Source organism: Hesperophylax consimilis, chromosome 26 (assembly GCF_061612785.1).
Source record: "Hesperophylax consimilis isolate HC1 chromosome 26, BYU_Hcon_1.0, whole genome shotgun sequence".
NCBI classification, from domain to species: Eukaryota; Metazoa; Arthropoda; class Insecta; order Trichoptera; family Limnephilidae; genus Hesperophylax; species Hesperophylax consimilis.
The window spans coordinates 7,005,860-7,150,038 of NC_142861.1; positions in this window are offsets into that span (position 1 = coordinate 7,005,860).

Consider the following 144,179-nt stretch of genomic DNA (forward strand, 5'->3'; position numbering starts at 1 on the left):
ATTATATTTGTATAGTTACTTTAATGGGGCCGACGAAGTTAATTTTGTATCAATTTAATGTCTTTTAATAAATTTTAATTTTATCAATCACTGCTTGCTATGTCCGATTGCATCACTACCGCATTTACGGATATCATGGTACTCTACATAGTACTTATAATCTTATAAAGGCACATGAACCTACGTAGGAACGCCAGAAAACCGGTGGTCGGTAATCGTTCCTTTACCGACATCGCTATCGACGCGCCGCGCCGGGACTATTAACCTACATTACCCCGCAACTCTATATACTAAACCACTTCTGACTGGCGGCCATCTTGGAGTTTATTCGCACCGGACCGCTAGGGATGTGACACACCTCACTTTCGATATCGTTACAAATAACGGTGTTCAATTCAAAGCAGCAATACATTAGCAAGTTTTTTCTGCATTTCAACAAGATTTTAATCTTTACCTTTTTCGCTTCGTATTTTAACTCTTTTTTCCACCATAATGTTAAATTCTTCTCTTTATTTGAATCAGAATTAATATAAACTTCGAAAAAAACAATAAAGTGATTTATTTTGGGGAATTATGCCGTGTTGCGCTACTCCCTCCTCTAACCAAGTTCGATTTATATTTCGAGCAACATTACAGTGTCCGTCATCAGGGAAGATGAATAAATCACTATTTTAATCACAAAATTTAAAATTATATCTTATAAATAACCATTTTAAATTCATCGGACTTGTAATTGTGTATGTATATTTATTTAATGCGATAGGTGGTGAATTTAAAAAATCTTTTTAATAAAAAATTGAAAAAAAATCGACTCCGATAATTTGGAAAATTCACATTGATTCTTCGAATATTTTGATAAACACTCATATATTTTTGTAAGTTTCCTTTTTAATTAAAGATTTAGTTAAAATCTCAGCGGGACATAAAACAATTAATTAATTTAATTTGTTGCTCGTTCGGCTTTTCAGTAAAAATTATGAGTTCAGAAGATTCGCATTTAAAAGCCCAATTAATTCTACCACTCAACAGAAGCAATCGATACATTAGTAACGAAAAACGATAAATTTTGTAAAATGTCGATATATATTAAGCATTTAAATAGTCTAGAATATCGGTATAGAACCCAGGGTTGACACCTAATAAATATATAGAAAAACGAATGGCATACTTTAATTAATTACCTTGCGACCTGATCAACCTATTTCTCAGCAGGTGTAGGCAAATGTGAATTTTTTGCTAAAAGTTTCTGTTTTTGTGCACACTCTTTGCGCCTAACGATACATTTGATAAATTTCACATCAATATAGTTTAGTGCTGTTCAAGAGTCGAACCCGCAACCTGCTTACTAAAAATAAAATACCTACCCTATTTATAATATAGTTAAAATTTCACTCAATCTACTAATATTATTTATTATGCAGGTACACGAAAAAAATGAGTATTGCTGATTTATTAAAATCCTGTTTAAAACGGGATTGCAGGCCGTTTTCTTAATTTTTTTTGTACATTCCTAATATATCGGAACACATGTTCATGCACCTGCATTTGTCTTAATGATATACAATGACAAAGTGCGGATTTATTCTGATTTTTATGAACACTTGTTCCGACATCGTTATTATAGATTCGTATATTACTGAAAAAATATTAGGAAATCTATTAATTTATTTGTTCAATTCAATTCAATTTTGTTTATTCATTTCAAAAACATTACAAAATTGTTAATTTCAATGCGTTTTTAAAATATTTTTATAATAAGAATTCTTAGATTAATATTAACAGTGTGTATATCAACTATACCAGTGATAATAGAGCTTGCCTTTTAAAGGAAGCTTCATTGATGCAAAAAATGTCGATATCCGAATTGATTCTGTTCAACAGCAAGATTGCTCTCCCCACAGGCATGACCATTGGCAAGTTAGTTATGCAGGCCGGGAGATAAAATAGTCTATGTTGTCGGTGACGTAAATAACCATCGGGAACATAGAAATGAATGCTCTCCATGATGACCGAGTTTTCAAACCATCCATTGTTAAGGGCCTGCAGTCCCAATTTTAACTAGATTACAAATAATTTTAAGATATTCTTGTTTCATATCTACATCATTTGTAATTATGTACTCTACACATTTAAATGGCGTCATATTTTTATCCTGTCTCTCCTTAATTATGGCGTTCAGCTGATTTTTCGGAATGATCAAAATAAAATAATTAATGCCATGTAAGCGCAACGTTTATGTTAAAATGTATTTTGCACATCCCTATTCGAATCTTTAGTGATGGCGGCTGAGATTTTATCGATATTTTAACTTCACCGCTAAAAGAAGCGGGCAATGAAGAACCAAATAAAAAATCAATTAGCGGAATAATTGACTGGAGCCACTAGTCTTTTATAAGTAACACTAATGGACTCCATTTTGAGATACGATTTATATACAGTCGGTTTTTAACAACTGCGTTGTCTCTGCAAATGTACGTCTGCGCGAATTATGCATTCATTGTTATCAAAACGGGGCTACGCTATCAAATAAGGCTACTAAGGTTTGATCTTGCTTACGGTATGCAAAATCTTACTTGGCGATCAAGAAAGGCAGGCGGAATTACGATATATATTGGTTAATCTATACGGCGAGTTAATTAATACGATATCTCGTTTTATTTGATTAGAATTTATCGTGAGATTGTGAAATTTTATATCTGTTTTATTTGTTCTCACACGCTATATTACTCATGTAGAATCTTTCAGCGAAAACTAATCTTCTAATAGATGTATTTTTTTTTAACCATTTGGTTCAACCTCACTCATAACTTACCTTCGTTGTAAAAGTAACGTTGATATATTTAGTACGCAGTGTCAAAACCCATTAAACTCACCATAGGTTTCGAAGAGCACGTCTAATTGTTCATCGGGTTGCTCTCTCCATTGGCGAATTCAGATACAGATTTGAATAACTCGCTCGACAGTATAAGAAGTTGTGCCAACGTTCCCGATAGTGAGATTCCGGCTCAGTAGATTGATTTGTGGCAGAAACTTACTGTTCAATACTCGCCGTTGGTTTAATTAAAAAAATATATATTTAAACAAATTAAAACATATATGTTTTTCTAGTAAATGATAGTTAGTAATACCTGGAGTGAGATGGATACGTTCAATGTAGGAGCAAAAAAGTTTAGAATTTCAGTATTCAAAATATAAGGGGATTCATGGGTCCACATTATTCAATTTGACTCTGATACACGTAGTGGATACTGAGAGTATCTTCGGAGTTAAAGTATCGCTCTTTTTTTTATGTGAAACCACACAAAAGTCCCAACTGCTCTCAACCATCTGCAGCCAGTGAGATTATGGCACTCCTAATTGCGGTATGTTGTGAGACTTAAGGTAGTGGGGAGGGAAAGGAGATGTGGAAGAGGTAGTTGAAGAAGTATCTGGATATTTAGTTCTGGTTACCAAACACGGAAAAAGCCATTTCAAGCTATGTTTCAATTCTGAATGATGGTCTTACACCAAGGCGATATTGAGAGTAATCAAATAAAATTAACTTGCTAACGCTGGGATTTGAACACGCGACCTCCAGCTTGCTAGTCGAGAGCTTTACCCCTCAACAGCGGAGGCCGTCAATGGCCGCCATGCTGTAAAAACACCATTCAGAAATGGAAAGTTGCTTGAAATGGCTTAAGCCGTGCTTGGTGGCCAGATCCGAATAGGCAGGTACTTCTCACCTTCTTCTTCACACCACCTTCAGCCTCACAATATACTCCAGCCGGGGATCCAATAGCCTCACTGGCTCCGGACGGTTGGGAGCAGTTGGGACTCTTGTGCGGTTACCTGTATGTTGTAGTACTTGTTAGTAGACTCTGCTGTAAAATAATTTAGTTGAAATGTCATTTTACCATAAAAAATAACTCCTAAATATTTTATCACACTCATTCGATGGAAAATATTTCCGATGGTTAAATTGCATACCCCATCCCTAGGAAAACGAAAACAAAATATCGAATCTTTCTGATAATTTTATGGTTTTTTTTTAACTTTTCAACTTACGCTATCAATCAAAAGAAATCTGATTTAAAAACTTTCTCCTTGCAGACATCATATTAAATTTAGTCTATGTTATCGTAAACCAGTCGAAACACGCCAAGTAGGCTCTGTTCAACAACAAACTACTTCTGACTTGACATGTATTTAAACATCCGAAATGATCTATATGTCGTTCAACTTTGTTCGATTTGTAAAATTGTTCTTTATTTGTTTCTTGAAACTACGTTTCCAATGTAGAAATGTTTTTGAAACTATTTTTTTCGTGATCTGTGGTTTTGCTGTACTTGTTACTGTAAAATAATGGTCACGCGTGTTTTGTGAGAGTGGGTTTTTAAGTGTGTTACCTTAAAAAATTGTTTTAATATTATAGCTGTAATATCTACGGGAAAAGATTAGATTCTTTCATTTTAATACTTATTTATATTAAATTGATTGAAAATACCCAATTATGATTAGACCACTAGTTTTAAATGTTATCAATATGTTTTAAAATCAATAGTTTGTTCATCAGGATACAAAGTGTCCTGAAAATTAAGAAGCATAAGTATAGACAAATAAGTACATATATGCAGATAATTAAGTATGGACAAATAAGTGTATACAAATAAGTATAGACAAATAAGTATAGCACAATCTATAATGGAATACGGCATTATTGCCTGGGGCTATGCCAGTAAAAAATACATAGACTCACTATTTAAAGCTCAGAAAACCTTAATAAAAGTAATACTTAAAGTACCAATACTAACACCCACTTCAACCATATTTAAACAATTCCCAGTGTTGAAGATTCAAAAACTATATTCAAAACAAATACTTACTTTCCTTTACAAGAACCTAAACACATTTAAAACTTCACAAATTTCTCGCAATACCAGAACAAGACATGCACACCAACTACTAATACCAAAAACCAACACATCCTTTGGACAAAAACACTACAGATTCCAGGCTATAAAACTATTCAATTCACTTCCAACACAATATAAAACATCTAATCTTACAGAATACAAAAAACACATATGGAACTGGCTACAATCCTGTTAATATTTAATTTTTTATATTTCACTTTTTTGGAATAACTATGGAAAAACTACTGTTATAACTATGGAAAAATCGATTTTATATTTTAATTTTTAATGTTTCTCTGTGTAACCAACTCCACTGTATTGTTTTAGAATTATATAACTTTACAATTGAAAAAGTCCTCCACAACACAGGTGAACTCCTAGCGTGGAGGACAATATACTATACCATTGTTTAACAAATATATTAAAGCATAAATAAAAAAAAAAAAAAAAAAAAAAAAGTATAGGGAAATAAGTAGGTACCTAGAGACAAAAAACGTTATAACAAGCGGTGGTTAATAAGTTATTATCATTAAAAATAGTTATATAAAAGTACTATAATTTTATTTATGTATAAAATTCTTAAATTAATAATTACTAACCAAGATAATTAATGCAATAATAATTACTTATTAACCACTCAGAAAGTCTTGAGGTATCTTACACGCAGAATTAAAAAAATATTTGATGATGCTGTGCTGCGGTATTTTTAAGAAGAGGAAAGGAGATCTCGTTATTATAGGAGACAGGAAGCACCTCGCACAAGCTAGAAGGTATTTTCAGAGCCATTTGGAACTGTTTCGTATAATAACGAATTGTAAAAACGACCCATTCTCGTACTGAGAATGTCGATCGTTTTAAGCGGTTTTGCCGCATTCCGGAAGGCGTTCAGAACGCAATTTTTCCGCAATAGTCTACAGTACCTTTGCACGAAGATGTCGTCTCCCACCCGGCATGCCGCTTGAAGTCCCGACAACTTCTGGGCGGAAGGAGAGAGGCTCCTCCGATTACCTCTCAACCCAGAAGATAGGTGGAAACTTTAGTGGCACACGGCCAATGTGGGAAATGCCCATCTCATACAGGACTCCACCGAGAGACAGACTGGGTTCTCATTGCCTCGCAAAACCTGGTCCGCCATCAATAGGTTAAGCTGCTCCCATAGCCGCTGTGCCCACATGATGCACTTAAAGACGCTGGCCTTAAAGAGTCGGCGATGTGTGAATGTGGTGTGGTGCAGACCAATGAACATGTGGTCAACGAATGCCCCCTCCATTCATTCCCCGGCGGGAATGATGAGGTTCTCATGGCGACGCCTGAGGCCCTAGACTGGCTCGCAGACCTAGATGCTGTAATGATCTGCCCTTTCTACTTCAAACTTTTCCATAAGGCTTTGGTTATATATATATCCGGGGTAGGAAGGTCCTCCCTGCCGTCTTTTCTTTATTACACACCCCTTCAAGTGTGTACATCCTAGTTTGTCTACGTGACGTACGACCTTGAACGTACTCATTTCACGTGACGGTTCAGTATAAAAAGGCTTCACCGAACGTTGTGTTGGGTTTTTGTTTCTCGGTTTAGAAACCTAGTTATTTTTAAAAGGGTCCTCTGAAATTTAATAAATAATATAAAAAAACTCACCCTGTTAATCACCTCCAAATCCTCGTGTGAAACTTACCTGGTTACACTATATAGCTAAATCACTTTAATTTTCGACCTCCTCCCTACGCTTATAAAAGGGTAATTAAATATTCCTGTAAATAAAATTGTACCTCCCTAATCTGTTAGGATTCGAACCCACAGTTAATAATCTATTTGATTCTCTGGTTTTCGGTCTCCGTGGATAGAATGCCATCTCGCCAAATCAATAACTTAGCCCGATTAAACACTTCCTGCCTTTAAGTACATTCACTCTATTTTAAAACGCAATCAATATTTTTATTATTTTCATGTTTTTAAGACAAGCAATCTAGTTCGAACTGTATACGAAATCACGTTTAAATCAACACAACTTTATAACACAATCGCGATTGCACAACACCTGGCGCCCCTGAGGTGGGTTTTTACAAAACGGCGCTCTACAAATTATCCAATTATTATTATTGTCATTATTATTAATTGTTTTCCCACTGAGTCGAATCACTTTCACTTCACACAAACACCGGATCAATAATCTTTCACTTTAATTCAATATTCCGCAATATTCTCTAATACCATTTGAATTCAATAATTAACTGCAATTTCAAACAACACTTCTGATTTATATCCCTTTCTCGGGGCTGTCAATCCACCCAAGTTCAAACCTCGACTGTCCTCCGGTCTCTCCTTTCCCGTGGGAATCTGTTTACTCAAGGCCTGTCTGTCAATAAATCTTCCGTCGTTGTTTAAACAAAAAATTTTTAGAGCACGTTATTTTATTATTTATCGTTTATTTTTGTGGATGTCCAAAACATCACAATGCCCCCCTCTGACCCCTCCACCATACGAAAGAAGAAGATTAATACTCTAATCCGTAATTAAAAACTGAAAATCTATCAGACCGATCACAGTTTTTGCAGTGATTTATAGTTAAAGAAAATGTACAAATTTAAATGACTACATACTTAAAATATATCCTATTTCAAAGACTTAACAATTTACTAATATTTTATTGCGCGTTAAAACTAATGTACGACCTTCACCTTACAATATGTATTTTATCAATTCTCACATATTTGACTTAACCCCAAAAACACTAGATTCTATTTGAGATTCATTCGTTAACGATACTTTAATTGGCACTTAGCTATTTTTCTTGGCGCAGAATCGGATAAAAAAATTAAATCGTTATGTAAATTTTTATCTGTCTACATTATACTAGTCTTGTTTACGAGAGTAACCAACTTGAATGATTTGATTTGTGTGTGGGAGGGAATCATGCAAGTTTGAATCGAGTTCAAAATAATCATAAAAAATATCTAGATCACACTAAACCAGCACAATTCGCTGAATAATATTATATGTGTGTCACTGAAATGAAATTGGGGAGATAATTTTCGGTTTTTGTTGTTAGTTTCTCTTTACGTAGCAGCTTGTTTGTGGAATTTCAATAAATAACTAGTTGGTCGCTTTTATTCTGATAGTATTATGTATTATATAACATTATCGGTGTTATAAAGAACTAACAAGAATAACTGCGTCAAAATCGTTAAATGCAACAGCTTTATTGTCGAAAGCCGAAACCAAACAAGAGAAATCGCAAAAAAAGATTGTATTACTAGCTTATTGTATTTTATATAAACAGATATTGACTTAACATAATTAACACAATATCTGTTTTACTGTTGGAGAAACCCAGGAACAAGAAAATAAAATTTACTGTAAGCTACAAAAGAAAAATATAACTTGCATATATGTAGTGCAAAGTTCAAACATTTTATATAGCGGCGCACAGCGATAGTCTTGATTTGGCGTAGAGTATAAGATTTCACAATCACGAATATTGTGTTGTTTTGTATGTTTGTTGTATGAAGTATTTTGTGCTGATTCTATAACGCACAGCAAGGGAATATCGGTTTGCTCTTTGACCGTATTTTTCGGTCGCCTCGATTTTAGAAGCAGAATTTTAATGGAGCCCTGTTTAAAATGTGCCAATATCATTATGATGCAAGTTTGTCTCATGGTCTCATATTTTTAATGGGGGGTTCACTGCACTAACGCACTTTCGAGAAAACCGTCACTGTTTATAGCATCTCGACTTTGTGCTAAGAGTTTTTATACAATTTAACGATTATGTTCTGTAGTTACGAGTTCGATTGCGATTAAGTGAAAATATATCGAAATTATTTATTTGAACGGTGAGTTTTTGGTTTGGTTTGAGTTGTAAAAATATCGAGTTTATTGTTATGAACTATATAAAACTGCTTGTTTTACAACTATAGACAGTATGTTAACACATAAGAAACCACATGTGGTATTATCTATATAGGTATTTGACTTTAAGGTAGGAGGTTACTACATCGATTCATTTCAGGGTGGTACTTGAGACAATATTATTATTTATTTATTGTATAATATTACTTTCATACCATTGGAATTCGTAACCACTAAGCTACTGTAAAGTAGCTTGTTATTAGTTCAATAAATTATATAAAAGAGCAATAAAAATGAAAATAAATCATAAAATAATATTTGATTATTTCGTAAACTTTTGTTACACCTTTGTCCTTTTGAAAGAAAATACTGAACAATCGTTTGGATAAGGCACTCTGACTGTTAGATCTCTTCTTAAATAGGAGTACACTTGATGATCGGCTGTTTATAATAAATACTTGCTGCTGGCCTGGAGATCGGCTAGCATCGGCTGTACTCGTAACCATCCGGGTATGGCCGACAAGCAGTCTCTGTCATATGGCGTTACTACTGCCACCTATGGAAAAATCTTAAAACTACACAAACTAAATTTCATTAAGTTAAATCTATACTCTCTACCGACATCAATCTGTTGAGCGGTATTAAAATTACCACTTTATTCATTACTACAGACTTATCTTCAACCACAATCAAAATCAAAATCAATCAGCATTTACTAGGAAACCCATAAACTTTCCCTATTCCTTTTCAATGAACCAATTTAACTTCTCACTGCCCCTTGTGCGTATGTTTCGACTATAGAATCACTGAAGTGGCAATATTACAAACATATTTAGCAATTGCCCCGAAAACTTTACCAAATTTCTCTAATATCTTTTTTTCACTTGACTGTACTTGACCCAAACTTAATTATCTCTTTGTTATGATGTTTTACATACTAATTTCTTTATTCTTACGTATTTTTGCACACCGTTTTTGTATGGTTGGTATTTTTATTTTATTTATTATTTTTTTTATTTTTTATTTAATATTTGAAAAAAATATTTTTTTACATAGATAAGTATACAGGATATAAACAAGATATAAAACAATAGAAATTAAAGTAGCCTTTCCTCACCATAAAGAGACAATGCTCTTGTGTTTGGTTAGGGAATTCTAGTTCAATTATATATGTGTTAGTATTAGGGTAAATAAATTATTAAGAAACAACACAAGATTTAAACAATATTACTTCTAGATGTAAGTAGTGGTCGTATTTTGGACTAATAATAGTTTAAGGTAATTTTTTAATTTAAGGTTATTCTTTGTAATTTTTTATTCTCACCTTCGTCTATTCTGGATGAGTTCAATACACTATTTAATTACATATTCTGACCATATTTGAACAACGCAATATTATTAGCCCCAAATTTTCATACAATATTTACACCTAAATTTTGTGCTGTGACATAATTCGTTTGTTAAAAGTAATATCTACACTTCAAATTCGTTTTGTGGTTATGTTTGTATGCCAAACATCATTTTTTCATTTGTAATTGTGCTGTGATATTATTTATGCGACAAACAAAATATTCGCACGTTATTTTCGTACAAAATATTTGATCGGTGAGTTCTTGTTGTGACAGTATTTATCTGACAAACGCCACGTTTGCATCTGAAACTCATACTGCGACAGTGATGCCAATAGGTATCTACGTTCACAGATGAATAAAATAAATAAATAAAATAAAATCATTACCTACCTGCAATAAAATTTTAAGTAAATTTTTATTTTTTTATTTTCTTAGCGTTTTTTCCTGGACTTATTTATTAAGGCCAAAAACAAGTTGCGAGTCTCATAAATAAATATATTTTTCTTAAATCTGGTTTCAGCCATCGCAATTCGTTTCTAATGCATAATTTCTCGAGCCAGTTTTATAAATACCCGTTCTAATCTCAATCGGTGACCGCTTCCATCAAATGGAAGCTGATTACAATGGCTACTTATAGTTTTTCTGTCATTTAAATAATCATCCTAATATGAAGAAAAAATTATGGAGCTCGTTACTTCCCGAGCAAGAGATGAGGGAAAAGCTATGGAGGATGTGTTACATTGTTCACTAAGGAAAAATTTAAATGCAAAAAAAATATTTTTCCACTATGTAATCCCTCAGATGTTATCTGCATGAACACACGATAACCGCGAATTCAAATAATAATAAACGGACTCTTCGCCAAACAGACGTGTTGTCTTTTTTTTACCCTTCAAGATGCCGCGGTCGTGGTTGGACGGTTACACCGCTGAGTGACAGAATTTTTGATTTTGACATTTTGAATAAAAAATACATGAAAAAATCACCGGAGACCGATATTTCAATTACATTTTTTACTGCAAATAATGTCAGAAATCACCGGTTAAAGTTTGTCAAGCACGTCTCTCAATACCCTGCGTATAAGTTTATATAAAACAATTTATTTATTAGTAGGTACTTGTGATGTTTGTACGAATGTGTATGAGTGCAAGCGAGATGGAATGCTTGCAAGATCTTATAAAAGGCGATGCACGTTAGTTGGTTGCCTCTTTTGTTTCAAGCAGCTCTCCAATAAATAACAGTGCATAGATCTTCTAGAGCAAGGGTGCTCAAACGGTCGATCGCGAGTGCTTTTTGAGTCGATCTCGAGAAAAATTTCCCATTTTTCATGACTTCTTTTTTATTATTTATTTGTAGCTTGTGGCGGACTGAGTTACTGAACGGAGTGTTCTGGAACATTGCAGATAATATCAGATATATATCTCATAGCCACAGCATCTGACACAAAATTCTGGTATTTTATATCTGAAGATAAATATCCGAATCTAAGGCAAATCGCCCTTCAGTTGACGACAATGTTTGGGTCAACTTACTTGTGCGAGTCTGCATTTTCTGAAATGAAGATAATTATGTCAAAATATCGCAATCGACTAACTGACGAACAAATGTCATCGTGCTTGCGATTAGCACTCGGTAATTACGTACCATCGTATGAAAAGTATACTGAGGACATGCAGTGCCACGCTTCAACATCCAAAGTCATTATTTAGTTAAGTTTAGAAACTAGAACTCGTTTGTTTTTTGTAAGAACCAATAAACTTGCAATTTTGAATAAATATAAGTTATTTTATTGACATTTTAGTGCAGACCTCCACCTACCTTGACTAAAAAAAATGCATGTTGCGAACTAATTTCTGTCGTTCCTCCAAATTCTATGTGGATTCGTGGCCATGCAATATATATACACTTATACCTGCGCCACGATACACCCTACCTACATAGACGACAATCCTGCATCACATATACTTGCAGCCTCTCAGAGTCGATCGATCAGAATCTAATAATATTGTGGTAGATCGCCAGCAGCTCAAGTTTGAGCACCCCTGTCCCAGAGTATTATTGCATACTACCTGACACGCTACAATAAAGGCACGATAATACTCCATACACTACAGTACTTAATAAAGATAAAATAGGATGAGTTCACGGGTTGTTGCTTTTATAGATTATTATAAACACGCTGAAGTGGTAGAAGTCGGGGATGCCTGTTAAAGACATGACACTATCAAGTGAATAACGTACTTACCACCACAACACGGGCATGTGCTTAGCATGGTGGTCGAAAATTCTCAATGGCTATAATAAACAATTAACTGAATATAGAAATTTAAACAAAAATGTGCTGCATCCTCTAATTGAAAATCTGTCTAGTTTGTAACATTCAAATATGTAGGTCATGTTAAAAACGGGTTTGGCGGCTATTTTTAACTTTCCTAACTGAACAAATTATGTTTGCCTTTTATTCGCCATCTTAAATAGTATTTGAAAAGTAATAATTATGCAACATATTTATATAAATCCTATATAACCACCTAAAAATAATTGTTGGATGAAATAATTTTCATATAACGACCAACAGTATGACCCTTATTTTAGAAAACCCAAAATATTAAGGTTGACGTGTTTTAAATACCCAAAATATTAAGGTTGACGTGTTTCAAATACCCATTTGATATACATAGATTACTGATGCGTGCTTCCTAGTTGCTAGCGGGGATGAAAGAGGTATATTAAACTAATACATGGGATTTTGTACTATTATTATATCTGTCTCGCTCCACACTGACGAGGTCAAATACCTTAAGGCGATGCACTACGTCGTGTAATATTTTAAATTGAGCCGCTATCAATAACAACCCTTACGTAGATGGCAATAAGGTTTGAATTCCCGCTTAACACCATCCGCCTGTTTTGATTTATGCAAGAAAAAAAACATATCCAAAAGTACCTTTTATTTTATTTTGTGGATGTTCAGGCATAAATATTTAATTTTTTTACGATCATTTTATAAATAACTTAATTTGCCACATTATACAATAAAATCATAACCGAAAATGGGTTCGTAAGTAGGAGATTTTGAACTTTAAAGCTGTTTTCATAGGCCTTTACACTATTTTTTTCTGGGCTTATAAAAAGACTTATCTAAAAAATACTCGATTATTTCAAAGGCAAAGATGTATTATACTCGCAGTATTTGATTAAAGCATCTGAAACATTTCTAAGCGACAAAATTTTCAAACCAAAAAGACATGAGTTTGCATTATTACGTATGGCATCGCCTTAAACTCAAGTTTATGGCCTTGGCGAGAGGACATCACTCAGAATCTAAACGTTGCTTAAAATGGTTTTAACCCTCTCCCCTATTAGAGATGCGATTTTCCCACTGAGTGAGCAGCAGAGCACACTCTGTGTGGTATATACACAAGAATAAAGCAATGACAAATAGGTTAAACACATAAAATATGAAGTCAAGTTGAAGCCTGAACAAAGTTGTAATAGAGTCCATAATTTAACCTCCGAACGAAAATCTTTGTGTCTCCCTTATTGCTATAGTGACAAGTATGATCTAAACGATGTTAGAAAGAGAAAACACAACGCTTTATATTAAAATCTATAAGTAAATCACAGAAGAATTTAAATGTGCACCTCTATGAAAGCAAAGGTTCCAACCACAATTTAAAAATAGTTAGATGATTTTTATATGAAACGGCAAAAAGGTCATCTTTTATTTTTGTCTAATAAAATGTGTATTAATAATGCAAAAATGCTTAACGTTAGGTGAGCCATTTTTAAAACTTTTTTTATGTTGCATTCAAAATTGTAAGTTTAATTCTAAAAGTAATTGATTTCTAATAATATAATGAAAGCATACTTCATCACCTTCCAAAAACAGTTTTCAGTTTTCGGATACGTTTAAAAATGTTACATTTATTTGGATTTTATTGCAAAGTGAAATTACTCGGACCCTTTGATAGAATATACCACAGGCCAGACGCGTTAAGTACCTAATCAGTCCTAATGTCAACATAAAATACTACAAAACGATACTTAATAATTATACGATAATTTTCTAAGCATTTTGTAGCCTAAAACAGAAATCTAAAAGCTTACTTCCACAATAGGTTCCGCACAATTGCACAATTATGCGGTGTTCACAAAAAAATGTTCAATAATGAACCCTCAATTTCCGGATTCAGAATCAAGGCTCTCAATCATTTCTACAGGAAGTTTTATTAATCTTAGAATGTAACTAATTTGCCGATTAGTATTCACAATGACCAAAAACTCCTTTGAAGTTCATTACTCTAAGATCTTTATCGCCGAAAAATTCTCGATGATGTCACTCGTTGAATTTCTCAAAATTATTAGGCACTCGGTTTTTGCATTCACGTCAATAGCCGAAGAGATAGCGGCAATATTGCATTTTTGTGTTGAAATGCAATAATTGAGTATTTTTGCGATGTTTGCTAGCATACCCAATCGTGTATTTTGAAACGGTAAATTTGGTTAAAAGTTTTTTCATTGCTTGACATCTTTATGTATTTCAAAAGTCTTGAGTTAGCGGATTGGTTCCGTGCATTATTTTTATACACGGTTGTTTGATTTAAAAAATATATATTTATCGCCAAGTATAAGTACTGAAGTTCTTAACCCCCAGAGCAATTTTGGGAGATATTTCGCTCAGACGTTAAACACACGTTGAGTCTTTTTGGGAGATATTTCGCTCAGACGTTAAACACACGTTGAGTCTTTTTGGGAGATATTTCGCTCAGACGTTAAACACACGTTGAGTCTTTTTGGGAGATATTTCGCTCAGACGTTAAACACACGTTGAGTCTTTTTGGGAGATATTTCGCTCAGACGTTAAACACATGTTGAGTCTTTTTGGGAGATATTTCGCTCAGGCTGACACGGACTCATAAAAGTTACAATATTTAATTTTGTATTACGGTGAGATACATGATTTAAATAGTGTTAGAAAGAGAAAACACCGCGCTTTGTATTTTCTTTAAAAGTTACAAAGGACGTTAAAGAAAAAAATGAAGTACTTCTATAAAACAACCTTTAGCATTCGAAAAATATTTGTCATGGTTTGCAAAAACGAAAAAGAGTGATGTGAGAATAACTTCTATAATAAATGTTTAATCTTAATCTTTGTCCAATTAAATGTGTTTTTTAGTTTATTGTGTTTTACGTCTTACGTTTCTCCGCTTTCTTTAAGCGAGCTGATTTGGCTGATTTATATTGGCGCCGTTTTGGTAAAAAATCACATAAAAGTCAAACTCTTCGTGTATTTTGTGACTTCTTGAAATTAATAATTACTGCCTACCAGCCAGCCATTGTCATTTAGATAGTGATGTTTCTTTGGACAAACTTTATAATTTGAATTACAGAAAATTACAAATCTTATGATTTCAGAGGATATTTTAGTTTTGATTTATTAATGAGGGAAAATTAGAAACAAGCTGTTTTGGACACGAGGTCTACTGTTCACAGATCTGCTAGTATAATACTAGAACTGTATAAATGTGTGCACCATGCTTTAAATGGCTTTAGTAATGGAATGTTTACAAGTCTGAATATTTAAGTGCTTCGCAACAGCATTATTTCCATCTCTTTCATCTATCACATCTCCTCCCACCTTTCAGCTTATCCAATCGAGAGCAGCTCGAACAATCGTGGGGTGATCGCATTAAAATTAAAACCCAATAAAAATGTATATAAATTACCCGGAGATCCAAAAACTGCATGCTTTGTGGTTATTTCTTCAAAGAACCAGGGTATAAAGAATGGCAATTACTGTTACTGCTAACGGAGTACCGAAAAACGCAATATCGCCAATCTATTCACAGCACATAACCAAAAAGAGTTTCGTTCGCTTTAAATTGACTAAATGTACCGTAAGCATTAATGTGCTTTACAGAGTAAACCTTGTGGCGGACTTTACGCGAATTTTTCAGAATTATCTACGTAATACTTTTCGATTCGTTTTCAATGCGTGGATGTGTAGAAAGCGGAATTATTTTGTCAAAAAGTAATGTTTGTTGGCCTGTCTTCTTTCTCACAACTTTGAATCCATTGTTTTATGATATTCATTTAATGCATTCGATTATATTTTACAGTCAATAGAATATTTTATAAATCATTGAGTGAGAGTGTCATCGTAGGCCATCACGGTACAAATTATGTTGTTTGCTGTAAATAGTTAACCCAATTATATCCAGACAGAAAAGCTACGTAAATTTCACAATGAGATCACCGTCCAAAAGTGTTTTTCTGATTTTTTAATTAAAAAGATATCTTGTAATTATTGTAAAGCACAGTTCGTCTAAAATTCACGACTTTGACGGATAAATTAATGAACTAACTAACAGTCATGTATTTTTCCGTAGTATTAGGCATTGAATGTGGTCAATCACATATTTCTTTCCTTCTCCGAATATTATATATATCTGTACACGTAAGAGTGTCTGTGGTGGGCGAGTGGCGTGGATTTGGTTTTTTTCCAAATCTACAGGATTTTTATGAGATTGATGAATTTTTCACTGTTAACCTTTAAAACGAGAGGAAGGTCACTGTCGCAAAACCACTTATGTACCCCTTTTCCACCTTTGGTGCACTAGACGTTCAAAATAAGAGATAAATTATTGTTTACAAATAAAGTCCGGTGACGCCGGAAAAGTCTATTTAGTATATTTTGTGTCTCCGGGTAAACTATCTTATGCAATGAAACTCCGGTTTCAACAATACTATTTATAATTTATTGTGATTAATAGACAACGGGCACTGATGTATTAACTAGCCGGTGGTTAGAATAATCAGGACCCCGACCTTGAAGTTGTCACCTTCTTTACTGTCGACAGCTATTCTCTACAACTAACGCCATCTATGGGTAACCTAATAGACTAATCTAGTTTCATCTATGGGTGAGCTCATATACTAATATCAATTATATTACAGTGTAGAATATATTTTGACGACGAGTTACTTTGTCAAAATAAATATTTAATGGAAGGAGTGAGTAGATTTATCTGTACGTTGTTTATGGCACAATTTGAGGATTTATAAAACCACTTATACTGTATCAAAGATAAGAAGACATTTTAACCTTATTATAAATGGCTAATGTATTTTTACGGTGAAGCATAAAATATATAATAAAATTTTATGTATGTGGCAAGAATATTTAAATAAATAATGTGGGTAAAGAAAATAAAGTCAACATAAAATATACATTACAGTGATCAGTTACCAGTTTATAATACATTATAGTGAATAGTTTCCATTCTATAATTCATTACATTTAACAGTTACCATTAAATAATACGATGCAGTGAACAGTTACCATTTTATAATACATTACAGTGAACAGTTACCATTTAATAATATGATGCAGTGAACAGTTGCCATTTTATAATACATTACAGTGAACAGTTACCATTTAATAATACAATACAGTGAACAGTTACCATTTTGTAATACATTACAGTGAACAGTTACCATTTTATAATACATTACAGTGAACAGTTACCATTTTATAATACAAATTGCAAATTTCAATACATTATTAGCACTAGTGCTTATATTATATTAATTGGGTTAGAATATAGTTGGGGAAAAGATGGAAAATTGGTTACAATTCAGTATAGTGTTCGTTTCTTTATCAATGTTAAGCGAATAGATCTAACCAGCTAGGTACTACATCTATTCTTGCGCTTTCGCATTTAGCCTCACAAATTCCTCAAATTAGATTGCAGTAGCACCACTAACTTCGATTGTTGAAACAATTGTAAAATTATTCATCATAAAAAAAAACGGACAACTCAGGACAATAGCAATTCATCACACTTTTGAAAAGTGATATATAAAAATGCAATAATACACAACTAACTATCAGACACACTCACTAACCAATAGGAAGCTTGATCTGAGTAGCAAGTTTGGGGGTAATATTGATACATACATTGACTTCATTTATAGAATCAAGCGCAATCTATACCAGCACATTGTTGAATCCTACAAATTATAGTAGCGTTGGTAATGTAGTTTTTGTGATGTGTCTTATATGTAGTATTGTTCTAGTTTCTATATTAATTTATGTTACTGTTACATGTTTTAATAATATTGTTTTATGTTCAGTTTATTAGTTTACTGTTATATCATACATATTTGTATAATTTTCATTAGCTAACTAGATATATTATGTTTTTAAAATCCATTTAAAAGCCCAGCTGGGCGTAAAACGAAATAAAATAAAATATAAAATCATGAAAATTGATGAAAAAAACTAGGTTAAGGCGATGCACTACGTCGCGTAATATTTTAAATCAAGCCACCATCAATAAAACCCCTTACGTAGATGGCAATAAGTTTAAATTTCCGCTTAAGACCATTCGCCTGTTTTGATTTATGCAAGAAAAAAACATGGCCAAAAAGTGCCTTTTATTTTATTTTGTGGATGTTCAGACATAAATATTAAATTTTTTTCCCATCATTTTATAAATAACTTAATTTGCCACATTTTACAATAAAATCATAACCGAAAATGGGTTCGTAAGTAGGAGATTTTGAACTTTAAAGCAGTTTTCATAGACCTTATACATTATTTTTTCTGGGCTTATAAAAAGACTTATCTAAAAAATACTCCATTATTTTAAAGGACAAGATGTATTCTACTCGCAGTATTCAATTAAAGCATCTGAAACATTTCTAGGCCACCAAATTTTCAAACCAAAAACACATGATTTTGCATTACTACGTAGTGCATCGCCTTAAATAGATTACGTTGGGTTAGGTTATAGACCATTTTTTCATCACTTTTGAATGAATTTACATCACTTTTCAAAAGTGTGTTAAATTTAAATCACGGAACCATAAAACAATAAAGAAACGAAGCTAGAAGTATTTGCCAGGACCAAATGTAACACCTATTCGTTAAGTTGCTGTTCAAACGATCGATTTAGTATTTTATTCATATGTGTATGCATACATACTATTATTTCCTGCGGCTAGTGTTGTATATAACACTGACTTCTAGTGTGATATTAAAATACCCATTTGATATGGACGACAGCGATGGCATTATAGACCTGGCTTTTTCTTCTGTTTAGTATTCAGAAGTTGTTTCTCGTAACAGGGGAGCTCAAGTAATTATCCTCAATATTCTTTACAGTTTCCGTGATTTTTTTTGTTATTGATTCGTTAGCGGACGGTTGTATAATTATTTAAGTCCCTAATGCATGTACTAACAAAATGAAGACATTACTTGGATGTTTTATGCTTATTTATTTAATTTTATTAATTATTGTTGGTGACGTACTGTTTCTCTAGGAATTCCTTTGTTAAGAGCAGGCGCAGTTTATAACATAAGCAGATTGAAATAAAAGGATTATTGAATGAGTGCATATAGAAGTCCGAGAAAGAGGTCGTATGTATGGCTTGTACAAAAACGAAAATTCAGAAGATACTAGCAAGATGACTTCATGTACTACATCTCTCTAAGACTACCTTAGTTTATAAACCGGAGTTTGATGAAAACAAAATAGCTCTTTAATTAGTAAAATGACATGAATAAAATGGAGAGAAATTTACAACACAGCCACGATAGGATCTATGTGATCTATCTATTTTGTTTAAATATCCTTAAGGCAATGCCATACGTAGTAATGCAAAATCATGTGTTTTTTGTTTGAAAATTTGGTCGCCTAGAAATGTTTCAGATGCTTTTAATTAAATACTGCGAGTAGAATACATCTTGGCCTTTGAAATAATCGAGAATTTTTTAGATACGTCTTTTTATAAGCCCAGAAATAAATAATGTATAAGGCCTATGAAAACTGCTTTAAAGTTCAAAATCTCCTACTTACGAACCCATTTTCGGTTATGATTTTATTGTATAATGTGGCAAATTAAGTTATTTATAAAATGATCGAAAAAAAAAAAATATTTATGCCTGAACATCCACAAAATAAAATAAAAGGCACTTTTTGGCCATGTTTTTTTCTTGCATAAATCAAAGCAGTCGGATGGTGTTAAGCGGGAATTTAAACCTTATCGCCATCTACGTAAGGGTTGTTATTGATAGCGGCTCAATTTAAAATATTACACGACGTAGTGCATCGCCTTAATGATGTTTGTAAATATCCTCAAATGAATTAATTAATAGGTGCTCAAATGAATTAATTTGGGAGGCGTGTTTGTGTACCGCCGCCCCGTGAACCATTTATTGGATAACCAACACCTCTGCCTTAGGTCACCCCAAGTGGTTCACTTCGTTTGGTGATTTGGCAGGGGTGCCCGGGTTCATCGGGTGAGATGTGTTCAGAATGTACTAGCTGTGTGGCATGCCAAATTGGAAGAGGCTGCTTTGGGGAGACCCTTTGATCTCTCTAACTGGTATCTCGCCGCAGTGAGAGTGATATATTCATATCACTCCTGGACATATTGATCCCTAGATTCTTACCCAACCCTCATACCTTTTATCTTCCCAAAACTTCCTTTCCTTATTTTCCTTAAAAAGGGCAAAAAAGAGACTCCTGTGTGGGGTTAACGTACAAAAAATTAATGAAAATACTTTACGAGTCCAATGAACATACTTTAGGCTGCCGTTCATATAGCTATTTCATTCATACACACATACCGGTCGGTGGCCGAGTTGACATCGCGTTTGGGTCCCACCCAGGCGTAGCGTGTTCAATTCCTTGGCTGGCTAAGTCCTCCATCACAACACAAGCAACATTTTAAGCTTACTGTGGTGGTAGTAGGAGATTTTCAAATATTGTCAGGTTATTCGTAACCCGGGAATGTTTGTATTTCTTTTTTAAAAAATTGTATTAATTAAAAAGCTATCCTTTTCATAATCGGTGCTACAATTTTGTACAACGCATATAACGTGTTTTAATATTTTTTTATGTGTTCTAACATTTTTTTATTTTTAAAAAACAATGATACTTGGATAAATATTTATTATTGCTTCAAAAATCCTACAATTCTAATTTAAAGTGATTTTTAATGGGTCTGCATTAATATAAAAAAATATATATTTTTCATAAATTTAAGGTAAGGCGCAATCCACCGATGACCTCCCCTGATGACATATGAAACATAACCCAATAAGATGTTTGTTTGACCTTGACAATGACACCTGAAGCTAATATTAGTTGAATGTAACATTTATTTGAAGACAGCGAGAAGCGGCAGGCAGCGCTTTGACATTTGGGTCCTTGTTCTTGGCGAATAACTTTACGCTTAGCGCGAAGCTTATTTATTGTTATTGAAATATTATGCAAGCGTAGAGAATAAAATGTTGTTGCAATTATTTGTTGCGGACTCTGAAAGTGGTTGGATAACTTGAGTCACAAAGTTTTTCACAAATGTGTGGAATATTTAATATTTTCTTTTAGGACTAGCTGTTTACTAGACTAGATTTAAGTCCCCGGTGTTGCCTGTTGCTTTATGCAGAGTTTTTCAAATTAGATGTAATTGTAATTTTCATCTTATTTTGAACGTCAAGTGTGCTAATTTCATCAAGATGTATCAAAATTCCGCTTTAAGGGCTGGGAAAAGGGGGTAGGGTGGTTTTTAGAACTGAGACAGTGAGTATCGTCCTATTTTGGAGGTTAAGAGGAAGCTACAAGTCAAAAATGTCTATATTCTTGGTATATCTTATATTGTAGGTAATAGGCATTAAAATCGCTAGACAAACGGAGTCTAGAAACGTTCGATTTCAAGCACAAAACTTGTTTTTATTTATTTTGTATATAATTTTATAAGAAAACAAAAAAGATAATCAAGTGAAACTGTCACAGATAATCTTAGCTATAATACTGTATTTTTAAAAAGTTGTTTCCTTAACGCGTTCATACATTTCTATTTAAAAAAAAATTTTAGTAGTTTAAATTTATATTTTTTATTGATTAATTATTATTTTATTTGTATTCTACTCAAGCGAAACAATAGGAAATACTTTCATTTTTCTAAAGCATATTTTTTGGTATTCATAATGTACACCAATTCGTTATAAAGATTAATCAAAATAGTGATTTAGCATTAAGCTTCGCCTTAAGTGTGCAAAATTTCTTCAATTTCGGAATAAAACTGTAATTTTTTTTTAAAATGCCACAACGTCACAGGCATACACTATATATAAGATTCTGAACGTCGCTTATATTTAAAAATATATATTTACATTAATTAAAAATATATATTTTTAATAATACTTTGTTTATGAAGATTAACAGTTAAGGTAAAAACTGCTGCTCATTAAAATTAGATATTTTTAAATGTATTTTCCACTAAAAATTGTTTTTCTCTTGTTTTCAGGAATCCTGCAAACGTAAAACAGGGCTGCCCCAAGAATTGTTTAAAATAACAAACAGTATTTTTAAACTTTCGAAAGTTGACTGTGATATAAAGATTGTTCTAACAACATTTCTAAAGTGTCGTTAAAAGTTTTTGTGGTAACATAAAATATTAATGTTTTTTAAATATTGACTAAAGTTTTTGTGATAACGTTTCAACAATACATCGAATTGGTAAGTCTCAAAAAATGTCTTAAGCTTTTTTGTTAGTTGTATTAAATGGATTGATGTACGTATAGGATATACGATAATGTTATATTACGCATTAGTTAGAAATACACCGGAATATGCATCGCCAATTTGGAATCCACAATATAAACTTATAGATGGTATGGAACGTAAACAAAACAAATTAAAAAAATGTTTTACCTTCAAATTCAACAATAACTTTGAATATACATTTAAAACTTTGCAGCAAAGGTGAGCAGTAGCTGATTTATCATTTATACATAGAATTTTAAGCAATAACATTGGCTGTACTGAACTTCTGTCGCTTATTAATTTTATCAAACCTTTGAGACGTACACGAAATACCATGCTATTCCACACGCTTAATTACAAAATAAATGCAGTATCTAATTCGCCAATTTACCAAGCTCTTTATACTCCAAATAATATTTGTCTAAACTCAAACATTCATATTTTTCGGATTCACTGCCAAAATTCAAACGTGGCATCATGTCAATAATATAAAAAGTTCAATGCGCATACATATACACACACACCTACATACTACACACGTCATCTGGTAATTAAGGAACAAAAATACCACTTACAGACTTTACAAGAAAACATATCATAAGTACCCAACATTAAATATTTAATTCCTTTATATCTATTGTTTCATCACTGTAACTTATGTAATCTTTGTTTCTATAATATTAAATTAAAAAAACGCACTCATTACTGGTCTCTTATATATGTTTAGAAAACAGAAAAAAAAATTTTTTAAACACTGTAAGGTCCTTTAATTACGACTAAATAATCAGATTCTTTCATGATCAGAATTGTGGTAGACTTTATTTGACATTAATCTAATTTACTATCTGCAAATATTGCGTTTGCAGATAATTTTACCAGAGCATGAGTATATGAACTTGAACAATTTAATTTGCATTTTTTCAATGATTTTTAACAAAATTAATTCATGTGTGAAATTAGGCACAATTTTACGTTTATGAGGGTCAATTCAATATTAGCTATTCCATTGACTAGTTATAATGCATGTTATTTTGTTTAATTTGAAGTAATAAATAAGTAATCTAAATTGATAAACAATACGTACTATGTTTACTGTTCAGATTCAAGGCTAAATGTAACGATACATTTCCTATTTATGTAGAATTAAGCATTTCAGACTTCCTAAGATTAACGAGTGATTTTCACGTATAACCTTCAATACTTGATATCATGTTGGTGATTGGAAATCTGGATACTGAAATTAGTGTTTTGTTAGACTTAAGTTGGAAATAAGTGGCATGCCTTTTCCGATTCATTTATTTTCTGTATGGAAAATCACTTGGTGTATGGAAAATATTTTTTTGTTGGAAAATTACTTTAGAAAATATGGAAAAATATGTTTGATAAATAATGTCAATAATTTTTACATATTTATGTTTGTACAATTATTAGCACTCGATTTTGTGAGCTAACTTAAGATTAATAAATAAATAAATACTTACAAAAAATATATAAGACTTTTTGTATGGAAAGTTACTTTTTTGGATAGACAATGTCTTTTTGTATGAAAAACGGAGTAATTAAGAACAAACAATACACGGCAAAGTTCTTCTATTCCTAACTAAATTAGTATCGTATTTCAAAGATGTTTATTGATTTTTGGGAATACTTACGTTTACTGTAGGTACTCTTTACTTACGTATATTTTACCTTTCTATCTATACTCTATACTTACGTATATTGTAGGTTTTTATCTATTCTATTTACTTACTAATATTGTAGGTTTCTATCTATTCTCTTTACTTACATATATTGTAGGTTACTATCTATACTCTGTATTAACGTTTATTTTAGGTTTCTATCTATTCTCTTTACTTACTAATATTGCAGGTTTCTATCTATTCTCTTTACTTACGTATATTGTAGGTTACTATCTATACTTTTTATTAACGTTTATTGTAGGTTTCTATCATATTTCAAACATGATTTTACATCTTAATTTATTAGTAAACTCGAAAAAACAACCTAGGTAATCACATATAATTGGTCCATATATTTAACATCCAAAATTGTAGATACTCTCAGTATCGCCCAGGTGTAAGACCACAATTCTGAATTAGCTTTAGACGTGTTTGGTGACCAGATTTGAATATTCAGGTACTTCTAAACCTTCTTCTTCCCTGTCTCCTTCCATTCCCCACTCCCAAATAACATTTTACTCCAATTGGACCCACTGGCTCTGGAAAAATAGGATCAATTGTAATTCTAGTGTGCTATTTAGTGTATTTGCATCAAAAAAGGCAGAAAAGAGAGAAATAGTTCTCGCCTACTGCGTTTGAAGTTTGCCAAGCTCAAATCATTGTCAAATACGTCCAAACCATTTAAAACTGTGTCTTAGTATACGTTGTATTAGGGAATGCCAGCTATGCTTGGAATGAGATGTATATAAAATGTTATATTTGTCTAGTTGTTCGTACAGGTACAGGCAGATTTATTTATTGCAGGAGTTCACAATCGATTTAAGAAATTAAAAATTTAAATTAAAAAAATCTTAGATAGTTTGTATTTTGTCATTTAAGTTTTATGACTTACTTAATAATATTAATTTCTACAAAGTCACCACAAAAATCATAAATTAGTAAAAATACACAAAGCGATGAGTTTTGAGTGTCTCTCCAAATTCTGCCTTGAATCTAGAAAATGTGTGACATATTAAACTAATGTTGACAGGGTCATAATGTATTCAAAAATGTTTCGCACCTTATCTGTATACATAAAAAAATCCGGTTCCATGATAACTCAACACAGTGACAATTCAACACACTTTTAAAAAGTGATTTAATGTCATTAGAAACGATGAAATTTTTTTTTTACCTAACCTAACCTACTTAACTCAGTTAATAAAGTTTTTGTTTCATCTCTTTCCATGACTTTATATAATTTTTTAAAGGTGTGATGAATTATCCGGTCATCAAAAATTCCATCGGCGTATGTTTGTGCTCGCAAAACTCGAAAAGTAGTCTTAAAGCAACAAGATCTTCGAGAGATAACACGGTCCAGAAACTTTTTCCGTAAAAGATCAATGGTTTCGTTGCTTGTGTGGCACATAGCGCCGTCTCGTTGAAAGTAAACGTTATCCAGATCAATACCATCCAATTCCGGCTATAAAAAATCATTAATCATCTCTCGATCGCTCTTTAAATATCAAAATAACACCTCTTATTGGAGAACCCTGTAGTTTTTTAACAGTAACATTGTGGTAAATAGTTTTTAATTGTGAAAAATTCGCAGGCGACAGAGAAAGACATTAGCGATAGCGAATCACTGCGGGTTCCACTAGTACTTGTATAAATTATTTATACATGTTTACATTTCTTATCTGTTAATATAATATAATTCTAATTCTTCATCCGAAATTCTGTGTTTTCTTTGTCAAATGTAATATAAATATATCCCTACGTATTATCTTCATAGCCATCTAAAACTAATAACGCAGCGTTCAGTATCGTTTATATAATTCTTTTTACTCTCGTCTGAAAAACACCAACACGACAAGCTGCGAACATTCCTCGTCTCTGTCGGCTTGGTTCGCAGTTATAGTTGCCTGCTGCCTATTGCTATTTGCTGGTTGCCACCGCGACCACAGGAGAAAGTTTCTGAGACAAAGGAGCGATCGACACGGCGAGAGACGATTGTAGCGGTCATCGAAGATACTAACTATGTGTGTACTAGCTGCTAATGAGGTGGAGATTATGATGAGTCTTCAATGTCTCAAAACAAACAAAAAAAAACTCAGTAATAACTACAACTACGACAGTGCGTACACGGAGAAAAATGAGTATTGCCAATTTATTAAAAATCTCTTCAATTTATTGGTAATACGGTTGGTGACGGGATTGCAGGCCCTTAACAAATGAATTAATAGGTTTCCTGATAACTGAGACGTACACGACATACAGTGCTATTCCACACGCTTAATTCTAACACAAATGCAGCATCTAATTCGCCAATTAACCTAACTTTTTATCCTCTAAATAATATTTGTCTAAACTCAAACATTCACATTTTTCGTATTCACTGTCAAAATTCAAACGTGGCATCATGTCAATAATATAAACTGTTCATTGCACATACACATACACACAAACCTATAAACTAAACACGTCACCTGGTAATTAAGAAACAAACATACCACTTACCAGACATGACAAGAAAACATATCATATGTACCCAACATTAAATATTTAATTCCTGTATATTGGAACATGTGTTGGAACAGTAAAAATCCTATTATTTTCATATATTATCAAGGCAAATTCAGATGCATGAACACAAGTTTCGATATATAAATAAATTTACTAAAAGGTTTATCATGAAAAGGCTTGCAATCCCGCTAAACCGGATTACCAATATTTTGAAGAGATTCTTAATAAATTAGTATCACTCATTTTTCTGCGTGTAGATCCTAAGAATATACAATTTGCACGAGCTCTTGTGATAAATAATGCATTATTTTTCATGTTCATTGTTTGGACGCTAAATATTATTATTTAATTTAACTTATTTAGGAAGATGAGATGGGAAGGTTGACAGAGATATTGAACGAAAGGTAAATACAGGTAACTCTATTAATGGAGGACTGAACCGCTGTAGGCGCTGACAAAACAATGTCCAAAGAAGTGAAGCTAGCATCAACAGTGGAGCGTTGGTACCGACGCTGATATATGGTAGCGAGGCAAGGAACTGGCAGAGAATGATGTAGAAATGTGATCCTTGAGGCGTATGTGTGATAAAACCATGTATGGTCGTGTGAGAAATGAGGACATTTGCAATGAATGCAAGGATAATATAAGCGTAATGCGTAAGATTTAGAAAGGGACGCTTAGATGATTTGGGCATGTAGAGCAAATGAACGAAGAAAAGAGTATATTTTTTTTTGTTTATTTTATATTACAGAAACAAACAGAACATGATTTACAGAGATGAAACAATATACAGGAATAAGATATTTCATGTTGGATACCTACGATATGTTTCCTTGTAATGTCTGCTAAGTGGTATTTTTATTACTTAATTACCATGTGACTTGTGTAGTTTATAGGTGTGTATGTGTAATGTATGTTTGAGTGTTTGTGTGTGTGTGTCTGTATGTATGCGCATTGAATAGTTTAAATTATTGACATGATGCCACGTTTGAATTTGGGCAGTGAATCCGAAAAAATGTTAATGTTAGAGTTACGACAAATATTATTTAGTGTATATGACACAAAAGTGAATAATAGAAGAAGTCGGCGACGCTCGAGGAAGACACGGCTCAGATAGTTGTGTCGGATCATGTCAAGAGTCAAAAAAATAGAAGAGTATGTGTAGTGTTTGGTGTTTGCGCTCGGGTAGCTTCGGGTTCTACCGAAGATACCCGAGCGCTACTAGAGGCCTTGGTTTACATCGTCGGGTAGCGGGAAGGCATTCTGTCGCTAGACGGCCTTAGGGCAACTTGTTACTATTATTGTCAGTTTATTATATTCCGATTAAACAACCTCCGTATATCAGTATCTACGACTATTAATAATATATATTACCAAATCCCTATCCTCGTTATAATACTGGAGATTAAGGGCCCAGTATTATATCCTGTAAACATCAATACGTTACAGTATGTATGAATGCAAATTAGGCACGGATTTTGTTCTAAGACCGATTCGCTTGACGGTCCGTCCTCTCTGCCTAGTCGGGTTACTTAGTTAATTTTACTTCTATGGCCATGTTCAATTCAGCGTAAACTGGAGATGCTGTATTAGTAATTATTAGGTTTATTTCAAATTGTATATAGCTTTTGCTCTAACAAATGACGGAAATATTTAAAAAAAGGTGTTAATTTAATTTAGAGTTTTCAAAATTAATTCTAAGCAACGTAATATTTTGTTTGAAAACAAAACGCGTGTCTGACGTCACGAATGCATCTCTTCACTCTCCCGGGCGCGAATCTCTTGAATCGCGTGAATAATGCATGGCTTTAATGTGCACTTGTGTGAAAATGAAAACATGCAGTTAGAGACATGCAACCGCTTCAACTTCGAGCACGACAAGTCTGGTGTTGCACCCAGCCACAGCCGCGGCGGTGAAACCTTCAAATGCCGCAGAAAAAGCGACGGACGAGATGAAATCGTTAGTCATTCTCTGAATTCTTCTGTTTTCATACATCACGCTTTGTCTCTCTGCGAACGTTCGTCTAAAAGTGTGAACGCCAAAGGAGTGTTAGTATTGTAATCGTATAACGGGTTTGCTTGGAATGCTCACATTTATGCTTATCGGAGGTTCAATTAGAGTTGCGTGTTCAATTCTAAGATTTTAGTGTTCATTTAATTTCAAATATGATTTAAGATTTTTTTTGTTTTTGTTTTTGGGGTGTTATGCCGTGTTGCGCTAACTCCTTTAGCTAACGTTTCGAACAACGTTACAGTCGCCATATCAGGGCAGATGTGTAATTGATAGTGGTATCCGGTAATTGACGGCTACATCAAAGCTAAATGCACAAAACCATTTAAATTTTTTATTGTAAAACCAGCTCGTAGAGTAGTGGAGCTGGCAACACGGTATCGCACAGACTTACTTAAGCACACATTTCACCACTATCAATTGACACTGTAACTTTGTCCGAAACGTTGACTAAAGAAGTAGTTAGCGCAACACGGCATAACGCCCCAAAAACAAATAACAAAAATTGATTTAATTTTAATTAAATAAACATTGTAACATTATTTGAACCATTATATATTTATTATTTAATATACGCCGACCGTTTTCGGAACTAATATTACTTGCAGTGTGGTTGTGGGCGTGACTTGGGATTAGTGAATAGTGGATTAGCGATAATAGAGCGTGTACGAACAAAATGACAAGTGATTTTTATATATTAAGATTTGTATATAAAAACACACGCGTATTCGAATGAAATTTTATGTCAACATTTCAAATCAATCTTCGAAGAACTTTCGGATATATAAGATTTTGAAGAAACTAACATTTTTACAGGACATGACAAATCTTTTCTTGATTTTATGTATATAATTCGGGAATTCGGGATTCGGGAAAAGTTTATGTATATAATAAATTTAAATTAGATTTATAAAAAGTAGAAAAAAGTCGATGTTTTGTTATCAAGTCATAAATATATATGTTCAAGCACTTACATTACTAACGCTGGCTAAACCTTATAAGATACAATAATCTACTACGGAATTGAATATCTTAAAAAGGCCTTCAGAAATGTCCACCAAGATATATGTGTATCTGACATGGTGCACGTCAGATATTTACATTATAACTATCTGACGTGCACCCGGTGTGGCGTTGCTCGACTTTTCTCTACTTTCTATATATGCATGAATTATATAAATCTCCCGGACAAAATTACTCAAATGGTAGTGAAAACCCTGTCAAAATCCGTTGAGTAGTTTAGAAGAACTAAGCGTACGAACAAACGGACGCAGATTGCGACTTTTTTATAGTGTTATAACATAACTTTTATATGACCGTGTCAGACTGGGAGATAATATTTCCCCAAAATAATCTACGTCTGTTTATTTTCTGTTAAGAATATCTCCCTAAATTACCCAAGGGGACAGCTTAGATTTTCGTATGTGTTCTATTGAGAAACGCGCGTTTGAGCTATTTGATATGAAGAAGTAGTTATTGGTAATGCCTTATGAATTCTATGTTAAGAAAGAGGAAAGGGTTATGGTTGGATGAACGCGCGTTATGTCGGTGGTAGGAATGGTGTACGCGAACGGTATTTACAGTGTTCATACTGAAGAATGTATACTGAGATATTTAATATTTTAGGAAGAGAGGGGTGAATTATGTTAGTGGGGTTACCAGCAACTAACGATTAACACGACCAGCTAATACAGTATGATTTTTACTGAATTAGGAACCTCTATCGCCGACTAATCACTATAACTAGTAAGTATTAAAGAAAACCCAGTAGTCAGGTAAGCCGATTATTCTGAAAAATAAAGTAAGAACACATTCTCCGACATTAATTTTTAATTGAATCACATCTTTCAGTTAAAAGTGTATTTCTCTCGCGGATATAACATTGAAAAATATAAATAATTTCAAAACAGCATATCGTAGTAGGAAACACGACAGCTCTGACGATTGGTGTGATAGTTAGTTAGTGATAGTTAGGTAAGGTCTCGGTCATGTCGATTGCCGCTTTGTGTGTATACTTAAAAGCATCTATTTAATGATTAACGAATTAATGCATTGAGTTTGTACGTGAAGATTTTACTGTTATAATCAATAGCATTATGAAAAAATCCAGATACGTTTTATTCATAATAATCGAACAACCTCCGCATATGAAAAGGATAGCCATATCTTATAGGATAGGAATTCTTTGTACGAATGAAATAGCTATATCAACGACCGACTAAAGTATGTCCAATAGACCTAGTTCAGTGAAACATGCACGTTGTCTCAGTAACGATTTTTAATTAAGATTCATCTAAGGTTATTATTTATAATTTTATCGATGTAATTATGCACGGACGTGTTAAGTGCAATTCGATGTAAATACAATGTGTGCGATCGTTGTAACTTGTAACATGTCTTTCAAGATGATTTCATTAGCAAATCAATGTTTCAATACTGAATTAAATAATATAATACGTAAACATACAATGCATAAATTAATATTGTTTTAAACGACAAATTTATGTATAGTGAGATACCGCACTGGGTCCGAACTGGCTTAAGCCAGTTGCATTATAGTATCTTCGCTGTGTGAAATGTTATACATGCAATAAGTTTTTTTTACAGCTTACCTCAGAATCAAACACACCTCAATCTCCCCATTTTTAGTAACGCTAACGGGCTGCATCACTAATTACGCTTATTTGGTATTTTGGGCTACACTAACATAGTCGGTTTGGTCGTTCCACTACACTTGCAGCGGGGCGGGCCGGGTGTTGAACCCGAGACTAGCACCCGCAACCAACCGGTTAACCCACAAAATAATAAAGCACTTCTCAGCACGTGATTTCGATATTTTTAATTAAAAAAAAAACTTATATCTCTTGTGATAAATTTCTAAAAATAGATTGGCCATCGCAAGTGATTAAGATCGATCTGTGGAAATTGGTTGTCGATATGCAATCAATAATTTTAAGAAAAAAATATCAATTTCTAATTACTTCCATGAAAGTATTACATCTATGATGGGGAGAAAGTCGGGAATAACTAACTAACTATCACGCCATTTCCCCGCAGGGATCAAATCCAGTCGGCGGCATTTATTTTTACTCGGGAGATATTTTCAATTTATATGGATATTTCAGGCGAGTTATTAATTTTAATAATAATTTGTTATCCTTTGTGCTATCCTCAAAAACCTTGTCTTAAAAACATTAGTTTATCATTAAAAAGTAATCAAATATCTCTTTTAAGAATAGAATTTTCAAATGAGGGGTTACGATTTTTTTCGAGAAACACAAAAACTTGTGGGTAAATTTTCAACTTTGTTTTATTTAAATTGATTATTTATATTATACGCATCAGTCCCAACGACTGATATAACAAATTTTTGATTTTTTTAATTGGCGTGAAAGGGTTAAATTTATTATTTCTTCTAAAAAAAGGATTTTTTGGGTTTGTTTTAGTCATCGCTGTATTTAGTCAGTTTCAATACAATATTTTTCAATTGAAAAATTAGAAAAGGTTGAGCAAAAACTCTGGCGTAATATTTCAAGTTTCCAATAATTGTGCAAATTTCACAACACCAGAGCATATCGGTAGAACATTTTTCTGCTGTATATGTTACCTACCTAGTGAAAATTGAACTTTCATCAAAACTTTTAGAAAAATACAATAGGTATCCCATATAAATAAAAATCAGAAATGTTTATCCGAGACACTCTCTAGGTTACAAACCAATTCTTTAGAACTTTGTTATCATTCAAAAATATAGCTGCCAAAAATGTGGGAAAAATTAATTGCAAGATGATATTGTTAATTCTGAATTTGAAATAGGAAAATGACAAATATTATGTATAATATTTGTCCCAATAGTCGAGTGGATAAAGACGTTATCCCGGTAAGACAGAGATCCTGGGTTCGATTCTATGTATTCTTCTTCAATGAAAAATATAAGTTTCGAGGTTTTCACTAAGCAACCTACAGATGGCGTCCGATAATGATTATGATATCAATAATTCATAGCTAATTAAATAACGGAAATCTTTCCATCATGACTGAAATAAATTTCAATGTAATCAACAAACGGTAGGAAGCAAACAAGTCATTAAAGATTGTCTTAAAGATTCAAAACATTACCATTCATCATTTTTCAAAAGATATGGCACTATCGACGGATGATATTCATTTTGAATAATAGGTAATTTATGTATAAATAAGTGACATTATTCAAAGTTTTTCAGACTCCTTCTACCCAAGCCAATCGGCCATGTCTAAATGTTTGAATTACCGGGGATATTTGGGGTTTAAATAATATGAGTTAACCTCGAAAATAATTCTTCTTGCATTACTTTTCAGATGCCTTAAAATTTGTATTCCTTTATGTTATGAGCAAGGCCTTGGTCACCTGCAAAGTTAACATTGCCAAACTGCAAACTAGCGATTGCGTGCAATAATAAGATGCATTTCGAATGCAATTAACGTTTCGATTGTAATGCATCGATAATCTTGAAGACTAGTGTTATATTGTAGTACCAGTACTTTGATATATGTAATTTGATTTGTTGTTAGATGTAAGATCTTATCTCAGCTATCAGAGATCTAAAGATGGATAATATATGATGTTCAACCATACTAAAGAAGAATTTCATCTTCTATAACAAGACTTGTGAAAATTTGATTTCTTTCTATTTGTGACCTTGTTTTAAAGCACATAGTTTCAATTTTCAAATGCTTAAAAATCTAAATTAAAGTGATTCTTAAACGTTTTGGATCAGTGGCTATAGCGGATGAACGGGAAATGAGTGACAAAATATTTGAATTTTTTGTATTGCCGAGAGTAAGAATTAAGCTTTTTGAGTTTACAGTTCAACCTTTCTGCCTACCTCTGCTGGGAAATATGCAAAGTTAGTTAGTGAAAGCATAGAAAAATAATTACTTTTACCTGATTGGCGTAAACTGCTTCTTGTTATGGTATTGTGGATGTGATAATACAAAAAAAATCAAACTACATTTGATAAAAAAAGAAGTTTTATTTGTGCTACAATTATAATTTTTCTGGAAGAAGTACCAGATATTCTCCCGTTTGATATTAATAATGATGATTTTATTTCTTCTCTCTCAACATCTCATAACTAAAGGCTTGCAATGTGACTCATCTTTGTAAAATGTAACAAACAGGCTTTGTTCTCACTCTATGTATTATATGAATCCATACTGAACACGTACAGCTAATAGCTCCATTGTAACTTCTTCCTCATTCTTGTAAGCCACAGATAATAGTAACAATGGGGATGGGCCACAATCCATTATTAGTATGAAATCACACGCACAATGAGTAGCCAACATCGTTCTCCCATGCTATTATTATTAATCGCATCTCCACACGCGCCCTGACTTTGTTCGTTACACCAAATGCATAACTTTCATTGGCTCCGTCGCTTTCATAGTCCGTGCAATTTGATCCTAGTTTGGTGACAGTCTTGCTTCAACCCATCTTGTCTCAACTTTCAGAGGCTATTGACACATAAGCTAGAGCTAGACAAATAATGTGAAAAAGTATCGAGTAATAGTTGAACACTAATGGAAATGTCAGAATATTATAATATTGTCACAAATAATTTGATACAATTTATTTTTCCCTTTTGACGGCTTAATAATTTATTTGTTAGGCCATTCTTTTTAGGGTCATGCGTTACCGGTCGTACATACATTATATAAGTTTTTTTCTATCTTGTGGAAATACGTGATTTGTTCGGTGTTAGGCGAGAAATAATAGATCTTCTCAGTTTGTCTCAAATATATATATATATATATATATATATAATATATAATATATATATATATATATATATATATATATATATATATATATATATATATATATATATATATATATATATATATATTTTTTTTATTAGTTTTGAAAGAAAGATAAATATTCCCGGATTACGAATAACAGTAATTAAAAATCTTCTACTACCACCCCAGTAAGACGAAAGTGTTGCTTGTGTTGTGATGGAGGAATTAGCCAGCCGTGGAATTGAATACACGATGTCTGGGTGGGACCTAAACGCGATTCCAATTCAGCCACTGACCGGACGAATTATATACTGGATGCCATTAATAAAAGCATGAAAATTTGATTTTACAAATGATTTATTTATTTTGTAAAGAAGATGAAAAGTGAAGTTGCAATTTACATAAAAATTGTCTAAACAAGATGAATGTGTTTTCGAAATATCGAGTTTTCTTAATTTTTCTTACATTTGGGGTACAAAATGTTGTAATAATATGGAAAACGTTTTTGACAACATTTTTCATGTTTGAAGTTAAAATTTTATTATTTAGAAATATAAATATTTATTTTAAATACATACAATTCAAAGATAATTTTATCTTGTTTCAAACACAGTATATTTTTTTACGAAATATTACAATATAATGAAAAAATATTCAAAACATTGAAAACTGGGAAAAATATTTAAAAACTGAATGGCTAGTTGCAAAAGTCTGTCGTGCATTTTCTGGACGAATGAATCAAATATTTTGATTGCTGATCTGAATCTAAATTACAAATGGTCGCTTACCGTTAAATTACCCTCGTATTGAAGTGGTAAAGCGCGCATAGAACCTTTATTAGATATAGTAGTTATAACACCAGCTAGCACGCAGCCTAGCATTAATTACCTTGGACAATTAAATGTAGTATTGGTTGGCAGTTGGCAGTTGGCATTAGCAGGATCTCAGCTCACAGACAATGGTCACGACTCTCATGTAGGGCATGCATCATTCCGGCACACGAGATCAACTCCGTCTGAGTCTGTGAGACCATACGGCAGATATGATCGAGCAGGACCGGATTTCAAAATATTAATTATCTGTAGATATTGAATTCTGGTTAAACGACAAAATAGAATAACTAACTAACCATCACGCCGTTTCCCTGTAGGGGTAGGCAGAGAGGACGGACCGCCAAACAACTCGGTCTTGGCACACACTCCTTGCCTCATTCACATTCATACATCGTCTCATACATACTCTTCTATTGTTCTGACTCTTGACATGGCCCAACTCAAGAATCTGATTCATTTGATCGTGCCATGTCTTCCTCAGGCGTCCCCGACCTGCTACCATTCACATTTGCATCGTATATTCTCCTTACACTCCTTTCTTCGCTCATTCGCTCTACATGCCCAAACCATCTAAGCGTCCCTTTCTTGATCTTACTCATTACGCTTACATCAGCCTTGCACTCTTTGTGGATATCCACATTCCTCACACGATCATACATGATTTTACCACACATACGCCTCAGGGATCTCATTTCAACAGCATTCAATCTACTTTCATCCTTTCTTTGCCAGTTCCATGCCTCACTTCCATACATCAGGGAAGGTTCCAGCATTCTATTGTGTACTGCTAACTTCGCTTCTTTGGACAATTTTTTGTTAGCGCCAACTGCGTTCAGTCCTCCATTAATGGAGTTACCTGCATTTACTCTTCTTTCAAAATCTCTGTCAGCCTTCCCATCTCTCGTAAACATGCTTCCTGAATACACAAAATCATCCACCTGCTCCAAGTATTCCTCATTCACAGCTATATTGCACAATGTTTTCGTACTCTCTCTTTCAAACACCATTACTTTAGACTTACTTAGATTCATCATTAACTTATTCTTCACGCATACTTCGTTCATCCTAGACACGAGAGACTGCAGATCATCCATACTAAATAGAATAACGAAGATAAATAATAAACCTAACAATACTCCTAACCTAGTTTAATTCTTAACATAACCTAGCCTATGTCATTTTAACCTAACTCCTAATCTAACCTATCCTAACTTAACCTATGTCCTAATCTATCTTATTGAGCTAAAAACCCGCTTATTTAGCTGGAAAATATAATCGAATTCAATAATAATTTGGTATTTTTTTTACATAATATTAGAGAAATAAAACATGTCACTAAATATGCGTAGCTATCTCGGGAAAATTACATTGGATAGAAAAATACGATTTTTATAAATATATAAACCCGTTATCTGGTAATACGGTATCATTTACAAAAATGTCATTTTGCCATAAACAAGTAAGTTATAACGAAGATAGTGGGCCGCAGTGCATTTTAGCTAGCACACTAAGGAGGGTTGTTTTACGGAATTCGAACAATTGATCAAATTTCAAAATTGATTTGCAAGTTCTGTGAAAGTTCTATTCAGGTTCTATAATTATATCATTACTGGCCAGTTGCTTCACAAAACTGAAATCACAACAGAACCAACAAAGAGCTTGAAAATCATCTTGGAGATTTGACGAATTGTTAAATCAATGAAACAACCATAATTTTAGAAATTATTTCCCTATAAGTACGTTAATTCTTACTAAAGATTGTAGTGTTTAGAAAGAGTGCTGAAACTTGCGCTAGATCGGGTAGTATGTATACACTCAGCGTCACAAAAAATCCCACCTATTGCAAAATCTTATGAGACAATAAAGCGATCATCTCTTTAGGATGTGCAGCATCGTCACCCTGATCCATGCCTCCGGATGAAGACACCAGTCTCTTGAAATCTTTGGAAAACCCGTCGAACGACAAAATAGCTTATGTTTAATTGCCGAGCAGCATCACACTCTAGCATCTCTGATTGCAGTAGTGCCACCACTTCAACCGCTTCATCACCAGTGGTGTTCGTTTTAAGGTATTATTTTCTAGCGCTAAATATTCACATGTTCTTTATTATTCACATGTTCGCATAATAAATGATTTACATTTGACACTGCCCCTTTTATAGCCCAGGACGATGACACAAATTGTGGCACCTGTAAAGAGTACATGCAAAATATTTTTTTAACGTCCCGTTACTCGGAAAATGTGTGTCGTGTATTAAATGAAACTATTGTCTGATAAGAGGTCGTTAAATGTACTTTCAATACATGTCAATATTGTTTGGGTTAGATGTATTGGCTCGGAGAAATTTGCGCTTGAAACTAATTTTAGTTTATAAATATTTATAAGAAAATCAAGTTTTCCTGGCCCACTTCTGTTCATTGTCGCCACTCTTGATACGATCAGACTGGTAATAAAGAACCCACAATTATGCAGAATGTCCGGACTCGACCTACCACCGTTTGTGATTTATACGCTACGGAGACCTGTTAAAAGGATGCGCAAAACGTTACCTTTATCCTTTGCAGGAATACAAAATACCCACACAGTTCAAATCCGCCATCGCAGATCTGCAGATTCCCACGGTACAGTTATGTACCTGACTCTTAAATAATACACTTAATTACAGCGAGATGAATCTTTAGAGGAATATTTATAGGTGTACATTTGAATATCGCGATGTAGCGTCTAGGTCTAGGAAAATACAACATAAATAGAATGTCACGCATTCCACTTTGTTTGGAATTAATTTGTAAATTGTGTCTTTGCACGGGAAAGGATGTTTTGAAGGCTGTGTATAAAGTTGATGCTCATTTTTATTGTTTGACTGTCAGTACCAATACTATTATGATCTCTGCACTATTAGTAGAATGCCTTCGGAAGTTGCTTCCTGTCTTTTTGATTTGGTGCTTTATGCTGCCAACTTTGTTTCTGCTTTTTTGTCCGATGATATTATGGCGTTTTAGAAGAAATTTTAAGTCAAAGGTTGAGAATTACCTGACTGTGCAGATTCAAATGAAAGTGCTCACGAGGCAAATCAGATAAAGCCACACATTAGACCTCCCTCCACACAACAATAACTAAAACAAAATACATTCATTCAAAGCGTTTCACATATTTTAACACTTTATACAGTGAATTCCATTGATTCAATTCAGCACCTTTCAACTTCAAACCCAAAATCAATGAGCAACATTCACATAATACTAATAACTCTACATAGATTAGTTCCCACCTTCTAATCACCAATTATATTTAATTAAGACACCAGTGAAAACCTATTATTGGTGGAGTTGTTATATATATTTTATCATACATTGTAAACATATTGTAAACTGTTGGTTTTCCAAATAAAATAAAATTAACCCTAAAATCCAAACCAAATCGTAATCATCGACAAAGAAATAGCGTCGTCTGCAATCGATCAATTAATTCAAAATATCATTGTTTGTTTTATTGAAATAGGATAACTGATCATTAAAAAAATCTATAAAATAACTTCTTCTTCTTCTTTATGTGCCGTATCAGGTCCCCCCGACGTTGGCGATCACTCTTGAAAATGTCTCTTTGTCTTGCGCTGCCCGGAATAGCTCCTCCACACTTCTAATGCCGGTCCACTCTCGTATATTTCGCAGCCAAGACATTTGTCTCCTACCAGGCCCTCTGCGACCCTCTATCTTGCAAAATAACTACGCGTAAAAATTTCACATCTTGACCTAAAAACACTCCTTCAGCAGACAATAATAAAGTACATATTATACAATTTATCCCGCAGATATTTTAAACGCTTTGCTAATACAGCCAAAATTAGCTATTTTTTAACAGTTATAAGTCTGGTTATCTGTTTTTTGTATTCTATTTTCGCCTTCTCTGTACAAAGCCAAGTCATTGTCGCGACTCGATTTCTTCCCAACCTCGTTTTGTCGATTAATTTTCATCGTATTGTGAAACTCCGTTGAGATTGAAAAAATTAAAGACACAATACAGTCATTAGCTTGTTCTCAATAGACTCTCTCTTCGATATGTAGCGCTTAAAATTTGGAAAAAAAACTTTTTAAAATTATTTTTAAGTCGCTGACTCATACAGCGTTTGTAATTGCAAATAAGGCAGCCTATTCAATGCTATTGGATGCATTTAAAATCAATTTTATGAAATTGAGTCTTTTTTTGAACCTAGATAATACTTATAATTTGTTTTATAGATTTTAATGGTGGCTAAGCGATGATTTGGCTGTAGTTCGAATCCAACAAAGGATACAAGCTTATGGGCGTTTTACACGGTGCGGTTTTTTCATGCCGATCCCCATTTGGTAACGTATCTAATGAAAAATCTTAAAAAATGCAATAAACAATCATTATTTTTATATTTATTATTTCAAACATTCATTACGGAAGAAATAATATTTTGGGACGGTAAATCGTCAAAAAATAGCAAAAATTTGAACATAACAATAGATCTACTGAAAGCATATCGACGCCGGAAAGGCAAAAAGGCGTAAGCGACAATTTAATCAACAATTAATCAATCATACAGTTTTGATTAGAATTTTTGACTGATCAAAAATGTAAATTAACTTATTTTGTAATAAATTGTCGCTTACGCCGTTTTGCTTTTCCGGCGTCTATATGTTATTGGCCTCTGTCGTTGCCGTTAACAAATCATCAATAATACGCGAAATTCATAACACTGAACAATAAGATTCAAATAAACGCCATGGTAATAAGTCAGAAATATCACTGTTCTGATGTTACGTGCCGTGTAATACGAGTATTTACACCACGTTTTTTGGTGAACCTAAATAAATTACACGATGATTTTTTTTTATTTTTAATTCTTGTCCATCGTCCGTCATTCGAAACGTTTTTTATTAGATTTAATAATAATAATAATAGGCATCGGAACTTGCTATCAAATTACTATTCACTGGGCGGAGTTTCGATATAAAATAACAGACTGAGAATAGCACCAACAACTAGGTAGGTGCTTATTATTCATGCGTTTGTGTAGAATGCAGCATACTGATGACTTAGATTAAAACGATTTTATTTAAAAAAAAAAAATAATAATAATGTATTTCATAAAAGTCTTAACGAAATTTAGCCGATCTTCACAGCCCCTTCTTTACTTATTTTTAAGAATTGAAAGAAATGCCTTTGAATATTTTAATATTCAACGTCTGAATTAAAAAAAAGTTAATCATCTTTCCTAATTATAAAATTATGTAGAATAGCGCACTTTACCCCAGGACACCCTACATAAGCTTTTTTTTACGCGAGATCTACTGTTGTCTTATGGTGGGTGAAGTTTACAGAAATAAATTTTTAGTGTTATCTAAAAAAAAGAATCCTGCGAAAGAGTCCCAACTGCTCTTAACTGCCCTGCGCTAGTAGAACTATGTCATCCCCATTTGAGGTATGCTGTGAGGCTGATGGGAGTAGAGAGGGGAAAATCATATAAAAAATGGGAAGTATCCGGCTCTTTCGAATTGGGTATCAAACACGGCAAAGGCCATTTCAAACGACAACGTTTTGATTATGTTTGGTGGTCTTTCACAAGGGTGATTTATAGAGTACCTACCAAAGATATTAGAAGAACGAGATATGCTATGTTGGCCGCCGGACCGTAGCCGGAGTACTACCTAATTAGGGTACTTTGAATGGTATCGGGACGTGTACGCACAGAAATCTGTTCTATGTATTAGTGCGGATACCTTAGCGCAAGCGAAGGTGTGCAGTAGTATTGGTGAACAAAACCGGCGACACTCGGCAAAACAATTCCACTCAGTACGAACTGCGCATAGCACATCTCGTTCTTCTAATATCTTTGGTACCTACCCTCTGCATTGTTCTTTCGTCACTAATGGACATTGCTCAGTGACTTACATAGATTGACGTACACAAGTCCAGTTTTTTTTGGCGACATTTTTGGACGGCCACAAGTTGTCCCAGTTTTGATTAACGAAATGTCGTTTGATATTTTATACATTATTCGGTGAACACCTACGTAATATTATATATTTCTTATATTGGTATTTTTTACGGTTAAGTCCAAGGTATCGTGTTAAGTTGAGCTTGTGTTATTTCGCAGTTATTTTTTAGATATTTTATACGCAGATACAAACTGCGAAATTTTCTTTAATGTATGAGCAGATTTCAATCATGTCAATACGAGGCGAGGGTCTGAATTTTCATATAGGATAGCTGTTTCGCTATCATCTAGCTAGATTATTTTTGTGTCACCGCGCGAGCATACCAATTTTTATTTTTTAAGGGTGCCAACTGTTTCCTAAGGTTTGAGCACGTGTTCCGACATCGTGATAATATATTCGAAATGTCCTAAAAGTTCATCAGGAAACGTTAAACGTGTTAATTTATTCGTTAAAGGCCTGCAATCCCGTTTTTAAATACCAATAATTTGAAGATATTTTTAGTAAAATTTAAAATATTCATTTCTTAATCTAAATGGGAAAGAAAAAAGTACGAAGGGTCCATCATTATACCTCCCCAACTGCAAGGTAAGGCGATAGGTCGAAATAGTCCGAGTGATATAGTCTGAAGTGGTCAAAAGACTTCCCTCAACCAGTCTTTCTCGATACTCAGCAGGTGAACAAAGGTACTCGTCACCTAGATCCAGACAAACCTCACTCCATGAACCCGGGAACCCCTGCTAAGTCACCATTCGTAATAGTAACCTACCCTTTCTCGCCTTCCAAATTGAAAAGTTAGGTTAGGTTAGGTTGTAATTCTGATAAGCGATAACGTAGGTTTACCATAATTATTGTACTCTGAATTAATTAATTATTTTAATATTTTTAATTTGTATTTCTTTTGTTAATTTTTTTGACATATGCTTTTTCAAGTTAACTAATGGTGTTTATCTAAAGGTAAAATTTTAATGTCTCTCTAATTAATCAACAAAAAATATCATTATATTATTAAGAATATTGACTATTTTTGAATTTGAAAATTATTTTATTTTACCTTCACAAATCCCACAATTTAAATATTCCGTAATTTTTCACGGATCTGCGCTCGTATTATAATGTTTTATTCAAATGCGAAATAGACCATTCTCATCATACTGTTTCAAACCCATTTGGCTAAGAGTCAAAGAGCTGCCAATCAAGATCGTTGTTTGTTTAATTTCACAGTATCAGTTGAGAGATCTGTATCGTCTCATAAAATTCATAGAATTAGTGATGAATTTCCAAATAATTCCATAAAAAGATGCATTCTTTATTGAGATGTTCTCCGTATCGAATGAAAAATCGCTTCTTATTTTCCCAAACTGTCGACACGATATTAAAACCCACGGAACAAGCTAGTAGAGTAAGGGTGCCATTTACCGGGTACTTTTTTTTGATCAGCCATAAAACGAAGAAATGATTGAATTTTCTGAAAATGAGTTTGTATGTGTATAACTGTATTAATCTTTTATCATGTATGTACAATAAAAATAATTTAGCGGCCGTACTTAAAAATACAAAAGGAAAAATATGTGAAAGGAGAAATTTTGTCTTTGAAAAAAAGAGGTCCTTATATCGGGTACCATACTTGCCTTTTATCGGGTACTCGGTGATAGGATGCCTACCATTTATCGGGTACCCGGTTATACGCATAAAAAGTATTTCTACAGGTGCATTGAAATTTTTTTTTTTTTTAATAAAACATAGTTAGTTAAGTTATAAAAAGGCTGTTTATTTTCGTACTGTTAAGTTCAACCGTTAAGGCAAATATCACATATGAAATCGAAATTCCCGTTACCGGAACATTCTACGTGAGCCCATTTTTTACATGCAATGCATTTTAAATATTTTTCTCCTCTAAAATTAGACGAATATGCTTTGTTACAGTAAATGCATCTTTTTCATCGGTATCTGGATCATCGTCGGTATCCATGAAAATAACAGACTCATCGTTACTCTCACCACTGCTGGAATATGATGTGTCCACTTTTTTTTGGTTCCGTTTCATCTTCGTTGTATTTTCAGTTTTCTTCTGTTTTTTCATAATGCGTTGTTTACCTATAGCCAAATTTAATTTACTGACGCCTTTCTTATCTTGTTTAGCTGAAGACTCACTTAAATTGTTTTTGTATGGGGATCCTGAAATTAAACAAGCAGATCCGGTTCTTTTACTTGTGTTAGGTTTAACAGTAGGTAGTTTTTTAATGTCAATACATCTAATAGGATCAATGCTTGAATATGCAGCAGGGGTATCTACAGTGCCAACAGTTGCCAACGCCTGAGTGAGATGTATGCCAGAATCAAGTAACTCAGCTTCTAGCGTAATATTTTGTGATTCTTCCGGTTCTGGAACATCGTGAGCAGCAAAATCGTGGTCTCTGAATATGAAACGATTGCAAGGAAATATGCCACTTTTGCGGAAAGCATTGATGGCCACTTCAACAGCTGCACTACGTTGGTATGCTTGCCCCATAAGACTTGCGACTTGTAATGGAGTCACCATTCTTTCGACATTATTCCTCAACCACGTAGTTACAGTTTTTGAATAATATGTTTAAAATGGCCTCATAAAAGCTACGTCTAGCGGTTGCATCTTATGAGTTGAATGTGGGGGTAAACAAATTATTATAACGCCATTGTCGCGGGCCATGTTGATTACGTCAATATTTCGTGTATGCGAGTAATGACCATCAAGAATAAGAATAATTTGATCCCCTTTAGAAGGCCTGGTGTATTTAACGAAGTGGCGAAACCAATCAGTAAAAATATTTTGCTGAACCCAGCCTGAAGGATGGCACGCCGATATAGCTCCTGGAGGAGCTCCATCCATGAGTTCTGCTTTCATGTTTTTACGGGGAAATATGAGCATCGGAGGTACGTAGTTTCCAGATGCACTCATACATGTTATAACAGTTATGAGGGCTCCTCTTTCTGCAGATGTTATAGCTCCGACTTGCTTCTTTCCTTTCAGCGATAATATTTTTGGCAATTTACTTTGCACAACGCTGATACCGGTTTCATCTAAGTTGTAAATTCTAGTTGGGGAATTATCAACACTGTCTAGTTGTGCCTCCAAAATATCATTTTTTTTTTAAACATTGCCTGTGTTGAAACCTTTAATACGAGCCAAAGACGTGCCTTGGGGCTTCCTCTTGGCAAGATAGGGGTGTCTCTGTAAAAATAATTTAAGCCATTTCCCACCAGCAGACCTTTTTTCGACGTTAAACGGATGTGGTATTTTGTTTAAATCGGCAAGTTGAAAAGCTAAACTTTTGACATCAGCGAGAGTGAGTCCGTAGAACCGTTCATCCATTTGAATACAGTACTGCACAAGCTGTTTTTCAAATCCTGCTGACAGTGTAGGCTTTCTTCCAGACTTCTGGGAAATCAGTTTGTCGATGCAACTTATTTGCTTCTTATTTCTCACGTAATCTTCCAAAGTAGTCTGTGGGACATGGAACTCCCGGGCTGCTTTCATATATCCCATCGTTTTGTTTTGAACAGCTTCTATAGCTCTTTTCATATCTGAAGGATCCAATTTTTTGCGTGTTGAAGTTGCCATCTAAAACAAATATTAGCTGAATACAGTAAGCCTTTTATCGGGTACCCGAAGTTGGCCATTACCGGGTACCCGGTATTGCGGATATCACAAATCTGAACAACAAAATGATGACAGAAACGTAACAGAGCTATGAGATGTCCAAAGAATGCATGTCGTGTGAACTTAACTACATAGGTTAAAAGAAAAATAATAATAACTCTAAACACCACTTAACCTTGTTATCAAAATATGCCGTGTTAAAACTGCCTTGATAAACTATTTATCAGATTTTTTGCAAAAATGCCTTCCACTTAATGAATGTGCGAGTGACGGTTGTCGATCTTCGCCTTATGATGGCGGATGGTAAGATCTCTGTTGTACCGGTCGATTAGTTCCCGCAGTTGGCACCAGTTTCGACATAAAGGGGTACCCGGAATTAGGCAACTACCCGGTAAATGGCGTCTTTACTCTACTACCGACTGCATAAATATTTTTACATATCTCTTTGTTCGAAAATACATACCAACAAAAAGATTGTATGTAGATAAGATAGCCCTGGAAGAAAGATGTACATTTTTATTAATTAAAGAAATAATTTAAAAACATATAAAATCGACATTATTGTAGTTATTTATAAGTAATTAATAATATGATATAGGTAGTTATATATTTTTATTTTAGCGACTATTTAAACATTGTACATATAAAAAAATGATATTAAATACTCGTATTTGTATAGTAAATTGTATTTCTTAGCCCTCCTCACTAGAGTGACCTGTGCTAAGGCGAACTAAAGATATTCATTTCTATTATTAGTTTTCTATGTCGTTTTCAATGTGTTTTCAGATTTTCAATTACTAAATATAAAGTAGTGTTGTTGGCTAGCAAGGTAGCCGCAACATTATGTACGACTATTTTATTTAGAAAAACAATTCTAATTTTGAAAATTGCAATATTTTTTTTCATTTCAAGAAAAAAATTAGAGTGAAAACATTTTTAGTGTTATTTCACCCTCCACGCAAGGGATGTAGGGATGCCACTGCTTTGTGGGGGGGTGAAGTTTACAGAAAGAATTTTTAGTGTTATTTCACCCTCCATGCGAGGGATGTAGGGATTCCCCTTTGTTATAGCGGGTGAAGTTTACAGAAATAAATTTTTCGTAGTATGATTAACTCTGGTTATATTTCTGGTGATGTGATTGTGTCGATAGAATGTTTTTTTTAGTTAGAATAAATTTTAGATTTGACGTATATACAAAACATCAATGAACAGTAGGGTGTATCGATTTTTAACTTTTTTTTTGTTTTCAAATTCCAAGTTGAAATAAAGTTGCTACTAGGTACCACAACTTACCACAATTTTTTTTGGATTTTTAAAAAAATGTTTAGGTCTCCCGCACAAGGCCTAATGTTTTAATTTTTTTCAAAAAATATCAATTTTTTTTTTAATTTAAAAAAATAAATTCATAACTTTTTTGTTTATTCCAAGTTAAAAAACAGTAATATTAGGGCATAAAAATAAGTACGAAACGGTTTTTTTTAATAAAATATGGTATTTTGGTCTCCCGCACAAGCCCTAAAGTTTGTTAATTTTGATGAAATTTTGTAATTTTGTGTACATATATGAACCATGTTTTTTTTAAGTTTAAGCCACCGGAATTAATTGTACTTTTCTTACAGAAGGCATAAAATGAGACAATATATATATACATAATTCTTATATACATACAGTAAAAATATATACCACATATATACTATATATATATAATATGTTTTATACCTGAAAAAAGATAGTTGGACGGTGTAAATTGTATGAGAAAGGTGTTGAAAGAAACTAATGTTATTTGCTATTACTGTTGTTTATTACAAAAGTATAAAAGGTTATAACATGTCATAAAATGTAGTATAAAAACTAAGTACAAAATGTTGCTGATTACTTTCCATACGACATGAGTGGCAGTTTTCTTGTTCTACTGCAAATTTACTGACTTGTTTAAGTATTCGTCCTTTCATCTTGGCTTCAAAACCTTAAATCAATGTTATGTATAGTATTTACATAGGCCTAGTGAAAATTTTATAAATGTTATTACAGTTCCCAAATGAAATTTCAATTTAATATGGAAGACAATTCTATTGCTGAAGAGTTGGCCAAACGAAACCCCGGCAACATCTCGCACGCCAGGTGGCTTACTCTGGCAAATCGAGTCCTTCGTTTGTATGTAGCCACCAATGATCCGACCCCTCAGCTAAGAAAGCTTGCAGAGTTCATAATGAAGGTCTACATACCATCATGGTTCTCAATTAAGTGCAATCCCCAAATCCCGCAAGCTTCCATTCATTTTTTAAAAAGGATTCTTTTCCGCAATTACTTGGAAGATGAGCTAAGAAAAGTCGCCCATGCAACGTTACAGAGAAATACTTTCATGGCTCACCCAGAGCATGTTTTGATAGCTATGCTGTTCGATGAACGAAAACATATCAGAGCCTTGGCTTATAAGGGAATCCAGAAAGCTCGCGCAACCGAAAGGAAAGGGGTAAGGGTATTTAAACCCCCTCAGATCAATTTTGATGCCGAAGACTATATAGATATGATTGACTGGCGATCCACTTCAGTAACCGAACCCCTTCTTGTTACTGATATGAGCCTAGAAGAGTTGGAGTCAATTGCGGAAACTGGCAAAAGTGGAAGGGTTGAATTTAGAATTCCTTCTCACACTCAAGCGGTGGAACGAATTGTCAAGAAAGTCACAGAAGCTTTAAAGCGAGTATGTGGGCTGATCGAAAGAGATGGTTTTATCCGTGCCAGACTGGAAGACCGTAAAGAGCTACCAACGTTCGAGACCAAGAGCCAGTACAAAACCTCTGCAAAGGATTAGAATTTAAGTAAGTTTTTTCGACTATTTTGTAGTTATAATGTTTCTAAATAACGTCTTTATCATACTGTCTTCTATATTAAATTGAAATTTCATTTGGGAACTGTAATAACATTTATAAAATTTTCACTAGGCCTATGTAAAAACTATACATAATTTTGATTTAAGGTTTTGAAGCCAAGATGGAAGGACGAATACTTAAACAAGTCAGTAAATTTGCAGTAGAACAAGAAAACTGCCACTCATGTCGTATGGAAAGTAATCAGCAACATTTTGTACTTAGTTTTTATACTACATTTTATGACATGTTATAACCTTTTATACTTTTGTAAAAAACAACAGTAATAGCAAATAACATTAGTTTCTTTCAACACCTTTCTCATACAATTTACACCGTCCAACTATCATTTTTCAGGTATAAAACATATTATATATATATATATATATATAGTATATATGTGGTATATATTTTTACTGTATGTATATAAGAATTATGTATATATATATTGTCTCATTTTATGCCTTCTGTAAAAAAAGTACAATTAATTCCGGTGGCTTAAACTTAAAAAAACATGGTTCATATATGTACACAAAATTACAAAATTTCATCAAAATTAACAAACTTTAGGGCTTGTGCGGGAGACCAAAATACCATATTTTATTAAAAAAAACCGTTTCGTACTTATTTTTATGCCCTAATATTACTGTTTTTTAACTTGGAATAAACAAAAAAGTTATGAATTTATTTTTTTAAATTAAAAAAAAAAATTGATATTTTTTGAAAAAAATTAAAACTTTAGGCCTTGTGCGGGAGACCTAAACATTTTTTTAAAAATCCAAAAAAAATTGTGGTAAGTTGTGGTACCTAGTAGCAACTTTATTTCAACTTGGAATTTGAAAACAAAAAAAAAGTTAAAAATCGATACACCCTAATGAACAGTCAGTCGAATGGAGTAAAATCTTGTTGGTCGCTTTTTGATAACATGTATTACCTTTTTGTGTTTTTTATAGAAGATCTATAATATTCTTATCCTTCACATATTAATCTAAATGAAACACTTCATAAATGTGTCAATAACATTACAATTAATTATTTTTACTGTGAATTCTTGTCGCTTACCACGAAACAGATTACACCTAGTGAGATAAGTAGTGTAAAGCGTACAATATAGAAAATTAAACTACTAATGTTGTTTTTTTTTGTGAAATAATGATTTTTTTTATTTCATTAATGGCACCATGCAAAAAAAATTAAATTCAAAGTAGTTTAAGAGTTCATTGAACTGGGGTTACATATGGAGTCACAATTGAAATTAATATTTTTAATGTGTGCAATTGATATATTTATTATACGCCCATAAGAGCTTTTACAAACATTTAATAATATGAACGTAACAATTCAGTGAAAAAGTAATCAATATTAAAATTTGCATTTAAAATTACTCAGAACCCATACAGAAGAATGGTATTATGCTAAACTTAATTGTTATTATTACTGAGGTATGTTATTATAACCTTTTTCTAACTATATTCCATGCAGTTTAAGACACCTAAAATTTCTGAGAAAACATTGCCAACGAGTATCTAAATGACATGATGACAGTATTTATGTTGACTGACATAATATTTGGAATCGTTGTTTCCAGGAATCAATGTTCATCTTAAACTATCAGAGGTCAACTTCTGCACCCTACAGTCGCTGCACGGTGTACTGTACAGTGTACAGTGCTTCACTTCCCACCATCGACACAATATGTTAGTCCATCATGTCATCTCTGCATTGTATTCTAATCCAGCGGAGGAAAGCGGGCTGCATGGATCATGAGATTTCCCTTCCACCACGCCGGGTATCGTTGCTTACTAAACCACAACCAGGGCAGCAGAGATCATCGGAGTACCTATTCATTCAAAATACTAATTTTGGTTATGATTCTGTCTGTAACTCCCGTTCAACAAACTCCACAACTTGGATATGCAAATGTCATTTTTAAAATTGGAACTTCTTTAATATGATTAATATTTTGAACATTTTTTTTTTTTTAAATTTCCATTTTCAAAATTGAAAACTGATTTGTCGAGAATTCAGACCATCTCCATTGATGTATTATATTTAGATGAGCTATGAAGCGAAACAATTCGTTACATATTTTTTTACCTCTACATGGAAAAAAAGAGAATAACTAATTTATTAAGAATCACTTGCACGTGCATTTATTTGCCTTGATAATATATCTTGACTAATATATTTTTCTTCAGCAGTCGCCACGCTTTCGTGCCATATCTCCCTTTGCTTAAATTATCTCTGAGAAAACAATCTACATAACTGTGCGTTTTAAATAACTTTTTAATGTGTAAATTGTTATATTTTCAGCAAAAACTTCGCATGTATAACACCAACAAAAAAATATTTTTTGCTTCTAATATGGGTAAAAAACAAGCATGTCTCTGATGCACATGAATAGCATAAAGGAATTCACCTTTAAATACAATATTCAGAAAGCAATGTTTATCTGCGTTATTAAAGAGATACGAATCTGAGGATAAAAAACAGTACAACATAATCTTTTGCGTAAAACATACGAGAAATACTATGCATTTTTCCCTCATTAGAAGTCTTGAGCAATTGAATGAGGAATTTCACACGCGGAAAGAATGTAAACAAAGACTTACTTATAATATACGTACCTATTTAACGCGTTGTTTCCTCAACGAGATATTTATGGTGAAGTTTAATTTTATATTAAATAAAAAATTAACTGACATAATTATTTTACTTTATAAGCCATGCACCATAAGACTCATAGTAGACTATTACTTACTGATTCTGCTTAAGTTTGAACACTGATTACTGATAGCATATTTATTTATTTTTATTTATTTATTTATTAATCTTAAGTTAGCTCACATCTTCGTGTGTGCTAATAGTTTTATAAACATATAAACATGTACATTGTTTGGCAAACATAATCTTTCTTTAAATATTTCAATAAAGTCACAAAAAAAGAAACATTAATAATTGAGATAGACTAATTGATATATATTAATAATTGATATATATAGATTAACACTTGAAATTAAAATTGAGGAAAACATTAATAAATTTCGACACAAAATTACAAAATGGATTAATGGACCAAAAAGACAATATTACCATAATTTCAGACCATAAAATAAAAAAAAAACCTACACGTAACAACCAAAACACACATCACTCACAAACACACACGATTATATTTTAAATGTATTATTTTCTCTTTAAGGCGATGCCATACGTAGTAATTCAAAATCATGTATTTTTGGTTTGAAAATTTCGTCACCTAGAAATGTTTCAGATGCTTTAATTAAATACTGCAAGTAGAATACATCTTGGCCTTTGAAATAATCGAGTATTTCTGAAATAAGTCTTTTTATAAGCCCAGAAAAAAATAATGTATAAGGCCCATGAAAACTGCTTTAAAGTTCAAAATTTCCTACTTACGATCCCATTTTTGGTTATGATTTTATTGTATAATGTGGCAAATTAAGTTATTTATAAAATAATCGAAAAAAAATTAAATATTTATGCCTGAACATCCACAAAATAAAATAAAAGGCACTTTTTGGCCAAGATTTTTTCTTGCATAAATCAAAACAGGCGGATAGTGTTAAGCGGGAATTTAAACCTTATCGCCATCTACGTAAGGGTTGTTATTGACAGCGGCTCAATTTAAAATATTACACGACGTAGTGCATCGCCTTAAATGTATTATGTAGATTTTATTTTATATCATAAAATGAAGGCCTCAGCACGGGTAAGCCACCCAGTGAGGCCAACATTACTGGATAACTCTGAAATGTAAAAAATATTTTACCAAAAAAAAAAGTTTACATTTACCATAACTTTTAATTAATACCATTACTCAAAATATTAATATCAAAACGTACAAAATTGCTTATTGAGATTAAAAGCCAATGAATCCACCTAGATTTCACCGTATATCCCATATTTTTAGGTTTTTTAAATATGACACATGGTAAAATATGGCAAAATGGTAAAATATGTCAAAAAATCACTCCAGTGGTTTAGAGCATTTTCTCTATTTTTTTTTGTTACTATTTTTATGTCCACGAATAAATTTTTTGTAACGATTTAAACTGTGCCATTTTCGATTTGCCGCCAAAACTATATGCTCGTTTTTATTCGTTGATTCGGTGATGTTGACGTCATGCCTGGCGACGTTGACAGCCATCATACCAGACATTGGCGTTTTCTATGTCATAATGCCGTTGTAGCCAGTTAGAACCGTTTCGGAATGTGTGGTTTTAGATCGTTTTTATAATCGAAAATCACGAATGAAAACATTAAAATAAGAAAACGTTTATAATGACCACTGTTTAATGTAAGTACTATATTAATATTTAATGTAAGTAATATTAATATAGTATAGTATATTTAATACTACCTGAGTTGTTTAATCAGTGATTCCATAAATAATTTAGCCAGTAACCGGTTTGATTGGTATTTTTTTTGATTGACAAGTGATCTTGATGACTGATTAATAAATTTCTTAAATCAATTCATTTCACCTGTCGCAATACACTATGTCCTAGACATTTTTTTGTTACATTCCAAATCAGGTGTTGCTTGCTTAAAAATTTAATGATCTAATAGAAGTTGATTTGAGTAATTGATTTCTAATTAAATAAATCCTTTATACCTACACAAAGTGGTAACCGGATAACTCATCAAAATGTCAATTTAACACACTTCGTCAAAATGATATAAAGTCATGAAAAGTATTTTTTTTATTTTATTTTATTTAGGAAACAAACAGTAATTTATATATTTAGCATAAACAGCAATTATTTACAATATTAGACCAATAATGTTTCATTAATTCTAGTCATTGATTCCATATATTTACACCTTTATAATATATTTATAAATGACAAAGAAATATAAAGAATAAACAACTTAAGAAATTACAAATTTTTATAAAAACAATTAAAGACAGTTAGTAGTAATACATATATGTGATTTGTAATACATATATGTGATAATAAACTATGATGATAGGATTATTTCACAAAATAAAAAATTAAGTTATCAGTTTAGTTGCATTTTATATGTTTTCAAGTTACAGTTGAAAATGTGTACATCTCTAGAGGCATTGTGAGTTTTACAGATACGTCCTATTAAAGAGTTTTGCGCATATTTGGCTTTACAGTGTGGTGTTCTAAATAAGTCGTTCGATCTGGTGTTGTGTTCAGAGCAACGAAATGAAATTTTTTCTAGCAAATATGATGAATCAACAAGACTGTTCACGATTTTGTATAAGAATAGGGCATCAGAGGATTCCATTGATGAAATAAAGACTAGTTTAAATAGATTACGTACGTTAGGTTCATATATTAGTTTTTTTTGTCGGTCTTAATGACTTTAATTTACTTTTTAAATTATCGAAGGAAGCAAACACTTTGTGGCTTGACATTATTACACAAATTAAAGAATAACTTTGTTTTAAACCACTTTATTACATTTATAGACGTCGACCGGTTTCGGTTGAACTCAACCTTCATCAGGACAGTACAAATATAAACTAAAATATAATACAGAGGAAGATTATTAGGTAAACAATAAAGAAAGAGAAAGTATATAAATGTGAGGGAGAGAGCATCAGGGCAGCGGAGTAGGTAGTGGGGTCGGGGAGGGGTGGGGATTACCCAGGGAGAAAGGAAACATCTTTAAAATAGGGCTTTTAGTGAGTTCTATCTGTTTGTTTAAAATTGGGTAATTATTTTTATTTTTACTTGCTTTTGAGATTTCCAATGATTCTAGATTATTGAGACGTATTCCTATTTTATTTTTATGTAGTATTTGAACTCCTGTCGTTCTATTAAATGTATGATTAGTGTTAATTAGGTGTGTATTCAATAATGCATTCAATAATGCCAATGTGTTTTTCCCCAAATACACAATTAAGAACTCTATGGAACTAGTGAACGATTTGAAGGATCTAGTACTCCCAGCTAATTCTAAACTTATTTCTTTTGATGTTGTCAATTTGTTCCCTAATATACCTATAATAGAATGTAAATCTTTAATAGCTAACTTACTAAATAGTTCCAATTTACCTAATGACTTCTCTAACGATCTTACTCGCCTTTTTAACCTGTGTTTAAACCAAAATTACTTTAAATTTAATGATGTTGTTTTCCAACAACGATCTGGTCTACCAATGGGCGCTCCTACTAGCCCTGTACTAGCTGATATCTTTATGGATAATATAGAAAATAAAATATTTGCATGTAAATCCCCATTATTAAAAAATATTCTCTTGTGGAAACGTTATGTGGATGACATTTTTTGTATTTGGACGGGCACAGAGCGCCAGTTAAACACTTTCCTGACACTCCTTAATTCCTTCCACTCACAAATCCAGTTCACATTAGAGATGGGCATAAATTCCAGCTTAAACTTTCTAGATCTTTCTTTGTCTATCGTTAAAAATAGAATTAACTTCAACATTTTTAGAAAACCTACATTTACGGACACCGTAATCCATAACACCTCCAACCACCCTATCTCACATAAACATTCCTCCTTTCACAGCATGATCCACCGGCTAGTCACCATCCCATTATCTAATAATAATTTTTCTAACGAACTCCTTACAATAAAACAAATAGCTAATAACAACGGTTATCACTCTGATCTTATTGATAAAATCCTTTCAAAAAAACTTCGCCGAATCGCAACAAATAAATTTCTATATAATGCTCTACCAACTATTAATAATAATAATTTAACTACCCAATGGCGTAGAATTTTGTTCATAAGTAAATTCTCTTCCCTTTGCACATCTAAACTTCCATCAGAAATTAGGCCGGCCTTCTATACTAATAATAACTTAGCCAAATTTTTAAATAATTGTAAAGATAAAGAAGATACGTTTAGCCACTCTGGGATCTACAAACTTAATTGCAACGATTGCCCGGCAATATATATTGGTAAAACCGCGCGTAATGTAAATATTCGAGTAAAAGAACATGTCAGGTGTTTAAAAAATACCGGTTTTTCAGAATTCGCCGAACACCTAATTAACACTAATCATACATTTAATAGAACGACAGGAGTTCAAATACTACATAAAAATAAAATAGGAATACGTCTCAATAATCTAGAATCATTGGAAATCTCAAAAGCAAGTAAAAATAAAAATAATTACCCAATTTTAAACAAACAGATAGAACTCACTAAAAGCCCTATTTTAAAGATGTTTCCTTTCTCCCTGGGTAATCCCCACCCCTCCCCGACCCCACTACCTACTCCGCTGCCCTGATGCTCTCTCCCTCACATTTATATACTTTCTCTTTCTTTATTGTTTACCTAATAATCTTCCTCTGTATTATATTTTAGTTTATATTTGTACTGTCCTGATGAAGGTTGAGTTCAACCGAAACCGGTCGACGTCTATAAATGTAATAAAGTGGTTTAAAACAAAGTTATTCTTTAATTTGTGTTACTTTTTAAAGGTGTGTTGAATTGTAATTATTTACCGCTATAGCGATTGATGTCGTTTATATACATTTATAATAATATTTAATTAATTATATTCCTCAAAATATTATTATGGAAACATATAAAACTGCTTACTGCGGTTTAAAGCCAATGAATCCTCCTAGATTTCACAATTTATACCAGATTTTTATGTTCAATAATTTTTGCACATTATGGCAAGCGATCACTTAAAACAATTTTGCTTACTTGGCGTAATATGACAAAAATCGCTCAAGTGAAAACCAATTTTAATAATGGAACAAAGCAGCACATATCCGTACTACGTATTTGCTAAGTATTTTGGTCTCTAATCCAAATATAAGACCACGCAGCTTTTCTTCCTGCTGTCGAAAAACACTAATATTCACCTGAAGTTAAAAAGATTTACGAATAGAGCAGTGTTATTTGTTAACTATAAAACCATCATGTCGTTTCTTGGAGCAGTAGGCAGAGAAGATGGATCGCCACACATCTCTGTCTTCTTCCTCACAAACTTATTGCTTCATTCACTCTCATACATAGTGCCATACCTGTGTAATATTTCATTATTTACGGTACAAGTACCCTAAAAAACAGAAAAAACATTGTTTACAATATTACAAAACAATTAAACAGTGTAAAAATACAAAATTTAATAACTAAAATTTACAATCAGGTATAGGAATCAAAATTTTAACTAATAAATGTTTTCTAAAAACAAGTGTAATCATAGACATATGAATATTAGTAGACCTGCCCTAAGTGATTAAAAGCGTATTATTCCCCACTCCCCATAGCGGTTCCATTGGAGCCGGCTGGGCTCGCGTATGGCCTCAAGTGAATTTAGAAAACGTGACGTCATCATTCTTGTTCGAACTAGCGTCGAGCTATGGTCGAGGCATTTTACGAAATAACACGGCAAAATGGTTGCTTGTGATATGAAAACTTGTAAAAATAGATGTGAAAAAGAGAATAAACCCAATTGTCGTATTACATTCCATAAGTAAGCATTATTTTACTTTATTTTAAGCTTATTCACACCGTATTATATGGATCAGTTTTAGAAACATATACTATCACATCACAATGTAGCGATTCTCGAGTGTGCTCATCGTTGTTTACTGGGGTAAGTAAATTATGAAACATTTGTAAAAGTGTCTTAACTAAATACTCTGAAACTAACTACGACTCTGAAAATAGAAGAAATTTACTTTGCCGAATTTGGACTTCGCAAATTAGTTCATAACGTGGCGAGTAATTTGCGCTCCCATGTAAAAATGTCTATTCATTCAAAAGCAGATTTTACTTTTAAGAACTAAATGGTGATATTATAATGCGAGATGCCTATATCCTGTCAGATTGATTTATTGACGAATCACAGTCAGCTTTACCCCTTTCGTTCTTCAACAGTTGATTTTACCCCTCACCTTTAATTTCTAGTCTATATATTCTTATGTCTGTGAGTGTAATGCTTTTTTGTAAGTTCTTTCGGTGCTATTAAAAACATCTGCTACTTCAGCATATTAGGTATCCAAGCTGTATAAGGGAGTGAATAAACGAATTTGTATCAAAATTATTGTTGCAGTTACAAGTCTACAAGAGCATTTTTATTAAATTACCCCTTAAAATATAATTTTGATATTTTTTAATGAATTTTTGCATACCTGACAGTTAAAAAAGATAAAAATTACTGTGCCGTTTTGAAAACCCTAGCGTAAAGCCCTGACAACGTCGGGGACATCAAAGTACCTAAATAAATACGTTCGAATAAGCGCAATAATAATATTAAGGCCAAATTTAAAACCTTTAAGTAACCCCAATAAATTCAGAAAAATTTAATCGAAGCGGCATCAGCAGTGTAATTCAACCAACTCCCCCAGTACAGTAGGACCCGATTTAAAATACATCAAGAGAACGCAATCACACGCCTGAAATCTCCGTGGTAATGCTTTTCCCGCTCTGCCGCTGGCGGGCTCGAGCTGGAACCACCGCACCGGAAGACTCGATCTCGATTTCGATTAACCACTCAATTGGGACTCTAGCAACATTATATAAACCTACAGTAGAAGTTCGATTAAACTGATTCAGCTTTACCGGGAAATTTGCTTAACCAGACCACAAACACACCCCATTTGGAGGTTCTATAGTCCATTGGCTCTAGACGATTGGGACTCCAGTTCAGTATCTCCACTATCTCAATTTGTTCACAATATTTCCTCTCGTCAATCGAGAGGTAACTGTGCTCATTTAACATTTGTTTACAATCTTTCCTCCCGTTAATCGAGAGGTAACTGTGCTCATTTAACATTTGTTTACAATCTTTCCTCTCGTCAATCGAGAGGTAATTGTACTTATTTAACATTTGTTTACAACCTTTCCTCTCGTTAATCTAGAAGTAACTGTGCTCATTTAACATTTGTTTACAATCTTTCCTCTCGTCAATCTAGAGTTAATTGTGCTCATTTAACATTTGCTTACATTATTTCCTCTCGTTAATCGAGAAGTAACTGTGCTCATTAAACATTTGTTTTGTAATCTTTCTTCTCGTTAATCGAGAAGTTACTGTACTCATTTAAAAAAATATAATATTGCAGCTTTCTCATTCAAATACAGTTTTTAAAAAGCGGTATGCAGAATCACCACTATGAGAAAAAAGTCTGCACGTGATTGAGAGCGAGATGAAATTATCAACAATCAGTTTGTATTCATAAATTTTCAGGACACCCGAATACAGCAAGGTAATGGGATGTTTTGCATAATAAATTGGGTAAATTGGAGAATATACATAGGGTGTTTCAGGACGTATCCGATAGACTCAGACAAGTGATTTCTGAGCTTATTTGAAGTGAAATAAGCTCAGACAGAATATACACATAAAGGCATAATATTCCATACTTCTATCAGAGTCTCAAAATTCTTTCAGTGAGAGCAATTCTGTGGTACAAAATTATATTTCAGCACATAAATAACCCCTTATATATAAACAGGCTAGAACACAATCATAATATTCGTTTTAAATTTAATGAAGGAATTATTGTACCTAAGCATACAAATAAATATGGACAAAGAACGTTAAACTGTATGATTCCCAATTGTTTTAGTATGTTATCTGCTGAAATTAAAAACTGGGCCCAAAACAAACAATTGGTGAACTTTCTGAAGACTTGGCTTACTGAAAGAATTATTTGTATCAGCTTAACTTACAATTTTTAAAGTTTTTAACAAAATTTTTGTTATTTGTTTTCATAATTTTCTTTTGCTATATTTCTGTAAAATTTAAAAAAAAAATTATACATATAATTGTAAAAATGTAACTGTAAACTCACTATAATAAGATTTATAATGTAAAGAACCCGTTAGACAAACTGCTAAAAAGCAGTTTATCGGGACTTTTTTGCCTTATATTTGTAAAGTGTGTAAAATATAATAAAAAAAAAACAATTCACATAGAATTTTGATCTCTTGTGACATTTTTTTAAACTTTTTAAAACGAAAACAAATTTTACTTTGAATGTTCACAAGGCCCCCTTTACAAAGTTGTACACATAGCATTACACAACAATTTATATTTAATTAAGATAATTATAATCAAAAAATAAAATATTTTAAAAAAAAATGTCGGAAAAAAAAAGTTTTATTGATAAAATGAAGAAAACAACCAAAAAATCATCGGAGCATAAAACTTTTTATTTTAATTTCTTCAAATGTGCATACCGCACAAACGCTTCATTTGCTCCCAACCGTCTGGAGCCAGTGAGACTATGGCATCCCCGATCGGGGTATGTGTGAGACTGAAGCTTGTGGGGAGGAGAAGGAGATGGGTCAACTAAGAAAGTACCTGGCTATTAGATCTGCCATCTTAAGCAACAATATTCAGAATGGTGGTCATACAACAGAGCGATACTGAAAGTATCTTCTTTAGCCGAGATTTGAACCCACTACTGTCGGATTGCTAGTCGAGAGCCTTACCCCTCGACTACAGAGGCCGCCAAAAATTCCACGTAAGCCCAGGAATAATAGTCAGATACTTCCTGAAACACCCTGTACTAATTATGTGCCTTGTAATTTATCGTTCTACATATTATCACATGATGATGTTTAAATTTTCACTGGCGTATTGGAGTATTAACATGCAAAGATCATCGTAAGTATATTATTAAAAATGATGAATTAATTTGAAGTGATTGTAAAATATTAACATAAATTTAGATTTACTATGTTGATTAAATGCCACCGCGGAAGGGACAAGTTATTGGGAGATCTCCCACCCGCGGAGTAGATAAATTCAGATTGGTGACCTGATCTTTTCTGATTCCCAACCTTCATCTTTACTATATCCTACCCGTTACCTCTTCATTCAGCCTCACAATATACCCATCCCAAATAGGGATGTTATAAGCCTAGTATTCACGTACGAATATGTTCGGGCGAGCATGACGTCGCAGGCAGAGCGACGAGCATTTTCGTGTGCATGTCTAATGCATAGATTTCATCCACACGTACAGAAATACTCCCGTGGCATCATGCTGGGCCGGACAAGTCAGTACTGAATACTCGACTATATCTTATGGGGCCCGGAGACGATCAATGTCAATTGACAAGGTGCTTACGCCATTCACAATGTGAATTGTGCGATTGACGGAACTTCAATCGATCCGTTGCTTTGTGAACGCCCGTGGAATTGTGAGAATACAATAATAATATTACGATTTTTTTCTTTTAAAACTCTGGAAAATCACCATATAATGCAATTAAAAGTAAAACATATCGCTTTCCGCAATGGAATTGAATTCCAAAGGACTCTATCGATAAAACAATTGAAGGGTCGATTGCCAATCGCAATGCGAAACAGAAGATTATTTCCCCGCGCAATCAATATTTGGCAGAATTATTGGGGAGAGTTAAAGCTGTGGTTAACAGTTAGAATCGGAAACGTTTTCTCACTTACTTTTTCACTTGGTATTTTCGATCGATATTATGGCGTTGGGGGACACTGTTGGTTGTCACTGCACAAGTTTCCATAATAGACTCGAGTTCAACTCACTTTAGGTACATGTTCACTGCACCGGTTTTCATAACAGACTGCTATTTTTTTGCAATGTCACTGCACGTAGGTACTCTACATTGTAAAATAAGGATAGGTAATTGGGTAGAGGAAAGCAGAAACATTTGTGAAGGGAGATGCGTGTAGTTGCGTAAACACGCAACATAATATATAATATATTATACCGTGGATACAAAAAAAATAAATACGAAAAAGTTCTTTGATACACTTCCCATTAAAATTCAGGTAGAACAAACCCAGCATTCAATCCCATATCTATGCTTAAGACGAAACTTAATGCCACATAATTATTTTGATTAATCTTTATAACTATTTGGTGTACACTATGAATACCAAAAAATAAGTTTTAGATAAATTGAAGGTTTTCCTATCGTTCAATAGAAATGTATGAATGCATAAAGGAAACAACTTTTAAAAAATACAGTAATACAGCCAAGATTATCTGTAACAGTTTAACTTGCTTAACTTTTTTGCTTTCTTATAAAATTATTTACAAAATAAAAACAAAAACAGTTTTGTGCTTAAAATCGAACGTTTCTAGACTCCGTTTTTCAAGCGATTTTAATGCCTATTACTACGCTAAAAGATATACCAAGAATATGCAAATTTTTGGTTTGTAGCTTCCTCTTAAATTGTTTACCCGATTCATGAATCTAGGATCAAGCCCCGAGCTGCCAAAGACCTTGCTCCCATAAATATTTTGTTCATTATTCAACCAAACAGAGTTATCATTTTTATAGATTTTCTTTCAATACAAACTCAAATTCAATTTTCATTATTAAATTACAAGTATAAAGTCGTGGTAGGCGGAGTTAAACCTACTTAAAATCTGTCTGCAAAGATTCGCAGACTCGATACAAATTGCTGCTTCAGACTTATAATTTTGAGTTTAATTATTTCGAACTACCGCAAGTGCTCCGATTGATCAGAAAACGCATAAAGAATGGTTAAAGCGTTTTGAATGACTCGCATTACTCACCTTATATCGGAAGATCGGAAAGTACTTCACAGTTATCGGGTCCGCCTTAATGTCTTGCTTTTTAAAAGCACGTAAAATGAATAATGTTATTTAAACAGTGTGTACAGGATGATGAAGAAAAAACTCCACGAATTTACTAAAAAGATGTGTGCAATAATTTTGCTAATTATTGGTTTCAAAGTATTGATGTAAAAGCAAATAAACATTAACATGAAATGCGACGTATCATGGACTTTCAAATTGATAGACTGGCCAATCAGGAAAGAGGAACAAACCAAGTGTCCGCCTTTGTGTTAATCTTTATTAAATAAATACAGGGTTTTCCTATAAGAGGTGTTATTTTGATATTAAATCGTAAAAGATCAATGGTGTCGTTGCTTGTGTGGCACGTAGCGCCGTCTTGTTGAAAGTAAACGTCGTCCAGATCAATACCATCCAATTTTGACCATAAAAAATCATTAATCATCTCTCGATAGCGCAATCCATTCACCGTAACTGTTGCTCCAGCCTCATTTTCGAAAAAGTAAGATCCAATGACTCCGCCGGACCACAAACCACACCTGACAGTCACACGTTGAGGATAGAGAGCCTTTTTAATAATAACTCTTGGGTTTTTAGAGCCCCAGATGTGACAATTTGGCTTGTTGACGAAGCCACCGAGGTGGAAATGGGCCTCATCACTCAAGATGATTTGCATTCGATTCACTCAAGTGAATTTTAATAATTTCAATGCGTTTTTGAAGCGTGTATCGTTCCATTTTTATTAATGACGTAGTTTCTACTAGTTAAAATACTAAACCTTATGAGATCCGACAATTTAATGTAATACGGAATTGTATATCTTGAAAAGGTCTACAGAAACATGGTATATATCCATCTCCTAAGGATGGCTAGTTGTCAATAAATGAATCTGACAGTTACAATACAACTCGCATTGTGATATCACTATTCAGTCCTCGAAAATTAAATTCTGCTCACGTATTACTAGTCGTTCTTTCAAAGGCGCGTAAATTGCCGACTGCGTACAAAATTAAAAAACTACAAATCTCAAATCGTGCGAAATATAGTTCGGGCTTGTTTCGAAAATTGATTATTTTGTTACACTATTTAATTAGACACTTTTACAAATGTGTGATAATTTACCCACCTCACACATTCTTTAGCGTCGCTAAGACAAGCGGTTCGTTTAAAAATGAACATTCAGATCCTGCATAGAAAAGTCCCATCGTGCTCGATAAGTGATAGATTCTTTCAGTATCGCCTTGCTGAAAGACCACTTTTCAGCACCAAAACCTTGCTTGAAACGGATTAAGCCGTGTTAGGTAAGCAGATCTGAATAATCAAGTAATTCCCCACCTTCCTCTACCCAATTTTTTGCCCTTCCCATACCTTTCAGTCTCACAACATACTCTGATTAGGAATGGTATAGTTTCACCGGCTCCGGTCAGCACTTACTCTTGTACAGTACTTGTATTTTTTCTGAAATGGTGTCCACAACTTTCCGACTCAAAACCAAATGCGGAAATCACTACACCCTACCGTCTTACAAATTCACAGTATAAACACATAATTATTTTTTAGCACCTGTATAAACCTTCGCATTATACCTTCACGAAAAACCCGTTATCCATTCGTCTTGGCTTGGGTCGTCCCTCGGACCGGGGCGGGAGCGAACCCGTGACCTCTGCATAGCACCGAGCGATTTCTCCTTAATCACTGTGCGACGGGCAATCCGCCGATGCAGCGCTGCACTTATATATGCAGTATAATCGCATAATGATTAACTGCAGCGGGCAGCCCGCCAAACGAGGTGCAATCACATTAGCATGCACATATAAACGTGCCTGTACCAACAAAGCAGTTATCTGCTCATTTACTTTGGTAGTTGATGGATTTTGAAAACGTAGAAAATTCTAGATAAGTTAAAAAAAATTGATCTCCTGAACTTTTAACATGATAATAATATTGTTTAGGTATGTCAGCAGAGTAGAGCGGATACAGTACCTTAATAACAAATATCATCAATAAGTACAAGTGATTTTAATGCTGTAGGAACTGCTCGCCTAAATTATGTTTAGTCAGCAAGGTCCACTTTTTGGCAACACAAAACGACTCTAGAAACTATTGCGGCGGATTTCAGAACTTCATTCCGATTGATCTTCGCAAGGTAAGGCGTAGTAAATACTACCGCTAAAAAGTGTTACCTATATATGAGTTATTAGACGTACTTTCATTCCTGTATCCATAATTGTTTTCAACATCCCAGAAGCATGCCGAAAAATATTGAAGCAAACAATTTTTTTGTAATGTCTGAAACTATACTCAATTCACTTATATTAAAAGAGGTTAACTTATATTTACTTAACAAGTATACTCGTGGGAGATCCCGTGCACTTTTGTATACTCCGAAAGCGAGTACCTCTGCCTATCAGAACGCGCCAATCAACAGACTCGACTGCTTAACGATTCTGCATTGACCATTGACATTTTTCACATCACTTCATACAGTTTAGCAACTATCTTTTGACGCATGTCACAAAATAGTAAAACTGCCTCAATGACCTTTTATATTTACATTACCTCAAATTTGTAATTTTCTTCGTAATATATTGGTTCATAACCGTTTTATGGCGAATAAATAAATGATTTTTTTATATACACATTTAAACATGAAATATACTAGTAGCTCTGTTAACAGTAAACCTCACTTCCAAAAAAGAGGATTTCTAATATTCTTTACAATAAATCATTATTGTTCACTACTTACATCTAGAAGTAATATTGTTTAAATCTTTGTGTTGTTTCTTAATAATTTATTTACCTTAATACTAACATGTACAGTACATAATTGAACTAGAATTCCCTCACCAAACACAAGAGCATTGTCTCTTTATGGTGAGGAAAGGCTATTTTAATTTCTATTATTTTATATCTTGTTTATATCCTGTATACTTATCTATGTAAAAAAATATTTTTTTCAAATATTAAATAAAAAAAATAAAAAAATCAAAACCAAAATTTCCCCTGAAATCATATTTGTAAGTAGCTACCTACATAAACCAAAAGGAGGTTCTTAATTATTAATTACTTATTTTTTAATTAATTAACATTTTTTTAAATTTTCAAATAAGAACTTGTATTATTTGTCGTTAGAAACGTCACTATCTGAATGAAATTATTTTCTAAATTTCTTTAGTGTAGGTATCATAATATTGAAAAGCTCAATCAAAATGAGCCATCTTGTCTAAATTAGCCATCTAGTCCTAGTAAGGCTTGCTTTAATAATGAAGTAGATGCAGCAGATTATCTAAACTGGAAACGGAACGTACACATAGATGAAATGCCAAGCAGTCGAGTTAAAAAAGGACTTCGCTACTCTCAGTCAAAAATAGTAATAAAGACGTTATATTTATGATTTTAAATATGTACAATTAGCATTTAAGGTGGCTTATGGGAAAACTCTCTATCTATAACCGCGCTGTGCAACTAGACGATAGCCTGGACGAGAGTATAGTGTTTTGAGCTTTAAATCATTATCTATGCAAGAAAAACTGTAATGGAGTGTTTCAAATACAGTGTTTATTATTTTTTTGAAGAATGAAATTATTTATATGAGTATCTATGATGGATATAAGAAACAGTCGGTTTCATTTGCTGACCAATCATTCAAAGGGTTACGCTATGGTTTATTCCCATGGAAAGAAGAAGGGAGTTGTTTCCCTCACCCTTATCGGCACGGTTTTTCATGTCTATGGTATCTATAGACTTAGTGTAAAAGGTAGCAATGAGTCTAGTGGATTCTACTTCATGTCTGCCGAATGGCTTGTTATCGAAAAAAATGTCTGAATAGGCAATGAAACTTGACAAAAAATCATGAATCTGCTAAAACAACTAATTCGTTAAAAAATCCTGACGCATTGCAATCTTTGTTACAATGCGCTAGTTGGGAACCCTGTGTTTGTACTACCGGTATTTTAAATATTTAATCCCCTTGGCATCAATGCACATTTCGCTAACGCTCGTTTCCAAGAAGCGCTATTGTAAACAAATCTCCTTTAACGTTTTAGCAATTGCTATTCTTCTGATAGTGTATATATTATGTAGTTATTTTAGACGAATATATTGTTGCATTTGTAGGTTCTTTTAGTCATTATAATACCTCTTTTACGTTGGTAATTATTACACATCTTACAATATTATGTAGGCTAAACAGAATAATCGTAAATATGCAAGAAAAAAAAAACACATAAATTATGATGTCTTTAAAAAATTCACACGACTCTAATTCCGTTCCAATTAATCAACGCACTTTCATATGAACTTGAAAGTAACGGTTTTTATTGAATTTTGAATAGCGTCGTCGATCATTTATTAAATCTTGAAAAGATAAAATAGTTGCCATTAATCAGAATGGTAGTTAAAATCCGGTTGGGTGTTTGCTATTTGTATTTAAATTTGCATATCAAGTCATTGACACGATAAAACTAATTTGATTTTAACGCTAAGTTATAGAATCTACTGAGTTAATGGCAGGAATCGTCGGATTAATAATTCTTGATGATTTATGTGATCGATTTTGACAAAATGAAGACTGATTCATTTGGCAATTTCTCTGGTGAAGTGAAAACAAATACTTTGAAGTCATTGAACATGCATTATTTCACTGTGCGCATAAAAAATAAGCGGGCGCTGAGTGTCGGTGTAAATGAAATGTTACTTTGGACACTGTTGCAACTGATGTTGACATATAATTTCGCATATCACATTTCTGAAATTTGTAATTATTGCAATAGTCATTGAATATCGCCTTGAAGAGTGTCAACAATTAAGTAGATACATATTGAAACTTTCCTTGCAATATCTTAAGTAATGTTTATTGCGCAGATGTTGTTTTGTAAAATCTAAAAAGCCATAATGGAGATATGATTCTAACCCTTATTTGCATTAAGGCAAGGAACTGACAGAATAAGAATGAAATAAGCATAGATTGAAAGCATTAAAAACATACACACAAAACCTGAGTCTCATTTGCCCAATATCCGTAAAAATACTGCAACGAAATGTTGGATTGTGAATCAGTTCCGTGACTGGCGACTTCAGCATTAACAGATTCAGTCGTACCTACCAAAGAGTGCGTTGAATTTAATCATTTCTGCCTACCCCTTTGCAAATATGGCGTGATCATTAGTTTCATGGCTTAAATATACATTTTTTTCTCTTTCTTCTCTTGTTCATCCTACAAGCCTCTAAAATATTGGGGTAACCGATTTGCGGGCCAAAAGTGTTCCAGAGAGTCATCATTTCGTTAAAGTAACACTTATTTCATTTAAATCCGGTTAGTTGCTGAGTTGTACAAATTTATTGCGGCGTGGATACAATTATTCTACTAGCTAAGTCCTCCATTATTGCACAACCAACATCTTCCGTTTATAATGATGTGAGTAAGAGTTTTCTGACATTGTCAGATAACCCGGGAATATTTGTCTTCTTTTTTAAAAATAAATAAAAAAATTCAAATCATAAAAATATTATTATTTAAATATATTACAAAACTAAAGTAAAAGGCCTTAGCGTAGCGAAGCGTTCGTCGATCGAGATGGAAAATAGGAATGGCTGTGTCGTTTTCTTGCCGACCTGACATTGGTCCTGATTTCTGAATTAGGGCCGGTTTGTCTACACACGCGGGGATCAAAGGGTGCTCCCAATCACTGCCTTGATATTGCCTCCGATTGCAGGGAGGTGTGTGAGGTTTTTAACGATTGTCTTATTTTAACCCTCAGATCGGCAATGTACTTTTACCTCTTCGGATGGGCAATATAGTCTGGCCAGGCCATATAAGAGGTTTGGGCTAGTTTTATATAAAGGCAGGTAGTGCGAATAGTGTGTATTACCATGTCAATATGTTGTATCTATGTTGTATGTGTGTACATAATGGGCCAAATACCCTGTTTGCGAGTACAGTACCATAGATGGTAAGCACTTTTTCCACCGTAATTCTGGGCAAGTCGAGTCTCAAAAAAATATCGCAGTATACTGTTCGGCCGATATAGCGATACTTGTCAACTAAATCCAACACTACTCGTGCACCTTTATTTGCTTCACGATCAGCTTCTGGAAGTTTTCCGGTGTAAATATTATGACCTCTGAGCGGGTAGCAGGTATCCGAATCGCAAACTCACCTTGACCTTGACACTTAATGGCCTGTCCAAGCCATGTGGTATTGAGTCCTTGAAGTTTTTATCTTATTTTTTTTTCATTCTACCAACTAAACGCAAACTCATCGGCGATTGAGCCATTCGACGCAGCTCGTCAATTTATGTAGTATTATATTGATTTCACTTGCCACGAAAAAAATGAAAACCACTTTTGAAAATCAAAATGGCCTGGCCAGGCCACATCGCCCATCGGAGGGTTAATCTGTCTATTAGCATTCCATTAGTCACAAACCATTACACAAACAAAAAAACGTGATTATTCACATTAAATCACAGTTAAATCAACAACTATACCTAACAACATATTACGATTAACAACAGCAGTTAACGCTGTTAATTCCACACATCAAGCATTCCCTCCACATGCAATTGTATCATTTACTACTTAACAATATTCGTTGAGACTGACGCTACGTCATTAGTGTTTACCCCTAGGCTTTCTCACGATGTTATTGTAACTATGTTATACCTGTAAATTGGGTAATAATGACCCCAGGTAATTGGATCAGTGACTGGTGGCTGCATTTATTTTTGCGCAGTTTTTTAACGATTGAATTGGCTTCAATATTTGATTTATATTACGTTTGATTTTATTTGGAGTAGCTGTGTTGTTTAATTTGTTTTGTGCTGCAGAAACGCTATCCGGTGATTTGTGTATAAATAAATTAAGTTCCTACCAACTTGATTCAATACTGTAATTATGTTTATTTTTTGAAAATATCAATACAAAATTTATTACTTTTGAAAAGAGAAACCGTTGATTTATACACGATTAAAACATTTGTAGCAAGCTTTTATGCTTTGAAAATACTATAGTACAATCAGACTATCATTATTGTATTATTATACAAACTATTTACACGACAGCTTTCCTTCAAATTAAATCATTACCACCACCTACTTGGTAGACATAAAACAAAGGTCATCCTTAAATGATTAAACATTTATCCTTAAACATTTAATCACATTTTGAGTATAAGAACCAATCGTAAAAACGACCCTTTCTTATTTGAAAAATTTTGAACTGTGTACAAGCATTGAGCTTGCCAAAGGGATAAATGACGCTAGTGAAGTATCTTCCATTAAAAACTGGTAAAATTAGCAGGTGTAATTCTCTCCATGTGTCATTTATTCAACGTGCAATTCCAAACGTGTTAAATTATATCAATATTGGTACGTGAAATTCAACCCTATGTAATTTCATTCCCAATAAGTACCCAATTTCTAAAACATTATGTCTATGTAACTTAAGGCCACGTAGTAAGCTTACAAAAAGAAGAAGAAGATGGTTGGAAAGAACGATGATTCTATATCCTATGTCTGAGTCAAAGATATTAGAAGAACGAGATGTGCTATGAGCAGTTCATACTGTGTGGAATTGTTTTGCCGAGTGTCGCCGGTTTTGTTCACCAATACTACTGCACACCTTCGCTTGCGCTAAGGTATCCGCACTAATACATAGAACAGATTTCTGTGCGTACACGTCCCGATACCGTTCAAAGTACCCTAATTAGGTAGTACTCCGGCTACGGTCCGGCGGCCAACATAGCATATCTCGTTCTTCTAATATCTTTGGTCTGAGTAGATTTTTGCAGTTTTACCTATTTCTGTATTGGCTATTTATAAATGAATTTTTATCACGTAAGTGAGATCGTTTGTAAAAACCCAGTATAAATAAATAAAATAAAATAAAATGAGAATTAAGTGAAAATTGTGAAAGTATTTAGTAATGCACAGCATAAAATAAAACACGTTTAAAATAGACATAGACCACAGACATATGAATATATAGACTAGAAATTAAAGATGAGGGGTAAAATCAACTGTTGAAGAACGAAGGGGGTAAAGCTGACTGTGATTCGTAAATAAATCACTCTGACAGTATATAGGCATCTCGCATTAAAATATCACCATTTACTTCTTAAAAGTAAAATCTGCTTTTGAATGAATAGACATTTTTACATGGGAGCGCAAATTACTCGCCACGTTATGAAAAAATTTGCGAAGTCCAAATTCGGCAAAATAAATTTCTTCTATTTTCAGAGTGGAATATTTCGTTTACGTATTTAGTTAAGACACTTTTATAAATGTTCATAATTTACTTCCCAGCAACCAACCAGCTTTGTGTTTCGCGTCCAGACATATCTCGATGTGATAGTATATGTTTCTACAACTGATCCATATTATACGATGTGAATATGCTTAAAATAAAGTAAAATAATGCTTACATATAGAATGTAATACGACAATTGGGTTTATTCTCTTTTTCACATCTATTTTTACAAGTTTTCATACCACAAGCCACCATTTTGCCGTGTTATTTCGTAAAATGAACCGATGATGCCTCGACCATAGTTCGCACAAGAATGATGACGTCACGTTTTCTAAATTCACTTGAGGCGATAAGCGAGCACAGCCGGCTCCAATGGAACCGGTATGGGGAGTGGGGAATAATACGCTTTTAATCACTTAGGGCAGGTCTACTAATATTCATATGTCTATGACATAGACTAATCACACACTATATATATCTTCCATTATCCTAATTATTGCTCATACACAATTGAAACATACACAATAGCTCAAGTTCGACTCTATCATAAGATTGTAACGATCAAACATCACAAATTAAAACATTAATGAGATATATTATAGACATAGACAAATCACACACTTACTTTCACATATTTTTGGTTCCTTGGAACGGACAATTTGCCTAGTTAGGAACCAATAATTTCGACCTGATAAGGTACAATAATCTATAATCACTAAAAATATTTTAATTATATCTTCTATCATATTGTACTGTGTGTAAATCTAAAGGAATAAATAAATAAATAAAATATATCAGTAATGTCTCGACAATTGCCTAATTTGCATTTTAAGATGCACTGTGATTTTTTTCACACTTATGACACGTTGAATAACAGAACAAAATGTGTTTTTATTAATTTTGAAGCAAGCTTTATATGTTATAAATTGATAGAATTTAGGAATGCGGTAGCTTAAAAACGTCACGAAAGGGCAATACTTTAACAGCCTTACTAAAAAACACAGTAAATATTACGAGGCGTATAACGTCAGAACAGTGAAAAGCTTGACTTATTACCATGGCGTTTGTTTGGTTAAAACGGTCTACCAGCCTCTAGGCCGGCTTTGTCACACCAACATTGAACGGGCGTGTAAGAATATAATTAGTAATACGGAGAGAATTTAACCCGCAAACATCTTATGATTTAAGATTTTCACGGCCAAAAGTATTTTTGTTATTTGTTTTTGGGGTGTTAAGCCTCTGCACATCTGCCCTGATGATGGACACTGCAATGCTGTCCAAAACGTTGGCTAAAGAAGGAGTTAGCGCAACACGGCATAATACGCCAAAAACAAATAACGCAAACATCTTTAATATTAATTCTGCTTCTTTTAAAATACGCGAACCTTTTACTCAACACGCCTATTTCTCCATTAATCTTGACTTGTTGTTCCTGTACGTTTTATATTTTACATTTAATCGAGCAAACGGAACTAAATGTACTATATCATAAACCAGTTTTTGGCTTCAAGCGTGTCGTTATAGTCACGATGTTAAACCAAAATGGGTCACAAGGTAAGGAAATTTTTTAATCACGCAAGATATTCAATACGTTAGAGAGGCTCAACTTTAGTGCAGTTCGTGTCAAAGTGGCATTATTTTGATACGTTGTTTGCGATTTCGAAATTCTTTGAAAAAAATAACGCAAATTTTTATTTGACCATTAACTATTATATAATGTTAGAAACTTCAGAATACCATGAAATCGTGGACACTTATGCACTAATCCAGTGTCTGTCAAACTGTTACCGCGGCATACTAGTGTGCCGCAAGAAGTCTCGGGTGTGCCGTGACGGACGAAGACTGATCATTTTAATTAATTCCCATTCTTTTTTAATATCTTTAATTTGAATTAATTTAAACATCTACATAAATCTATATACTCGCATCAACCACTATGTCACATTCGGACATAGTGATCGATGCTACACATGCGAGGGATACAGTGACGCTGGTATACAGTGATGATGCGTAGTGAGTGTGGGTGAGTGTGGATGAGTGTGAGTGAGTGAACACATTATTGACAAAAATATTACCTGCACTATGATTTCCTATATTTATATTAATAATGTACATTTGCCTTTTTTTGATATGCCGCGGAACAATTCCCATCGACCGGTGTACCGGAAAGTAAAAAAGTTTTGCAAGCACTGCACTAATCTATCAATTCTGGAAGAGCTGGGCATTTAATACAGGTCCTCAACCATATATGAATGTACTTATGAAATGTAATTTATATTTATATTACAATATTATAAACACATAATATAGCGAAAAAAATCTTTATTGGTGAGTTCTGGCATCATGAAATTTGAACATATTTTTCTGTCTGGAATGTTCTGCTATTTATGTATGGATTAAAACTCTTGAATCGTGAGTTCTGGCATCATGAAATTCGATAACATTTTTTTTTCGGGAACTAAAATTTTCCAATTATATTTGATTAGTAACGTCACTTCCATCATAAGGTTTTGAGCTTAGAAAAAAACATAAAGCAGTCAATAAATACATGATTTAATCAAATGAAGATATTGTTAGTAGTTCTCTTACTCTAAGTATGATACAGTTAAATATAGCCGAAGGGGGAAAGGGTCGGATTAGCTCAGGGGTAGAGTGGATGCGACCGAATCTGATTTTCTTTTTCAAAATTTTGTTTGAGAGCTGCTAATATTGTCTTCAATGATTAGGAAAATTACTGTACCACCGAATATCTACAGACAAAGAAGTAATCTAAAACTACTGTATGGTTCTGAGGGCCTACTTCCAATAAAGGGTCTTCTTTGGTACATTATTATAATGGATAATGAGGGAGATAGCAAATATAAAAAGCAACCGGTGCATAATCTCACAACAAGATTCACTGAAAATAAGGGCCTCATTATTCCAAGAGTAACAAATAAGTATGGAAGCCGAACGCTTAAATATTTAATACCAGAGATTTTCAATAAATTTAATAATTCTTTTAAACCTCAGAATAATGAGAGACCCTGCCCCAAAAACACTAAGCGTTGGCTAATAAGCGACGAATCAATGTATCTCTGAACTTTATTATTGATGTATTCCTGAACATCTCAACGTACCTGCCTAAATAATTTGTATATAGGTAGGTACTTTGATATATATTATTTTGTGATATTGTTTATTGTATAATTTTGTGTCATACATGTATTAAAAATGTTTATATATATTATTTGTAGAACCTACAGACAAGCCGTCATGTGTGACAGCTTTGTGGGACTGCATAAATCTTGTATCTTTAAAAAATTTATAATAAATAAAAAAAAAAAAAAAAAATTAAAATATTAAGAAATTTGACAAGACTTCGTTGTATGCTTCTCGTTTTCAATTGTTTAATTAACTAGGTTTTTATCTTTTGGCTTATGATAGTATTATCTACAAAACTTTATCTGTTTGGGTCCGTCTAGTGAATTCTGAATCAATGGATCAAAGACCCAGTGCAATGTTATTATTAAATCATCTAAAACTGTAAAATTTTGAGGATGTATAAATACCCATTAGTTTATAAATGGGCCTACGATGCGATAATAAAACACTTTGATTATCATGAGAACTGGCAATTTTTGAATTCAAGCGTTTTATAAATTAAATGATTGAGTTATAAAGCTGGGTTCGGTACTAAAAATGAACATATCAATACTAAATCTGAGTGAGATCTCAATTATCGATTCCATTGCTTTTTCACACGACTATTTTGTTTATTTATTTCTATAATTTGACTATATAATGCATCAAAATAAATCATTTTGTAGGTTTTAACAATATTTATATTTACGAAGTTTTTTTTATTTTTTTTGTTTATGATTGGTTTCGTGGCTTATTGGTCTACGCTTTTGTATTGATTTGTGACTAGATTAGTGTTATGTGAATATCACACTAGATTCCCAACTGCCTCGACTCATGGCATCTTCAATAGGGATTTGTTATGAGTCTGAAAACTAGACTCTAGCGGGATTCCACGATAAGGACATTTCCGCAGTCGTTTATCCTTTTCCTTAAGGCTCTGTAGTAAGCGTACAAAAGTAAGAATAAAGTGGTTTGAAAGAGAGATATGTAAATACGAGTGCTAGAGGGAGGGTGCTAATACAAAAACTATTATAAAGTGAAAATATTTAATGAAGCGTATCTTAAAATAGACAACAAATCTTTTGTCAAATGTCGTAAGTGGCATTAAAAGAAACACTGTGATTTTTTTTACACCTTCATCATTATATCACAGAAAAAGATGTATTTTAAATGATTTTCGGAGCATATTTTGCGATTTTTTCTATCGAGAGAATTTCATATAATTATTTTTTCTCGGCTCGGCTATCTTAAAAAATAACGTATGTTTTTAAGAGAATAAAAGTGTCCAATAAAAATTATAAAAAATTAAAATATTCGTTTGTTCAAAATCTTACATCTCCAAAAGTTCTTCAACGATTGCTTTGAACAACGTTGCATTCCAATACGCGTATGTTTTTATATGCCTGTATTGTATTGAACGTAATAACACGTGATATTGTTTCTCTATCTGCACAGACAGACTCACCCCCACAGCAACGTGTCGCAGGGTACTATGTTATAAATTGGGAAAAAAATCTAGAATGCGGGGACTTAATTCTACCAACCAATTTCTTATAAGGGCTGCAAAACCAGGACATGTTGGAAGCACTGCAGTATACGGGAAGGCCGAACATCATGCGGTAGGCATTGTTGTTTTGTACTTACATGATTTTATAAATATTATACACCTTTATACTGTGGGATTATAACAAAGGTTGACTCTGACAATACTGACTGGTCAAATAGACGGTATAAATTGTATTAGAGTACATAGTTAGTTTGATCTTTCTTACATCCCAACTGTAAGCTAATCAAGATCGTTATCTGTAAGTCCTTGTCCTCAACGCCAACAGATGATACAATACTGCCATAAAGTTCAGAAATAAAGTAGAATCAATAATTGTATATTTCAACTCTACATAATTTCATTGAGTACCTACATGTAACTTTGCATACTTCGTACATTCTTAGCATTTGAGCTAATTTGTCCCAAACGCATAATCAACTACGCCAAACAAAAATTTATTACGTTTTTAAACTGCAGCTCAGATATTAACGCCAAAAACCCAATTAACTTACTAAGGTACCATTGACCTTGTGCTCTCAAAAATTCTGATTGTTCCATTTTAAAATAAAATGTGATTTAAATCTGATTTCTGTGATTAAAAATGAATTTAAAGTCGTCCGTTAGCGGGACCATCAAATGTATACTAATACTTCGAATCGCTTTAGAAAATTAGTTTTTTTATTGTGAAAGATGACTGTTTAATTTCAAGCTCATCCGGGAATTGCAACGGATTATTCTTATGATCTTAATCATTAGATGTGGCGATAAATTGTCGTAAGATTTAGCTGAAAGAAAGTCGCCGTTTCGGTGTGTTTTTTTTATTTCGCAAAGGAAAAACCGGTCATTAAATGCAGTCGAAAAAATTTGCAGAAATTTTGCAACGCTCTAAATGAGTTAATTTTATGTTTGTGTCACTCTGCAGAGAGACAACAATTTGCCGAGAGCCAGTGATATCCCGTTCACATCCCATTCTGCGATTTATGCGATTATGTTATTTCTGCACCAAGCTGCTTCCCAATTGTCCGGAGCAAGTGAGACTATGCATATCCATTTGGGGTATTTTATCAAGCTAAAGGGAAGGTGACAGGGTAAAAGAAAGTGGGGAATTACCTTTGTATTCAGATCTGGTCACCAAACATGACTAAAGCCATTTTAAGTAACGTTTCAATTCTGAATTGCGGACATTCACTAAGGTGATACGGATAGTATCTACCACTATGGATACTGAGAATTGGTATTTGGTTAATATGATGGAAGGAAAATTGTAAATCTGAAGGTTGTATAGATTTTTAAACCTGATTAATGAACTTATCACTTAGCATTTTAAGATATTATATTGAGGCGATGCACTACGTCGTGTAATATTTTGAATTGAGCCGTTATCAATAACACACCTTAGGAAGATAGCGATAAGGCTTAAATTCCCGCTTCACACCATCCACCTGTTTTGATTTATGCAAGAAAGAAACATGGCCAATAAGTGCCTTTTATTTTATTTTGTGGATATTTAGGCACAAATATTTGAATATTTTTCGATCATTTTATAAATATATTTATTTGCCACATTATACGGTTTTATTGTATTGTATAACCGAAAATGGGTTCGTAAGTAGGAGATTTTGAACTTCAAAGCAGTTTTCATAGGCCTATACATTATTTTTTCTGGGCTTATAAAAATACTTATCTAAAAAGTACTCGATTATTTCAAAGGCCAAGATGTATTCTACTCGCAGTATTTAATTAAAGCATCTTAAACATTTGTAGGCGACCAAATTTTCAAACCAAAAACACATGATTTTAAATTACTACGTAGTGCATCGCCAACTAGAACTAAGCGATCAAAAATTAAATTTAGTTGAAATAAAAATATTTTGCAACGTTCTTTTCTCTCAGCAACAGAGGTGGTTATTTTTTTAATGTATCCACAAAAGATTACCAACTACCCAGAATATTTATCGAGCCAACGCAGTGACAAGTAAAATTTATTATTGGTGCGAGAGTTACTCAAGAGGAGGTCAGAGGTCGAACCCATTCCTTATTCCTCAAATTGGGTTAAACATGTTGAATTATAATATTTAACATAACCACATTTTATTAATTTATTGCAATTTAATTATATTTTACAGCGTGAAAAAATTAACGAATTTATGGTTAAAATTCGTGACTGTGGGTTCAAATATTGCATGTTTGATGGACGTCAAAATGTACTTTCAAACCTTCCTATCCCAACGTTCTCCAGCCTCACAACTCATAACATAACTCCATTAGGGATGCCGTAGTCCCACCGGCACAGGGAGATTGAGATGTTTTTAGATTTTAAAAATTCTCGTTGTTGTTGCCATAGTAACACTGACAACAATTGAAAAAAAATTCATCCCTATTAAATGAATCCTTGACGTAATTATTATTCGCAATTTCGTCGATTTTCGAGCTAAATATATTTACAGAAACGTAAAAATATATTTAATCAGGCCTCCGAGAAGTTGGGCGTCTTGTATAGGGCTAGGAGATTCTACAACAGTGACCAGCTGCTGACCCTGTACAAGTCTCAAGTCCGCCCAACTATTGAATTTGGGAGCCACCTTTGGGCTGGTGCCCCAAAATACTTAATAAACCTGCTTGAATCTGTGCAAAGGAGAGCGATCCGTCTGATTGACAATCCGTTGTTAACAGACCGATTGCCTTCTCTAATGCATATACGCAATGTAGGCATGCTGTGTCTGTTCTACAGGTATTTCAATGGAGCCTGCTCCAAGGAGCTAGCAGCATTGATTCCTGATGCACCGGTGCACGCGCGCGAAACTCGACGGACACGAGCTGAACACCCGTTCACGGTTGACGTTGGCTTCATGAGAACGGGCCGTTTTTACGACTCGTTTTTGTGTAAGTCGGCTCGTATGTGGAACGAGCTACCGGCATCTGTTTTTCCTCCCTCCTATAATCCGAGCCTCTTCAAGGCCCGCATTAAAAAATCCCTTCCTACAGCCCCTACCTTATTCCGCCTCACAACGCCGCCCAACCGGGTGGTGACATAGTTCCCCTGTCTGTACACTGCACACTGCACAGGCAGGGACACGCTTCACATAAAAAAAAAAAAAAAAAATAATGTCATAGCATAAAATAAAAATAAAACCTTCACGTAACGCACAAAACCAATATAAACACACATCACTCACAAACACACAAGATTATATATTAAATGTATTATTTTATCTTATATTGTAGATTGTATTTAGATTATATTTTCATAGTATAAAATGAAGGCCTTAGCACGGGCAAGCCACCCAGTGAGGCCAACATTACTGGAAAACTATGAAATGTAAAAATATATTGTATCAAATAAATAAAATAATAATAAAGGGTTTTTAGGGGACTTGTATTGTATCTCTAAATAGTGTAAAACAAAGTCGCTATCCGCCTCTCTCTGTTTGTGCGCTTAGTTCTTCTAAACTAAGCAACGGATTTTGATAGGGTTTTCAATATCATTTGGAGATTTTTTCCGAAAGGTTTATAAATAAAATACATTCATATATTATTTATATATAGTAGATAAAATCGAGTACACGTCAGCTGGTGTACTTTTAAATATTTTTGTTTTCGGTCGCCTAAAATTTTAGTAAATATTTTATTTTAAAAAAATGACTATATTCGCCTAATTATTGTCACCTCCGAAAATCGACGAAATCGCATGTATGTCAAAATAACGATACATGATTTATAAATGCAAAGTCATATTGTATTTTAATCTGATTTTTCCCTGTCTTAATCCCAGAGATATTTTTATTCCATCTTTAGAAGCATCCCAATAAATACGGGCGATTAACAATGTCACCAAAATTCTTCGGCTCGTGAAATAAATATACTATTGAGGTTTCGCATATCTTTTTCACAGTCTGCTATCCTGTTCGCATTCAAATAATAAAGAATCCTTGAGAAAAGGTTGCATTCCAAGAGGCAAATGGCTCCGAAAATACATCCTCACTCGAGCTGACAGTTAATCATGACCATATCATGAATACCGAGGGGTCACAGGATGTCAGGATTGCTTACCTCTACGCCGTTACTTCTTGATAAACATACCATTTTGATGTCATAAACTCGTATGTATCGGAATTTTACTTGGTATTTAGTGGATGCACGTTTTTCTGGCTTCTTTTACTTTTCTCAACAGAAGTTTGATTTTTTTCAAATTTTATTTAAATTCATTTGTTAATTTTTGGCTTTGACCAAGCCTTTGTAGTCGAGGGTAAGGCTCTTGACTAGCAAGCTGAAGATCGCACAGGTTACCACTGTACAAATTAATTCAAAAGAATTTTGTGGAAATCCTGTTGAATATTTAAATTGGGAATTGTTGATTTCATACCGACCCGAGTGGGATTAACCTTACTGTTAACCGACAAAACCTTAGTACGTATGACGTCACGCGTATCCCGTCAGATTTAGATCATTTGGGCTTTGAAAAAAATGAAAAAACATGGAATGAAAATTATTTTGACTACGAAATAGACATAGTTATAAAAAATGATGGTATTTTGGTTAGAAGGTGAACTTTCATACAAAATTGTTTTTACTGAAATTCCTTATTAATACCAAAATTTTGTAAAACAGTATTTTAATAAATCTTTCTTCATTTTGGTCGTGAAATCTGTACAGTGTAAAAAGCCGTTATATTTCATCAATCTACACGAATTAGTAATTAATGATTCTTAAATTGTCGTTTAATATTATTGTCTAACTTTATACAGTGCCTTGAGTTGACATATCCAAAAAAATAGGAGAAGAAGAATATAATACTAATTAATCTAAATGAAACATGAAACAGTTGAGAAAATAAAAAGAAGCGGTCACAACTAGGAATCGAATCCATAATCTTTAGACTTAACGGAACAGCGTCTTAACTACTCAACCAATAGGACCTAGTTATTAAAAGTCATATTTGTCGATCTCATATTTCAAATTCAGAATTAACAATATTATCTTGAAACTATTTTTTTATAACCTAGATAGTTTCTTCAGTTTATTTATATGGGATACCTATTGACTTAATGAAGTCTAAATGAATGATATAAATTTTAGTTTATTCATATTTATTTTTCCCGTTTTTTCGTCGCAGATAAAACCCAATCAATCAATCAATCCGCCGATTTTTCATTAATTAAGGCCAAAAACGAAAACATATAAAACCAGTCCAGTTTATCAAAATCAGCCCACTTCCAAAATTTGCATTCATCCGTGCATCAAACACTATGGCTACCGTGTATCAAAATGTATCTGCTCTGAGAAATAGTTGACAGAATTAGACCGAATGATGCATAATTAAACAGCTTAATTAAATAATCTTACTTTGTTTTTTTTTTTCTATGTTATCTTGATGAAATTTTCCTCTAAGTAATTTGCTCTCCGCATATTTCTGTTCGCAAGTGAGAAATTTTAAGTGGAATGTAAATTGACTTAAAAATAAAAGTATCAGATACTTCTGTTGTACGTGTCATTTTTTTTTTCAGTGTAATAGTGGGTTAATTTGTAGTTTCTAATATCATAAATTGAAACAGTTGACATTTAATAAGTATTTGTTTAACATTTGACACCTTTAGGTGACTGCATCGGCAACTCTCGAATCAATCAGTGTATTCATTAAAAACAATGACGTTTGTTCTACCTGTTATAAAAATATTACATAAATTAAAAAAAATTATAAATCTTACCTATTAATGGTGATATATCGGCACCCGAATCATTAAAAGTCATTGAGATAACAAAAGGTTTGAATTAAATTATAAAAGTAAAATAATTTTATTTATTTACATACTAGCTGGACCCCATCACACGTTCAGATAGAGAGACTGTAGTTGATTTTATGTCCAACAGATGGCGCTGTTTAAAAAAAAAAACATTTAATTTCAAAATTTTAAAGCAATCAGTGAAGAACTTTATGTGATTAATATTTTGAACAAACGAACATTTGGTATTGATTGTTTCACAGATTTGAACAATTCATCAAATTTCAACGTTTATTTTCAGATTCTGTGAAAGTCCTAAGCAAGTTCTATTATTGTATCATTATATGCTAGTTGCTTGAAAGAACTAATTGAAAAAATCTTTCACAGAACTTGAAAATTAACTTTGATATTTGAAGAATTATTAAAATTTTCTGAAACAACCCGTCTTAAGGATATTTTTATTTCTTTAGATGGAAACCAACGCTTCATTGGTTGCAGTGATGAAACAATTTACAGATATTAAATATTTTAAGGTTTCCTTGTAATGTCTTACGTGGTGTGTATATTGTGTAGGTGTGTGTGTCTATGTATGTGTGAGTGTGTGTATATACATATATGCACACTAAACAGTTTATATCATTGACATGATGATCCTTTTAAATTTAGGCAGTGAATCCGAAAAAAAATCGATTTTAAGATTTTAAACAAATGTTATGGAATATATGAAGAAAACGATTAATTGGGGAATTGGATGCTGCGTGTGTGGAAAAGCGTTGTAAGTCGCGTACGTCTCAAAGGCATGTTAAAATTAATTAGAGACAGACGTTCGGTACAGTCGATGTTATGGTGTAAAATTTTATGCATAAATGTTAAACCAGATACTTTTTGCAATGTTTGAAATGTACATTCAAAGTTATTGTTCAATTTGGATAATTATGTATAATTCAATCGGATTAGTTTAGAGAATTTAAGAATAATTTATCATTTTATTGTCTTAACTTAAAATGTGTTTTTTATTTTTATTTTCCAAACCCACAAATGTAATTAAAAATGAAAAATAACTAATAAAATAAATTAATTTATTCTTGTCTTGTATGCATTTTGCATTTTTCGCTCTGTTAATTGAATAATTCCACTAACATGTGTGTAAATGTTAATTAAAAAAATCAACATATTGCCCTCGAATTTTGGTGCAAATTAAAATGAAATTTGGGTATAGCCATACATGCTTTCTTGAAACTATTTATATTTCTTTGAATTTCAATATATCCACCATCGTCATTATCTCTCAAACCGGGCTTGTAGGAAATGCACTGACAGTTAATGTTTTGGCTTAACCCCCGCATACCCAATTTCTACCGATTTTTAACAAGTTTCTCGTTAACTCTTTACGTTTTTAAGTTCAAAAAAAATAAATTATTTTTGAAGATAATATCTATACATTTTTTTATGCCAAAACGTAAATTGTATGAAAATCTCTCGATATAAAAAAAATCACAAAGCAAGATTGAAAAAATATTAAAAACACATTTTGTTCCGTTATTTAATATGTTATAGGCACGAAAAACTTCACAGTGTATTGTTAAAGTCAATTAAAGCATTTTTGTCGAGAGATTTTGCTCTTTTTCAAATGAGTCGTGTTTTATGAAATATTTTCACCATTTTCGCATAATTATTGTCGTTTTTTCAATATTAGCAAGCTCCCTCTAACATTCGTATTTACATATCTTCCTTTCAAACCATATTTGAACGCTTACTACGGGGACTTTAAATTAACTGTTTTCGGACTTCGGTAGACCGCTTGATCTGTGGGTTTAGTATGAATTCAATTTGCAATTTAATAAAACCAATAATACTAGTTTTTCATATATTTTTGTACTATTTTGTATTCCATATTGTTAAAAAAAACGTTGGTGTTGATGTAGAAATGAGTAGAGATATTGTGAATATATGGTATTTTTAATTGGATTTTTTGTTCTCACCAAGTCTGAGAAAAAAATATGGCGGTGATATATTCCATTTTTAAATTGCAATAATCAAAAGCAAAGTTGGTTTTTGGGTAGATACACTGCATGGCAAGTCTGTGTTCTTCACCCTACGGTCAAACCAGTTCGAACTTATTTTGGATACCTGCTCGCAGTCCCCTCTTACCCTGCAGTAGCACAACTATACAGTACACGTGTTCAGATCCCGACGTGCGCACGTAAATTTTATTCGATTAATTTGTATTATTTCACAATTTATTCATTTCAAATAATGTACAGTATATTTGCGGCACGTTCCAGAGTGGAAGATCCTCTCAGTATTGCTTAAAGCATAGCTAAATGGCTTTTGCTATGTTTGGTGACCATATCTGAATAGCCAGGTACTTGCCAACCTCCTTTCCGTCCCCACTATCTTCATCCTCACACCATACCGCAATTGTGGATGCCCCAGTCTCACTGGTTTCAGATGGTTGGGAGCAGTTGGGACTCTTGTACGGTATTCACATTTAAAAGAAAACTCATTTTTACGAACGTATTAAAAATAAAATCAATTTTTTTAGATACGATTTTGCAATTGTTGGTCTCTTAGCTTTATAAATTTCATATCATATAATTTTACTATAAAAGTTTGTATTTGCATACAAAAGTTGCCACAACACCCATAGTTATGATCGTTGAAAAAACAACAAATTTCGCACAGTGCCACAATCGAACTTCAATCGCGAACAAATTATGGCTAAATCATTTTATAAAATGTATGTTATTATGTTCACTCAATCATCTCCGTACTATAAACTCTCAGAAATAAAAATAAAAATGCTACAAAACTAGTTTAGATAACGTGCAGCGGTGCTAGAGTAATCAGTATTGTTTTACGTGTAATTACGTGCCAAAAATATTCTCATTTTTCCGTGGGAAAAAATACAAAAAGTCCATCGCTTCGGTTGGAAACTGGGCTAAAGAAAGTACCTACATTACGCCGCTACAATAGTGATTCATTTTTTGTCTCGCTTGATGATGCTTGGCGCTTTTTGGGACAAGCCATTTTCTAACATTTATTTCCCACTGTGCGGCGCGTGATGGAAGAATGATAATATTTTAAAAATTTTGCTGGCGAAATTTAACCGTTATTGCAGCGTTCAATTTACTTCGAAAACGATTTTTTTTAGCCTAAATCATTTTGATAGAACAATATAATGTTAAATTTAGTTTGATCATTAAAGAAAATAATACAATACAACTATTAATGGAAATATCTATTTATTTATTAACGTCTTTTCAAGGGATTTCACATGGGGGAATAGTAAACATTATTTTATTTATGTTCTCCATAAAACGGTTATTATGGATAAAATAGCAAATTCGTAGGTCATGGGGAGGTTTTATTATTTTGTGGTATGTCAAAAGATGATTGCTGAATTGTCTGTAAGTGACAGTTAAAAATGTCGATGGTCAATGCAGAATCGTCTGTTGATTGGCGAGTTCTGATAGGCAAAATCCTCGCTTTCGAAATATAAGAAAGTGCATAGAATCTCCCACGAGTATACTTGTTCGGCACATATAAGATAATCTCTTTCAAAGTAAATGGATTAAATACAGTTCCAGAGTTATAGTTTAAATTTTGTTTTGCCAAAAAATATTTTTTGGCGTGTTGAAATCGAGCATCCCTGTTTAGAACAAGGATGGATACAATAATAGATAGTACGTATATTCTCTCATCTATAGGTAAGGAATAAACCTCTTTTGTGCTTTTTCTATTCTAGGATGTGGTTTTGTTCAGAAAGGGCCCAGATAATGGAGCTATAAAAACAAAACTCTTTTACAACACAACTACAACACCAGAACAATAACCAACGGTCACTACAAAGTACCTTCACTACATACCACGTCAGCTCAAAGACAATTTTTCTTCCTAGCTCTTAAAATCTTTAACCTTATCCCTGAAAACCTAAAAACCGTGAGTCAACCCCATTCCTTTAAAAAACCCATTCATTCTACACTCAATCAATTTAATCACCTTTAAGACAAAACATAATATATCCTTATTCCCCAACTTAGCGGTATAGTATGTACATAATTAATTAGTGTGATCTATTTACTAATAATTTCTCAAATTTTTCATCTTATTATAATTCTCCAACTTCTCCATCCTCTTCTTGCAACCGAAACAAGCTATAGATAATTTATTTAATTTTTCTTTTTTATATTATAGTAATGTATAGATTCTATGTCCGCTGTAAAATTCACCCGCCATAACACCCTAGCATGGAGGGTGAAATATCACAAAAAACCACATGTACTCTCTAAATCATGTATCAATTAAATAAAATATTCTGGTGAACTTCTTCTGTAACAAGTTCCTTTGTATTTATTTTGTGATAAATAAACTATAACTGATAAATATAAAAGAAACTCGGAAAAAAATACGACCGCAATGGAGATCTTGAATCTAACCGAGAACTCGAACATTTTTATGTTCAGTGTAGTTATATCTTTCTTTCATGTATTTTCATTGAGATTTGTTGTTGAATGTTGATATTATCTTCTTCAGTGATTAAGAATTACGTAAGATACAATAAGTTAATCCTAATATAAATTAAATTTAGTCGTTGATAAAGCTTTATCATTTGGATAATGCGAAAGAGTTACTGAAGAGAGTAACCGATTGAAGTATATCTTGGTTCTAAAAGAGTTGATGTAAGTTATGCGATTTCTTTAAATTTGAACAACTGACATTGGTCATTTTAGAAACAAGCCAAAAATTTTATGACTGTAACATGATGACTCATGTGACCGTTTTAATAATCATGTGCAATTTTTATTTAAATTATAATGAATAACAATATGTTCAAATTAGTCATAATATTAATGTAGCTTAAAGCATGAAGCTGCATGATATTTCAATAACTTATCGTAAGTTTTAAAATTTAAAAAAAATCCTCGGGGTTTTCAGAGCATAAATTCAAATGCACCGAATTTCAATGTTCAAGCGATCATAAATTTGTTTTGGATGTAATTATAGTCTTCAAACATTGTACATATTTTTTTATGTTTATTAAATTTAAATTACGAAATTTCTTTTTGAATTGAATCTCTTTTGGGTAAATTCTACTTGTAATCAAATGAAGTCATGAATACCGCTATTTTATTTGTGAAAAACTACAGATTTAACCTATTTGTATATTTTCTTCTAGCGATTTTAATACAATTCCGTGGACATTAAAATATTTAATTTTTCTTAGAAAACAACGTAATCTTGCATGGATAAAACTTACTAATTTAAAATTTAAAAAAGAATTTATAGACATATTTCAAAACAAATTATCGGAAAACTCGAATGTGTTGTAAGGATGGCTGAAGACGTATTCTTAAAAATACGTTTCGTCCTAATATTGAACAGGAAAAGGTCACCTGCATGAACACGTGTTCCGATATATTCTGAATATACTCATATTTTGACAGGAAATGAATTTCTATCTCGCATTTATCAGTATATCAATACATCGGCAATACTCATCTATCTCCGTGTGTCTTGGACAAGTGGTAATCGTCATATAAAAGTAAGGTTAATATAACGTCAGTCAAAATGGTAGACTAAACGTTCATTTAAATCACGGACTTCCAGAGTAAAGAGAAGGAACAATTGAAGTACAAATGATGTACTGTTATTTCTTATTTTCCTTAATATTATGATGTTTCAAATCCACAATGTGACCGTTAGCCATGCTAGGAAACCAGGATACTAAGGTTAGGATAACGTCGTTCAAAATGGTAGAAAAACGTACATTTAAATCACGGACTTCCAGAGTAAAGATAAGGAACAATGAAAGTAAAAAGCATGTACCGTTATTTTTTATTTTCATCAATTTGATGATGTTTCAATTTCACAATGTGAACGTTAGCCATTCTACGAAGCCAGCATAGCTAGACTTGAGTAGCGTTATATCGTAGTAGTGTGATACAATAGAAACAAGGGTGGTATGGCATTGAGGCGTGCCGATTGACCACGAGCTATGACGAAAACAATCAATGCGGCGGAATCAATGTAAGTGATGCGTTTAGTATGTAGTTTGAAGAGATGTGCTTTATTTCAAATAAATCCATTTCAAATGGAAATGCAAAATGCGAAATGGGTATTTTCCATTTTGCATTTTAAATGCTTTTCTAAAAACCATTTTGCATTTTAAATGCTTTTCTCAATGCATTTTCCATGTTAAATGCTTTTTTGCAACTTTTTTCCTGCTATCTCCACTCATCTTTTTTTCATAAGCCCCAAATATCAGTCGGTCCTCAACCTCGCCATGAGAGATAATTTCCATTTGTCAAGTTGCTCCCTGGTAGGAGCCCTGGCAATTGAGTGATACCATTACAAAAAATACTGATTCAAATACTGAAGATGGGGCCATGACGCTGCAATATTAAATGTTAGATAGCAGTTTCTATGTTTTTACGTTGGCAACATAAGTCCCGCCCAAATTTTTTGTGGTTTCATAATCTGTAGTGGTGTTTTTGGATTTACCATCATGTATAATGTTTGTTCTACATTGATGTCCATTATTAAATAACAAAATTGTTGAAAAATTCTATAATTATTTTAATTGTTTGACCTGAGAAACCATTTTGCATTTTCAATGCATTTTGAAAATAGGTATTTTGCATTTTGCATTTGAAATGCTTTTCTAAAAACCATTTTGCATTTTGCATTTTCAAATGGAAAAGTTTTGACCCATTTCCATTTTGCATTTCAAATGGTTTTGGGTACCCATTTTGCACATCTCTGGTAGTTTGTAATTGTAGTTTAGTATGAATCATTGGCGTAGATACGATTTGCAGCATTGAACAATGTCGGTGACAATTTTGTACGCGCGGATTGATATTAATAATAATATTTGGATGATTTGTATAGCGCCGCCTTTGCGTAAAATCACCCCAGGGGTGCTATACAAACATACAATACATCTCAACAATGATCTATTCTATTACTGACCACATATCAAACAAACTATTATCAACGTATGGCTAACAGATTCCATCCACCGGTTCGTCGATCACTAATACAAAACTATATGTACAATGCATTGAATTCAATTCAGTTTATTCATGTTAAAAACATTACAATTTTATTTTTATTTTAATGCGTCTTTAAAATACATTTGGTAATAATAATTCTTAAAACAGTGTGCATAGCAACTATACCAGTAATAAAAGAGCATGCCTTTTAAAGGCAGCTTCATTGATGTTAAAAATGTCGATATCCGAATTAATTCTGTTCAACAGCAAGATTGCTCTCCCCACAGGCATGACCATTGGCAAGTTAGTTCTGCAGGCTGGGAGATAGAATAGTCTATGTTGTCGGTGACTGTGACTCAACACAGTGACTATTAAACACTCACAGTGACATTAAAAACGATGAAAAATTTTTTATAACCTAACCTAACCTACTTAACCAAGTAAATAAAGTTTTTGATTCATCACTTTCCATGGCTTTATATAAATTTTTAAAGATGTGATGACTTATCATTTTGATGATTTATCCGGTCACCGTTGTCGCTGACGGAGATAGCCATCGAGAATTTGACCAATGAACACGTGGCGCTGCGTTACAATTTACATTAAATACTTCTTTATTTATATTCTGTACTGGCAGATAATATGCAAGACCATAACATGGTTCAGGACCACTTATAGTGGTTCATGGCCAATCTCATTTGATCCTATTATCTACGTCGTATCTAACGTTGTTTACGTTAGTAGGCCAAATACCCTTTGCTTTGTTTTTTTAATTAAATCTACGACACCACTTAGTGTTGTGGTAACAACTTATAATCTAGCTAAGAATAAAGCACCTATATAATTTTGTTTCTTTCTTTTTTATAATAAACATAATACAGGCCTTACTTTGCATATTATTAATAAACTCTGTGTAATCCAACTAGACAATGACCAGATTCACGAGTCACTCGATACCAAACAAAAGGTGCTGATATATGCCATTATTTAAATATAATTTTAACTAACACTTAAAAAACAGATATAAAAAATATTTCAGGTCAGAGCTTATAAGACTTATCGTGAAATCCGATCACCCCACGTATTAAATTTTAAATGAAAAAATAACATTTTATGCAGCTGTAATTAACACAACACAACAATGGATTCCCACATATCGAATATCAGAAAACGTTGTTTTGTTAGAACGAGAAATTTGGATGATTCAAATATATTTGCATCTCATCCCATGGTACATCTCGATAATTATATTTTTTTCAGTACGTTTAGAATTTCTCAAATTACATACTAACTTTGTAATCAATATTTAAAAATCTAGTTTTAAATATAAATTAAAAAAACCAGCCATTTTATTTGTTTATTCTTTCAATTCAATATTTTTTTACAGATATGACATAACTTTGACTGTCAAACTAGGAACGTTTCCCTATGACGTTTCTAGTTTTTGGAAAAGTTTCTTTTCTACAACGTTTCTAAGGACTTAGTCTAGAACGATCAAATTGACAAGCCCAGTTCATATTAATTAATACAAATAAAAATAATTTTAGAAAGTGTAATAACCATTATCATTTTCCTGAAACATAATCATATCATAATTTTCTGTCTTATTAGATTCTTACGCGTCTGTTCAGCGTTAGTATAGTTAATTCATAAACTGATCATTTATTGAGTTTTATGCACAAAAATTAGATTATACCACATAATAAGAATAGGTAAACGAAATTTTATTTTAGAAATGCATGAAAAAATATCTGCCAAAGTTTACAATTACCTTCAAGATAAGTCTCGAAGTTATTATATCTAGTAAAATTGCTTAACTGTACTTAAAATAAAACTAATGTTAATACTTAATATTAAGTATATAAGTTAATGTTAGTGTCATTAATTCTGTTTTGAGACATCACGATCTGGCAAATAATAATTATAACCTATAATATCATGTTTTCTAAATTATGTTCCGCCTGGAATATAGTCGAGAAGTAGTGATGTACATAAATGTATAATCGAGATGATCGATTATTTTAGTAGCTACAATTTTGTTATTGAAATGATGGTCGAATTTTGATTAATCAGATAGGATTACGATTTTGTTTATGTTGTTCTAGAAATTATATTGATTGTATTATTGGAAACTGAACAAATGGAATCTGTCTACTGACATATTGTTTTTTTTTCATTTATATTATTTTTATCTAGGATTCTTTTTATTTATATATTGGGTTTTTACAGATGATTGATCACTTAGGTGAGAACAATCCAATTATAATAATACAGTTAGTACAAACAATTACAAAAATCTATTCAGACTTGGGATAATTATTAAATTCTGATTCACAAAATGTTATCATTTTTTGCTTCATGCGTTTTTCAAAGTAAAATAATGTCTTTAAAACATACCTAGTCGTTTAAGTAAAAAATATTATCTTTCTCATTTTAACTAATCAACCAGCTTCATCACAATCATTAACATAAATATCACATCACGTTATTTGAGTTATGTAATATATTTTCTCTATTATCTACCTTTAATTCTCGCTTTATAAGAGTAGTCAATAATTTTTTGATTTCTAAACAAGAGGGCGATCAATAATAAGTGTAACATGTATGAATGAGATAAATTCGAAATACCTTTCGATTAGATGTTTCGAAAACTTGTATCTCGATTAGAGTCGAATATGCCCATCCCTACCGAGAACGTGGCCATCAAACGGGGATTGTTCAACCCATTGTCCGTAATACATTGTTGATGGTTCATCGTCATTAAAGTATTGGAATATAACCTTTTCACTTAGTCGACGTAATGAAAAATTATTTATTGGCTGCTTTCCAGAAAAGTGCTTATGTATTGTTATATTTTTTTTCAATTTACTTTCTTGTAATTTTTTTAACAGTAGAAATATTATAATAATTCCGACCGCAATTTAATAACAGAAATTTCAAGAATTCTTATATTTAAATTTAAAAAAAAACTTCGCGCTATTAGAGATGGACAACGAAGACGTCAAACAACACAACTGGAAAAGACTTCTCTATTCATATACATCTATACAGCTCTTCTATTAGTATGATTAAGTTTTGGGTTACTATGCCATGTTGCGCTTTACCTTTCTTTACAGCGTTATAGTGTTCATCAACAAGGCAGATGGAAAGATTGAGGTGAAGTGGGTGTTATCAAAAATATTCAATACTTCAAATTTACAAAGAAATACAGTCAAATACTCATAACTTGCAATTCAATACATCAGCAAGATACCAGAAAACTATTAAAATCCAAAAATTTAACACTAAGCACATTCAAAATACCTATCTTTATCTAGGCATAATTTATTTTAATAACCTTCCATTAAATTTAAAAAATATCGAAAATATTCAGGAATTTCACCTTAAATTAAAAAGAATACCTTAACCTATTAGAGGTCCAAAATACGTTCACTACTTACATCTAGAAGTAATATAGTTTAAATCTTGTGTTGTTTCTTAATAATTTATTTACCTTAATACTAACATATATATAATTGAACTAGAATTCCCTCACCAAACACAAGAGCATTGTCTCTTTATGGTGAGGAAAGGCTACTTTAATTTCTATTGTTTTATATCTTGTTTATATCCTGTATACTTATCTATGTAAAAAAAGATTTTTTTCCAATATTAAATAAATAAAAAAATAAAAAAAATGTATTTAGAAGTGATACCGTATTGCGAGCGTTAATCCTTAACTAAAAAAAACTTTTAATATTAACTTTATTTTTACGGTATAAATGGACTGCTGATAAAAAACCATTGTTGACATCACAATTTCACCACAAAATATGCAATCTGTAAAAATAAAAAAAAAGAATCTTGTAAAAGATTGTAGTAATTATTTTGACGAGAGGTTTTTATAATTTTTTAGTTGCATGGTAACTAACGTTTAAAATACTTAAATAATTTATTTATTTAAAAAAATACAAAATTCTCCTCGTGAGGCTATAACTACTGCATTATTTTGCAGGATTTTATTTTCAATTTTGTAGATTGGATAATTTTTGGTGAAGTTGAAAAAGAGGCGCCATAGTTTTCAGCAATAGTCCATTATTACCCGTAAAAATGTGTTAATATTTAAAAAAAAATTAAATAAACAAATTTCTTTTCACCATATTACTTTTAGAATATTTTATGGGTGTAAGAGCATGACTTTTTTTGTATACTTATCATCCCAGATGTTAAGAGTGTCAGAAGGAGATGATTGTACTCTTAATGGGCAGTATAATATAAAAAAATCCTCCTTGGTTACTATTTTTTCTACGGTTTTACGTAACTTAGAAAATATTAAATTAACCACTCCATTCTTCTATGATAGATAGACCTTTATTAATTGTTCAACCTAAGCATTAGTACTGGCCAGTATCGTGATGGATTTAATTAAACTTAATGACTCCGGACTTTGAAGAATGTCCTACTTTAAATCCTGTTTGGTTTAATTCATTATTCGTCTACTACTACGTCTGTGGGTAGGACCAAAGAATTTACAATTTACACGATTTATACTGTTGTAATAAATAATAATAAATTGGTTCACGGATGCGAAACTTGGTTCTTAAAAAAATGAGTCACAAGTCTATAATCAATAGAGGAAACTGCTTCAGATAAAATAAAATAAGTTCAACTATTCATTGTGCATGGTTTAAATAAGGCTAACATCAAATAAAACAGGGAAACTTGCGATTTCAATACATTAATAGATCTAATATAAACATTCCAGAGAGGAGGATATCTCTCAGTATCGTACTGGTGAAAGATCACCATTCTAAATTTGAATGTTGAGTCTGTTCTACAGATATTTCAATATAATCTGCTCGAAGGAGTTAGCATTATTTGTTTATGGTTGATATTGGCTTCATAAAAACAGGTCGTTTCTTTGACTCGTTTTTGTGTAAGTTGGTTCGCGTGTGTAATTCTCGTCATCCGATTTTACTACTTCACATAATCTGGGCCTCGTAAAAACACTATTTTATGAATCCCACCATACAGCCCCTACCTTAACCCGCCTCACAACGCTCTCCAAGATGGTCGCGATAAAGTTCCCTTGTCTTTACAACAGTGAAGACAGGGGCGCTCTTTTGGCGTGTATCATAAAAACCCGTGTTTGGTGAACAAATCTTAATATGCAGTTACATCGCAACCTTCCTCTTTCCAATCTCCCTGCCTTCCCCACTTCACCACATACCTTTTTATGGGAATACCGCACAGGAGTCCCAACTGCTCCCAACGGCATGGAGCCAGTAAGACTGTGGCATCCCCAATTGGGGTATGTTGTGTGGCTGAAGATTGTAGCTACCTGGCTATTAAGATCTGGTCACCAAACACGGCTAAAGCCATTACAACCAACGTTTCGGAATGGTGGTCTTACACCAGGAGAGTATCTTCCACTTTACCTACGTGAATTGAGGAAAACATAGTTCCACTAGCTAAAATATATTGATAAATAATGACGTATTTGTTCTTACTTCTAAAGAAATAATTATTCAATTATTGGCACAATAATGGCAATCATTGACACCGGATCTAAGACTCAGACAACGTTCAATTCATTATCTCGTATCAGACTAAATACTTGGAAACACTGTTCAAATTATACACTGCCTTTAACAAGGTTATAATGTTATCGACCCTTCAAGGTTCTACCGAGTATTTAAGACAAATATAATTTTGTATTTTATTTAAAGCAAAGATATAAAAAGTCGCATTACAATGCTTTTATATCATTCAGAGTATCCTCAAATATACACGGCATTAAATAATGATGAAATTTTTATTTTTTTTATTTAAAATATTTAATATGCACAACTATTAGATTTATATTGAGAGTTTTGACTGTAGGACCGTTGCCCCTAGTTGAATTCTCGACATATATAATATCATTGGAAATGTTCAAATTTAAATAAACAAGTACTATAAAACAAAAAATTACCTAAATATCTCGAACAGTGATCACTAGTGTCATGAAATTTCACGACGCCGCTTCTGTCTGGAACGTTTAAATCAACACAGCTATTTTCAGTTCATAACTTTATTTTTATTGCTATGAAGCTTTAAAATAGCAATTTGACTATGAAAAGTTAGCTGCTTTTAGCTAATTCTATTTTTTCCCACTGTTCAAAATTTAAATTCTTCATTTAAAAAAATCCCTAACCACAATTTCAAAATTCTCGGTAAAAAGTTCGTGATTGGTAATTATATATATATTGCAGAGGGTGTCATATTTTTAAATTATTTGACTAGCATAGACTCGAGATAAATAACGGGATATTAAAATTGTTAAAATTAACCTACCTATCAGATATTAGTAAACTTAAAAAATTACAATGACGTTATAAAACTACAAGACACGCTTTATTCGTGGTAATCGAAAAAATGTAGCACAGCTTATGAAAAGGATAGCCATTTAATAAATACGTAAGTACCTACATGAACGGGCCGCTAAAGTGGGTCCATTCGACCTAGTTTAGTGAAACCACGCGCTTTGTCTAGTAACATATCCTCACTCTACTAATTCATCTACGCGTCTGTTAAAAGACTTTGAACAAAACAAAGTTTACAGTTTATAAAAGGTACTTGCTTTATCGCCTGTCTGATGTAATGAGTAGTTCCAATGAATTGTTCCAATTTTGAAAATTAAAAGATCATCGAGTTTGAATAATTAGGAATATTTCTAACCCTTTCAAACTGAAAACGTACAGCTGATAGTTTTTCAAAGAATTCCTCCAAGCACTTAAGGTTAAGTTTAACAAACCTTTCGATAATATATGGGTCACGGCCTCACAGTTTGGGAACTCTCTGTAAACCTAAGTATATTTATGATAAAGCCACGATGAAGTATTGCCCCCGAAAACGAGAACAGTGTTCATGAAACGTCGCATTGCCGACATATCATGGTCACCTCGCCGCTTTGATATCATAACTTTAATTTATAAGACTAAAAAAGTACACGTGTTTTGCATTACTCATTGTTAAACCGACTTGGCAGATCAATCAATCCGTATTTATTTATTTATTAATCTTAGATAAAAATCATTGTTTCTGGTACACATACTAACTTATATGATAGACGTAAATTAATGAATATTGATTACAAAATTTTCTGTATTTTTTAATTTTATTTTTATTAACTTTTCAGGCTAATTTGTTCGTTTTTTATTTAACAAACAGTATATCCAAATACGAAAGATAACCACAAAATAATTCAAATGTACGTCTCTATGAAATTAAAGGTTTCGACCGCTATTTGAGAGAAATTGATGAAACTTTGTGAAATTTTTATTAATTATTTTTGTATGCAACGATAGAAAAATGAAAAGACAGTAATGTTTGTAATTCATTTGTAAAATTTGTATTTTTTTTTTATTATCAGTAATTTAAGTTCAGTATTTAGACGACAAAATGTCAGATGAACTATTTAAAAAAAAAATTATGTTTGATTTCAATATTTTAATATTTTAAAATCACCTTTCAAAAAAAGTTGGAAATTTTATTGAGAAGCGGAAATACACATTTCTCTGACTTTCTGACAGTATCTTTAAGAAATATAACGGTCAATATGCCAGAGGCCTGAATAAGTTAGTTGTTGTAACCTAACAAAAATAAAACAATTTTAAGCAAAGTTTTTTTTTAATGATCGCGTCTGACTAGAGTGACGCTGAGAAGATGTTTCAGTATTTTAATTTATTATAATTATTGTATGCGTGAGAAATCTCATATGCTCTTTACCGGGAACCCTCGACCTGTGTGCCCAGAGTCAAGGCCCTTTCCGGTGTGCTACGGAGGCCATCATACGATTAAATTGAACATGATCGTGATGGTTTAATGGTAAATTAATTTAATTTAAATAATTTTTTTTGTACATATTCCACCATTGTTTTACAACATTCATGTTTCACGTCAAGAATAATTCTTGGTTTTTATATTGCTCCATTTTTGTGAATTATCTTATAAAAGTCAGAAAATATCTTAAAACATACGTATATTACTTTGTCTACATATTTACAGATGTCAAGAACTTGTAAAATCTTATTTTAAATCATTGAAGACAATATTAGCCACCCTCAAACTAAAATTTAAAACAGAAATCCTAAAAAAGATATCGTCGCATCTAGGAATTGAACCCAGAACCTTAGCCTTACCAGAGAGCTGCTCTACCACTGAGCTAAACTGACCTTATTTCCTTCGGTCAGATTTAACTGTATCATACCTCGACTAAGAACTACCAACATTATCACTATTTTTTTAAGGCATATTTTTTTTCTGCTATATTTATGTACGATATTTAAAAGTTACTTGATGAGATTTCTGAACCATTCTTTTTCAAAATGAATCAAATAAGTGAAAATAATTAGAGTCGATTCTATTGCTTGATTTTTTCAGCTTTACAATACAATGGAGATTTTCTCTTTTATATTTAAAATTTTTACATTGTTCCCATTGTCTTTCAGTAGACTGTTTTTAATTTATTTTTTTAATGCATTAACCTTATGAGTTTTCTTTGCAATGAATTTAAAATGTATACCTTTATTTTGCCCCTTTCAGATCTGAACTAAAACTGACATATATACTCGTATATAGCACAATACACATTTGTTGCCTAAAACACCTTGTAAATTTTTTTGTGCTTTCAGTTTTTCAGTTTCAGTGCCTATCGGCGTTTATCGAAATATTTTTAACAGTTTCAAACTATTTAACATAAGTTTTTGTTCTTCATTAGTTGTAACCTGTTTTGAGGTATATACATTAACATTTTTTGTTGTTGTATTTTATGACATTACGCTTGCTCCTTGTTGTATAAATTAGTCTACTTCATTTTAAGTACGATCTATCTATCTCAATATACAAAGACAATTTTAATATTTTTTCGTTTTCATGTTCGTTAACAACAGCGCCATCTGTTGGACGTAAAACCAAACGCGCTATTGTTTCTCTATCTGCACAGACATGCTGATCTACAGCAACGCGTGGCGTAGTACTACTGCTTGACTATATCAGCTAGGCCATAGCTAGTACAAATTTTTTAAAGCTCTGCAATTGTGACTTAGCGAGCTTTCATTAATTACAGTCATCTAAAAATTCTTGACAAAAATAATTTGGTGAATTTCACGTCTTACTTAAAAATTGTCTGCTTTTAGTACAAATAATTTAAGCTGCTGATAATGAATTAGTATCTCGTTTAGCAGGTGTGATAAATATTAACAAACAAATAATTTAAACGAATATCTCAACATCTTCTTCAAACACTACAAATCAACAGAAACAAATACCGCATTGATATCTCCCACTCATCAACTGTGTAGTATTACCAGTATATAAGTGTGTAGCAGTCACGGCGTATTTGAATACACGCTCACTACAACGGGCCATCCCGTTGTGGAGTGGTAGGTATCCACTGTCTACACAGTTGGTAGATTGTAGTTGGTAGTGTGGTAGTTTGCTGTGTCGTTGGTAGTTGTTTGTACGCTGTACCGTTATGCAAAGCGTCCTTGGTTATCGTAAGCGAGTATCGAGGAACGGGGTCTAGCGTCGTACGTAGGTAGTACTTGTTGACTTTACTATGTAGTTGTAGCGAAACGTGTTGCAGGGCTTGGGAAAGGTACCATTAAAATTTTGTTATTTATTTTATTTACAAAATGCTATTTAACTGAAACGCATTAAAATGTTATCACCTTTCATTAATATTAAGCTGAAAGTTATAATGACAGATTAACACACGATAGACTGTAATTAGCACAATGTTTTATCTCGAGTACCAATAAATGAAAAAAAATTGACACTTTCTTTTCACAATTTTTTGATGGGCGGACATAACAGTATAACTGCATTTTTGACCATTTAACGATTTATATGAGAAAATGTGTCTTGTGTATGCCGGCATCAATGGTATTAACAGTATAGTTACACCAGTACTCAAAACATAAATAAACAACTTTGTGCCTATTAAACTAACTTAAAATACTTGAGATAATTGGGTTCATAATAATGTTTTTTTGCTCTCTTGAAAAGTTACACTTTTGCAGTTATACTCTTATGTCCGCCCATCAAAGAATTGTAACTTGCAGTTTATTTATGTTTGTCTTAAATAATATAAAATGTTTATTTATAAAACATTAAATAGTTCATTTGTACAGTGATTACATATAACGTGTGCTAATATAAAAATTACATCATATTTTGAAATAAAGTTACAAACTGGTATATTAAAAATTTATTTTTCGTCACTTTTTTTTCAAATTTAATTACATTTTCCTCTTCTTTTATATTGGTCTGTATTTCTTGGAAAATCTTAACTCCTGTATACAGTAATGAGTTCTGTGATTTGGACTTCTTTCGAAATGGAAGTCTTATAATGTATATACTTTTGAATTATTCCAATCTTATTTGATATTTAAAAATATATCATTGTTTCTATTTTATTTAAAATCTTAAGGTTCTTACGTTTTTTAAACATTAATTTTAATATTATTTTTTAACCGAAATAACAACATACATTTAAAAAATCTTCCGAGAAAAAATAAATGCCGCCGACGGGAATTAAACCAGCCTTCTGATTGCCGGTCAGGCGCTCCACTAATATTTTACATCAAAATATCTCACCAGTAAATAACAATTATTTTATGTCTCGATGCCATCTAGTAGGTTTGTAATTTGGTTGTTTTTTAGTGAACAAAATATGATAAGCAATAATTATTGATTGAAAAATACCAGTACATATTGAATAATTTGACGGATTTTGAATAAGCCGACGTAGCGCATTTGTTAGAGCACCTGAACGGCAATCAGAATAAACAAAATGATTATATTTCTGTCATTATTAAAAAACTAAAAGAAGTGAGAAAAGGATAAAATAATACATAAATATAAATAGTGACCATACGATTGTCTCGTGTTTCTTGCAGTCAGGAAAGTTATTTAAATACTCGTCTTTTTATGACTTCGGCCTAGAGAGATGACCATTCAAATTTAATGTAATTTAGAAATTTATTTAATACGTCTGTCGAACGTACTTCATACTTAAAGCATCAGCACGGATTCTTCAATTGATTGAGCGTTTTAAAATAAAATAAATTAATAATTAGTAATAACTATCGATGATTCGTAATTCATCGCAAGTGTAGTATTTTCGATTTGTTGGGATTAATGAACTCTGTAACGGTAAAAACTTTGATTTTTAACTTGATTAGATCTAAACAAACAAATTTAACAATCATATTATTATTTAAATACGGGTAGGTTTGTGATGCATTTTTTTCAGGGTAGTTTTTTCTAATGGTTAACTTAGTCTTAATCTTTTCAAGATACTCTTTGGAGATTGCCACAATTATTGTTTCATTATGCTTTCACACGGACAAAGTATTAAAGAAACTTAATCCTTAAGGTGCACAGTTTACACCGTGACGTGCAAGCGGGTTCCCTACAGAACATCGGACCATCCCTCATTATGAAAACACAACTATTGAATTTTTTATTAATTTTGTATTTTCTTTCCTTGCAGGTGAGTAACATTATCATACCACATACGTTGATGTAAGGTGTCCACTTATAATGACTGCATCACCTTATTAGTTATAACTAACTATTCAACACAAAACAGGTAAGATCTTATTAGATAATAATAATCTCATATTGGTCTAAGATTGTTTATTTCAAAAACATTGCTTTTCCACACTGTGACTTTATGATGTAAAAAATACTAAACCATTTAAGTTGATTACTTAATTAAAAGAATTTTTTCTTTAGATACTATAATTTGATGGTAAAACCCTATTTCTTATCTACAAGTTTAGCACTTACAACAAACCATTAGATTTAATGAATTTATTTACGTTATTACTCAACTTCCTTGCGTTTAATTCATCCACTCGATCTGCACATTCCAACATATGTTATCCGTATAATGATGCCATAACTTTATCTCGCTTTAACTCTTACCGTACATGTTTCACCCTATCATGGACATCTTCAGACCACCACTTACGTAAGAATAATCCCGTTATATACAAATATTTATATGAAATAACAAAAAAAATACAAATGATAGGTACAATATTACAAAATTATATATAAAAAACTAAATAAAATGAAAAATATTACGAAAAGAAGCAAGATACACAAGAGACTGCATAATTAATACATATAATTAGCTTAAAAAAATTTTGTTATATATTTTTTAGCAATTTTTTTTGAATATGTATAATTTATCGACAAAAATGTCTACTTCAGCACACTCTATATTATTATATTGTCGACATATTTGCGTGAGAGGGCTAAATGAATACCTAGCTATTATTTTTTTAAGATGATTTGAGGTGAAACATGCTAGGGGGTCTTAAGTGATAGGATTTAGTAAGATTTATTTCAATATTGCTAGGACAGAGTAAAAATATAAATAAAGTAATTTCATTCTGTAAGAAAGGTTTTAGGTGGTACGCCTGCTTTTTGAATGTGTAAGAGCGAGATGACAGATAGAGGTATAAAAGATGACGGATGCATCTGCTCGCTCTCTTTTCCCAACCGACAGCTCAGAAGATAGAAGTAGTCAATCCGTACTAAATTGTTAATAAACATTATATTTGAACACGCGTTCTATTATTGACATCCAACAGTACCACCAAGTCTGTAAATAACACATTCGAACATTGAATATGAATATTAAAATGATGAAGTTGAATGTGTAATAGTTGCGAATGCTTAATGCAAGGATCTTTGGCTACATTACCTGAAGAAGCCTTTGTTTTTTTAAGAAATAAGTTTTGAGCTGGTGTTGAGGAAAGAACAAAATATTTATCTTTTTAAAAATTATTAGTAAAATGTGAAGAGTCAGTTAAAGAAAGGGAGGTTCCCAAATATAAGTATTGCACTAAATACAGTTGCAACACTTCGATTCTGAATGATTTTCTTACACCAGAAAACATATTGAGACAGAGAATAATTTACACTACCCGAATATTTATATTTAAATTTTAAAAAATAAGATGCTCCCGAAATACACGTTAAAGAACCCCCACGAGAGACTGTAAAGTTTTTAGACTTCCACGAACATAATTCTCGGAAGCCCAAAATTATCTATTTTTTAAGGGATTTTAGATTTTTAATGAATTATCGACATATGTTAAAGAAGCTAAAAGCCTTGCTGCTTTTCGTTTGTTATGCCTAAATAGTATAAAATACAGACATATAAATAAAGTGTCCTTAAATAGAAATAAGTTGTTCAAAGACTTATACTGGATATAAAAATGTAATGTAAACAGAAATTAGCATAAGGAATACTTCCGTTGGTGGACTAACTGTACCACCCGTACGAACAACAACAGCACAGAATTACTTTGTATATAATGAAATAAAATTATTTAACCAATTACCGCCTGATCTGCGAACAATCAAAAAATTCGAAGAATATAAAAAAAAATTAAATCATATTTTTATAGTACCACCATATAATTTTAACTTCCTCTAATGATATATTCTTGACTGTTTTGTTATTCTTAATGTTTTATGTACATCCCATATAAATATCTTATTTTAATTACGAGTATCTTAAAAAATATTAAGTCTAAATCTCTAATTATGTTAAATTCTAAGTTATTTATCGGTTGTCCTCTCCTAACCACAAGCGTCAGCTTTTGTAGGAGAGTGTATAAAATATGCTTTAATATGTTATATTTTGTAAAGAAAAAGGTAAAAAAAAAAAAAAACTATTCTAGTAAAATTTAGATATACGACTTATTTCACTTTAGAACGAGCAGTCACAAAAAATTTTAATCTAAAAAAATCTTTAAGATGTATCTCGTAGCATCTTTATTAATCCAGTTCGGACTTAAGCTTAAACTTACCAACCCACGAAATTTGGGTCCAAATAAAGGCAGTTGACTGCCACAGGTGTCACTATAGGAAGTTTTCTTTATTTGAAATTCGTTCCAAATGCTTATCCTAGTTTTAGACGGCTATTTGAATCATGAGTAGTCATAAAATAAAGCATTTAAGCTATTGTAATGGTGTATAAAAGCTATTAAAGCACGTCTGGCGATGGCCCTTGGGATGTCACGACTGCGTGCTGCAGTTTTCTTGTTAGGCCGCTCTGTATTCCGTCCGCAGAGGAATCGCGATCGTATTTTACTCGGACACAAAGGGATATGCAGTGAAAGTAGAGCAAATTGGATCACTGCTGTGATTGTGCCTGTCTCGCTGCATGTATGTATGTACCCGCGTATGCAAATACTTCTGCTGCATTGTGAATATCTATGCACATGTTTCGCAGATTTACTCTGACTCCGCAATAGCCTTAGAATTTATCGGATTTATGGTGTTCGTTTATAGAAGACCCTGCGGCGATTTCAAAACCAATCTTGAAAATGCAGTAAAACTGTTTAATAACCTCCGCCATTAGGTATCCTCCACGGCACAGTAGTAAATATGCTAAATTTAACCCCACACTGCCCGAATTTTTACAATGTGAGGAACATTTAAAAAAAATTGCGCATTAAACCTATTATATTCTGATGTAGATAATATGCTACATAAAACAACAAAATGAATAGATATAATTAAAATCATCTCCAGAAAGAAAAAAAAGCGAAATGTAAAAAAAAAATCAGTTATACTAAAAAGATATATATATTTTTTAAATATTTGTAACAACTTTCAGGTAGTCTGAATTGATCAAAAAACATATTTATTGCTGTCTCTTTTTTGCTAAGAACTATAAGTTGACGTAAACAGGGCAAAAAGCTGTTTCTTAGTGACGTTTCGCATTGAGATCGAAATACACATAAATGTTGCTCGTTAAACTCTATGTACATTTTATTTTTCAAATATATTTGCCAAATATCCCGTGGTGATCATTTATGGAACTAAATCATATAGGCTAGTTTGTAGACGAGTGGAATTTCTTAAAAGTAATATGTATCAGATTGTCTACAATCGTCTGTGAAGGGTTAAGATCTGAATACTACGAATTCGTTAATGTTTATGAGGATAAACTATTAACATCATTATTTAAGTGGCTTGCTTGTTTATTAAATTTCCCAGTTTATTCGATTTGGTATTAATATTCTCCGCATTTTGATAGCTGGATAAACAATATTTCGAAATTGTTGTGAGTAAATTAGCTTTTAACTGATTTCAAATAATGGTGTAGATACTTTGTTTAGTTTATTTAAACTCAATTTAAAATGCATTCAAGCTTTTATTAGAATGAACCTCCCCTATATATACTTACTTATATTTATAAATTACTGCACAGTTCAACTATGTTCAATTTTTTTCATAATATATCAATATTGTTATATTACTATGTATCTCGTAGCCGTGGGGTTGTCTTGTTTTAAACCGACCATTTAAACCTGACCGCCTGTCTGTAGATTTGTTTGTTTATTCCGTTTCCGTTTTAAGATGGTGGCCGTTTTAATGGTTCAGTAAAGGTTTTTTTTTAAATATGAAAACATGGTATTTGTTTGGACTCTCTTATTCGCATTTTCAATATTCGGGTGCATACATACCTAAATAAAGTTAATAAAAAGAATTTTCATTGAGATGGTGACATTTCTTTGGACAAATTGTATAATTCCTCATTAGAAACTTTAAAAAAAATCTACAAAATATATGATTTACAATTGAGTAGGTGAGTATTTCTTTACTAATTTTATTACTTCAGAGGAAATTTTTGGTTTCGATTTATTAAATAAGAGAAAGTTATACACATACTTTTTTGGGCGCGAAATCTACTGTTCATAGAACTATTTGCAAATTTCTTACGAGCTTAACCAAATGCAATAGAACACAATCTTGACCCACTTTAAGAGTCTGTGGTGTCACAGGTAAATAAATTCTATGAATTTAAAAATGTTCGCTTTTTCACAAGTAAGATAAGTAGTATCAATTATAATATTAATTGAATCTTACTGTATCTGTCTTCAACCCATCCAAATCATTAATTTCATCGAAACTAACAAATTAGTATAGATGAAAACGTGAACTGTTGTCAAATGTGTTAATTGATTCGTGGGTTATAGGTTCCGTGTACCTACTTGTTCAGGTGGTTTAAATGTTTATCACGTACGAACAATATCAGTGAAAAACGCAGAAAGAGTTGAACGTAGATCTGAAAATGATCCATTCATCGATAGGCTTTTGTTTGACAACAGTTAAGCCAGGCATTCCGAAGATGGTATACAGCATAACAGCAGTCCATTGAATATATTATTAAAGACATTGACTGATACAGTGATGATAATGGCAAAAAAATAATAAGTAGTTACTTAGTGATTCATTTTTTAGTTAATATGAATAACAAATTGAATGTTTACTGTGTGCAAAATGTAGAAGACGATGCTGATGAGAATTTTTCATTAAAAAAATCTTTCGCAAAAGCCTAGGTTAGTCATATTCTGTTGGGAGAAAAAAAAACAATTATGTTTTGTTGGAGTGTCTGTTGTTTCCATACTTCTTGCTGAAATTTAAAAACATTTTTGCATATCATGATTCTTTCTTGAGCAGACAAAAAATTTACCTGGCCCATCTGGGTCCTAGAACTTGAAATTTTTTGTGCAAATTGGCGACAATAGTTTTCTTTTGAATCGGTAAAGATAAAAAATACTTCTATTGTGAAGAAATAATTTGAATAGGATATTTTTTTTTAATTAAAGATCTACCTTCTTGAATTGGAAGTGAATGTATTTGTCTCAAATTTTTGAAAATAAAAATTTTCGAAGAATAATTTTCCAAAATTTACTCGTTTTCTTGTGGTGACCTCTTCTATCGGAGGTTTGCTATCTTCGGGACAATATTTCTCGTGTAGGCAGATAGCTTCAAAATCTATACAGATACAGTTCCGCAGAGTTGTTCTTCTGACACATCTTCCATCTTTTTTTATTCTGTATTATCAATTGGATAACATGATTTGAAAAGTGATTTATTGTTGATTTGAACATTATTAATCTCTTTATTAGTCTGAATAGAGGATACATTACAGGAAACACGCCAAACGCGCGCCCAACGTTTGTACACGGTTGATAAGTGTCAAATTAAAAAGGGTCATTTTTGCAACTCTCCTCTCTGTCATGATCTGCCCTTTCTACTTCAAACTTTTCCTTCTCTTCTTTCTACGATAAATTTTCTGTAAGTCCCATAGGAAACTTTTCCATAAGGCTTTGGTTATGTATATCCGGGGTAGGAATATCCTCCCTGTGGTCTTTATAAGCCTTTGCTCCTCTATTTATTACACACCCCTTCAAGTGTGTACATCCTAGATTGTCTACGTGACGTACGACCTTGAACGTACTCATTTCACGTGACGGGTAAGTATAAAAAGGCTTCACCGAACGTTGTGTTGGTTTTTTGTTTCTCGGTTTAGAATCCTAGTTATGTATGTATGTGTGGTATCCCTCGGTTCTTTTGAGATAGAGTGAGTTGAATCCATTACCGCTGTGTTTTAAACCCATTTCATAAACCTTATCTTCTAAGTCGCCTGCTCCCCCAACTAGCTACGCGATTCTATCTATCGTAGGGTTATGTGAGTATAATAAAGTGTTAGATTTTATATATGTGATATACATACGATAAATTTATGGTGTTAGTTGTCGGCGCCATCCATGTATATATTTTGGGAGGGGAAGGAGAGGAAAGGAAATGAATTTTTTCAAGTTAAGACTGGCTCCTCCGCTTACCAAACAAAACTGATGGATGATAATTCGAACAAGGCAATCGATATCTGCGTGTCTGGATATCACAACCGGCCGGGTCTCCCCTTGTTCCAAATCGGCAACCTTCACGCCAGAATAAAGAAAACCAGGTCTCTTCACCAATTTCAGAATTGCCCCAATCTCAAACACCTCCAGGATAAACTACTTTACTGAGTGTAGAAGGGGAAAACCATAACATCCCTTTATCACGAATCTAGTAGCGAAAATGTGACACGTAAGGTCCTAAGTTACGTGCCACCTCTAGAAAACGTTGTAACTCCCACGTCGTCGGGGATTTACATCCCTTTCTAGGTCAATACATAGGTAACACACGACGATCTTGTCGACATTTTGCCTGCTTATTAACGATAGGTTGTGTGCCTACCCATTCAGCCAATTATCATGTGAGATATATGTAAGGTCTACTCGAAATGCCAAATTTAGGATGAGGACTGTCTGTATTTTAATATTTGGTTCCAGTATTTATTTTATGAGGTTACTAGCATCCTCGTGTATTAGGTATGGGTAACTTCTACTGAATACCTATCCTCTCAGGTAAGGTATAAACGGATAATTGGTTTGATGTTTTGCATTTAATTTAAAGAGGCTGCCTACCTCTCGAAAGATACCTGTTGAGAAAAGTTGTTCGGTTGGTAGTTTTATTTCGGAGATTACCATCTCCCTCTTTCGACTTTAGATTTGTTTTCGTGCATCCCAATTCGTAACTTAGAAAGTCAAACAATAGATGAAAAGTATTAAATTAGAAAGTCAAATAACAGAAGAAAAGTTTTCATTTTGTTCCGTCTGGTTGCATCCGATCGCTTTCAATTCGGGACGGCATACGCTAGCAAAACTTCCCCTTTGACTGACTGTACTCCGCGCCTCTCGGCCTATATATGAAAAGTCATTGGCCTGTCTCTCACTCACAGCTGATTGACAATCCGTCTAGGGTATTCCTTTTAATGATAACATTATTTGGGCGGCAGGTGTCGTAAACTTAGTTGTATCCGTCTTTTAAAGGGGGTCCTCTGGAATTTAATAAATAATATAAAAAACTCACCCAGTTAGGCACCTCTCATTCTCAGCGTGAAGCTTACCTGGTTACACTATATAGCTAAATCACTTTAATTTTCGACCTCCTCCCTACGCTTATAAAAGGGTAATTAAATATTCCTGTAAATAAAATTGTACCTCCCTAATCTGTTAGGATTCGAACCCACAGTTAATAATTTATTTGATTCTCTGGTTTTTCGGTCTCCGTGGATAGAATGCCATCTCGCCAAATCAATAACCTAGCCCGATTAAAACTTGCTGTCTTTATATACGGTCACTCTGTTTTAAAAAACGCGATCATTATTATTATTATTTTCATGTTTTTAAGACAAGTAATTTAGTTTGAACTACACATTTAAATCAACACAACTTTATAACACAATTGCGATTGCACAACTCCGGGCGCCCCTGAGGTGGTTTTTTACAAAACGGCGCTCTACAAATTATCCAATTATTATTATTGTCATTATTATTAATTGTTTTCTCACTGAGTCCAACCACTTTCACTTCACACAAAAACCGGTTCAATAATATTTCACTTTAGTTCAAAATTCCACAATATTCTCTAATACCATTTGAATTCAATAATTAACTGTAATTTCAAACAACACTTCTGATTTGTATCCATTTCTCGGGGCTGTCAATGCACCCAAGTTCAAGCCTCGACTGCCCATCCCTGCGCCCTGTCCCGTGTGAATGTGTTTACTCCAGGCCTGTCTGTCCATAAATCTCCCGTCGTTGTCTAAACAAAAAATTTTTTTTGATCACGTTCGTTTCGTTTATTTTATGTGAGTGTCCAAAACATCACATCTCCTCTTAAAGTTTCTCCATACAGCATCCTCAGATGAAATACTCCCCAAGGGAAATCCTGTGTACATTTTTAATTGTACGTAAATAAGCGAGTATGTTAAAAATTAAATTAAATATGCCTTTTTGAGGTTGCCCTTTATCAATGGGATCTTACGGTACGTCGTAATCACTAAATGCATAAATTAAGCGACTATTGTTGATAAATGCACGACGAAAATTTGATTTATAGCTTATGTTTTTTGTGCCTTGAAAGTTTCCTTCTTGGGAGTCGAGCACACGACTGATCATCTGAACATATTTTAACCCTTGGCTTTTATATTCATAGTTGATTAACTTTCAACTCTGTTTAATTGCCCAACTGTGTTTAGTTCCCATGGTAAATTTATATAAGTATCGAAATAGTTTATTTATTTAAATACAAACGGCACAGTATGTGCCACTAACATAAATATAAATATCAAGTAAAAAAGTATAAAGTATACAGCATAAAGTTTAAAGTATAGTATTCGTTTTAAAGTGTAAGGTTAAATATAAAGTTAAATTAACTATTATGAATAAATTATATAAAAGTTTGTACAAAAAGTTAAAAAAATAAATTATTGTTAATAATGACTTGAAAGAATTAAGTTTACCTATATTGTGTATCTAGGGCTGAATTGCAACATGAAATGGGACGATAATTTGTTAATTATTATTTTTTTGGTAAACTAATGTTTAAGACAAGATTTTTTATGCATAGCACAAAGGGTAACAATTATTTTATAAGCAATAATTTATTAGCCTGAAACACTCATCCACATTGAAAAATCTCCTGATAAAAGATACATGACGCCAGCGGGACTTGAACCCGTGTCTTTTCGATTTCCGGTCGACAGCTCTGACCACTGAGCAATTGCGGCTTATCTCTTATCCGCGAAATAATTCAATATATACCCAGTGTTTCATTCAACAATTACTGCTTGTTACATTTTTCACCTGAAACAACCAACTTTATTTTATTTGAGAAAGGCATTGTCCCGTTGGCATCATGTATCTTTTATCAGGAGATTTTTCAATGTGGATGAGTGTTTCAGGCTAATAATTATTGCTTATAAAATGATAATTTGTAAGTATGTCTATCAAATGTATTTTATATATAAAATGAAAAAGTATAATTTTACTATTCCGTTTTAAAAACCCCTAAAAAGGCGGTAATAATTAAGTCAATATCTATCGCAAATTCATGTTGAACAGCAAACAAAAATTTATACTCGTAGTAAATAGCTTGAAATACAAAGTGTGGCGTTTTTTAACCGCAAATTTAACATTTTGCGCCCTTCGGTGACCTCTGAAATCAATTTGAAGTTTTTTTAATATTGTTCATATTAAACTGCATCATATTGACTTTAATTCAACCACGTATCTCATTTCAGTATTGAGATAATTGATAACAAACAAACTTCTTACATACATTACTGCCTCCAATATAAAATATATGTACATGATATCACAAAAATACACAGAATACTTGCTGAACGTTGTAGTATGGTTGATATTTCCAGTGTCACCCTAGTGAAAGGCAACCATTTAGAATGAAAAAGTTGCTTGAAATGGCTTTAGCCGTGTTAGTGACCTGTTAAATTCAACTGCCTTCTACCCTATTTTCTTTTCCTTCCCATCAGCTTTACAAAACAACAATTTTTTTAATGATTGATTTTTATTTATTTTTTGGAATAACTTTATTGAGTAAAACCTCAAATTCTCATATGTCTGTGCTCAAATTGTAATATTTAATTATTGAAGACAATATTCGGTCCTGGGTTCGAGTCCTAGATGTGACCGTATCCTTTTCTGATTTTTCTGTTTCAGATTTTTGTTTAGAAATCGCTAATATTGTCTTCAATAATTAGATTGATTTTTGTTCAACATTAGGTTGAAAATAAGCTTTCTCACAAATTTTCATATCTGTATAAAATTTTGGGCTAGTATATTTAATGTGTTACCAACAACGCTCACGGGAATACGATTCAATTAAGTTCTTCTTTGAACGTATCGTCAAAAAACCATCGCAACTTTGCAAGACAAAAAATTGATAGAACCACGAATAAAAACGGCGGAAGGCCGCATTTTTCAAAGGGAAAAAGCGTTCCGCTTGGCTCGGCGCCAGTTCAATCGAACTGAGTCTGTAGCCATGCGCTGAAAAATACTCCGAACGCGAATCAAGGTCACATCGGCTCAGTTATTCCGGTGTCTCTATTTTTTTTAAGACTCTTCAATATTTATTTGTAACAGAAGTAATGCTTTTTTGATGCAAAGTAATGTCGACGATGATTGCAAGTTGAGTGATCTTTTTTTTCTCCGTGATTTGATATCCGTACACATAAAATACAGCGAATTATATGATAATAGTTGTTGTACGGCCGAAAATGACCTGATTTAGCAAATGGTCTGATAAATATTGTGACTTGACTATGGCACCGTAGATTTAAATAATTCTATTGGGGTGTTGGTGTGGGTAGTATCGCGTGAAAACGTCTTTCGTTTGTCATAGTTTATATATTTTCTGTTCATAATTTATACTTTTTAGAATACCTTAGGATCCACACGATGACGCATTTTAAACCTTTTCCGTTGCGAAGGTATGCATATATTTTTTGATCGCGCTGGGTGAATTTTGAGGCTCTTATGATGACGGAAACACACTACAAAACATCGGACATATCACTATTTTTTGAATATGCACGCAGCTTGGCGCCACAACCCTTGGGACACAAGATATATTTGAATACATCATGGCGATAAAAGGGTCTCATTGCTAACTCTGGCGGAAACTTAACATTTTTTTGCTTTTTGAACAACAGCCTTTTGAAAAACAAAAATTCTAAGCAATAAATATTCTTCCTTGAGTTTTATTTCTTCAACCTCTCTTACATTATTTGTATTTATCCATCCCTCTTTCAATTGACATGGTAACTGAACATATAGGAATACTTACCATAAATAATATTATCAACACTCGTTGCCAATGTTCATATCCGTACTACGCAAGATACCTCAAAGATTTAAAAATAAACTGAACAATTTATAAAATAGAACCTGTAAAAAAGTACGCGATGACTGCGAAAAATGATTTACGAATCTTCAATAAGTTTTGAATTAAATTGATAAAAAGTGCATTTAAAATTCGTTGCCATGTATTTGAAATATCGATTTCTTATAGTCTGATAATATTATTCCTAAACAATAACACCTTGTTTATTTTTATGTGTCGTGGGCAAGTCAATAACTCAAATTTATTTCACGCCTAAACTTGTAATGATAATTTTTAATTGAGTTTTGATAAACTTGAGACAAAAATAAATTAAATATTACTAAGAGTTTATGCAGATTTTTAATTAACAAACAAATCGACATTAATTACATATGAATACAACAGTCTATATCAGCACCTCTTTATAAAAAAAATGTATTCTGATTTTTCCATACGGAAACGAAACATTTATTAACTTAAACAACAAACTTACTTATTAACTTCATACACAGAGAAAACTTACTGGTATAAAATATTGCCAATCCCTTTCTCTAAATAATATTTAAAAAAAGTCGCTATTACCGTCTGTCTGTTTGTGCGCTTAGTTCTTCTAAACCACGCAACGGATTTTGATATAATTTTCACGATTATTTAGAATATTTCTTCTGGAAGGTTTATATATATAATACGGTTCCATGCTAACTCAACACAGTGACTATTCAACACACCTTTAAAAAGTGATATAAAGTCATTAAAAACGATGAAATTTTTTTTTATCCTAACCTAACCTAACCTAGTTAACCCAGTTAATTAAGTTTTTGTTTCATCACTTTCCATGACTTTATATAAATTTTTAAAGAAGTGTGATGAATTATCATTTTGATGATTTGTCCGGTCACCATATAAAACATGCATATTATATTTATAGAAAGTAGGGATCATATAATCAAGTCGTAAAAATATGCTTTCGGAAATTACATTGCTTACGCTGGTTAAGGTATCTTATGAGATACATCAAAATAATGAACTACGGATTTGTGTGTCTTAAAAAGGCCTACAAAAAAATTAACAATGGTAGATGTATATCTCCTAAGGATAACCCCCAACAACGCCGGTTACACGTCTGATAGTTTATTATAAATCTTGGCAAATAATTCGAAGTCCTGTTTAAAACACGGCTGCAGGCCTTTAACGAATAAATTGACAGATTTCCCAGCAAATTATCAGTAAAACAGGAATGGTTTATGAAGATGCCGGAAGACGTGTTATTGAAAATTCTAATATTGTCGAATATCGGCATTATATTAATCAGGAAAAGCGCAACTGCGTGATCACGTGTTCCAATATATAATGGAATATTTTTATAGGAAATGGCTTGCCATTGCTTTTTTAACAGGATTTTAATGACAGTTATACATTCCATACAACACACTCCTTGATTCATCCGTGTTGATGCATTCTCTTCTATTATACTGACTCGAGACAATAAGTAACGTGCCATATCTTTATCGAGCGTCCAAGACATCTTCTACTATTCACTTTCTTGTCATATGTTTTCTTTACACACCTTTCTTCGTTCATTCATACACAGATAAGTGCAAAAAATGAGAATAGTAAAAAAAACTTTGTTTTACATACAATGTAGATTATTTAAAAAAAATAAGCTTTTTTCTTTCTTACTATTTGTTTAAATACATAACATTTCGTGACATGCACAATGACAAGAGTCTAATCAATTACTTTCCGAATATTCACCAGACAGCTTTTTTGATGCATAAAGTTGTATTTTGAAAAAGAAATCTTTCCGTTTTGCTGCTGAAAATAACAATTTACAATCATTGAAAAGTCACGACATGGCTTACGCGATCAATGCTTACAATGGAATCAAAATAATGATACATTTAAAAAAAATTTTTTGCTCCCCTTTTTTTTTGACCGTTAATGGTTTCATAGTGATTTATTTTTGAGGTATTATGCCGTGCTGCGCTTCTTCCTCCTGTAGCCAATGTTTTGGATAGTATTATATTGTATATCAACCGGGTAGATGTGTATAAATTGTGGTGAAGTGTATGCTTATGTATGTGGATGTGATACTCCAACATCTATCCTACAAGAGCGGGTAACACATTGTATTTAAGATGTTTTTTTTGCGTTTAGTTTAGGTGTAGCCGTCAATTATCGGATACCAAGAACTATTGACGTTTTTATTGGAATTTATGGTATTTTTGTGCTTTTTATTGTTTCCGTAATAAGTCGTACTCTATATGTTTTAGGTCTTCCCAGAAATTTAGGAACAAATCTAAAAAAATGTCTGTTCGTAATTAAATGCTTGGCAATTTGTCATTATTACATTACTGGTTTTAGCTTATTAATGAATGATGGAATGATATTGAGTCGAAATATGATTTAAATGGTGTTAGAAAGAGAAAACACCACGTTTTTTATCAAATATAGAAGTTAACTTGAATTTATATGAAACCAAAGGCTACGACCGCAATGTGAGACAATTTTATGAAATGACAAAAAAGTGAGGACAGTTATATTTTTGTAGAATTGATTGATTGGGCTAGTGCATAGTAAATCTTCTGTAGCATAGGTTTTTTGGAGAATATTTCTTAGTTTGAGGAAAATGTAGTAAGGTTAACGTTTCGTGTCAAATATTCTGTCAATTTAACGTGTTATTATATTATTATGCCTAAATATTTAGCGCAATTATTTTTGTCACTATTGAGCATTTTGGTCAGTTGCAGTCGTCAAAATGATTTTAGTAGAATTGTAAATAATAATTTTCGAATTTCTTCTTGAATATTTTTCTAATAAAGTGTGGGTTTTTTTATAAATAATTTTAATTCAGTGTTTTAATCTTTTTATCTTTCATCTTCAGACTGGTACAATTACTCCTTAAACTATGGTCTACATGCACAACATTTGTGGGAAGGAGCATACAATGATTTTACTATATTTATATGGATTTTTCCATATGGTTTTTCACAGCTGAATTTCCAATAATTTGGTTATTTTCAGCAGGCATCATTCCCTTCGTTTTGTATTTAAATATACTATTTATTTGGAGAATACCTTATTTGGATTGTTATTTTATATGTGAATATTGCACGGAGTCACAACTACAAAAGTATGTTGAAGTTGAAGGTAGTGGGGAGGAAAAGGAGATGGGAAAATGAAGGTGGGTAAGTACATGTTTATTTAAATCTGGTCATCGAAGACTACTAAAGCCATTTAAAGCAACGTTTCAATTCTAAATAGTGTTTTACACCAGAGCATTTTCCACTCCGGAGCGTGCCGCAAATATACTATATATATATTTTTTTAAATAATTAAATTGTGATGTAACACTAATTCAAAAAATGAAATTTGCTTACTCACGCCGGGATTTGAACCTGCGACCTTCCGATTGCTTGTCTAGAGCCTTACCCCTCGACCACAGAGGTCTTCTGGGAACAAACTTTTAATTTTTTTCAATTTATCATTATAATGAAATTCCACTACGAATTGTCCGTATAAAAAATAAAAATAATAGAATTTTATACGATATACTATCGGTCACTGGTTAGTATAGTAAACGGAGAAAAATGATCTTATTAAAAAGTTATGCTAATTATGTTAATTTCCTGATAAAATGGTACAAAATATGTCGAGAGCACGTGTTCTTTTCCTAATAAATATCATGACGAAATGCGACAACATCAGTAAATCAATATCAATATTTGTATGAACACGTGTTCCGCCGTCCTCATAACTGATACTTTGTTAGGAACTCTGTCAATTCATTCATTAAAGGCCTGCAGTCCCGCTTTTAACAGGAAAACGAATATTTTGACCAAATTTTTAATTTTTAAACTTCTTTTGCTTCTATCAGAAGTCCATTAAGATAAAAAAAATATACAACTAGATTATGTAACGTGTAGACAAACTGCGTTCCTAACTAATTGCATGATTGGTACAACATTTGGAATGCCTTAAGTACCCTATTTTGTACGGAAGTAGAAAAACTAATCCAGTACAAGATTATGAGTAAAAAAAAAAACATTAAATTAAAATAGATATTCAAGTCGGGTTTGCAGCGTGTGTGCGCGTTGATGTCTTTTCATACAGATTTTGAATGTCACCTGAAACCTGAACCGGAATTATTAACGTATAATCGTTTAATTTTTAATTGAAAATTTAATAAAAAGTTAATGTTTTATAAGATTTTATGCGAATATATCGCCTTGTTTACTATGTCTAGTAATTATAATTTTAATGGGAGTTGTTATAATAACTTGAATTAAGAAAAAACAATAAATACAAAGTTGGATTATATAATTCTTGTATTATTTTATTCATTTGGTTTTATGCCCGGCTAAAAACCTCATAACCTAATAAGGTAAAAGCCTGGATTATAAGAATAAAATTTTACATAGATTAAAATGACATTAAACTGATTAACTAAATATGAAACAATATTTGCAAAACGTTTAACAGTAACTATAATAAAAATACTAGAACAATACTATATGTAAGACAAATCACTAAAACTTTATTACCAACGCCACTTAATTTTTTAGGATTCAACAACGTGCTGGTGAAGACTACGCTTAATTCTATTAATAAAGTCCGTAAATATATCAATAGTACCCCCAAACTTATTGCCTAGATCATGCAACCTATTGGTTAGTGAGTGTGTCTGATAGTTGGTTGTGTATGTATTACAGAAGAATTTTATATTTTGTTCTATGTTCCTAGTCGCTAAATATAATTTAATAGTGTCAAAGATGGCAGGACTGTCAATCGAGTTATTAATGACTATGTGTAATACAATCAGGTCTGACATTATTCTTATGTTAGACAGCGATAACATAATAATACATGCATTTGATTCATCAAACTGACATATTTGTTGAAATTTGTCCTGAACTCGTTCTATATTGTTAGAGTGAACTTAATACGAAAGGGACTAAATATGTGAATTATATTTCACTTGCCTTTTAACTTATGAAATATAAAGCGTTCTCATGCAATCTAAGGCCTTAATTCAACTAAAGTTTTGCAAAGGAAGCAAGCATCCTTAAATCCCTATTAGCTAAGTCGTTAATGTGTGAAATCATTAATATGATTATATATATAAGTGTACAAACTCAAAAAAAAAAAATACAATTGCACACAATTATCATGTACTAAAAAAGGTTGATTTAATCATGAAATTGATGTTTGGTATTCAAAAGATACCAAGAATAATTCTGTTAAATATTTATTTATTTACCGAATGATTTTAGGAAGTGCAAACAAATACATACTAATTTCAATCTACATAAAAGAGCGTATGTGAATTAAATTTACGAATTTTTTATTTGTTAGTTTTTTGACATGATTTCGTCTAGAATCTAGATGAACGGAGTATATTTTGAATATTCATATTTAAAATTAAGTTAATTACCAAATTTTGTAATTTTTTTATTGAAACTATTTTTCAGTTGGAATAACATTTTTGTGTGACAAATATATTTATAAATAATCCACGCACAGTTAAAATAGTAACTTTATTAAAAAAAAGATTTGCTAGGACATTGTATCAACAAACATTTTCATATTCATTCCTGATGTCGCCAGTTTGCATAACTCCAATTAAATTGATTATCAATTTAAGATAAATTTTCGAAATAAACGTGTCAAATATTTTTTGTTCAATTTAACCAGAATTACGAACAAAATTTGATCTTACTGCGGCGCACGGATGTGCCCAGAATCGATTTATTCTTCAGTGGTATAACAATGAACAACCTATGCGTAATTGGTTCAGCGACTTATTCTTCAGATTTTGTATTCACATTGGGTATTAAATATCATAAGTGACGTAACGAATTCACCCGAACCACTGATTCATTGGATTATTGCAAGTCCAATGCTTTCAATGATGCAAAATCTGGTTTTACATTCGTTATGAAAGCCGAAGTACTTAGTTGCTGCATTATGGTACCTGAAAATATCGTTACCTTGACGGAGCCGGATGAGCTGAATATATTGACTTGAAATGGCGTCAATATCCGCGTCTTTCTTCTTTTTAAATCTGTTTATTTTAACTTGACGCATTTTTCTATTTGGAAGGTGTTTATATAGGTGTACCTCCGTTCCAGGAATCATTTATAGAATAACCAACACCTCTTCCATGGGTAACCCTTAGTAGTTTGCTGTGACTGTTGATTTGGTAGGGGTGCCTGGGTTCATGAAGTGAGGTTTGTCTAGGTCTTGGTGGCGGATGCGTCTGCCCACGGTAAGCTGGTTGAGGGAAACAATTTGACTTCTCCAGCCGGACTCTCTTGACTAAACCCTTTTTACCGTATGTTTTCATGCGTCATTTTTAGACACACTGACCTCAGATTCCCACATATACATTTTTTCTTTCCAAAACTTCCTATCCTTCATTTATTTAAAAATACTCTCCACACACCATTCACAAACATGACAGGCTCAGAGGGAAAAGAGGGGCCTATGTCGTCGTTGGACATACTGAGTGGGGAGATTATTAAGAAAATATGGAAGAGGAAGGTATGAGAAAGAAAAAGGGATGAGGAGTGGGTAAAAATCTGGGAGTCAGTATGTCCAGAAGTGACAGACGTATGAATTCATCACTCCCACTGCAGTGCAAGGCTCAAGGTCGAGAGAGTCCTGCTGGAGAAGTAAAAATATCTCCCTTAACTAGTCTTTCCAAAACTGGTCCGTCACACAGTAGGTGAGTTGACTTATCCGCCGCAAAGACCTAGACAATCTTCACCCGTAAACAAAAAAAACCCCGCAAAGTCACCAAACATAGCAAACCACTTGAGTTGACCTATGATTGGAATGGCAGAGTTGTCGGTTATCCAAATAATGGTTCTCGGAGCAACGAATGCAATGTATTGAAAGGGATAGATGGAGTCATGACGTACTACAACCTTAAAAATCAATAAAATCTCAACCTTTATCTCTTTAACTCATTCTTTCAGCCTCTCTACACAACTCATTTGGGGACGCTATAATACTACTGGCTTCTGACAATTGTGTATAATATTCATAATCACGGGATTGACAAAATTACGTAAAATATTATTTTGATATTCTAGGTGGTGATTTAATATACCAGTATTCGTTTTTGTCGTATTTATGAAAATTATAAAGATTTTTCACAGTTAGTTCACGTTTTTATATTATAGTACAAGATAAAAACATGTTTTGTCATTCTTCTCTGTTTAAAGTATGGTTGAAGAAAATCTAACACGTTCGTTTCAATAATTTGTTTAACGGGATAAAAAACCAGGAAAACAATCGATGTTTTTTTGTTGTTGTAGTACACAAAAATAAGCCATTTACTCGACAATTCGTCACACGTTGATTGGTAGGTAAGAAATACGCTTTGACGCCAGGCGTGGAAAATTGGATTCACGACAGCAAGTGATAATAAATTCTTAACTCAACTGAATTTTGTTTTTTTTTGTTTATGCTTAATGTCAACAGAGGCCGACTGTATAATACAACATTGTTTTTGATGTAAAACCAGTTGCACAAAAGTTCCAATTGCTCCCAACTGTCGGGAGCCAGTGAGACTATGGCATCCCCAATTGAGATATGTTTTGAAGAAGGGAAGGAGATGGGGAAGATGAGCTGGCAAAGTACCTGACTATTCAGATCTGGTCATCATACATGGCAAAAGCCATTACAGCGACGTTTTAATTCTGAATGGTGGTCTTATACCAGGGTGATACTGAGAGTACCTTCCACTCTGGAACGTGCCGCAAATATAATTTATAATATTTCAAATGAGTAAATTGTGAAATGAAACAAGTTCATCACATATTTTTTTCTTGCACACACCGGGATTTGAACTTGCGACCTCCGGCTTGCTAGTCGAGAGCCTTACCTCTTAACCACGTAGGCCGTAAAATGAAGCAATTTCCACATGAATACTGATGTTTCTTCTGATTTATGAAGTGTAAAAATTGTGATGTACGCATGTGAAATGAAGCAAAAACTGTGTGCCAAGACAGAGTTGTGGGGCGTTTTTCCCACTCTGCCTACCGCTGCGGATAAACGAAGTGATGGTTAGATGGATTTGTAAAGTATTAGTTGTTTGCCACCCGGTTTCACCAGTATTTCATTACCCCTATCGGGAATGATATTCGTATTACATCGAATATATTAACTAATTAATATCGAGCGAACAATGACGTGTTACGAATATAATTTTTTTATAATAAGCTGACATTTCGAAACTCAACGGAAATGAATTCACAGCAGATAATTTTTTCCGGAAATTTTATCTCTGCAAATTTCACGACGTCAACACTTACAGTTAGAGTGCTTTTATAAAATTCGTACTCTTTCATAGATAGGATAATACGATAAATTTTACAATGGTTTAGTTTCTAATTCAGATTTTACTTTAAGACTTGTTGTCAAGTCATAAATGTAAAATTTATTTTTAATCAACGCCTTTAATTTTGTATTTGTATTATTTGTAACTCGTTTTTTTCATGAGTCCTTCAAGGAGGTTCTATTTGGAAGGCTGTTTTTTGTTGCATAGGCTCAATTCAATGCTAAAAGTATTCATAGAAAACTCTAGGCTTCCGTGTAGTTTTCAACAAGTCCTAAAAAAATTTTTTCTTCTCTCTCCATAGTTTGCAGTAGGTTCACATAAAGTTAAAAATGCTTATTTTGTTTAAATAACTTAACGAGAAAAACTTCAAATTTACTCATTGAAGACCATATTAGACTCTCGAACAATTTGAAACAGAAAATCAGAAAAGGATACGTTTGCATCTAAGAATTGAACCTAGGACATAAGCCTTGCCGGGGCGCTGCTCTAAAACTGAGCTAATCCGAACCTATTTGCTGTTTCATACTTCGTATAATAACTACCAACATTATAATATATTTTTTTTGGTAAACTAATGTTTAAGACAAGATTTTTTATGCATAGCACAAAGGGTAACAATTATTTTACAAGCAATAATTATTAGCCTGAAACACTCATCCACATTGAAAGGCGTCATGTATCTTTTATCAGGAGATTTTCAATGTGGATGAGTGTTTTAGGCTAATAATTATTGCTTGTAAAATAATTGTTACCAACATTATGTTAATTTTCGTATTAGCTGTATGAATTCGCACCTTTTATGTGATTTTCCCAAGAAAAGGTTGCAAAATAATCTAATCACTATTATTATTATTGCAATCTAGATAGTGTTTTCGATAAATATATCCAAATATATTTTTAGCGACCGTATATTTTTCTGATTTTAGTATTTTTTCTGTTTCAAATTGTAGTTTGAGAATCGCTTTTATTGTTTTCAATAATTAAATATTACAATTCAAGGTTTTACTCATTAAGTTATTCTCAAAAATAAATTTAAAAAAACTTCATCCTAAACTTCCAGAAAAGTCAATAGATGTCGCACATTTTTCGCACAAACACTTAAAAAAATATTAAAATTACATTATTTGAAGACAATTAAATTCATCATTAGGCTTATTATTCGTATTACAATACTATATCTAAGACAACATGCTTCGCAACGAGGTTAAATATCCTTTACACAGTCGTTTATTTGTCACTCACCAAGTGCTGATAAACAAATTTGTTTTGACTACACGCGCTGTGTACGTATTTAAAATGCGACGAGAAATTAGTCTACAACTTTTTTGATCGATTGTTTAAGCAAAAAAAAAGGCCTTGCTCGATACCAAGGACGTGTAAGACACTTTTAAATGTGGTTCTATTCAATATCGTATACATAAAAAAATCGAGACACGTTATAAATATACTAATTTAAAAATGATTCTATAGGACAGTTTTTTTTTGTATGTTATAATGATACCGATCAACTACGTTTATTTTTTGTGTTGTTACGCTGGGTATGATAATGCAGGTTTCGTTATTATTATAATGCGATTCGTGGCTACTTTTGTGGGTAGGAATAATTCCTACTCACAAAATTGATAATTATTATTGTTGACTGAAAACGAAACTTGGCTGGTATTTACTAATATTATTCAAGGAGTAGGCAAATGTTGCCTCGAAATTTGGAGTCAGCAGGATGACATAATGCAAAGAGTGAGACACAAAGCTGCTAAAGTAAGTTTAATTGAATAATAGAGATTAAATTTAACTGAGAAATATCCTCATATTTTTTCACTAAATAACTACTTCATTTACATTTAACTAATATAATTACAGAAATACAAGATTTGAGTACCATGTTACGTGTTTCCCGAAAAGCAGAGAAATGTCATCATCTGGCAGCTGTGAGGCTATCCGCCAGTGTTGCCAAAGTTGAGAGAATAATATGTCTAACGAATGAAATAATATGTTATTTGCTGCTAAATTTTAATATCTGCAATTATATTTACATAAAAAAGCATACGGATTCGATAATAAACGTAAGCCAGAAAGTTAACAGATTATACTAACGATTCAACTGTAAAGTTCCGTTTGGTTCAACGAGTATTTCATCAGTTTGTAAGGGAGTAATATCTACGCACTGCAAGGAATTTTAGAGATAACCAGGTGCTTATAGTTTTATTTAATTCCTTAGTAAGGAGTAGATTTGAAAGTGGGTCGGTGATTTGGAGTCCACACCAAGTAAAGTATTCTCTCATGTTGGAGAGAGTTCAGAAGAAATTCTTGAGATTTCTCTACATGAGGGAGAATGGCTACTACCCGTGGCTCTATCCCACTGACTTCTTTTGTGTAGTATGCTCGGAATGAACTATCTACGGGTCAGGAGGGATGTGCGCATTGCTACACATTTCTTTAGATTGATTCGTGGATGGTTTGAAAACTCAGTCATCATGGAGAGCATAAATTTTTATGTTCCCGATGGTTATCTACGTCACCAACAACATAGACTATTTTATCTCCCGGCCTGCAGAACTATCTTGCCAATGTTCATGCCTGTGGGGAGAGCAATCTTGCTGTTGAACAGAATCAATTCGGATATAGACATTTTTAGCATCAATGAAGCTTCCTTTAAAAGGCAAGTTCTATTATTATAGGCAAAGTTGATATACACACTGTTAATATTTATCTAAGAATTCTTATTACAAAAATATTTTAAAAACGCATTGAAATTAACAATTTTGTAATGTTTTTGATATGAATAAACAGAATTGAATTGAATCTACTCATGGTTTATTCTACCGTAGTCCAATGTAATATCAGTAAAACAGACTACGTAGTCTGTGCATTGTACATCATTATAATAAACCGAATAAGGTGAAAGAGAATTTGAAGACATAAATCTATGTTACATTGTAGTATGAAGGCAATTGTGAGGTACTGGAAGAGGCTAGCAGAAAACCGTCTGAAGATGAAAGCAGTCAGGAGTTATTACAAGGGTTATGAAGCCATTATACCGTGTAATTCCGATTAAAACTAATCGCGTTACTTATACATGTACAGGTAGCAGGTAGCGTTTAAAGCACGGTTAACCGGAACGCCAGCTATTATTACCGGAAGTCCGTCGAGTTGGCGGTCTATCCGCTACATCCGGGCGTGACGTCAGACGAGTGTCACGCTAGCCGGAAGTGCTAGGTCGGGGAACGAACCCGCGATCCCAGACAAGGTCGTGAGCAAGCGACCACGACGGAAATACTGCCTGGAAATAATTGTGATTGCGTAGATACTTACACATACCTGCTGACGTGTACCCGGCATTACTCTGGGACTTATAAATGGTAATGTTTTGTGGTTGCGAATTCAAGAGTACCTACCTGTCAATTGAGTGCAATTTTAATGTGGAAATAATATTATTATATTGTAATAAATATTTGTTTCACTTGATCGTACCATGTCTTCTAGGGGACGTTCTCAACTTCTTTAACCATTCACTTTCAAGTCATACATTCTTATTTTACCACAAATAATTATTTGATTCATGTCTTCTTCGGGCTTCGCCGACTTTTTACACAATCCACTTCAAGAAGAATCCACATTGTTACCGTTGAAAGAACTACATTATTTCGACTTTCATTTTTTATTTTTATTTATTCTTATATATATATTTGTATTACAAAGGTATAGTATATTGTCCTCCACGCTAAGAGTTCACCTGTGTTGTGGAGGACTTTTTCAATTGTAAAGTTATATAATACTAAAACAATACAGTGGAGTTAGTTACACAGAAAAACAAAAAAAATTAAAATATAAAATCGATTTTTCCATAGTTATAACAAAAAAAAATTAAATATTAAAAGGATTGTAGCCAGTTCCATATGTGTTTTTTGTATTCTGTAAGATAAGATGTTTTATATTGTGTTGGAAGTGAATTGAATAGTTTTATAGCCTGGAATCTGTAGTGTTTTTGTCCAAAGGATGTGTTGGTTTTTGGTATTAGTAGTTTGTGTGCATGTCTTGTTCTAGTATTGCGAGAAGTTTGTGAAGTTTTAAATGTGTTTAGGTTCTTGTAAAGGAATTATTTGTTTTCAATATAATTTTTGAATCTTCAACACTGGGAATTTTTTGAATATGGTTGAAGTGGGTGTTAGTATTGGTACTTTAAGTATTACTTTTATTTAGGTTTTCTGAGCTTTATACAGTGTGTCTATGTATTTTTTTACTGGCAAAGCCCCAGGCAATAATGCCGTATTCCATTATGGATTGTGCTATTGCGAGGTATATATTCTTTATATCAAATATGTTTAGTATATTTCTCACGTTTTTGAAAAAGTAAATCAACTTGTTTAGCTTTCCTTTAACCGACTCAATATGCCTGTCCCATTTTAAGTAACGGTGATTGGAGGACAATTGCATGGGGTCATTGTCATTGTCATTCGACTCCATATCTCATTCCAGTGCAGATATAATGCATTAAGTCTTTTTCAAGCGTCCCCGACTTTTATAACATTCAAACCACTCGTAAACCTTCCTGGTAATAATATGAACAATGTTTGAATTTTTCAGCCAAATGGTAGGGGACAGCGTACGGAACAAATGAAAAAAACAGCTTCTGATAATGAGTTCTATTTTCATATCATTGAAGTTTCTATGTATGTAAATATATATATTCGTAAGTCACTAGATATAATTCTTATTAAAAATTAATAAAATACTTCGTTTTAACCACTTTTATTGTTTAATTACCAACATGTTTCATGAGCAACGCTCACTTCTTCAGGGTTTTTGATAAAACTAATTATAAATAATAGACGTAAACAATGGTGTCAATAGATAAATAATACACATAGACAATGGTGTCATTAAAAAATAATAGACAAAAACAATGACAACAATGAAAAGATAAAACGGATAGGGGAAAGAGAGGCAATATGGAACAATTTACAAAGGGAATAGGTTTAATATTGGGTCATTTAAAAATAATTTTTGATTATTAATAATACTCAATTTTGCGTTCACACTCTTTCTAATCTCTAAAATTTCTAGTTTATCTAACTGGATGCCATTGACATTACAATGTATTAATTCTATTCCAGTATTGAAGTTAAAAGTATGACTAGTTTCCAACAAATGGTTGGCAAACTCCGAGAAACTGTTATTATTTAAAGATTTCATATGTTCTTTAATCCTTATTTCAAAGTTTCTCGAAGTTTTTCCTATATAAAAGAAACCACAATCATTACACTTCAATTTATAAATCCCAGATTTTTTCATTTTTGAATCTCTGTCTTTATTATTTAATATGTAATTTTTAAGTTTATTATTTGCATAAAATACAGGAAGAATTTCATTCGGTACATTTTTTGTTAAGGAATTAGAAATTTTATTATTAAAATACATAATTTTCCTCCATTTATTCTTTTTCTCGTCCTTTTGTACAGGATAGATGTATGATTTAAGAAATTTATTCTTATATTTTTTATTAAGAATGTTTTCAATTAAATTGGTGTTATATCCATTATTGGTTGCAATTTGTTTAATGATATTGAGTTCCTTTGAAAAATTGTTAAGAGATAGGGGTACATTAACTAGTCTATGAATCATAGAATGGAAAGCAGACATTTTTTGAGAAAATGGATGATTTGAGGTGTTATGGATTACAATGTCTGTGTATGTATTTTTACGAAAAATATTAAATTCAAATTTGTTATTAATTATTGAAATATTTAAATCCAAAAAATTTTTATACTCAAATTTTGGCAAATTCAAAAATTCAATATCATTAAACAAATTGCAACCAATAATGGATATAACACCAATTTAATTGAAAACATTCTTAATAAAAAATATAAGAATAAATTTCTTAAATCATACATCTATCCTGTACAAAAGGACGAGAAAAAGAATAAATGGAGGAAAATTATGTATTTTAATAATAAAATTTCTAATTCCTTAACAAAAAATGTACCGAATGAAATTCTTCCTGTATTTTATGCAAATAATAAACTTAAAAATTACATATTAAATAATAAAGACAGAGATTCAAAAATGAAAAAATCTGGGATTTATAAATTGAAGTGTAATGATTGTGGTTTCTTTTATATAGGAAAAACTTCGAGAAACTTTGAAATAAGGATTAAAGAACATATGAAATCTTTAAATAATAACAGTTTCTCGGAGTTTGCCAACCATTTGTTGGAAACTAGTCATACTTTTAACTTCAATACTGGAATAGAATTAATACATTGTAATGTCAATGGCATCCAGTTAGATAAACTAGAAATTTTAGAGATTAGAAAGAGTGTGAACGCAAAATTGAGTATTATTAATAATCAAAAATTATTTTTAAATGACCCAATATTAAACCTATTCCCTTTGTAAATTGTTCCATATTGCCTCTCTTTCCCCTATCCGTTTTATCTTTTCATTGTTGTCATTGTTTTTGTCTATTATTTTTTAATGACACCATTGTCTATGTCTATTATTTATCTATTGACACCATTGTTTACGTCTATTATTTATAATTAGTTTTATCAAAAACCCTGAAGAAGTGAGCGTTGCTCATGAAACATGTTGGTAATTAAACAATAAAAGTGGTTAAAACGAAGTATTTTATTAATTTTTAATTAAAATGGTGCCACAAAATAAGTTTGCTGAGTTAGAAGAATATAATTCTTAGATGTAAGTCACTAGTTTTAAGTCAGTAGTTCTAATATTAATTATTTAATAAATATATTTGTACAGCGCCTTTGAGGAGATTTTCACGAAAACTGCGCTAAATAAATTAGCCAAATATAATCATTTTTATTAAGAAGAACAAGATAATACTAATAAATATAAACGAAATATGAAACAGAACAAGACACAAAAAACGATAAAGATAACGGTCACATCTTGTAATTGAACCCAGGACAGCTTGTCTTACCGGGAAAGGGGTCTTAACCAACTTGATCATTGGGATCTATTTAGAAAGCGTCATATTTTTCGATCTCATATATCAAATTCAGAATTAACAATATCATCTTACAACTAATTTTTCTCATATTTTTTTGGCATCTACCTTTTTTAAATGGAAATAAAGTTCCTAATGAAATTGATTTGTAACCTAGATATAAGAATAAACATATCCGATTTTTATTTATTTATGTATATATTTAAGGGTGACCGGACAATTTAGCATAGTAATAATTCATCACATCTTCAAAAAGTTATACAAAGTCATAAAAAGTTTTGAAACAAAAACTTTATTAACTGGGTTAAGAAGGTTAGATTAAAAAAAAAATCATCGTTTCTAATGACTTTATATCACTTTTTAAAAGTGTGTTGAATTGTCACTGTGTTGAGTTATCATGGAACCATATTTAAGACGGCTGTCCCGGTAAACTAGAGATCCTGGTGTAGGGTAAATTTCAGGGAGTTTAGATCTCCCCACATTTATGTGAGACTGGTATCATTATAATCTAGACACCAATTGCGCGGCATTTAATTCATTCTCTCTCAGCCGCCGGTTTAGCCCTAAATCCTTTCTAACGTACGCGCTATGCTTTTGTTCATAAAATTATTATATCGTGAGTTTTGTAAAAATAAAACTAAATTTAAAATATTCGATTTCTGATTTTACACACCGAGAGTAACCACGCAACCTTAGATTCTGCGGATTGGAAAACCTCAGAATCATCCAGTCAACAATCCACTTAAATTGGCAAATTCACACACCTTCCAATTGGGTTCGATTCCTAGTTCTGACCGTTATCTTTTTATTTATTTGTCTTTTACTGTTTCATGTTTTGTTTAGATTTATTAGTTCCACTTCTTCAACGATATTACATTGATGTCTATGACCTACAAAAATAATTTTTCATGAATATAAGATCTATTTTTAGTAATAACCCTGCACATGACAAATTTGGTTCCATGATAACTCAACACAGTGACAATTTAACACACTTTTAAAAAGTGATATAAAGTCATTAGAAACGATAATTTTTTTTAACCTAACCTAACCTAACCTAACCTACATAACCCAGTAAGTAAAGTTTTTGTTTCATCAGTTTCCATAACTTTATATATCTTTTTAAAGATGTTATGATTTATCTGGTTACCGGCAAATTTGTTTCTACATAATAAAATAACTTGAAGGTGTCTTACAATGTAAACTATGCCCAATAAAATCCATCCTCGTGTTACCTCGTTCCGCGATCTCACACGAGATTGACCTTATGATGTCGGTAATGCGAACAAACTATTTACATTGGTGTTCCCAATTCGGCTGTCAATAAGGCTTTGGTAAGAAAATGTTTCAATTACTTTGATATTTAATACAGCGGCTTTGGTATTTCTTATGCGATCAAGTTATCATCTTTTGACAGTTGACGGCTTGTAAAATTGTTGCAACGCTTCGAGAATTCGTAAAAAGTTTTTTTTATATGGTCATATCTCAACCAAAATCGGACTATGAATATATGCTGTGTTAGAAACATAGATAAAAAGAATAATTTAGATGGGCTACCGACTGGTATGAGCATGAAACTAAGCGCACAAAAGTATCACCAACATCGTTATTGTGATATTTTGTTGGGTTGAAAATGAAGTGGGGAGAGGAAGGAGATGCGATAAAGAAAGGCGGGGAGGTACCTGGCTATTCATATATTGTTACCAAACACGGCTAAAGCTATTTTAAGCAACTTTTCGATTCTAAATGGTGGTCTTTCACTAGAAATATGTACAGTTTTTATCAATTTGAAACGTGCCATAGAATTATCATAATGTATGCACCGTGTCCGGATATTCGTAGTACAAGCGAGAAACAGGTGAATCTCCATCAATCTTTTCAATTGAAAATATCATTTACTTATAGTAAGCATTTTCTGTGTCCCTCAGCTTTATCTTAAGTTAGTTACAAATATTTTTTTTATACATAAGTATGTACACATTGGTTTGGCATTCTAATATTGCATTACTTAGATAGGATCTAATTTTATGTCTTACTAGCTATACATAGCCTGTCTGTGTAGACAGAGAAACAGTGACGCGTGTTTGTTTTATGTCCAACAGATGGCGCTGTTATAAAAAAATAATGCTTTTAGCTGTCACAGGTGACATCTATATAATAAAGGTATATAAAAAGACACGCGTATTCGAATGCAATTTTGTATCAAAGCAATTGGTGAAGAACTTTCGGAGATTTAGGATTTTATAGAAACTATCCAAAAAATACAAATAAAACAAATAATGCACATAATAAAAATTATACGAATAATACGAAAAATACAAATAATACATATAATACAAGTAATACATATAATACAAGTAATACAAATAATCCGAATAATACAAATAATACAAAATATCTCTGGTGATTTAAAGTGTTTTTTTTTTTAATTTAGAAAGAAAGACAAACATTCCCGGGTTACGAATAACCTGACAATATTTAAAAATCTCCTACTACCACCACAGTAAGCTTAAAATGTTGCTTGTGTTGTGATGGACGACTTAGCCAGCCGAGGAATTGAACACACTACGCCTGAGTAGGACACAAGCGTGATGTCAACTCGACCACCGACCGGTCATTCTGTTCTTGTTGTTCTTGTATTTATTATGCTAATATAATGCACTTGCATAATGTGGATTGACTGGAGGATCATTTGCGAAAAGTGTGTGGAAGGGTTTACTTTTTCCTGTGGGGAAGATTTAACCCGGACATAAAGTCGGAAAATTTAAAAATATTTATATTGAGGGATCGGTAGTATTTATCGGTCCAGTTAGGAGTTCCACCTAGCCGAACCCTCTGATATGAAAATATCTGGAATCGGTGAATTATTTTCCCATTTGATCTCTGGTGAGTTGTTCTTTTATTGTTTTGTATTTATTAAGCTTATATAATGCACTTGCATAATGTGTATTGACTAGATGATCATTTGTGGAAAAGTGTGTGGAAGGGTTTAGTTTTCCTGTGAGGAAGATTTAACCCGGACATAATACAATACTAATAATACAAAAAACACGAAATATTTAACACGATACAGAAATAATTTCGTAAAGATTAAAACCGTCAATCTTTATGCACAAAACAAAACGCCTATAACATAAATCCGATTCCCACCGAAAATGCAAAGAATCAGGTCACCCACGAGTTCATCGAAACTGCCACCGTAATAAACGCCAAATTTAATTACTTCAATAAGAAACGTTAATAATAAATGCGCTCTGGTTTGGAAACGGGCGGGCGATTAAAATCAGTGCCTACATTCCGGTGTTTCAAAGCCGTGGCAGAAGAGAATTAATGCTTAACTACTTAATTACGGCCATATGCAGCGGAGGCGTTATGCAAAAATGCCTTTTTATGTGAATACATGGCAACACTTTTAGACCCAAGTAAAAAAAAAGTTATTTAAGCATTTACGTTTATTGACAAAATTATGTTTTTGATTTTTTTATGCTGTACTCTTCAAAGCAAGGCAAAACTGTGTCAGTGTTTTAAAACTTTATTAAATCTTTTTATACTCACAAATATTTCAATTTTATAGTATATAGGCAGATAAATTTTTGATGAATGTCTTCATCAAAGCTTCCTTTTTTAATACTTGTAAAAATACGAAAATATAGCTGACAAATTAGGAAATTTAAAAAAAACTAGCTGAGGTTCTTGGCGTTAAAAATAGACTTTTTATTGTTTTGAAGGTAGTATTAAAGTGTGTTTGGGAGAGGCCGAATGAGAGAGACCCTTTGACTTCTCCAGCCGGACTCTCTCAACCGTGAGATGTACGGATTCAAACGCCTGTCACCCTTGAAAACAATGATTAATAAATTCCCACCAGCTTCCTACCAACCCCTCATACCTTTCTCCTTCTCAGCATCCCTTTCCACACATCATCCCCAAAGATGACACCTCCAGTGTAGGGCTAACATAAAACAAACATAAAATAATTGATATTATTTAGAGTAGCCAGGTTTAAACGTGTTATTCTAATGCCGTTCCATGCCAAAGAGAAATGAAATGATGATTTTGCGATGCGCTCCGAGCCAAACCGAATTACTTTCTCCTGCGATAGTATTTAGCGTCTAGCCTACCATACCCACCCGACTGCACTTCACTCATCAGAATAGATAAATAAAATTTAGTACGTACTTTATTGCCCAAGAATATCAAATTAATTCTTAGTATTTCAATGTCCTATTTTGACTCGACCAATTTGCAATTCGTGTATCTGTAAATTTGTCTGCGTGTTCTGTGTCCGGTCAATCCTGTCAAGATGGTAGCCGTGTTTGATAGTACCTTTTTATTTCACCAGTGCCCATGAGCGTTGCGACGGTTGCAAACTGTCAAGTCGGTGTCAAATGGCGGAGGAATTGGTGTGTATTTCCGCGTTGCAATAAAATCCAAATAAATTCAACATTTTCGAACGTATGATAACACTGAAAACTTATTTTAAATGTTGTTTAATTACGCATTCAAAGTGTTTTGTTTGAAGAAAAAATATTATTATTTTAAATATTAAAATTTTTAATGCAAACATAAAAAAGTTTTAAAAACACCTTACGTTTTTCTCCTATAAAAACTGAACTTATATAAATTATTACGAAAAAAAATTACATTCAAATTTATTATGAACATTTCTGTTATCTCAAGTTTTTTATCGTTTTATACAAAAAATAATTTGTTTAAATTTCACGAAGTTTCATAATTTTATCTCGAATTGCGGTCGGAACCTTTGGTTTCATATCGGTGTACATTTTAATTATTCTGTTGTTAACTTTTATATTTATATATGTAGCTTCGTGTTTTTTTTTCTTTTTGAAACCACTTGGATCATATTTTTCACAATGAAATGTCGAGATCAAAGAATGCAGGCTGATGTATGCATAATGAGTAAGATTAAGTAAGGTACGGCTTGGGCATATAGAGCAAATGAATGAAGAAAGGAGTGTAATGAGAATATACAACCCAAATTTGGTAGAGAAAGTCGAGGACGACATGGCACGATCAAGTTTGTTTTTGAATCTTTATTTAGATGTTCGCAATTTTTTTCATACATCTAGTAGAAAATATAAAAAATACAAAAAATAACAATTAAATTTTAAGAGAAAAGGATAAATACACAAAATTACATTATATAAGATATCTAGGTGACTAAAATAATATTGGTGAGTATGTTCAACAATCAAAAATTATTTTTTACATATAAAGCACATGTCCTACGAAAAGTGCTAAGGCTTGGGGCTTCGTTTATGACATTTGGTAGGTTATTAAAAGGTTTTGGTCCTTTATAAAACGCGCTGTTTTGTGTGCATGAAAGTTTAGTTTTGGGAAGCCTAATATCTCTGCGTCTTCTCGTAGGATAATTGTGAATCAATTTGTGTGCATGAAAGTTTGGTTTTGGGAAGCCTAATATCTCTGCGTCTTCTCGTAGGATAATTGTGAATCAAATACTTCAATGAATGAATGAATGAATGAATCAAATACTTCAGTGAATCAAATAATTCAATGAATGTGAACTAGGCAAGGATTGTGTGTCAAAATCGATTACTTTTCGCAATACTTCCTCTCTGCCTACCCCTGCGGAGAAACGGTATGATGGTTAGTTAGTTAGTTTAACAAAGAATGTTCCTGTAATGACAGCTTAAAAAATGACAGCTTCAAATTTAATTTAATTCTTGCGGCATGTGTCAACCGTTTACTTGTTTCACACGCTTTTCTTAACCTGTACACTCATATATGTATATATACTAATATGTATATATATTCTTTATAACACGATCTTTATTTAACTTGCGTAAAATAATAATCTTATAATAAATATGATCATAGACATTCAATGTAATAGATTTGCCCTAACATGAAATCTGGGCATCATTTCGACGAGCTGGAGGCTAACCACGTGATCATTTTTGACACTAGGAGGGATGGAGAATGCTGTGAATAAACTATGACATCAGTCATCCACTAAACACCCAAGAGCGCACATTGAAAAGTTTTTCCCAGCCAGAAATTGTATTGGTGATATTCCAGTGCAAGTTCCCTGCACACTGAAAAATTCATTTATTGACAAATCACTGAAAGTGGGACGGTCACGCCACCTCCCGCGCTCCGCGCAAGTTGGTTTGTTGGCTCGTCTATTGATTTTAATGGATCTAAGAATGGAGTTACGAGAATGGACTCTCTTCGTTTCTGAAACTTAATACGTAAATCCGATGAGATATTCACTCTGCTAGAGCAAGTACAACTACTTATCCGCATTGGTCATGCTCCAGTTAACTGATCAGGGTACTGAAGAGTAGGAACCTATCTATCTCAGGCTGTCAGCGATGATCCAATCACAGGTGTTTACGAAATACCTAGCTGTGTCAATATGTACTTTATTTGCCAGTACGTGTCACGTGAAGGCTGCTGATTCACACGTATGCATTATCTCTTGTCATGTATTACAAAGCTCAATGAAAATAACAAAAAGCGTGATCAATACTGATGTCGTTAATTTAAATTAAATAATAATAATAATTGGATACTTAAAAATTAATCATCTAAGAGGCGCTGTACAATTTACAATGAGTTCCTGGCTGTATCTACTTTTATTATTCCCAAACTCATACAGAAAAATATACTTACCTGTCAGGTCACTTCAGATAAACACACTTTTATTTTAAAAGGATTAATTTAGGATTCTGTAGCACTGGACCTTTTTTTTAAATCCAAGACTGTTTACACGTAGTTCCCGTGAACACTTAGGCCATAGGCCCATTGTGCTATCTCCCATTTTACCTCAATCCTTTAACAACAAACCAGTCCCCTTAATAAACTTCGCCAGGGTTGTCATTGGGTATGTGGCTATGTCTTCTGGTTCTACTGTATGTCTCCCCAGGTATCTGAGCCTAGTTCCCACCAGGGCAGGACATTGGCGCCATAGGTGAATTGGAGTCTCTTCAACCTCTTCACATTTCCTGCATCTATTGGTGTTTCAATCCCAATGTCTCCTGAGATGGCAGTGTCCCGTTAGTAGTCCTACCTCAGCGACTTTCTGTCCATATAGAGTAGTTTCTTGGTTTGTCTAGGGTTTGGTCCTTTGTATTTTGGATTGTCTCATTCCAGGTGCTGGACCTTTTTGAAATGACTCTAAAAACCTTACAATAAAATAACACATATCCGTACTAGATTTTTGCTATTTATTAAAAAAAATATTCAGTTTTGTGGGGTATTTTGGCCTCAAAACGAAATTCAAGTTTTGTATGAAAAAGACCACACGATCATTTCTCTTAAACCCCCACACTCTAAATTTCTACCGACACATTTCTCTTAAAAACTTTAAGATTTTAAGCTCCTAAAAAATTAATGTAATTTTTTAGCAAAATATCTATAGATATGTACAGTCGAAACGGAAATTATGTAAAAATCCCTCGATTGAAGTATGCTCGGAAAATTATTAAAAACACATTTAGTTCTGTTATTTAACATTTTATAGGTATGAAAAAATTCACAGCGTGTCTTCAAATGTAGCTTAAGCATTCGTCTAGAGATTTTTGCTCTATTTTAAACGAGTATTGTTCTATTAAATCTTTTCAAAATTTTCGCCAAATATTTTTATTAATATTAGCTTCCTCTGACATTCGTATTTACATATATCTCTTTCAAACCATATTTTTCTTTTTTTTAACCCTTACTATGGAGCCATAGGCTTATGACTTGTGGCCTAAAATAATTACTTGATCATAAAATATCTAAGTCTTTCAATTTCAGTTCGTGATTTTGCGTGGTAATTTTCCATAGGTACATGGAATGAATTTTTCATCTGGTCAGGGCTATTGGATTTGATCGTCTAGTTTGATGCACCTTACAAAAATGGTTCTAAATCAACCTTAAGACGTCCAAACAAAAAGTGCAGGTTTTTCTTAGCTATCTAAATAAGGTAATTTTAACGTCATTCAAGTGAATTGCGTTATTACCAAAATGCATTTTTAACGGGCGAATGGTGAGACGAGTCGATAAACATTATTTTTATTATGCCCAAGTAATTCGCAATTGACCCACAAACGTCCTGTTTATGCAGCTTGTAAAACATTTCCAATGCATTATTGATGCGTGTGAATTAAAAATATGCGACTCATCCTTAAATGTTTAATATAGTAAATGAGTAGTCCATTGCGGTATGGGAGCCTGGTTAAATGAACCGGTAAATAGTTGAGGTGATTTTTCTCAATAACCGCGCTATATAAGTTATCCAAAATTATTATAGTATTCTCTGTATCGTTCTGGTAAAAGAAACCGATCGCAATCGAAAAATAACTTTTAACAGACATGAAGATAAGAAAATCAACTCTCATGAAGATGGGTTTACAAACTTGAAGATGAGTAAATCAAAAACCGCAGCCAACAAACATGAAGATGGGGGAATCAGCAAACATGAAGATGAGATAAACATAAAAATTGTGATTTAACACCAACGCAAAAACCTTGGAAGGAATTTAAAGTATTTTGTTTTTTTTTTTATTTGGTAGAAAGCAGTCACTTTGTTCTTTGACATATTAATTGAAATAAAACAATAACTTTGTTTGTAACCACGGTTTATTTATTTTAATTTGTTTAATACCGACAGGTTTCTCCTAACACAAGCATCTTCAGGGTATAAAATTAAACAGTTTAATTTTATACCCTGAAGATGCCTGTGTTAAGCGAAATCGGTAATAACAAATTTCTTTTAACTAAATAATTTATTTTCTCGAATAAATTAGGTTTTTTTAAATTTTACGTTTTTAAACGTTTACGAAAAGTCCTTTCAGATGACGAAATGTTCCATTTAAGAGTGACATTGTACCGTTGACTGGCACTGTGAAGTAGGATTATTTTTGTGTCAACAATAATAAAAACACACATTTTTTCACTTCTGCAAATAGTGTGTCATTAAAAAAACAACATGTTTTATTACACGCTTTCATTTTTTGAAATGATTTAATTTATTGACAGAGTTCTCTTATATTATTATGAGTAAGTTGTATCACGGGTTTAGTTTCAGAAATGACTCCGCAAGTAAATCGTAAATTATCTCTCGAATGCACATTAATCTTCCCAAAAGGTATCGGTGCTGCCTTCATTAGCTCCGTTAGCCTTTAGACTTCGAAGAGGAGAGTTCTAGATCGTCTGGCAATGAATCAATAGGAATTTCACCAAGAACTTTGAGAAGTTACGGATATCGGATAAATGTATAAATGAACGTTAAAATATTACCTCGAAATTTAGGACGATTAAAGACTTCGGAGAAGAAATATCGGATACTAAACTGTTAAGCTTTATTTTTATTCGCGCATCGTTGTGTAGAATAAAATAGTTTTTGTAATGATAATCACACAAGTTGTTCAAAGTCAGAAAGACTAAAGCATCCCCAAGTTGCGGAATGTTGTGAGATTGCAGGAAGTTTATAAGAGAATAAGTGTGGAGGGGGAAGGTTGGGAAGAACCTGGCTATCAAATATAATTAATAAAATATAATCTCAGTTGTTAAAACTCATCTATCAGAAAAACACACATTCAAAATACACAGCAAATAACATTTGTTCCTATTATGTAGGTTAACTTATTTTCTGAAAAAAAAACACGATAGAAATATAAAATGATTATACTGTTAGAGACCACGAGAAATGTTATAATCTGTTTTTAAAAATAGCCAGACACTATCAGCATAAAATATCTTCTGAAATATGCATTTTTTTAATCTAGCTAATCTGCCGCTAAAATATGCAATATACGTATTGACATAGATTTTTTCACTATACTGTCTATGGGCCTTACAGTCTTGGTTTATTAATGTAGACAAATAAATTCCATGTTTTATATAAAACGTAATTTAACATTATAGAAACATGTGTTATTTAAAAGTTTAATATACATTGGTACACGGGTAAGACATACATATTTAAGTATATAGTATATCTTGAAAAGAACAAAATAAGAAATTATACAAGACGTGTATATGAAGAAGATTGAATTGAAAAATTTCCATTAGTCCAGACAAAAGTGACGGAATGGTATTGGAATACGTTACATTCCAGGACTAAGGACGGTGTAACTTCACTCTGTTTTCGACAGAGTATCTAACTTACCTAATTAATCTTTGTTTTCAACAGAGTGCGGATTACCCCGAAAATTATAAATATATTTATTTTTATGGTAATACCGCACAGGATTTCCAACTGCTCTCAACTGTCCGAAGCCAGTAGGTTTATGGCATTTATGTTGTGAGGCTGAGTGTAGAGGGGAAGTGAAGGAGAACGGCTGAAGTCATTTCAAGCAATGTTTCGAGTGTGAATAATGATATTTCACAAGGTGATGCTGACAATTCCGAATAAGAGAAGATACTAAAAGCAAATAATGGAGTCACAACAGTCCGGAGTGAATGGGATAATAGCATCACCAATATATGTTGTGGGGCTACAAGGAGTGAGGAAGAGAAGTAGATGGGGAAGAGAAATGTAGAGAAGTACCTTGATTTTCAGATCTGCTCACTTAATACGGCTAAAACCATTATAATCAACGTTTCGATTGTGAATGGTGGTCTTTCATCAGGACAATATTTAGAGCAGAGGTTCCCAAACTTTTTTGCCCTGTAGACCACTTGCCGAATATTGAATCTTCCTAAAACTATTAACGTCCCATGTAATAATCATTTATTTTTTTAGTAAAAATATTCCCTTCCCTTGCCTGCCCAACAACCGGGTGGCGGTATATTTCCTCTGTCTTTACATTCTGCAGACAGGGGCACCCTTGTGAGTTATAACACCAAATGAAAATGGTGCAGGATAAGCAACGGGAATTTCTTTCTGTAGCTGGCCCTACAGAACTGCCCCTTAAGTTCTTTGTCAGTGCTTATTCCGGTCAGTTCTTCTTGTCACATGATATCCGATTCTTCAACGTTGCATTTCCATAGTCAAAATGTCCTCAAACTTAGTTTTGAAGTCTGTGTGAAGTGCATTTAAATGTTGAACGTCATTATTACCCTGGACGTTTTTCAAAAACAAGTTGGGGAACTAGGAAAATTTGCGGCTTCCAATGTGCAATGTTTTGCTTGAATATATTAATTCTGACGAGAAAAGGAACTTAGACTCTATTTATATACCTCAATTAACAACTTTACGAAATATAAAAAAACAAATATCAAATAAGTAATTTCTCAGTCTATTATATTTGTGTTAGAGGTCTATTGTGTCATTTACGGAACTCCTAAATGTTGACTTGAGGTAAATGGGGGTCCGCTCGTATGTACCCCCATTTGAATCTCGTGGACCCCCAAATTTTTTTCTCGCTGACATAGACCCCCAGCATGCCGATATCGACCCCTGGGGGTGCATATAGACCACTTTGGGAACCTCCGATTTAGAGTATCTACAAATCTGATAAGATATATAGAATAAGGAGAAGGTAAATTAAATTAGTTTATTAGCTGTCATGATCTTCTCGTGTTGTTATATTGGTTCATAAATATGTGCGCAGAAACAATAAGACCCACGGCTATCGATCCTCTTCACGTACTTAATTAATCATTGATAATAATATGTTTTTATCGTGTTAACATGACACCGTGCCTAGTGGCTTAGAGGCGTGCGGCAAGGCGGTACAACCGGTATCACTGCTTCATACCCTGATTGGGAATAGACTATATTTAAACACAAGAAAGCAATGGGTCAGCCAGCAGCTGTTACTTTGAAGAAATTAGTAGTTATAGCTTATTTATAGACAATTATAACGCCTGAAGAATATTAAAAAAAATGACGTTTATTGGCCAATTATCTTTGATGTGAAACATCTTTTGGCGCGCCTACAGGGGTAAAACCGACACTTGCGTAGCAAGCGTGGCAAGACGGGACGACGCTCTAGCACGGAACTACACTTAGTTCAGCCAGCCTCGAAATTCGACGGCTATTTCCGCCCGGCCGCCAAAACTCTGTGCGGAATATTTTCTTCTATTCTTACTAAAATTGGCAATGGATCTATTATAAATAAATAAATTTAATTATTAATCGTGAATATTTCAATAAAAATATAATTGTTTAATTATAAAAAAAATACTTGTTTTCTTTCATTTTCACTTCCTTAAAAAGAAAATAATTTCGGTGTTTCACATTTGCCGTTCCCCCCTATTTTTTATATTTATTATTATCGTGACGTGATGTTCAATTTGTTGTGTTTGAGACAAAAATTTTATTGTTATAAATTAGCCTTTTTGAAAGTTGATTGTTTTATGACGATATTTGATTAAAAATGAATAATTTTTTTTTTAAATGAATTCCTATGATTGATCCCCTGCGCACCTGTTCTCAGTTTATATGTATATGCAGCATGAGATCGTGCCGATTATTCCTCACTTTATAGTAAACCGTTGCCGATATAACATTATCGTTCTCCGTTCAATTATCAATTCAAAAACGTCACGCAATCAATTAATGCCATGTTCGTAGTAGTTCCTCTTCCATCAAAATACAACAGCAATGAGATTTTAGAAGTTGGGTTAGGTTGGCAAAATACAGTCGTCGGTTATAAGAAATGATTCTAAAATTATTAAAATAACGTACAGACATGGTAAGACTAATTTCTTTACATCACTTTTTACACTCATCATTCTCTCTTCGTCTTCTAAAAGCCCCCATAAAATGTATACCTTTAAATAATTCGTGGTCCATTTTAAATACGAAAGGCCAAATTGGAGATTAATTACGTACCCTCCCAGTTGTAAGTAAGTACTTTGTTGTTGTTGTTGGCGTATTAATTTGGCTGCGTATAAAATATCCAAACCTAGGCGTGTTTTTAGGACCAGAGAACAAGATGTAAAAAAGCTTGCAACTTTCTCTAAGATAGTATTCGAGCCTCTCGTTCGTTGAATCGTTTTGTTGTTAGACATTGCAGTCAATCAAAACAATCGATGTTAGTTTTGATGGGATTTATTTTTCTAATATGATAATAATAAGGAATGTTTCATCGTATTCCTTTTTTGTGACAAATGCGATCTCCGGTGCTGAGGATTTCATTTATATATATAACTAAAAAGTTTAGTATGCGTAAATATATTAAGTAGCCTATTTTCTGAAATTTATTACAAGTAGTCTGAATGCTGTTGAAACAATATCACTGAGGTGTGTGTGTGGTAAAACCGTGTATGTTCGTGTGAGAAATGTGGAGATCCGCAAAGAGTTCAAGGCTGATGTAAGCGTAATGTGTGAGATTAAGAAAGGGAGGCTTAGATGTTTTAAGCATGTAGAGCGAATGAGCGAAGAAAGGAGTGTAAGGAGAATATATGGTGCGAATGCGAATGGTAGCAGAAGTCGGGGACGCCCGAGGAAGACATGGCACGATCAAGTGAATCAGATACTTGAGTCGGGCCATGTCAAGAGTTTATTTTTATTTTTTTATTATATTTTACGCACTCTACAAATATAAGGCAAAAACGTCCCGATAAACTACTTTTAAATTATAAATCTTATTATAGAGAGTTTACAGTTATATACAGTTTTTATTTTTAGTAAACAAAAAAATAAAAATTTAAGAGAAATATAGCAAAAGAAAATAATGATAACATAAATAACAAATTTATAAGTCTTTAGTATAATAAAGCATTGTAAGCTAATACAAATTAATTATTTCAGTAAGCCAAGTCTTCAGTAAGTTCACCAATTGTTTGTTTTGGACACAGTTTTTAATTTCAGAAGGTAACATATTAAAACAACTGGGAATCATAAATTTTAACGTTCTTTGTCCATATTTATTTGTATGCTTAGGTACAATAAGTCCTTCATTAAAGATAAAAGGCGAATTATGCTTGCGTTTTAGCCTGTTTATGTATAAGAGTAATAGAAGAGTATTTATGAATGTAAAGGAGGCAATAAGTTTGTGCCAAGACCAAGTTGTTTGGCGGTCCGTCCTCTCTGCCTACCCCTGCGTGGAAACGGCGTGGTTTCGGTTTCAGTCTGTATTTGGTGCAGCATATTTTCTATTTCCTATCTCACTTTTTTTTGTATCCAGCTTTGAATGAGAGTGGGATTTTGTTGTAGAGTTTAGTACGATTTAGTAAGATTGTTGATGATTTTGTAAGTTCTAGTTCTTACAAGAACTTTCAGAATATTGAGGTTAATACAATAAAGGTTATTCAATGGCATCTTTCATTAATCAATATATGAATTTAAGGCGTCATGTCTTATAATTTGACGATCAAATTGCAAATTTCCGCAATACATTTTGGAAATGACCATGCTAGCTGAAACTAAATGCATTGGCAAGACAGAAAAATCTGCACAAATAGCTTAACGCCAGAGTTCACCAAGCGAGTACTTTTGCCACTTTAAAAACCGATTTAGAATTGAGATAATAATTCAATATATTTGAATTTCGTAGTGTTGGAATCTAACCAAATCATCAAAAGACCAGACATCACTGTCTCTAAAAAGCCTTAATCAATCAATTCGTTCAATTTTTTTATCAAATTATTTTGAAATAATTCTTCAAGAGTTACAATAGTAGGTCCGACATATTGGACGACCTATAAATCAACGATCGGCCGTTAAAAATCAACAATGAAGCTTGAATATTTTTTTAACAAAACAGCTACACTATAAATCAATTCACGCTCTCAATATTAAAATGTAAGTGATTTCAAAAAATCTGCATAGCTTCAAAGGAATTTCAACAATATATATTCAGTACAATTTTACGTCTTATAATTTTAAGTAGTACAGGGTTTTCCAATAAAAGGTGTTATTTTGAATAGCCCGCTATTTCAGTAAATGTTACTTTTGAAGCTGTTATTTTTTGACATTTGACAATTAGAAACTACGCCATTAATAAAAATGCAACAATGCATGCTTCAACGACGCATTAAAATTATTAAAATTCACTTGAGTGAATCAAATTCAAATCATCTTGAGTGATGAGGCCCATTTCCATCTCAGTGGCTTCGTCAACAAGCAAAATTGTCGCATCTGGGGCTCGGAAAACCCAAGAGTTGTTGTTGAAAAGCCTCTTTATCCTCAACGTGTGACTGTTTGGTGCAGTTTATAGTCCGGCGGAGTCATTGGACCTTACTTTTTTGAAAATGAGGCTGGAGCAACAGTTAAGGTGAATGGATTGCGGTATCGAGAGATGATTAATGATTTTTTATTGCCGGAATTGATGGTATTGATCTGGACAACGTTTACTTTCAACAAGACGGCGCTATGTGCCACACAAGCAACGAAACCATTGATATTTTACGATTGAATATCAAAATAACACCTTTTGAGTAATTTAAGTTCGAATTTGACATTTATTAAGTCAAATTAGAAAAAAAAATCTGTCGTTACTGTCAGCTGCTAATTGTATTGTATTGGAGCTCAAACGAATAAAAATGTTTTTTTTTTAGTTCTCTATGATGTTGTCTCTTGGACAATTAGTTTCCGGACACTGTTTATATTTATACCGGAAAAAGAAACCTTTTCCAAAACGTTGGACATGGAGGTTAATGACCCCCTTCGGAAGCTGAAAATAATACCACAGGAGGATTACAGAATGACTTCGGGAAAATCATAAATATTTTTAAGCCATTACAAAAATAATCTTTGTGGGAAACTTGTATTCGATAGGCTGATTATGTCTTGAGATTGCAGTACATCCAAAACCACCTCAACTCAGGCCAAAACACTGAGTCAAGTCGGCCTCATATTTATTAAAATATTCCCATATACATAATTGATGAGTATAAACGAAGTCCTTTTTTAATTCAACCCTTTTTTTTAAATATTTATTTAATCTCTTTGTAAATTTATTGTACGTTCCGTTTCAAAATGGTTGCCGTTTTAACGGTTCAGTTAAGATTCTTTTTTGAAAATCGTCGTGCTTACTTGCACTTTTCATATTTTTTTACAGTATGGTACCTATGTGCCTTAAAAAAGTTTGAGATAACTTATAAATATAAGAGAGTAACGTATCTAAATCGTACAGTTCCTTAATAGAAATTTTTAAAGTTGCATAAAATATATGTTTTGCCATTAAGCATGTATATATTTAAGTACATACTTACAAATATTATGATTTGAGAGGTAATTCTGATTTGATTTATAAAATACGAAATAATTAGAAACATACGTTTTTGACACAAGTCCTACTGTTCATAGAACTACTCGTTGTGTTATATGGTATTCTATCTCATATACCGACTTCTTAAAAACACTTTAAAATGTTTAAATAAAGTAGTATGAGGATGTTATTTAAATAAGAGGCCAACTTGTCCTGGCCTGGTTTGAGGTGGTTTTGGTACAACTGATAAATTTCGGATCCTGAGGTCGCGGGTTCGGAACCCAGACGTGCGCAAATAAATGTTTTATTTATACTCCTATCTGTTTTGGTTATTTCACGTAATTGACAGTTTCGTATATTTGCGGTTATGACCACCATTCAGAAGGGAAACTTGCTTGAAAAATACTAAAAAAAATATACTACAATGATCTAGTCAATAAAAACAGGAAAAGTTATTTATTAAAATTATGCTACTTTAGTGACCTGATCTGAATAGCCAGGTACTTCATAACCCACTCCCAAGAGTCTCTTAATCCCTCAGAGTAATTTCAAGGTGAGAAACATGATCCTAACGGTGTTAGAAAGAAAAAAAACACAACGTTTTATATTCAAATCTAGATGTTAATTATAGAATAATTTAATTTATGAAACCATAGGTTTCAACCGCAAATTGAAAAGAAATTATAAATAATCGTGAATTTATTTATTATTTTTAAATGAAACAACAAAAAAGTGAATTTTAGCAATTTTAAGGTTAGCCATTTTTATTTTTTTGTTCGTATTTCAAAATTTACATATTTAAACAAATTATATGTTAAATTATATTAGTAAAATTTGAAAGCGTTTTTCATTGCCTTGCAAAAAACATTGATTATTTTTCGGATACGTTCAGATATTCCATTTATTTATTTCATTTTATTGTGCGGAAATACTCGTCCTTCTGACAGAATATTGAGACGGCTTAAAATCATATCATTAAGGTTACCACAGATATAATATTGACTCCGGACAGTTGTAACTATTGCCTCGTGATTTATGCAGGAACATAAATGCAGATATAATATTGACTCCGGACAGTTGTAAATATTGCCTCGTGATTTATGCAGGAACATAAATGCAGATATAATATTGACTCCGGACAGTTGTAACTATTGCCTCGTGATTTATGCAGGAACATAAATGCAGATATAATATTGACTCCGGACAGTTGTAACTATTGCCTCGTGATTTATGCAGGAACATAAATGCAGATATAATATTGACTCCGGACAGTTGTAACTATTGCCTCGTTATTCATGCAGGAACTCAAGTACAGATATAATATTGACTCCGAACAGTTGTAACTATTGCCTCGTGATTCATGCAGGAACAGAATTAAAATTTCTCCTGTTATTGAGACCGTCACGGCTATCAAAAATAATTTTAAAAAATCGCATAATATGAACACCTCATCATATGTAGTTTCACTATGAAATTTTAAATGTAGCATTTTTTATCATAATCCATGCGGATTTTAATAAATTATTAGTGCAATTTTACAATCATTCTATTAACTTTCACATTCAACATACAGTGAAAATTGGCTGTAAAATATCATTGAATTGGAGCATAATCTAAATCTAAACCAAAATGTATGGTTTATTTAATTAATCATGTGGTAGAATGTGTTCTCAATAGTTTGTTGATGAAATTTATTGTTATTATACGAAAAGTTTTTATGATAAAATAACTTATTGGCTGGGTTTTCACAACCAGTCATCATGTTCGGGCGCATGCTGTCATTAACCTACAATTGATGTTATTGCCAGTTTAGGAATTTATAGTGTAAAACTTATAACTCAGGATAAACGATACAGTGTAAGCAAGCAAGGTGAAGAGATGTAGTCTGTTCAAGTCGAGAGTAGAGAATGCAATATTTTACAGACGTGTCTGGGATGGTTTTCAAAGCGGATACGCAATTAAAAGGCGAGGGAAACAATCCGAGTTGCGAGGACCAAGGGGAGGGGCGTGGGCGTGTTAAGAAATTAATCTGACAGTATACAGGCACCTCGCATTTTAATATCAAAATTTACTGCGCGAAAATAAAATCTGCCTACGAATTACAAGTTATTTTTACAATGGTGCACAAATTAAGTAAACAAAAGTTCTGGCTTGTTTGTAACACACTTCACTCAATTTTAGCGTCGCCACACCAGACAACTCGTTTAAGGCGATGCCATACGTAGTAACGTAAAATCATGTGTTTTTATTTTGAAAATTTGGTCACCTAGAAATGTTTCAGATGCTTTAATTAAATACTGCGAGTAGAATACATCTTGGCCTTTGAAATAATCGAGTATTCTTTATATAAGTCTTTTTATAAGCCCAGAAAAAAATAATGTATAGGCCCATGAAAACTGCTTTAAAGTTAAAAATCTCCTACTTACGAACCCATTTTCGGCTATGATTTTATTGTATAATGTGGCAAATTAAGTTATTTATAAAATGATCGGGAAAAAATTAAATATTTATGCCTGAACATCCACAAAAAAAAATAAAAGGCACTTTTTGGCCATGTTTTTTTCTTGCATAAATCGAAACAGGCGGATGGTGTCAAGGGGGAATTTAAACCTTATCGCCATCTACGTAAGGGTTGTTATTGATAGCGGCTCAATTTAAAATATTACAAAACGTAGTGCATCGCCTTAAGAACGAACATTCAGATCTTCCGTAGAAAAGTCCCACAATAGACTGCACTGCAAACCGTTGCCTCACTTTAGCGAACTTTACTTTTCTGTGCAGGGTCTAGTTATTTTCTCTTCAGCGTTCAACGTACGACTGATGTTGTAGATTATTCAAAGCATTCTCGAACCTTCATGGAGCCAAAAATATAGTCACGTGGTTTGTGTCCAGCACGTCGAAATGATACCCGATTTTCATGTGGGTGTAGGTATAAACAAATGCATGCGCAGCTGTGCGTGGATGTGATTTGCAGAAAGATGAGTGAACGATGTTGGCAACACTTTAGTGCGGGCGTTTTCATACTACTAATGGTTCATGGTTCATCTCTTTTGTTTCTATTTATAATTTACAGTGAAACATGCATGAACTCCAATATACGCAGTAGATAATCCATCACAACATGACG